This window comes from Eleutherodactylus coqui, chromosome 5 (genome assembly GCF_035609145.1).
Source record: "Eleutherodactylus coqui strain aEleCoq1 chromosome 5, aEleCoq1.hap1, whole genome shotgun sequence".
In the NCBI taxonomy this organism is placed as follows: domain Eukaryota; kingdom Metazoa; phylum Chordata; class Amphibia; order Anura; family Eleutherodactylidae; genus Eleutherodactylus; species Eleutherodactylus coqui.
The window spans coordinates 200,107,051-200,251,229 of record NC_089841.1 but is presented as its reverse complement, the minus strand read 5'-3'; the positions used below and the strand labels follow the sequence as shown (position 1 = coordinate 200,251,229).

The 144,179-nt window shown below is 43.3% G+C and overlaps 1 protein-coding gene across 1 annotated transcript; it reads right to left on the bottom strand.

Moving 5' to 3' along the window:
* Window positions 1–36,609: 36,609 nt before the first annotated feature.
* SHC3 (SHC adaptor protein 3) lies at window positions 36,610–131,440 on the bottom strand. The gene is made up of 12 exons (XM_066604059.1): window positions 130,600–131,440; window positions 113,940–114,010; window positions 65,179–65,242; window positions 60,186–60,305; window positions 57,186–57,239; window positions 53,882–53,933; window positions 52,775–52,901; window positions 50,662–50,818; window positions 47,677–47,773; window positions 42,977–43,171; window positions 40,929–41,215; window positions 36,610–36,870 (listed from the first exon to the last, which is right to left on the bottom strand). Exons 1-12 carry the CDS (start codon window positions 131,137–131,139, stop codon window positions 36,742–36,744), a joined length of 1,893 nt encoding a protein of 630 aa, XP_066460156.1. The 5' UTR covers window positions 131,140–131,440; the 3' UTR covers window positions 36,610–36,741.
* Window positions 131,441–144,179: the final 12,739 nt, after the last annotated feature.

Below are 144,179 nucleotides of genomic sequence, written 5' to 3'. Positions count from 1 at the left end.
TGCTCACATGAGGTGATTAGGATCCTTTTGAACTTTTCCAATTTGTCCTCTGTACCGTTATTTTTGAGGATGTTGTCCCAATTAATGTTACCGATAGTAGTTCTAAGCTGATCAAATTTTGCTTTACTAAAGTTTAGTTTCTTTGTCGCTCCCTGATAAGGCTTCCTGTTGAATGACAGCTGGAAATTGATTATATTGTGGTCACTGTTCCCCAAGTGCCCCTCAACCTGTACCCCCTTTATGCGTTCCGGTTTCTTAGTTAGTACTAGGTCCAGAATGGCCCTCCCTCTTGTTCGTTCCTGCACAAGTTGGTTCAGGTAATTATCTTTAATTACTCTCAAGAACTTATCACCCCTGTGAGATTTGCAGGTTTCGTTCTCCCATGTTATACCTGGGTAATTAAAGTCCCCCATGATAATTACTTCGTTGCGGTTTGACACCTCTTCTATCTGCCTTAGTAGTAAGTTTTCAGTTTCTTCTGTTGCTTTTGGTTGTCTATAGAAGACCCCTATCAGGATTTTGTTATTTTTTCCTCCCTGTATTTCTACCCACAGAGATTCCACCTGTTCTTCTCCTACCCCTATATCCTCCCGTAGCCTCGGCTTCAAGTTCGATTTGACATACAGACATACCCCTCCCCCGTTCTGGTTCCTTCGGTCCCTTCTGAAGAGATTGTACCCCTGCAAATTCATCGCCCAATCGCACTTATCATCCAGCCATGTTTCCGTAATTCCGACTATATCATAATTTTCATCAGTCATTCTCGCTTCAAGCTCACCCACTTTACCAATCAGACTTCTTGCATTCGTGGTCATACAATTTATATAGTTTTTTTTGTTTTTTAAATTTGTTTTGTTGCTATTCATACTTATGGCTGATCTATCAGTTCTAACTGTACTAACCTCACCCCCTGCTCGACCCCCATTCCCTTTACTTGGACCCGAGTCGCTAGTTACATTGGCTACCCCACTATTTCTCATTTTACCCTCCCCCACAGTCCCCAGTTCAGGACCAGCCTCCCTGGATCTATTCCCTCTATGCCTCCTTCTATCTGTCACCCAGCTTCTTGCCTGCTCCCCCTGCTCTTCCGGACCACCATCCGCCACAACCTCTACCCCAGCGAGTGTCTGCTCAGTGAGCAGCAAACTCCTTTCCATGTTGTCAATGGCTCTCAGTGTTGCCAGTTGCTCATTTAGATCCAGAATTTGGGCTTCTAAATGTGCGACGTGCACGCATCTTGCGCAACAGTATGCACCCTTGGCTGATCGAGGACCGTATACATTGCACAAGTAGCACACTGGATGGCATTGCCAGGCATGAAGCTTATTCTAATGGGGATCTACAATTTACTTGTGGAAGTAGTGAAGATAGACTTGTTCACACTCCGCTCACACGCTGCCGCCTCTGCGCAACCGCTCACACGCTGCTGTCTCCGCTCACACGCTGCTGCCTCCACTCAACCGCTCACACGCTGCTGCAACCGCTCACAGGCTGCTGCCTCCGCTCACACACTCACACGCTGCTGCCTCCGCTCAACCGCTCACACGCTGCTGCTCCGCTCAACCGCTCACACGGTGCAGCCTCCGCTCACACGCTGCCGCCTCTGCGCAACCGCTCACACGCTGCTGCCTCTGCTCACACGCTGCTGCCTCCGCTCAACCGCTCACATGCTGCTGCAACCGCTCACAGGCTTCTGCCTCCGCTCACACGCTCACACGCTGTGGCCTCCGCTCAACCGCTCACACGCTGCTGCTCCGTTCAACCGCTCACACGCTGCTGCCTCCGCTCACACGCTGCTGCCTCCGCTCACACGCTGCTGCCTCTGCTGACACGCTCACACGCTGCTGCCTCCGCTCACACGGTGCAGCCTCCGCTCACATGCTGCTGCCTCCGCACAACCACTCACACGCAACCGCTCACCCGCTGACACTTACGCGCAACCGTTCACACAAAAATTTTATTTTTTTTTTCCTCACAAACACTTAGACCCACAGACACAGACACACACACACAGAATACACAACTAGGGCACACTAGATACACAGAAGACACACACTTAGCTCACAAACACACACAGAAGATACTTATCGGCTTCTGCGGCTCCTCCACTCCTCCTGGTGACGTCACCTGCGCTCTCGGCGGCCGCTCACTCTGCCCTCCTGTCTCAGCTGCTCTGCCGCTCTGCTCTGGTCCCCTTCGCTGCTGCTGGCGCTGGACTCCTGGTGGCCTCTTGGCGCCGGGTGCCGGCTACTGCTCTGCTCCACTCCGCTCCGGTCTCACCTTACTGCCCCCGCACCTGCTTCGGCGCCGGTATCGGCACCTGCGCTGCTGCGCTGCTCCGATGTCCCCTTCAGCCCCCCGCTCGTGCCTCTGTCTCGGCGCACTGCTCCTGGCGTCTTCCAAATTAAACTCACCTGCTCTGGGCAATGCAGCTGTCGCCGACTCTGTAGTACTGAGCTATCAGCAGCTGGGGATTTAAAATCCCCGCATGCTGGTAGCTCTGATTGTGATTGGCTGAGCAGTTCAGCCAATCACAATCAGAGCTACCAGCAGGCGTGGATTTTAAATCCCCGGCTGCTGATAGCTCAGCAGCGCTACCGAGCCGGGGACAGTGGCAGAAGTCGCCACTGAGCCCTGGCAGCTGTCAATGGCTTTTCAGGGAAGGGCTTCATAAGCCCTTCCCTGAAAAGTCTTTCAAAATAGTGTGAAAAACAAAAAAATATAATACTCACCTGCCGGGGATCAGCCGTGGCTACTGCAGCTGTCCCCGGCTCTGTAGCTCTCAGCTATCAGCAGCTGGGGATTTAAAAAAAACCTCCATTTTATCTGTGATTTGCACATTTTTATGAAATAAAGCAGGAAGATTTACACACAAGCAATACTCCTGTCTATGAAATCCTCTCTGCTGTCGGAGCCTATCCAATGTGTCACCTCATGCAGTACTGGCTTTAGCCAGCAGATAACGCCGTTGTATAAAGGCAGAAAAAGAGTAAGCCCCCCCTAGGAAAACTACAAATTGGATTGAAAAGGGTTAAACTGTATATGTTCCTTCAGAAATCTTTGGAACAATTCAATTAGATGGGAATTTTCAATGTGTTTTTCTATCTACAAGGAAGGGGAAACACTGGTGTATCCGCTATGGAAACTAGCGTACACAAGTATTCTCCATCCACGTAAAGGAGAAAGGGTTAAATTACAGTTGTATAAGGAAGGAGAGGAGAGAAAGCTGATGGGGTGATCAAGGTTCCGTGGGAACTGAAACGCGTTCTCCTAGGTTTTTATCCTGTATATGAGCAGATTTTAAAATAAAGCAGAGTTTTTTCACGAAACCTTTTGTCCTTATTTATATGGATTTCTTTGAAGGAGTGCCGTAGTGACTGGGCGGTGTGGAAGGCGAGGAAAACTATCTGCGCTCATAGAGTGGAAGCAGAAAACCACAAGCAAGGTGGGACTGCTATTTCTTTATACTGTGTAAGTTGCTATCACTATTTGCTTGAATTGAATGTCTGGCAGTAAATAAAGACCTAAGTCATACTTTAACAGTATGATCCATATTCTTAATTAGCAAAGTAATATGTTCTAACTGTAATATATCATTATTTTGAAGGTGTCAGGTCTAAAACCATAGATAGGTTATTTATTGCTGTACATCTAGATGTTGTCCCTTTTCTTGTATTAGTGCCGTAGTTTCTGCTGCATCTCTCACAGACATAATCCTGGAATATGATTTCATTTTACTGGTCCTTAATGGGGTTCAGGAAATTTTTCATCAGATATGAACTAAGTACCTTTCTGCTGGCAGGCTCACTAAATACTCTCCTAACCCCATCTAATCTCACCAATAGCTAGATTCGGCAGGCTACAGGAGCAGAATTTCAAAATTTTATCCCGCTGGTATTGGACGCCGTCGAGGTTGCATCAACTCAACAATCAGATCCCCCTGATATGCTGGAGGTGCCAAAACGGCCCCGGAACAATGTTACACATATGGTGGGAATGCCCTCCAGTCAGAGACCTGTGGTGCAATGTAGAAACAATTTACAACGAGATGGCGAGGTCAGCGGTGTCCATAACAGCGGAGATGGCCCTTCTCCTGATGCTTCCTGGGTCCATTGCCAGAATAAAGGCGGACCTTCTGAGGTTGGTCATATGGGCGGTGAGGATGTCTGTCCCTGGTTTGTGGAGGTCCACGACCCCTCCCTCGAGATTGATTTGTACTGAGAAGTTAAACCTACTCATGAGATACGAAGAAGAAGGATCCGAGAGCGAGGAAAAGCGAGTGGGCACCCACGACCTATGGAGCCCCTGGTTTGCGATGAGAGCCTCTGACCACTTCAAATCCTGGCTGGAGACAGGCCGCCTGGCTTAGCAAACAATACTTGACACGGGTAAGCGAGGTCGCCTCTATTTCCTACCCCCCGCTCCCCCCACCCCCTGTTTTCCTATTTTCTCCATTTCTCCCCCTCCCTGATACGTTTTGTTTAGTTAAGATATTTCCTACCATGTGTAATTTTCAACCTTTTTTTGTTAGAAGATACAGAAGTATTATGTGATATTTGTTATACGATACCTTGTACCAAGTTGTGACGGTTGTTTTACCGATAAGGTCATGGGAAAGTATCTCTGATGGTGGTACTGTTTCTAAAGTGTATTCCTGTAAATTTAATAAAATTTTATTGAACCTAATCTCACCAATAGGAGATGTTCTGTGTTGAACCCAGCTGTATGGTTCCAAAGGAGAAAGGGAAGACGAGAGTAAGCAGAGAAATGGTAAAGACCACACCTGCCTTTAACTCATAAAATCAGAAAATTAAAAAAAGCCACAACTTTTCCCACCTAGAATGTGAGCCTAGACGGTGCAGATGATGGCACTCATTGAGTCAAGTAAGGTGGCTGGAGGTAAGACTGTAAGCTGCACAGAAGGTCGAGATACACTTTGAGCATTGCCCACAGTTAAAAGCTTTGTGGGGTCCTCGGGCAAGCCAATCAGAAATGCAGAAACATTAGAATTGTTGTTGGCATTACCTCTACCCAAACAGGTGGCGATCGTCAAAGTTCAGGCTCACCCCATAGACCACTCCAGGGGTGAGAGGAAACAAGAGGGTGGATGAAGCTGCTACGGCTGTTGCTTTGTTGCCCCTGACCAAGGTAATGGTGGCTGCTCCCGCACCCCATGATAAGGGGATGAACCTTTCCTTGCTATCTGTATTTTGAAGTACAAGCACCATAGAAGGAGGTAGAAGAGTTGAAAGCAAAAGGAGCAGGGGGAGAGGATGGTATCTGGTGCAGAGATAAACTGACCTGCCTTGCACATGTGTTATACGCCACGATCATGCATCTAACCTATGGACTGACACATCAGACAAAGGAGGCAATGTATAACATAATACCTTCTGCTTGGATTGCCTCATGGTTCGTCAGTGGCATTATCTGTGTCTGTCATAGCCCAGGTAAAAGGTACCTGCCCAACACACTGTATGACCAATGACCATCTTACCCATTTAAGAGACTGCAAGTAGGCATCATCAAACTGCCAAAGTTGGACCAATACGAGTGTATCCTTGTCTGTTTTGATCTCTTTTTAAGCTGCGACCACAGCTACAGGAAAACAATATGGCTAGGAAGCTATTGTCTGAGGTAGTATGTCCATATGGAATCCCTTAAGGTAATAGAGGGTGATAGGGGACCACATTTTGTTGATGGAGTTCTGGAGAAGATTCATAATCTCTTCATGATTGTACAAGTGTCTCACACTTCATATTACACACAAAGTAGTGGCAAGGAGGAAAGACTCTTTGGAGCCTCAACCTTTAGGATTAGCAAAACCAAAGAGAAGAAACAGAAACCATGGATAATGTCTACTAAACCTTATACTTTATCAGGAACACATCCGATGGAACACATTATCAGGAACACATCTCACTTAATCCTTTGAGATTTAGTTTGGCCGGACGCCTGGTATAGAGTTGTGCTTCGAACAACAGACACAAACTATGCACAAAATAATGGTAAAAGACTAGCATTTGATGGTGATTTATTGTCAGACCCTATAAAATTCATTCAGGGGCATTATAAGATGATTTTTCTGGAACTATATATATTAGCTCAGACATTGATAACAGCACGAGTCTGCTTCACGTTTATTGTTACATTGTTTATCAGATGTATAATGGAAATATTTACATTGCTTTTCATAGCAGCAGACCTCTCAATAATGCGAGTCCGATACTTACAAGAACCTCTCCTCTTTGTAAGACGACTCATCTCCCAAAAAGAGACACAGCCAAATGTACATCAAGTCTTAAGACACAGCCTAATGTACTTTTTAGACACAACGAGAACCTCACGATTCTCACTTGCCTGAGCGAATGAGCTCGTTCGCGCTTATGTAGCCAGTAAGTCACAGGGGAGACTTAGAGCTGCCAGCACAGAAGATGCGGCAACCCTGGAGAGGTGAGTATAACCCCTTCATGACACACCTTTTTACTGACTTCACTAATGGGCTTTAAACCTGCACATACATCTTTGTAAGGCCTCTTTCACACGGGCGTTGTGATTTTCAGCCACCTGCATTGCGAGCGAAAATCGCATGAATGGGAGAAAGCCGTGACCAAGTCGTGGCTAAATCTCCCGTTTTCTCGCCCGTATATATGGTTGGGCTGCGACGTATATACACCGCAGCTCAGACTTCTGTGGGCTGGACAAGAGACCTTAGCACTGCTGATAGGGGCAATAGAAGCTCCCATAGAACCCTATGGGAGCTGCCGGCAAGGAGAGGGGGAGGGACTTTAGCAGTGCTTGCCATGCTAAAATCCCCCTCCCTCCCCAGCCTAGTGGAGCTGCCAGCAATGGGAGGGGGAGGGACTTTAGCTGTTAAACTATCTCCCAACTCCCTCTTACAGCAGCTCCCATAGGCATCTATAGGCTCCCATGGTAGTATGGGAATGGCCGACATATTCCAGCAAAAGATAGGACAAGTTCTATCTTTTCTGACCGTGCGTAAAAGCAGCTGGCCGGAATGCACACCGGATGCGCTATCTTTTCTGGCCGGCCGATTTTACGGACCAGAAAATCGCCCTTCTGAGCAAACGCATTGAAATCCAATGCTTCAGATGGTCGCGATTTTCGGCCGGTGTTTTATCACGGCAAAATAGCCATGATAAAAAACACTTTTCAAAAAGTGGTTAAACTCACTTCTCACAGCCAGGCTCCTACTCTAACAGCCAGGAATGGAGAAACCTCAGATTCTGAAAGCTTTAACCCCCTTGCATGTCACAATCAATTACAACTGTAACATGCAAGCAGTTGACAGGGGCAGTGTGATCACGCTACAGTGTGATTGGGAAGTACTAAAAAGAAAAATGTAATACAAATTCTAAAATACATAATATGTACCCCAGAGTGGTGCCATTAAGACTAAAAAAAGTCCTCATACAGCTATATCAGCAAGTTATAGCTCTTGAAAATCACTTGGTCTTAAGTTCTTAACCCCTTAAGGATTCGGCCCTTTTTTTATTTTCCATTTTCAGTTTTTCCTCCACATCTAAAAAACTCTTTTATATCAGTCAACATTGCTGTATGAGGGCTTATTTTTTCCAGCATGAGTTGTATTTTTCAATTGCACTACTTAATGAACCATAAAATGTACTGGAAAACTTAAAAAAAATTCCAAGTGGAGTGAAATGGAAAAAAAAATTAAATTCTGCCATCTTCGGGGAGACGATGAGTGTCTTGTTTCTATGGTGTCAGCTCGTCTGACTGCTGACTGCAGCTATTAAACTCAAGTGTAATGATTGTACGGCGCCGGTGAGCATGTGTGTCATTTAATGACACCAAAATCAGCCACCAAAATTAAAGCAAAGTGGTCAAAGTGTGGTGCACGAAAAAGCATGTGGGCTTATTTATATTAGATTTGCAGTATCACATTATTAAAGGGCCACTCGGGCGAACTCACATTTTTCTATCCCTGCCCCACCTACCTGATTGCCTGTTCTCACTTTTCTGCAGTGCAGCCTCCTGTCTGATGCTTATCAGGCACCAGCTTGAGAGATTTTTTTACTTTCACTTTTTTATCCCATAATGCATCAGAACAGCATTAGCTATACCATTCTGCTTGCTGTGGAGATGTATAATTATCATTACCTTCTATATTCACCTAAACAAAATCATAGGTATACAGTCAGAAGGATGAGCTGTGATCTCCTCTGCTATAACTCTTTAACAGGAGCTATATGATCATCATCAGTATGTCCCCCTCCAAACAGTTTCTGTGTTAGGGTCCGTCTAACAGCATCATACAGACTGAGAAACTGACTCATTTAAGACAACATAACCCCAAGGAGATCAGAGCTGGTCAGAAGAGAGAACACATGACTATCTCAGGAGAAAAAGGCTGGGAGTGTCAGATAGAAAGGAATAACTAACCAAGGCAACACTAGGTCACATATATATGTATACTGGGAGGAAAGACTACATAATTGATGAAAAAAATGAAAGTGCAAGTAATGCATGCTTTTCTGGGAAATGTATTCAAAGGGAAAGATGGAACAATACCTCTATAGCGCCACCTATCAGAAGGCAGTATTCCTGCAAGTCAATGTCAGACCTTTCAACAAGCCTTGTAACAATGACTTGGAACACGAGCCAAAGCCAGAAGGAAAAGATAACAATGCACAAACTGTTTTGGGGTATTTGTCCCTCATCAGTGTGTAGCAGCTTTTCTGGCTTAGCTAGTAAGAGACCTATAGAATACAAATCTGGGCCAAGAAGAGTATGATTTTTCCTTAGGGATAGCAAGTAGAAGCTGTAAGGCGACTGAGGCCAAGTTCATACAGGTAATAGGAGAACACTGCAATCTTCTGCTGAGACCGTGACAGCATATCCCTACATCCCCAAAGTGTTGCAAAGCTCTTTTTACATGCTCACTTATGTGAAGTTAGCCTTATAAGGCCATGCATGCTCCTCTAGGAAATGAATGCGAATGTGAAGATGGAAGAATGTCAGCAAACCTACTGCACACTGATGAGGGGCCAATACCCTTAATATCTGTTCCTTCTGGAGAAGATTCTGGCTTTGGCTTATATTCACAGTTATGGTTACAAGACTTATTGAAAGGTCTGACTTTGACTTGCAAGAATGCTGCCTTCCAATAGGTGGCGCTGCAGAGGCAATGTTAATAATAATAACCTTTATTTGTAATGTTCCATCTTCCTATATACAAAATATAACATAACTTATGATTCTTTCTCATTATGTTTCCAATCATAACTAGATAAAAGGTTGATTGTTTAGTATTAAAGGGGTTGTCCCGAGGCAGCAAGTGGGTCTATACACTTCTGTATGGCCATATTAATGCACTTTGTAATGTACATTGTGCATTAATTATGAGCCATACAGAAGTTATAAAAAGTTTTATACTTACCTGCTCCATTGCTGGCGTCCTCGTCTCCATGGTGCCAACTAATTTTCGCCCTCCGATGGCCAAATTAGCCGCGCTTGCGCAGTCCGGGTCTTCTCCTCTTCTCTATGGGGCTCCGTGTAGCTCCGTGTAGCTCCGCCCCGTCACGTGCCGATTCCAGCCAATCAGGAGGCTGGAATCGGCAATGGACCGCACAGAAGCCCTGCGGTCCATGAAGACAGAGGATCCCGGCGGCCATCTTCAGCAGGTGAGTATGAAGACGCCGGACCGCCGGGATTCAGGTAAGCGCTGTGCGGGTGGTTTTTTTAACCCCTGCATCGGGGTTGTCTCGCGCCGAACGGGGGGGGGGTTTAAAAAAAAAAAAAACCCGTTTCGGCGCGGGACAACCCCTTTAACAGCAGCATTTAGATGTTAATTTAAAATATAATAATATGATAAATCTATTTATTGCGCAGTAATGGCTGTTAGAGATTAAGAACAGTACAACAGCGCTATCTAGTGTCCAGTTTTATTATTGCGTAGGAATAAAAATTGTTGCTAATCATGTTAGTTACTAGGTAACTACTTGTAAATCGTGAGGCTCCTTAATATTACAAACATTGATCAATGACAGAAAAATGCTACATGGTCCATCTAGACTGCTCTTAAATGATTTCTCTCTTAGGACAGATCTATGCTTATCCCAGGCAGCTTGCGTTCATTTACTGTTGATTTTCAACCACATTTGCTGGAAGTTTGCTCTAAGAATTTACTACTCTTTCAGTAAAAAATATTTCTGATGTTGCTTCTGATCTTCCCCCAACCCCTTGTTCTAGTGCTTATCTCCCTAATGAATACATTTCCTTCCCTAACCTTTTCTATACCTTTAACAAGGGGCATCACTAACACTGGTGATCTGGGGCATATGCCCTGAACCTGCAGCCCAGTGCCCTGAATCCTCTGGTAAGTGCCACACTCAGCTGTACTGGTGTCTACAGGATGCCAATAAAGTAGATAACAATAGTAGGCAATGACTGTAGGGCAGGGAGTCATAGGTCCCCTGTCCTATAGTCACCGGAGCCACTTTGTACTCCCCTAACCAGCACAACCTACCATTTTCTGCAGGGTAATGGCTAGAATATATTAATACCTGGGAGATGGTCACTGTCCCAGCGCAAGTGACAGGATGATGTCACTATACTGCGCCGCCTACGCCGGGTCGGCAACAACGTCTGTAGTAAAGGAGATACTGCCCTGCCCCAGGATTAGGTAAGAATAATGTTTGTTTTTTCTCTTGGGCAGACAACAGAAGCATTATTATTATATGAGAGGGGAAGTATCCAAGGGGGTATTATATAAGGAAAGTATTGGTTTTACATAAGGGTGTCTTCATGGGGGTATTATACAAGGAAGACATTAATATTATATCAGAGTGTCTCCAGAGGGTATTATACAAGGAAGGTATTACATTATATAAGGAGGTCTCCAGGGGGGCATTCTGTAATGAGGATATTAATATTACATATGAGGGTCTCCAGGAGGTCACTTTTATATAGGGAAGACATTAATAAAGGGTCTCTCTATGGGGACATTCTGTAAGAAAAACATTAATATTATATAAGGCAGTGTCCAGGGAGAAATTCTATTAAGAAGAACATTAATATTATATAAGGAGTGTCTCCAGTGTGCATTCTATATGGAAGACATTAATATTATATAAAGAGTGTCTCTAGGGAGCATTCTATATGGAAGACATTAATAGTACATTTTGGGGTCTCAAGAGATGCATTGTTATTAGAGATGAGCGAACGTGTTCGGCTCCGCCCCTTTTCGCCCGAGCACCGAACTTTGCGAGCAATTCCGTGCTCGGGCGAAAAAAGTTCGGGGGTCGCCGTGGCAGCGCGGGGGGGTGCGGCGGGGAGTGGGGGGGAGAGGGAGAGAGAGAGGGCTCCCCCCTGTTCCCCGCTGCTGCCGCCCGCGCCGCCGCGCCTCTCCCCGCCCCCCGGCGCCGGCCGAATCTTTACGCGCGGACACTGAGGTCCTCGGTAAAGCCGGTGTCTGGGTGCGTAAGTGTTCGTTTAGAACACGTTCGCTCATCTCTAATTGTTATATAATATATACATTAATATTATGTAAGAAGGGTCTCTACAGAGGCGTTCTATAAGGAGGATATTAATATTATGTAAGAAGGGTCTCTACAGAGGCATTATTATATAAGAAGGACATTAATATTATAGAAGGGGGGTTTCCAGGGTGGCATTCTATATGGAGGGCATTATAGGGAGAGGGTCTTTAGAGGGGCATTATAATATAAGGAGGACATTATTATTAGATATTGGGGGATCTTCTGGGGTGCATTATTGTAGTAGAAGGATATTATTATATAAGGACGATCTCAAGGGGGGCATTATTATTATATAAAGGGGCTCTCATGGAGGCAATATTATTAGTGTATAAGGGGACTCTTAAGGGGTCATTATTACTTTATAAGGGGTACTCAAAGCTGGAGTTATGAACTTCAAAAAGGTACACAGGGGGCATTATTAATATTTAGGGGCAAAAGAGGGCATTAATTTTACAAGGCACACAGGGGGTATTATTTCTTTCAAGAGAGCACTACATTATTACTATGGGGAGACCAAAAAGGGACATTATTAACATGTGGAAGCACAAAGGAGACACTATTTTTGCATGGTGCACTAAAAATGTTCGCTACTTATGTGGCGCTATTTTCTGGAGGTGATTTTAGTTAGGTCACTATTACTTCTGAAATACAGTATTTGTGGGCACCATGCCACACAGCAAGTAGCAATACAGTAATAAGGGCAGATAGGGCAGTCATAGGCACAGAATTGGGGGAAGCAGGATGAAAAGTTTGTGTATGTTAGAAAAGTTTTTGGGGTTCTGGAAAAGCGAGGAGTTAAAGATGTCTGTGTTAAAAGCTTGCAGAAACAAATTGTGGGTGGAAGTAGTTATGATGGTGCTCTGAGGCGGATAGAAAAGAAGAGAAAAGTAGACTACTCCAGTCAGAATGGACATTACCTCTGATCACTGCATATAACGGCACTGTAGTCACTTATACAAAATGCAGAGCCCCTGTGTAGAACTGATATCTACCACTATATGGTCACTGTAGGGTGGTAATACTGGTCATTGTACAGTGGTTTATAATATTCAGCCACTGTAGTGTCGTAGTGTGGTGGTATTATTTGGGTCTTATATAGTGGTAACATTGGTGTTTGTAGAGTACATTTTGCTCAATAACATTATACAGATAATATGACTGTACGGTGGTAACATTTGCCTCTGGTGTAGTGTCCGATTAATGGTATGTTAATGTATTAACGGAAAATAGACAAATTCAATGATTCTTGCATTTACATTTTTATTATATAACTTTTACTGCGAGGCCTTTTGATAACAATGTTCCTGGTTTTTCCATCAGGGAGGTAAACAAAAATATTTTTTCCATTTCCAACCCTTAAAAAAAAGCCACGTCCAACTGACCGTGGGACAAGCAGGACTCCTCCAGGTTAATTCCCGCCACCTTCAAGCTTTGGCCCTGGGCTTTGTTGACGAACCGAGAACTAAAGGCGCTTGAAATCGAATGGCATAGCTGGCGGAATCATTGGCATTCTGGGAATTAATATATCCTCCCCTTTTGCACATCCGGTCAAAATGGTGGCTTCTATAATATGAGGCAGCATGCTTTTAACACACAACTTTGTTCTGGTCCGATTTGAGTAAAATTTGGCATTTTGTGTAGCCAATAGCAACCAATCACAGTTCAGCTTTCATTTGTTATTTTGCTGAGATAACATGAAAGCTGCGCTGTGATTGGTTGCTATATACTATACTGCTGAGGTAAAATGAAAGCTGTGCTGTGGTTGGTTGCTATGGGCAACAGCAATTTTTTTTCACTTTTATTTTTTATTTGAAGTTTATGATGGGCAACAGTATTTAATCCTCAGTGCTGAGATAAAGTGAAAGCTGCCGGTTTTGCAGCCCATCTCTGCACTCGTTCTAATTTATCAATGTCTTATTTAGCAATATTTATTTTTTGCAAATTGAGCTTACTATCTTTTTATTATAATGATTTTCTAAATAGCATTTATAACTTCATTATACGGGCATATTATGGTAATGCAGAAGTTCATTTTAGGTTTTCAGGATTCTTCTTTGTTAATAAAATGATCTAAGGCCAAATTAAATAATAGTAATCAGAATGCTGCATAATATTTTGTGTCTCCTAACATAACTGTGCTAACCTTGTGGGAAGAAGTGACTTGCTTGTTGATGGGATTATGCAGGTGTAACGCCCCATTTACACGCAAAGCTGATCGCTCAAAATTCGTTCAAAAGATAGCTTGATTAACAGCGATCACCTTGCATAAACTACTAATGGGCACTAACGCCCATTAGTAGATTATTATTTTCATTTGCGAGGAAATGAGCCTCCGTTGTTCTCCCACAGGATAGCAGCTGAAGACAATGTTATCAAATAGGAAAAGAGAGTAACAGTAGCACTCCAAGTTGAAAAACACCACTGGTGCAAGGCGTCTCTATGCAAAGCCTGGATCCGGGACCTGACTCCAAAGGTCCACCATAAAGTACAGATGAGGAAATAGAAGTCATCCAGGCAGCATCCATTAAAAGATTGCTTCTTTATTCAGTGCATAACATCACAGGTGAGGCAAGCAGCAGCTATGTATCGACCCTATACATAGTCAGCTTGAGAAAGACCCATGCATAGGGTCGATATGTAGCTGCTGCTTGCCTCACCTGTGATGTTATGCACTGAATAAAGAAGCAATCTTTTAAACGGATGCTGCCTGGATGACTTCTATTTCCTCATCTGTATTTTATGGAAGACAATGTTATCAGCACTCCCGTGGAGAATCACAGCGTGCGGTCCCTGCTATCAGCTGCCCGGCCGAACTATAGTTTTTATGCTGAACTAATCCTCATTTGACAGAAAAGCAAACAATGGTAGCATTTACATGCAACGATTATTGCTCAAAAGACATTGTTTTAACGCATTTTGAGCGGTAATAGTTGTGTGTAAATGGGCCTTAAAGGGTCTGCAGGGCAGATTAATCCCCAAGAGTTTTTAAACTCTAATAATCGCCTGAAAATACAGGTATTGTGGAGAGTATATATCAAATGTATCAAAGTTATTTAAAGTTGTGCTTTACACTGTCACTTTAATAAAAATGACTTTAAAAAAGTATAATGGTGCGCAGACAGAGTACTTCATGGCAATTGTTTGTGTTGGAGGCATGGCTGTGGATGTCAATGGTGCCTTAAGTAGTGGGTTTCCATGCAGAATCTGGAAATAAAGTTACATTTTAGCACAAATGCGCAGTGTGTGGCAGAGCTGAGCTGGTGTTAAATCCTTGCTAAAAGTATTAATGGGTGCTGTCCACCATCTAGCGGCTGGATTGTGAAATTACTTGCTGTTCTTTTGAAACTTTATTAAGTATTGAGCCGGCTTTTGAACAGGAGAAGGTCAGGTGACAGCACAGTGTGACCACGGCAGAAGAAAAGTGAGTGTCTCCCTAAAAGAAAGTGAGGTGGTGCTAAAGAAGGAGAAGTGAATAAAGCTGAGCCAGGAACTCTTTGTGAGGAGTCTGTTCATTGCATTGAAATGCCCTACAGGCCAAATTAGCAACGCCAATGCTTATTGCAAGTCGTTTGGTCCGAGACACTAATTGAGTCTGCTGGGTTTGGAACCAGATCTTGTCCGTCTGGTACCCAGAAAGCCTATGTGAATTTCAGACATTGGCTCCAAAACTAAAAGTTACAGTTTGAACATCAACAGGTATATCTCTTCATTCGATTCCTGCACCTACAGCTGAGAACACCGCCCCGATTGATAGCCCCCCAAACAATCAAACTACAGTTAGGGCCAGAAATATTTGGACAGTAACACAATTTTCGCGAGTTGGGCTCTGCATGCCACCGCATTGGATTTGAAATGAAGCCTCTACAACAGAATTCAAGTGCAGATTGTAACGTTTAATTTAAAGGGTTGAACAAAAATATCTGATAGAAAATGTAGGAATTGTACACATTTCTTTACAAACACTCCACATTTTAGGAGCTCAAAAGTAATTGGACAAATAAACATAACCCAAACAAAATATTTTTTTTTCAATATTTTGTTGTGAATCCTTTGGAGGCAATCACTGCCTTAAGTCTGGAACCCATGGACATCACCAAACGCTGGGTTTCCTCCTTCTTAATGCTTTGCCAGGCCTTTACAGCCGCAGCCTTCAGGTCTTGCTTGTTTGTGGGTCTTTCCGTCTGAAGTCTGGATTTGAGCAAGTGAAATGCATGCTCAATTGGGTTAAGATCTGGTGATTGACTTGGCCATTGCAGAATGTTCCACTTTTTTGCACTCATGAACTCCTGGGTAGCTTTGGCTGTATGCTTGGGGTCATTGTCCATCTGTACTGTGAAGCGCCGTCCAATCAACTTTGCAGCATTTGGCTGAATCTGGGCTGAAAGTATATCCCGGTACACTTCAGAATTCATCCGGCTACTCTTGTCTGCTGTTATGTCATCAATAAACACAAGTGACCCAGTGCCATTGAAAGCCATGCATGCCCATGCCATCACGTTGCCTCCACCATGTTTTACAGAGGATGTGGTGTGCCTTGGATCATGTGCCGTTCCCTTTCTTCTCCAAACTTTTTTCTTCCCATCATTCTGGTACAGGTTGATCTTTGTCTCATCTGTCCATAGAATACTTTTCCAGAACTGGACTGGCTTCTTGAGGTGTTTTTCGGCAAATTTAACTCTGGCCTGTCTATTTTTGGAATTGGTGAATGGTTTGCATCTAGATGTGAACCCTTTGTATTTACTTTCATGGAGTCTTCTCTTTACTGTTGACTTAGAGACAGATACACCTACTTCCCTGAGAGTGTTTTGGACTTCAGTTGATGTTGTGAACGGGTTCTTCTTCACCAAAGAAAGTATGCGGCGATCATCCACCACCGTTGTCTTCCGTGGACGCCCAGGCCTTTTTGAGTTCCCAAGCTCACCAGTGAATTCCTTTTTTCTCAGAATGTACCCGACTGTTGATTTTGCTACTCCAAGCATGTCTGCTATCTCTCTGATGGATTTTTTCTTTTTTTTTCAGCCTCAGGATGTTCTGCTTCCCCTCAATTGAGAGTTCCTTTGACCGCATGTTGTCTGGTCACAGCAACAGCTTCCAAATCCAAAACCACAGACCTGGAATCAACCCCAGACCTTTTAACTACTTAATTGATTACAGGTTAACGAGGGAGACGCCTTCTGAGTTAATTGCAGCCCTTAGAGTCCATTGTCCAATTACTTTTGGTCCCTTGAAAAAGAGGAGGCTATGCATTACAGAGCTATGATTCCTAAACCCTTTCTCCGATTTGGATGTGGAAACTCTCATATTGCAGCTGGGAGTGTGCACTTTCAGCCCATATTATATATATAATTGTATTTCTGAACATGTTTTTGTAAACAGATAAAATAACAAAACTTGTGTCACTGTCCAAATATTTCTGGCCCTAACTGTATATAATACAAGAGATGTGGTGAGGAGGACTTTACCGAAAGGGTCTGAGTGGGCATAGTTGGCATACCCCTACCAAGTGCTGAACCATTGCCAGAGTGAGACTGAGTACTGCCAGATGAGTAATACCTGGAGAACACGATTGTTAAAGACTGAGTAGTCCCGAGCCATATCAAGTACCAATTGCCATACACTGTTTCAGTCTGCTTCCACCAGAATGAAACTACATGTTACCGCTGTTGCTTGAAGATTCCACTAAGTGTTGAAATCGTTCTGCAGGATTATTGGATCCTGAGTGTGCCAAGAAAATATTGCCCACACCATTACTCTACCAGCCTGAAGTGTTGACACCTGACAAGAAGGGTTCGTGGTGTTTGCATCAAATTCTGATCCTCCCACCAGCCAACTAGATTGGTGTTTCAGTGTATATGGACCATTATTTTTAGATGCAACATTTTACCCAATATTAGGCAATATACATTATATTGCAGCATCTGTGCAGATAAGGAAAAATGTCCACAATCCTCAGAAACTATTTTTTCAAGTCCATAATCCAGGTGTAATCTTCAACTTGTTCGGTTATAAAAAGACTGGTTTGAAAAATGACAAGCTGATGCCAGTTAGTAAAAAACAATAAATGTACTTATATTCAGAATCATTTTGACAAAAGAGAAGTGGAACAGCTTCACTAAGCTTCCCATCAATGTGGAACTAGCCCTGGGCTAATAGTGCCAAGAACCAGACTTTCTCCTCAGTTCCTGAGTTCCTGCTAACTAGGTGGAAGGACCTGCAGAAATTCAGAGTGTACATTAGGGTTATGACTTTTTAACCTTTTTCAAAATATTAATTTTCCTGATGTTCCATTTCATAAACTTTTGCCTATATGTTAGTTTTAAGGTGTCCTTTTCTTTTGGTCATATAAAAACCTCCTGCACCCAATATCATTTAATTTTGGCCATGCACGGCAAATAACAAATAATAGGAGTTTACAAGTTGTAAAACATAATAAAGACAAGAAGCTTATCCACTAAGAAAGGGTTAATGCAAGCTTGAATACAAGAATTTCTGTCAGCAAGGTTGCTAGGTCATGTGCAAAGTTTAAATAATCATAGAGGATGGATAAGGCTGGATAGCGAAACTTGGTTTAAATATTGTTAGCATCGTCAATTCAAAATTCTCATGTCTAATGGTATGCATTTTATTTTCAGATTTCATGCTTCAGGCTAAAACAACATCTCGTTAGGTGCAGAGGTTTTTCTTACAATTTAACAAAATAACCTTTTTTTTGAGAGTTATATGCTAAAAGTCATTGTTTACCACCTCAGGCTTTCAAATTTGAAAAAAGTCATAACGGTATTGTACACGTGTATACATGTGGTATGTCTATAGATATGTGCATGTGTATGTATATATGCAAAATCTTACTTTTAATGTTTCGTGCTCTGTATAAAATTCACCATTTTCAGTCACAGAGATGGCCCCACCATTGCTGCAAGTCAGCGTATCATCACATGAATCCAGCCTCTCCTTCTGCTCATCACCTCCCCATCTTTTGACGTCCAGCTGGTAGCACTGAGATTTCGCATACACACCATGCAGCCCTCCGGCTATGTCTTTTCCAAACATGGCAGTGTAGTGAGACGTACACACCTTAACTTTACCGTTGCACTATTTATGCAGCGGGAAATGTGGCACACATTATCTTTATACTTGGATACCACAACTAAGCTGGCTTCGATCTGGCTGGGTCTTCCGGCACATGGGGAGTGTGTCAGTGAGTCAAGGTGTATACAACGCGCTTCATTGCGAATGTGCTTGGAAGACATACCCGGAGGGCCACTAAGTGGATGTGAAGGATTTTAGCACTACCAGCGCTGACATAAAGATACCGGGGAAGGCGGCAAGCAGGAGGAAAGGTTGGGTTTATGTGATGACCTGCTGACTTGAAGACGGTGAATTAGCATACAGAGCGTGCAGCACTAAAAGTATGATTTTGGCGTGAAGCTAAAAGGCTCTTTTTGTCCAAAAACGTGACTGCATATGTCATGCCCCATCATTTTGTTTGACCCTCAAGGACATTTAAATTGGTATGGAATATTTCTTTTTTGTTGTCCAAACCTGGAGTATGTCCTGGGGTTCCTTCACACGCGCATATTTGATGTCTATATTACTTCCATATTTTTTATGGACAAAATACGCACAGTATACAACATCATTGATTTGCATTGGTGTTTTCAGAGGAGCATTTTTTTTTCTTTTTGCAGGCTGATTTTTGCGGCATATCCTATTTTCATCTGTATTTATGGACTGAAATTAGGCATTTAAGTCTGTGGGATTGCAAAAAAATGTAACAAACACACAGTTGTATGCTGTGTATATTCGCTGCGTTTTTTAATGCATTTTGCCAGAAGACAGTGGAGAAATAAAGTGAGATAATGGGGCCTTTTTGCTTTTTTATGTATATGAAAAACGCTGTCGTTATGGATGGAATATGGAGATAAAAAACATGCAAAAAACACATGCAACATACACAGTGAAAAAGGTGCACTTCTCACAGACCAATATTGCATATGCCTGTGTGAGTGAGCACTTATAGTCAGGGCTCAGAGGCATAACTTGAAGCTTCTGGGCCCCAATGCAAAATCTGTAATGGGGCCCCGAAATATAATGCTTTATTCACAGTACTAGGCTCCCTATATGGAGAAGAGAGGTCTTATGGGTCCCCTAAGGCTCCTGGGCCTGGGTGCAACCACCTTCCCTGCATTCCTTATAGTTACGCTAGTGAGTCAGGTGCATCTTATCGTCTAAAAAATACAGTAGAAAAACTTTTCTTTATAAATAAAAATATTTTTTCCTAACTGTATGATATTGCATGGGATATAGAATCAGTGCAGCAGCGTATCCACTGTATATGGTACAGGTAATGTATGAAAAGCAGGCAATGTATAGAATGCCTAGACAATCTATAGACTGCATGAGGTTTTTAGGCAAAGTACTAAATGTGTGTTTTATTAAAATATACTATATACTTTCCTTAGACACTGTATAGAATACTTAAGCATTATACAGAACGACAGGTTCTATTTAAGCAAGTATGAAAAGGGAGTCATGAAAAGGTCTTTATTGGAAAAAAGATGTATATGAAAAATGCAACAAGAAATACAAAACTAAAGTATAGGACTTTTTTAATGGAAAAGAAAGAGAAAAACACAAGTATTGACCTAGCGGCACACAGTGCCTGCGGCTCCGAGTCCTTCATGGCCCCACTGTGGTGAGCGAGCCCTCCTCTGTCTTTCTCTCTTTTTCAAGGTCACCTGGAGCTGGATGGGTCCTTGACTCCTGTCCTAATGAGCCCCAGTAGCAGACATGACACCACTGGAAATACAGTTGGGCAGCAGTACATAGGGCCGTGAGTGAAGGGAGCCAAAATTGACCTGCACCCCAACACCATGTGACATTATCATGGTAATAGACGGAGAGCCAGACCTCTCCAGCCTTGCATGCAGCCAGTCTGCAGTATGTGAGCATGAGTGCAGTGTAGGAGCAAGACAGAGGGGAGGTGGGGAGCTCAGGCTGGCTTTGTCAATGGTGACCAACTATAGGACTGTAGTAGTGCACATTGGAAAAAAAATGAAGGTTGCATTGTGGGACCTTGTAAGACAATGGGAGTTGCTTGTGAGACATTTGAAAAGGATAATGGGAGTTGGATTGTGGAAATTGGAAGAAGATAATGGAGGTTGGATTGTAGAATATTGGGAGAAGATAATGGAGGTTGGATTGTGGAACACTGGAAAAAAATAATGAGGGTTCAATTGAGGGACATTGGAAGAAGATATTGGAGGTTAGATTTTGGGACATTAGAAAAGTAATGGGGAGGCTGATGGTGAGAAGGATGGAATTATTTATTTTGGTGTAGAGGAAAATGGGGAGCCCAGGAGAGAGGATGCCCAGTCCACTGCTGACGGGAACATTCTGTACTTTGACAGTTCACCTTTTGACATTGCATAGAATGCCCAGGAAATGTGTGAAATATTCATCATTTCAGACTTTGACATCCCATTTTTGTCATTGTACAGATTACCAAGGCATTCAATACGATGACATATTTCACACATTGCCTGCAACATATACATTGCTGCACTGGTTCCATATACAATATAGTAAATGAGGCAAGGGGTGATGGTGAAGAGGGGGATTTTTGTGCAATTCTTATTATAAAGAATTAGATAATATAATAATATATATAATAATATTATATAAGAATTGTTGTTTTTTTTAAAGATGAAGTACTGAAACAACAGAAATAGTAAAACATCCCTGTTTACAGATATTTTACAAATTTACAAAGCTCAATAAAATATGTGATATAGTGATATATGAATGAAATGATATTAAACAGCAAAAGAGAGCGTCACCAATGTGAAGACTTTTTTTCCCCAAATGGGAATTCTGCAATTAGCATATTTCATTAAAGATAATTATTTAACTGTGCCCTTAGCGGTCATTTTCAACCAATTCAAATGCAAGAAATACATTGGTACAGAAAGCATACTGGAAACCAAACAAATTGATCTGACCAAGTTTTATTCTAATATTTGCTTGACTAAATAATTTGTTGGACTGATTTAAAGCTGTAACAGTAACACATTGTTTCAATAGACTATAAACCAAAAGGTCTCCAATAACAATACAGAATAGAAAGGTTTTTTTTTCTGGATATTAAGATCCTTTTCATGTTACTCGTGCTCATCCTACAATTAGGTTTGTATGGACATGAAGAGAGTATCCGTATTGTCAATTGAACAAACTGTACAAGATACAAATTTCTTTCAGTACACATATGCAAATAATGCCAAAGCCAGCATAGCAAGCATTTCAAATTGCTGTTATCTGTGTTCTGCGTTAAGGCATTTGCTTAGAAAATCTACAAAGAAGACCATGATAAGATGGCCCTTTCAGTATTATTACATTCATATGTATTTATAGATGTATAGTTAAAAAGTGTCTTAAGTTGGACTATAAAAAAGTCAAATTTGGTAACATCGTGGCTGTAAAACTAGCCATGACTGTTACTTCCATAAAATTTGTACAAATTGCTGTATTTTACCTATTTGAATACATACTTGCATCTCTGGTAGGTTTTAAAGCAACAGGAAGTCAAAGGGGGTTTCTAGAACTCAACTATTGATAAGTCATCAATAGTCAATTGGCAGTGTCTACTACTTGGGATCCCTACTGCTCACCAGGCCTGCTGTCACTGAATTTAATGAGAGCTATGCCAGCGATACCAACCCAGGCCACTGCAATGTGGACAGAGCTGTCTGCTTCTGTTCTATCCACAATGACAGCAGGCCTGGTGAACATCTGATCAGTGAGGATCCAAAGTAGTGGACTCCTGCAGGTCATCAATAGTTAAGTCTCAGAAAATCGCTTTCAAATGTCAGGAACTAGAAGTATTGTGGACATCTAAAGAAATAACCATTTTACACCAGTAAAATAAAACATTGACAATTGAAAATAAAGGAATACAGATGGTTGCAGTGAGATTAAAGAGAAACCAACATTTTGCTTCACAAGACTCATTCAACATCATTTTGACACAACCCTCACATTTGCATGATGAATTCAAAAAATACATTATATACAGCTATAGCTTTAACATAGTAAAGACTAAGAATAAATAGTAATAAATAGACATTATATATATATATATATATATATATATATACATATATTTAGACATATATATAGAGATATATATATAGACATATATATACACATATATATATATATATATATATATATATATATTAAACAGGATTATGAGCCTAGAAGCCTTGCATTTATAGAAATACACCTTAGGCGTTAAATTGATGTTCATTTTTATGCTGTTCACAAAGGTGTACAATGGGGGATTTGTAGATTGATATACTTTACAGAGATAAGCGCCATGGTTGAAATGGGTGGAGTGAACCACTCGAAATAAATAAGTTTAGAAACCTGCTACACCTAAAATTGTCCTTATTCATAAAAGTACCCAGTACATCGAAAAAGGCAGGTTAATAAAATACAATTTTCGTTGTCTTGACAAATGTAATGTGCCTTATGTTCAAAAAGCATTTTATCCTAAAAATCATTGAATTCAGAATATTAAAGCAAGTACCATGCCTTTAACGGAATAAAGATTCAGGTATCATCATGCCATTACCATCAGTAATGGTAACTAAAAAGTCACTAGCTTAGAATTGCATAGGGACAGCGGAGTCCAGAGTATAAATGTTCACAAAGGAAAAGAATTACAGCAAAGGCATATGTAGTGGAAAACCAACTGTAAAGCAATAGCATACCGAATAGCATAGGGCAAATGAATGCAGAGTACAGACACTGGGTCTGCTTCCTGTTGCTCAACACATGGACTTTCCTGAAGTCAGCTCCATCCGCTTTTAATATACCCATAGAGTGTTTCAAGGGAACGCAGGTTCCAAGTCGGTCAGTTCTTCATCTTCCAAGACTTCATAACTATCCCATATACATTAGGTGAGCATAAAGATGTTCACCAATAGGATTTCTAAACTGGGCTTAATTGTATTATTGCATCTTTCCAATGCTACAACTGAATAAGCAGCTCTGACCAAAATGTGGAACTATGGATCCGCCACTCAAGTAAACTGGTGGAAGCCGATTGGTCATTTTTATGTGCATTCAATGCATGATTTCTTAGCTCAAGAGTCCATGCAGTTTTAAATCTCTTGAATTCTAAGTTTTAAGCAAAAGTCTTTATATACACCTCAATATGTTCTGTTAGATTAATAGAGAATTATGTATCCAACCATTTATTTAACCGGAGGTATTGTGGATCCACCGGCCATATTTACAATTGTCAGCGCCGTTATAAAACAGATTCTCGTATTATTCCAGATTACAATAGTGTAGAACTTGTGCAAAGACGATAATGTAATATAGTTCTATGTACTCAAACGGCCCACACTGCATTTCCCATGAGTGCGATGAATGGAAGGGAAATTCAGACATACATGTAAAAACAAGGTACTTAAACATGATAAAATGTTAACAATTAACCGTCTTCAAGTACAATATGCTGCTTTTAATGCAATTATATCACGACTGAAGCGGTTATTTCAATTGGGTATTTTTAGCTTAGATCTAGATTTAAAAAAACAGAACAAAAAGGCAGTGCAAATATTTTTAAAAATTTTCTGACTTTTTTGACTATTTCTGAAGAGACAAAGCTGACGTGAAGCGTAAGGGTGGGTTCACAGGTGGTGTGATTTTATGCCACAGACGAATCTACCACTAAATTAATGTCTTGCATGCATTTTTGATGTATATTTGCCAGGGAATTTCTGCAGATTTGAAAAGGACAAAACCTGTAGTAGTTCCATGGTAAATTCCCATATTCCAAAAGTTCAGAGAAAAGCTACCAGGATGATGAGCTGTCTGCAAATCATGCCCTATGAGGAACGGTTAAAGGATCTGGGAATGTTTAGCATGCAAAAGAGAAGGCTGAGAGGAGACTTAATAGCTGTCTACAAATATCTGAAGGGCTGTCACAGTGCAGAGGGATCAGCCCTATTCTATTTTATACAAGCAAAGACTAGAAGCAATGGGATGAAACTGAAAGGGGAGGAGACACAGATTAGATATTAGAAAAAACTTTCTGACAGTGAGGGTGATCAGTGAGTGGAACAGGTTACCACAGGAGGTGGTGGGTTCTCCTTCAATGGAAGTCTTCGAACAAAGGCTGGACAGACGTTTGTCTGGGATGATTTAGTGCATCCTGCACTGAGCAGGGGGTTGGACCCGATGACCCTGGAGGTTCCCTCCAACTCTACCAGTCTATGATATAAAACATGCAGATTCTGTGTTGGATGTGTCAACGGTAAAAAATTACGCCACGTGTGAATCTACCCTTATAAACAATGCTCTGTTGAGAAAAAGTATGCAAATAGAGTATTGCCTGTAAGACTCTGTACCAGTTGGGTCTCTTCAATAAGAACCAGTTCCCCTCAAGAGCAACACCAAAGGCTTTTCACCTAGCACCCTGCTCTGTACTGACAAGGGTCAAGAACCTTGAATCAGCTATCTACAGATGGAAATCTCCTTCAGTAGGAGGCTCTGACTTGGCCGAAAACCTCTGTCATGTTTCAAGGCTCTTTTGACATACAAGTTAACTACCTCCAATAGGTGGCAGTCCAGAGACAGTATTTCTCCTTCTGGAGTAAACCTAATTTGCATTCTGAAATATTAAGCATACTATCATTTATGTGCACTACATTATTTTTTACTACATTTGAGTGATTGTCAGAATGTGCAATCCTTAAAAATCTCCAAATAATAGTTCTTCACCAATAAACAGCAGAGCAATTACACTGGCAACTATCAGTCTATGGCTGCCAAACAATTAACTGTTGTAGCTAATAGTGGGAACCCATTTTTATAGCCAAATATAGACGATCATACTTGTTAACAGTATGTATGTAATAAAAACAAAAAACCTACAAAACCGACCTCGGCTGAGCAGGACTTTGCTACATTTCCATATAATACTGTACATTTGGTTGAGAAATAAGTTGAGTCATTTTGCTACAATACAACTTAGACATGCAAGAGACACGTTTGCCTATACAGTGTGAATTATAGTGTTAACCCTTTGCAATCCAATTTTGGATTCAGGGTTTCCTAGGGGGTTTTCTCTTTCTGCCATTATACAATAGTGCCATCTGCTGGCTAGAGCCAGTACTACAGTATGGGACATACTGGAGAGGCCCCCGACAACAAAACGGGCAGTAATCTACAGTAAGAATACCCTGCCGGACGTCTTCTGACATCGGAGCTGTACAGCCTTCAATCAGAATGTCTTTAGAGGTCAGACGGTGGATTGGAAAGGGTTAAAGGAGTGGGCACATGAACATCGTACAGTAGGGTCTTCTGCTCAGGACCCCCCCTCTATGTACTAGAATGGAGAGTCACTCAATAAGGGTAGCTCCAATCCTGGCGGATGTTCTGCTATCCTGTCATTACAGCATGGCCATTCATGTGAACAGCTGTCATGTAATGCTGCATTTGCCCTGCAAGAAAGTTCAGGCTGGCCATGGCTTCTCCTGCGGAAATCAGCTGATCACCCAAAGCCCCACATTCTGGAAGTGGTTGCGCATCTTGGCACAATCCCTTTAATACCAATACAAATGAGTCTACAAAAACTGTCAGCCTCACTGCTAGATGCCCAGATTCTATCTATCAGCCGGCATTTATAATATTATGAAATTTACAATCTAATATGAAAGAATTTTCGCAAGTGGTTGTTATTAAAAAATGTTAACCATTTATTTACTATGCTTGCAGAGTGCTTTCAGTGTAATGCTACTGAGAGAGGGAAGGGAGCAGGGGTCCGTACACGGACTGATAGAAGAGATGAATGTAAGGGAATCTTCTGCTGCTGAATGTTCAGGGGAACAGGGGGGACATCAGTGTTTTGGGGGGGCACAGGGAGACATCAGTGTTTTGGGGGGGCACAGGGAGACATCAGTGCTTTGGGGGGCACAGGGAGAAATCAGTGCTTTGGGGGGGGGGCACAGGGAGACATCAGTGCTTGGGGGGGCACAGGGAGACATCAGTGCTTGGGGGGGCACAGGGAGACATCAGTGCTTGGGGGGGCACAGGGAGACATCAGTGCTTTGGGGGGGCACAGGGAGACATCAGTGCTTTGGGGGGGGGGCACAGGGAGACATCAGTGCTTTGGGGGGGGGCACAGGGAGACATCAGTGCTCTGAAGGGGCACATGGGGGACACCAGTTCTATGGGGACATTAGTAGTATTGGGGGAGTGACTGATTAGTTCATTAGAGGTAGTAGCAGGAAGGTAAGGACCATTTTACATGGGCCGATCATCGTTCAGATTCTTTCTGGATCATGAGAATCTGAAGAATAAGAATCCGTATAAATATCATCAGTGACTGAATGACAAATGAGAATTTTTGGGTCGTTCAGTTTCTCAAGGTATAAAAGTCAACTGAAGATCAGTCTGTGTAAACAGGCCATCGTTCTTCTATGAACAACGGCCTGTTTACTTTGAATGGGGGAGGGAGGCCAGAGCGATTGCTAACCAGCTCCGCCTCTATTCGCTGAATGATCATCGCGAAATGTGAAAGAACAGGAGCAATTATCGCTGGGACGACTGCCACTGTGTAGACTGGTAACTAAGCAATGCAGTCACCATATAATAGAGTAATACTTGAGCTGAATCGCTATATCTAAGCCCACCATATTATACTGCAGAAATTCTGCCTCTAAAATAAATAAAAATATATATATATATATATATTTATTTTTTTTTATGCGGAGCAATACACTCGCTCATTATTGAGCTCTAGGACTCAGCTTTATTCTAAGAGATTCATTTGTTTTCACTCCTTTTTTCACTCCTGCCCATACAGTCAGGCTTCTCTTTACCTCTCAGCCTGTATCCATCAGAGTAGCAATGAGAGGGGCAGTGAAAGGAAATGAACTCTCTCTCAGAACAAAGACAGTTCACCTGGAGCGTTGTAAGGGCCCTTTTACATGGAACAATCAGGTAATTGCTGGATCACGGGAAACTGAACAAAAATCATTCAGTTCATATATGGCCAAAAGAGATGAGCGAACGTGCTCGTTTAGAGCAATTACTCGATCGAGCATCGCTTTTTTCGAGTAACTGCCTAATTGGGCGAAAAGGTTCAGGGGCGCTGGGGGTGAGCGGGGGGTTGCGGTGGGAAGTGGGGGGGGGGAGAGAAAGCTCCCCCTGTTTCCCCCTGCTACCACCCGCTCCACCCCACCGCCCCCTGCCCCCCGGCGCCCCCCGAATCTTTTTGCCCAAGTAGGCAGTTACTCGGAAAAAGTGATCCTCGATCGAGTAATTGTCCTAAACGAGCACGTTCGCTCATCTCTAATGGCCAACGATCGAGCAACAAATGATAATCGGTTCACTTACTGTTTGTCATTCATTTTATACAGGCATAAAAATCAGACAACAAGACTGTTACAAAAAAATGTTTTTTATTTTTTCTGGACAAATTTTTTGTGTTTTTGTGGTTTGGGTGCCGATTTCAAATTTGTGCTTGGATTTTGGCTGTCAAGAACAGATATACAGACAATAACCTTAACAGCAGAATAAAGAAGTGTAGATATAATTGCAATGAAATATGTTTTATAAATGTCCTTATAAACAGTAAATCCTGAATAGCGTAACTTACATTTATGAGCAGGACATGAGATCACCAGGTGGCAAAGGTATAATACTAAAGAACTTCCATAAGTGGCATGACAATATGGGAACTTAGAAGCAATGTTTGCATACGTCACCCATGTCTTTCATATCCGCCAGTGTTCTCCATCGGAATATTCCAGCGGTAATCAGCCGGCATCACAGGCATCCACTTTCCTTCATACCGTTTTTCAGTTGCACGCATGTCCTGGTGAAATCTGTCACCATGCTCATCTGATAAGTCTCTGCATCTCTCTGGGAAGTAGTCAAGGTGTGAGTGCATAAGATGTACTCTGAGGGACATGTTGCATCCCAAGTCTTTGTACGATTTCAACTTGGTGGTCACAATCTCTTCGAATACATTTGATCTTGTTTTCTCCAAAAATGTGCCTGTCATATTCTTGAATGCCATCCAGACAGACTTTTCTTTGCTTGTTAAGCAGTCATTGAATCTGTTGTGACATTTCAGTTCTCTGATCTGTGGACCCACCAAAATATCCTCTTTTATCTTTGCTTCTGAAAGATGGGTAAATTTAGTCTTGAGATAGGCAAATCCTCTGACATTTTTATTTATTGCCTTGATGAACTGTTTTATAAGGCCAGTTTCATATGTAATGGAGGAAGCAGGATGCCTTCAGAGGGCACAAGACGTTCCCGTTGAACATTTTTGTCCCCAACTCTCCAAATTCTGTCTGGCCAATCCTTTCTTATATAGTGAAATTGCTTGTCACAGCTATCCTACTCAGACAGAAAACAGGAATACTTTGTGAACCCGGTCTGCATTATCAATATACAGTAATGACCTTCGAGTCTCCACAGATCTTCCACTTATGTTCAGAGTACCAAGTGAAGCATATGCTGCAGCATTTTATCGGACTTCTTTGCAAGACTGGCATACCTGACTTGATCAGAACGCAGCACATTGCTGTTGTGGAGCAAAACTGCTATCAAACTGGTTTCTGAGGCGTCTACGAAAAGAGTCCACTCTTGGAGATAAGAGCGACCCAGAGCTAACAGCAAACCACTTATGTAGTTACAAAAAGTTAGGGTCCCATCATAAGTGAATAAATGCGCAAGATTTTGTTCTCCGTGTCTTTAAAGGAGATGTCCCGAGGCAGCAAGTGGGTCTATACACTTCTGCATGGCCATAATAATGCACTTTGTAATGTACATTGTGCATTAATTATGAGCCATACAGAAGTTATAAAAAGTTTTATACTTACCTGCTCCGTTGCTGGCGTCCTCGTCTCCATGGTGCCGACTAATTTTCGCCCTCCGATGGCCAAATTAGCCGCGCTTGCGCAGTCCGGGTCTTCTCCTCTTCTCTATGGGGCTCCGTGTAGCTCCGTGTAGCTCCGCCCCGTCACGTGCCGATTCCAGCCAATCAGGAGGCTGGAATCGGCAATGGACCGCACAGAAGCCCTGCGGTCCATGAAGACAGAGGATCCCAGCGGCCATCTTCAGCAGGTGAGTATGAAGACGCCGGACCGCCGGGATTCAGGTAAGCGCTGTGCTGTTTGTTTTTTTAACCCCTGCATCGGGGTTGTCTCGCGCCGAACGGGGGGGGGGGTTTAAAAAAAAAAAACCCGTTTCGGCGCGGGACATCTCCTTTAAATTGTTACACTTGTTTCATGTTGGAGAAGATTCCACTCTTGCAACATGGAGCCCAGAAGTTCCGTCACTGACTATGGCCGCCTGCACATGGGTGGATTTGCATTGCGGAATCAACGGTCTGCATCTGCACCACGGTTCTGCTGCAAATACCATTCATAGCATGCTATGGAAAAATGCTTTTTCCTGCACACTTGCGGAAACCAATTGCGATTTCCGTAAGTGGGGGAAAAATTGCACCATGCTGCATTTTCGTGTGGTGTCCGCACGGACTGCTTTCATTGAAGTCAATGGAAGCCATCCAAACCCGCGGCCCGTCCGCAATTAACATTACAGACAGGTCGCGAAATCTGTGTCATCGCCTAGTGACAGCGCGGGAAAAATAAACATTTGAAAAAAAAATCTTGATGCTGACATTTCTCCCTGCTTTTTTCTTTCATTATTCTGTGCTATGAATCCCTTGATGCATCAGCAAAACATTACATGAGCAGATAGAGCTTGTACCATCTCTGCCTGCTGGGAAGACAGTGTAATTTTCCTTACCTTCTTTATTCACCTAAATAAGTTACAGACCATAAGTATACAGTCAGGAGGATGAGCTACAAATGGGTTTTTCTTTAGCTTGACTCTTAATGCAACGTGATAGCCCCGTGTTTTGTGCTATCAGGGTGGTTTATTTACACTTTGAATTGCTTTACAATGGGTTTTGATGTGTGAAGATAACAGAATAGCTTCTTAATGGATTAAGATATAATGACTTTCTGTGCCCTGCTATCACAATCAATGTAAAATATTTCCCATACATATCATCTCCTTCATTATTACTGTGTGACAGGAGCCTCTAATCAACAGCAGTAACTGCAATGGGAGTTTCTGTGTCCCCCCCCCCCCTAAAGAGCTTGTGTGGTAGCTGCTTGACAGCAGGATAAATCCAAGTAAATCTCAAGTGGTCAGAATTAATTCACATGACGCACCAGAGGAGAAGGACTGCAGGATCTTCAGATAGAAAGACATAACATGATCTGGATGGGGAAAGGTTGGCGTAGCTGCCCCATAATTCAGAGCTATGTTCCAAAAACATTTTACAAAAGAATATAAGGGCAGCATTTCATGCCTTTAAGCTGGAGAGATGTTAAGTGATACAACTGTGACCGAAAGCACAGAAGTAAATCAATTTAACAGTAGTTGAAAAAGAACATTTGCTTTTTAGAATGGCCAAGTCAGAATCCTGACCCTAATCCTATCAAAATGTTATGGCATGAACTGAAGAGGGCTGTGTACAGAAGGGATCCCAGAAATAATCATGAACTGAAACACATTTGCAGGGAGAAATGGTCAAAAATTCCTCTTCAACATTGTACAAATCTTATTTGCAGCTACAGGAAATATTTGGTGGTAGTGATTGCAACTATAGGCCCATTTACACGCAACGATTATCACTCAAAATTTGTTAAAACAATTACAAATGAGCAATAATTGTTGCGTGTAAACGCGGCTATTGTTCATTTTTCTTCTGAACGATGATTTTAAGGTGAGCTTATAATCCATTGCTTGGTTGAAGAGAGGTAACACAGACCATATGCTGTTTTCTCAGCGGGTGCTGAGAGATTACATTGTACTCTGCCGACAGCCCGTGTGAGACAAATGCAGCTGTGTGCAGAGCCCAGTCCACATGCTTGGCTTTGCAAACAGCTACTGGAGGCCCTTTTGCATGCAAATGAAGGTGATAAAGTGTTAATGAACATTAGTGTCCATTAACACTTTATGCAAAATGATTGCTAAAACTGTCAATTTTTCAATTGTTTGAAAGATTGTTGTTGCGTGTAAACAGGCATTAAAGGTGGATCAACAAGTTTTTAAATTCAAGGGTTCACTTATTTGTCCTCCCTACATTGTGGGTGTTTACTCAATCTGCTCAATAAAAGGCATGAACAATACAATTGTTTTTGTTATCGGTTTAGTTAGATTGTGTTTATCTCTAATTGTGATTTATAATCAGACCACATTTTATTAGTAATCAGTGCAAAAATCCAGTTAATTCTAAGGGTTTCACCTACTTTTTTCTTGCATCTGTAATTACACATACTAACAATAGTCTCTGAGAAGATATTATAGTAGGTTCTATTCTATCAAGAGGTGGAAACTACTGGTGCTATAAAATGAAACCCCAATATTCTACTAAATTGAACTCTCCATTACGCACTACTTTCTAAACCATACCTATTCTTACAAAAAAAAATTACAATCTCTCTCTTGTGCAGCTTTAGGGCTTAGTCACACGGCGCATCGGCACCCATACACAGGCACTGCAGGAAGAAGACGGCCGTACTTCAAGACGGACGACTCCCCGAAGCGCTGAAGAAAGAACACATGACCGGAAATGAAGCCGGTCACATGTTCTTTCTGCCGGCACTGCAGAGAGACGTCCGTCCTGAAGTGCGGCCGTCTTCTTCCTGCAGTAATACGGGCGCCGATGCGCCCATGTGACTAAGCCCTTAGATTTGCATTAGATGAAGTCCAGCCGTAAAGCTGTGCAGAAACTGCATTTTCCTTTCCATTCTCTCTGCTGGTTTCCGTAAATACACATTTTCTCTCTATATACTTGCTGAGTAGCAAAACTCTATGTGAGAAAGAATGGGCAAGTCCTATCTTATCTCGCGCCTAGTATTAACACGCAAGAATCCTGCTAGTGAAAACGAAGCCATTGAAATCTATGGATTTGTTTTATCCCGTTTTGCGAACGTGATTGTCATGGCCACAAAACGGGACAAAAACACGCCCATGTGTTTAAGCCACCCACTCAACCCTGCTGCCCCCCGGCACCCCTCGAATCTTTTCGCCCGAGTAGGCAGTTACTCGAAAAAAGCGATGCTCGATCAAGTAATTGCCCTAAACGAGCACGTTCGCTCATCTCTATTTCTGATCATTTTATTTGCAAGGTAGTTACCTACTGAAGTTCTCTAAATCAGCACAATTTGTAAAGTTTGACAAAAATATTTAGGTTCTATTCACACGTGCACTACAGGGAGTGTTCTTCCAATTTTTGCAGCATTATGGACGGTAAGAATAACACAATTTTGCAGTACTGTTCTTGCATTTAACCTAACTAAACCCCGAAGCAGATCCTATCTAGGTAATTTAGATTAATCAGGATGAGTTTAGATCCATCAGAAAATGGATCTATCCCAGCAGTCACAGATCGGTTATAGATGGCCGATAGTGTGCAAAGAGCTCAGCCATTTTATTTAGCCTATAAAGTGATCATACAGAACTGTGTAAATGTTTAGGCAGGTGTGGAAAAAATGCTTTAAAGTAAGAATGTTTTTTTTTTTAAAAGTGTTTTTAGTTTTTTTTTGGTTAATTAATAGAGATGAGCGAGTGTACTCGGAAAAGCACTACTCGCTCGAGTAATTTGCTTTATCCGAGTATCGCTGTGCTCGTCCCTGAAGATTCGGGTGCCGGCACGGAGCGGGGAGCTGCAGGGGAGAGCGGGGAGGAACAGAGGTAAGATCTTTCTCTCCCGCCCGCTCTCCCCTGCTCCCCGCTGTGACTCACCTGTCAGCCGCAGCGGCACCCGAATCTTCAGGGACGAGCACAGCGATACTCGGATAAAGCAAATTACTCGAGCGAGTAGTGCTTTTCCGAGTACGCTCGCTCATCTCTATTAATTAACAAAATTCAAAGTGAATGAACGAAAGAGAAATCTATATTTGCTGTGCTCACCCTTTGCCTTCAAAATAGCATCAATTCTTCTAGTTACGCTTGCACACAGTTTCTATAAGAACTCAGCAGGGAGGTTTTTTTTCAAACATCTTTGTGAACCAATCACAGATCTTCTGTGGGTGTAGGCTTTCACAAATCATTCTGTCTATTCATGTAATCTCAGGCAAACTTGATGATGATGAGATCAGGAGTCTGTCAAAGCCATATCATCACTTCCAGGACTCCCTGTTCTTCCTTACATTGAAGATAGTTTTTAATGACACTGGCTGTATGTTTTTGGTCGTTGTCCTGCTGCAGAGTAAATTTTAAAGCCAATCAGATGCTTTTTACTTTTTCCACACCTGCCTAAAACTTTTACACAGTACTGTATTTAATGGAACTAAAAAGCAGGGTTGGAGGTGATATAGTCATTAGAATACTCAATGTATCTTTGCTATTATGATTATTATTATTCTTCACCTACAAGTTTTCCAGTATTACACGTAAAATTATTCATCAAAACTATTCGAATAAAAATGTTAATCGTTGGTTATTTTGGAATTACAGAGTACTTCATGCAATGGCTTTACACAATAGTGTAAGGTTATTGTAATCTTTGCAGTTTATATGCCATTCGTATATGCACCATTTTGATAAACATATTAAAAAGGTGAAGAAATACAAACACCAATTTGGCTGTTACTTGATCCAGAATCGTTTGCACCAGTTTGCCATAATTGCTTAAGGGAAATCTGTTACCACCTCAGAGAGGGCAATACAAGGTAGTGACAGGAATGCTGGTTGCAACAAGTCTTCCTTATGTATCTGTGACAGGGGGGTAACTATAGAGAATGCAGGGGATGCGGTTGCACCCGGGCCCAGGAGCCTTAGGGGGCCCATAAGGCCTCTTTTCTCCATATAGGGAACCCAGTACTATGAATAAAGCATTATAGTTGGGGCCCTGTTACAAGTTTTGCATCAGGGCCCAAGAGCTTCAAGTTACGCCTGTGATCTGTGAAGCAGTTTATTAGAAACCTCCATTTTATCAGCAGCAGCAGCCACACATAGATGACTACAGGAAGTAGTCCACAATATTCAATTCATAAGCTGCTGGCTAGCCCTGCCCAACCCACCCTCCATCCACTTATTGACTGCTGTCTGCCTATTATTCTACATAGAGAGATAGCTGTCAATCAGTGGCTGGAAGACAGGACGGGCAGGGCTAGCCTGCAGCTCATGAGTAGCAGGACTACTTCTTGTAGTCCTTCATGCGAATGCAGCTACTGCTTCTGATAACTACTTCCTAGATACATAAGACAAACATATTGCTGCAATCAGCCTGCTCGTCACTACTCTGTGCTGCCCAAAGAGAGCAGCATAATGATGGTGACAGATGCCCTTTAAAAAAGGATACTCTGTAAAAAATGAACAACACAGAAAACATGTCAGCCTTTCTAAATATAAAGCACACATACATACAATGCAGCTTCTCACCATTTCTCTAAATGAAATTCGAAATTCCCGAATATACTTAAATCATTACTTGCAGATTTGCGGAATTCCCACTGCTGCCAGTCCCACTGGTCATATGTCCCCTATGTTTATGGCTGTCTCAATTTTTTGGATGCATGGCCACCCTGTCCACAGGAACTTTGAAATCAGGTAGCTGTCAGCTCACTGCATTAAAACAGTTCAGATCCTGAAACATAGCCTATTCTTCCTATGTATATAAATGTAACACCCCAATAATAAGTGAAAAGTGGACCCCCAAAGTCAAGCTACGCTTTAAAGTAGAAAAAGTAGCTAAAAGTTTCTCATGATCAATGAATTATTATACCTCCCCTCAATTCAAACTCCCTATGACCTATGACCATACTAGCGCCAACGTATGCATATGGTTTATACATCCCACCAATATTTGGTTACCATAAACCCTTGACTTCAGTTCTGATAAGCTCCGGCGAGTATAAATCTTCCAAGCGTATCACCGTCTACCATGCCAAGACCATTCTTAAGTTTAAAGCGCTTTTTTTTTTTTTTAGAGCATGCACCAACATTAGAACATGGTGTATACTATACGGGAAGAAATTGGATGAGAGTCTACAGTACATAATACTGCCATTCCGAGGCAGCTAATGCTACATACTAATAATGCATTATAAAGATGAAAAAATATCTATGCTTTTCACATATATGATAGTAGGAATATACATATAAAACTATTTAGAAATGTGTACAAGAAATTGTAGATAAAAATAACAATTTCATAGGCTGGAACACAAATAGGCCTTCAAATAGAATATCATATAGAATATAGAGTTTGTTACATACAGCAATACACCTGAAATACAAGAAACCAAACATGTGCATCCTATCAAGGGGATGCCTTAAAAGATACCAATTTATACATTTCTTTCTTTTGCGATAAAATGCTTTTTGAATAAATAGGTACCACTATGCTAGCTTCATCAGTGCAAAGTTAGTTTGAAAATTTGTAGTACAATGGGATACTAGTACCCCTAAATGCTATATCCAGCTTAGACTACCTGTGGCTCCTAGCAGCTAGAGAGCTGCATGTTCTGTAATCGTGCTGTATATAAACTGCTAACGTTCTATTGAAAAGCCTACAAAAAAAAAATCCAAAGGGGTTGGATTTTTTTTACTGCTATGTAACAGTACATATACTGGATGGTGTGTTCAAGCAATCACATCCACCGACAGAAAAAAATTCTTTTCAATTCTGCAGGTATCTCCAAAAAAAAAAAAAAAAAATTCTCAACACCCTGCAGCACCAGATAGTATTTCTCGAACTATTGTCCAAGTCTTCTTGTTTTGTGCTTATTAGGTAAAACCATGATCAGATCATGCAGCATTATATTTATTAAATCAGAATGCTGCATTCAGTATCAAGCTAAAGTACCCCTAATTATTGTTCTGTTATCATTAAAACATACCAGTCTTATTATTCTTTTCCCGCAGTCTCCAAAAATATAAATATATTTGTATCTATATATACAGATTTCAGTGTATATATACACACACCTTATATTCACATTAAGGGATCAAACAATTTTATAAAAATTATGCTTCGAGAAGTGCGACGTAATTGTATGGGCCAAGTATAGTGCGTTGACTCATACGATCTGTGTTCCTATTGCACTGACTTCTGTTGTAGCCTCCATGAAGATACATTGACATACGGTAGGAAAGGTAACCATTGGGATCAAGGCTTCCCTTCCACTGGTTGTTTCAAGCATAATTCGCTTCCGGAGGACACAATGGGCAAATAGTTTTCCAGGTGGTGATTGATAAGATGACCGATGCTGTCAAAGATACGATCTTTAGTTCTGACCTGTAGGAAGACAAATATTGAATATAGAAAATATTTAATAAGCTTAAGTTAAAGGTATTTTCATCTGGGAGCTTTATGGCTTATCATGGGAAAGTCCAATAGATGAAGGTCCCCACCTATCTTGAGTCTTGCCCCCACTAACCTCGGGCCATTTGAATGTGAAGGCTAAGGGGTGATCGAAACCTATGGAAACAGCCGAGCAGGCAAGTGTTACACTGTTTCCGTAACTCCCATGGAAGCCAATGGGAGTTATGGAAACAGCTTAGCACAGCAAGCTATGTTGGTTTCACCCAAGTTACAGTGTAGCTTGTTGTGTTACGCTTTTTCTGTAACTTCTATTGGCTTTTTAAGGGAGCGATGGAAACAGCCGGCTTGACTGCTTCCATTAAACCCAGCAACAATGGACGCCATGTTCGGCCGGCCAAGGGTGGCGGGGCCTGAACTTAAGATGGGCACGGGTCCTGTGGATATGCCATGAAGGTTTCAGATGAGAATACCTCTTTTCAGCAAACAGATCGGACTACAGTGAAAATAATGTTCCAAGACTGCAGTTGAAAACTATTTTCGAAAATGTAATGAGTGTTTGAGAGTTAGCACCTTAGAAAGCCAAGACATTTGAAATGTAATAAGAAAAGAGATGTTAAAAAAGTATATTTTTTAGTAGTTAAAAATAAATAAGTTGATACATTTAAGCATAAAAATCTGCAAAATCCATACTTTTCCTATTGTTACTTTAGTTTCTTCTTACTATAGCATTGTGCAGTTCAACCAGTGCATGTTGTTACAACTGACAAAGAAAAGGATGTTGTCATGGCAATGTTTGAGGCCCTGATCTTTACAGAATATATCCACTACTGTGCAAGACTTGTATTATACCTATACAATAGTATATGACACAATGAGGTAAAAGAAATGGAAAATATCAATATTTGATGTCATCATCTTTTACCAACAGACCTGTGGGAGTTCAACTGGAAAAACTTTTCTGTAGTGTTTTAATAGAATCAGCTTGTAGATTCTTTCATTGCATAAAAGGTAAGTATCAACTAGTGGAATGCAGAATGGATTTCTGAATGCATAACATATGAAGCCTTGGAGCTGATGGACTACAACAACAACAGACCACATCAGGCTGCATTCTAAGTAGCTAAGAACAGGAAACCAGTCTAACAAACACTTATTTATGCTTTAGGGTTAATGCCCACAGACGGATTATCGCTGCGGAATTCACGGCCAGACACCCACCGCGAATTCCACAGCAATAACCGTCCATAGACATGCAGTGGTAATCAATTCTCCCCTGCCCACGAGTGGAAATCAACAGTGATTTTCCACTCGCGGAGGAGAATCGCAGCATGTTCTATTCTGTGCGGAAAAACGCATGGATGGCTTTCATTGCAGTCAATGGAAGCCATCCATTCCGTGATACTTCCGCTGTGAGCACAGAGGAAGTATCACGGGAAATCATGTCACCGCCAAGCCCTGGTACGTCATCAGCTGCACTGCACATGCGCGCCGGCTCACCGGCCGGGACTCTCGCCATGGATCTCTGGGAGATGCCGGGTCTGATTCCGCTGTGATATTTCGCAGGCGCAATCTGACCAGGCCGTGGGCATGAGCCCGTAGGGTATGCTCATATGTGGCGGATTTGCCGCAAACCCGTAGCAGCAAATCCACAGCAAGTGGTGAGGATTTTCTTTCCTCAACTGCAACTGCAACTTGAAGTCTACAGTGAATCTACACCAAAATCCACACCAATGTGCTGCTGCAGATTTGCTGTGGATTTTCCACTGTGTAAAATCTGCAGCAAATCCGCCATGTATAAACATACATTTAACCCCTAATCAATATGCAGTGCCCATGTATGGCAGGCTTCACCATACATGGCGGGTGTCAGCCATCTTCGACAGCCAACACCTACCCACAACAGCCCCAATCAACTCCTGTCGCAGTTGATAGCGGCAATTTAAGGTACCGATCAAGCTTGTGGCCCCAACATGATGAGACTGTGGGATGCCATCCAGGATTTATGAATGACTGCCTATTAAGATGTGCCTAAGGGCTTAGTCCCACTAAGTGTGACTGAGCCCTTACTGCAGAAAGAAGACGGCCGCACTTCAGGACGGACGACTCCCCGCAGCGCCGAAGAAAGAACACATGACCGGCAATGAAGTGAATGCAAGAATTACATTTTTCTTGTCTAGCTGTCTCCAAAAAAAACTTGAATTAAAAGCTATCAAAAGTCGCATGTACCTCAAAATGCTATCGATAAAATTTACAGTTCATCCCACAAAAAGTAAACCCTCGTACACCTAATCAACGGTAGAATAAAAAATGTATACAAAGATATCCACAGAAAGCAATTAAAAAAAGATATTTCATTTCTTTTAAGTAGTTCTACATAAAAACCTATATTAATTTGGCATAGACTTAGGCTGCCTGCACACGGCCCTGGCAGCAGCGGCGTCCGCGATACCTGCTTTCTTTTTCTCAAATCTATAATGTGCATGGTTTACACGGCTCACCATGAGAACTGTTTTTTTTTTATTTGCTGCGGGACCCAGAGGCGGACGCCCACTCCAAATTCTGCAATGCAAATCCGCCCGTGTGCAGGCGGCCTTAAAGGGGTTGTCTCGCGAAAGCAAGTGGGGTTAAGTACTTCTGTATGGCCATATTAATGCACTTTGTAATATACATCGTGCATTAAATATGAGCCATACAGAAGTTATTCACTTACCTTCCCTGCGCTGGCGTCCCCGTCTCCATGGCTCCGTCTAATTTCAGCGTCTAATCTCCCGATTAGAAGCGCTTGCGCAGAAGGGTCTTCTCCCATCTGTTCAGTCCGTCACGAGCGGCATTTTGGCTCCACCCCCTTCTACGCATCATCGCGTAGCTCCGCCCCCATCACATGTGCCGATTCCAGCCAATCAGGAGGCGTTTTTTTGCGCGATTTGCGGATCACATGACGGATGCGCATCCGCAAATCGCGTGACCGGTGCCCGAAAATCTGCTCCTAGCCGTGTTTCATTAGAAACGGGCCGGAGCTGTCCAGCGCATTGCATTCAATGGAGCCGGCAATACAGCCGGCTCCATTGAAAGCAATGCGCTGCGGGCGAGTGTGGGATGAATTGTCGGGAAGGGCTTCATGGTGTGAATTCATGAATGGGTGTGAGTCAGACCTGCCTCTGATTGGCTCAGCGCTGAGCCAATCAGGGGGCAGGTCTGACTCACACCCCCTTCACACCCACTGCAGGCCGGCCGCGCGGAACTCTGGCTGCCGGGAGCAGGTGAGTATATATATATTTTTTATTTTAACACTTTTCTGGATGAATTGCAGGGAAGGGCTTATATATTTAAGCCCTTCCCGACAATTCATCCCGCGCACGCCGGCAGCCCATTGCTTTCAATGGAGCAGGCTGTATTGCCGGCTCCATTGAATTCAATGGGCAAACATCGTTCTTCTCTGCCACAGCTGTTACAGCTGTGGCAGAGAAGAATGATTTGTCTTCTATATGTTCTCAATGGGGTCGGCGCTGCTGCCGCCGGCCCCATTGAGCGCACATAGAGAAGAGAACAGGAATTGCAGATCGCAGATAGGTGCGATCTGCGATTTCTGTTCTATAATTTATCGGACGAGCGCATAAAAAGCGCTCATGTGTCCGATACCATTGCAAAGCAATGGTTTTATAAAATCGCCGGACGCATGCGCATGCGCAAATCGCGCGAAAAAACGCCCGTCTGACTAAGGCCTAAATGTTAAAATTGTTGCGAGGGCATCTGTTTAGTATATAACTACTTTTGATCTTGATAGCAACAGCTACAATACTGCCACTGGTATCCATAGCAGTTCACTATGGAAAAGCCCATAGGTAGTTGTGGGCTGCAGAGAATGTACACTACTGGGGAAACAATTTATAGGAACACTGTAGTAAGAAGAAGTAGCACAAAACCTTGATTGATGCTCATAAAAACTAATTTAAATATAATGAATAGAACTCCAGATAGTTGGCTAGACAACACAGTCAGTATCCCATGTAACATGGAAAGTGCATACTTACTGTGCCTTCAGGATCTACCAGAAGAAGATGCTTGGCTTGTCCATTGTGCATGCCAGTTAGCACATAAGAACCAGGATTATTGATGCTTTTTCTAACAAGGAAATCACCGTCCTTCTTAAGTAACTTCTCTGCTTCTTTTCTGCACATTTCCCCAACATACCAGGTTTCTGATTTCAGTTCGTCATTAATAGTTAAGATGGCCGCTCTGGATAACAGTGGACTGGAGCAGTCTACCGAAGCATCTTTATGTAGCATGGGCTGGGTCTTCAGAGCATCTTCAAATGGTTCTAAAGGAAGGTTAGAAATTTCAGTTTATTTGTATAGAAAAATGTCAGAGTTGAAAAGATACTTCTGGACATGAAGGTCAGAAATATTGTTTTAACCCTTTCCAATCCAATTTGTATCCTTGTTTTCCTAAAGGGCTTACTCTTTTTCTACCGTTATACAACTGCGCTATATGCTGGCTAAAGCCAGTACTGCATGAGGTGACACGTTGGATAGACTCCAACAGCAGAGAGGCTGGCAATATACAGTAAGAGAACCCCGACGGATGTCTTCCAACATCGGAGCTGTACAGCCTTAAATCATAATGTCTTCAAAGGTTAGACAGTGGATTGGAAAGGGTTAAAGCTAGAGCAGCTGAAAAGATAGTGCTTTGTCTCCTTAGTGACTTGGCCTACTTTGGCCCGAAGGACGCAACGAAGTTTGGGGAATTTTCATCTCCACTTTTCAAAAGCCATAACTTTTTTATTTTTCCATTGACATGGCATATGAGGGCTTCTTTTTTGTTTGGCAAACTGTAGCTTTTAATGGTTCCATTTTTGGGTTCATACAATGTGTTATAAAACTTTTATTAATTTTAATTAGAGGGCATGGAGAAAAAAACACATCAATTCTGCATGTTTTTTTTTACAGTGTTAATTATGCAGCATAAATAACATGATACGTTTTCCCTGAAGGCTAGTACGATTACGGCTATACTAAACTTATGATTATTTTTTTAGGCTTTTCCACTTTTGCATAAGGGCTCAGGCAGACAAGATTTTTTTTTTGTTGCCCCCTCCCCCTGCTCCACGCATGTTAAAAATGTAAGTATGCAAGGAGCAATGGACTGTGGGACTGATGGAGGTGCTGTAGGTGAACCGCCTAAGAGGACACCATGGTCCAGAAAGATGACCCATCTTTCCTCGAGAGCGCAGAACTGTGCGACAGAATAAAGGATCAGGACACTGTGGAGTTTGAGAGCATCAGATTGTAAGTAAGCCGGCCTCAGACAAAACTGATCGGTGTACAGCGTGTATGAGACTTGTTAATTATTTAGCAGGCCTGCTGTTGGTGTAAGGAGGATGCAAATAAAGATTCGAGCATAGACTGTGTTAAGTAGGGTTATGCATCTGGGTTTCTGAGTTGTGAGTTAATGCAAAAGTTTGACTCGCTTTATTGCTAAAATGCTACATGTAAGGACACAATGAGTCTCTGGGGACGGCAAGCATACTTAGTAAGTGTTTCAAAACCGGGAAGAGAGCTCTTTGATAATTTGGTAAATTGTGGTGTTGATGCCATCTGACATCTCAGGTGTGGAAACGTGGCCTCTACATGGTGTAATAAGGTTTACGCAATAAGTAACAGTATCAGTAATGGCCAGTGGTCAGTAGGCGTTAGCCAGGTGACCTGTTGTGGCCCAGTCCAACACAACTGTTATATTATAACATTCAAGTATTTTTTACCCTACTATGGAGTGCACGTTTGTTTTATAAAAAATGTATGCTGCCTCCGCCTCCATCCTGTCCCCACTGTGCCATAGTATCATCCCCTTGTTGCAACTTACGCATCTGTGTTCTCAGTGGGGAGAGAGAGAAAGGTTGCAACCAGATACATGGTGGCGGCTTCTGTCTGGTAAGAAGAAAGGATCGGGCATGTTGAAATCCAACTCCCACAGTCAGATAACCCCCATACACATAGGATAGTTAGCCAGTTCCATCTGAATTAGTGGGTTTGCGTAACTTTGCTCTGATGCGTGTGACATCTTAAGAAGAGGTGGTACTTACTCATATCAAACAGATCCTTTCTAGGGCTTATATCCTTGCAGCTATCCACCGATCCACAGAACATTCCATCCAAACTCCTCTGAAAGGCTCCAAGCATTTTCTTGTTTATGTGTTGGGTGTTGACATATGTGGGTGCGTTGCTTGCATGATTGCCTGTTGATTTTCCTTCTGGAACACTGTATATATCCAAAGAAGCTGTAAAAGTTATTATATTATTATTCTAAAAATGCCACAAAAGGAAGAATATTCTGGTCTGACTTGGGGTATAAATGTTTTTCACTATATCACTCTCTTAGGGTGCATTCACTCTTTCACTAAAATTGGCCAGTTTTGAGAGTTGCGAGACGCACAAAACTCGCAAGAAAATAGAACCCATTATTTTGGATCTATTTACATGGGCAATTTTTCACTCTCAGTGATACTGCAAGACAGAAAAATCGAGAATAGAACATGCAGATGTGCGGTCTCCAGTGCGATGCGAGTTGTGCCTGAGAATGTCGGGGGCCTGTGTGAGTGCACCCTTAGGCTGATTTCACATGGTTGAGAAGACGCACAAATCTTGCGCGAATATGAACCCCTTTCTTGTGAATGGGGTCATATACACAAGTGAGGCAGTGTGGGAAAAATCTCTTCTGTTCCTCGGGGTGCATTGCCAATTGATTTCAATGGAACCTTCAATGCATCGCATGGCTCTCACATATTCAATAGGAAACACCCCCGATCCTCTATTGCACGTGAAATTCGCGCGAGAGAATCGGAATTTCATAAATGCAATGTGTTTTTGCTTGAAAATTGCAAAATTGCATCCGCGGGTAAGTCGCACACTCATGAGCACAATATCGTGCCTATTTCTCAACTCGATATCGCGCTCACCCGTGTAGGTTGCCTTAAGCTGCTTCTACACTGGCATATTTTAAGATATAGCAAAGCAATGTAGGAACCACCTGATGATGACAGAGTTCAACTTGTCGTACATCAGATAAACAGTGTAGCACAAAAAGAGAAAAAAGATAAAGGTACTAAGAGACAAGATGGCTCCAACCAATATTACAATATTAACATTGAATAGAGATAATCTTTCAGACAATATTTGACAAGCAAAAAAAAGAAAAATGTAAAACATATCAAGAGTACCCAATAATACATCAAAGAACAACAGGATATAGATATAAAATATAACCATCCCCATTGATAAATCCAAGAACAGCCATTAAAATGGAAACATATGATCATCTAATGACCTGACAGCACCCAGGACCAATAAAGAAGCCCACATGAGGTCTGTTACCAGAGGACATACAAGGCTTGGAGACTCTTTCACCCACTCTAATTGTACTGTACATCTTCTATGCACTGAGGTCTACTTCATTTTCATGTTGCCTTGTCTTATAAGATAACCTTGTACTACCAGAGCAGTATTTGTCTACTAACTGTTTACCACTTTATTGGGATGTATATCTTCCGTACTTGTGTCATATTAGTCCTGGGCATTGTCAAGTTATTAGATATATGTTTATGCAGGGTGTAGTCAAAAAGATGGATCCAGCGCTATATCTCAACACTGGTTTCCTATACTGAAACAATAGTGTACTTGAATAGGAAGGCATAGTCATACTACATGATGGAATGCCGCACTGGCCCCCGGGTCTGCTGAATATAGATTTTAATTTTGTATTGTGCCCCTGTAAGAGATAGAAAGTAAACCCCAATTGCAAAGTGTAAGAGTAGCATGCGAGAAGCAGAAATCCGCTTTCTACATCTCTCTAAGTCCCGTGAGACCACTACTATGACTGAAGTAAGGAAAGTGTACTCGAAGTAGCCTCCTTCTGTTACAATAGGGGCATATCATCTAGGAAGTCATCCATTGCCTGCAAGAGATACCGGTACAGATCCACATTGAGGGCTCAGTCACACGGGCGTTTATTGCCGCGATTTGCGCATGCGCATGCGTCCGGCGATTTTTTAAAACCATTGCTTTGCAATGGTATCGGACACATGAGCACTTTTTATGCGCTCGTCCGATAAATTAGAGAACAGAAATCGCAGATCGCACCTATCTGCAATCTGCGATTCCTGTTCTCTTCTCTATATGCGCTCAATGGGGCCGGCGGCAGCAGCGCCGACCCCAATGAGAACATATAGAAGACAAATCATTCTTCTCTGCCACAGCTGGAACAGCTGTGGCAGAGAAGAACGATGTTTGCCCATTGAATTCAATGGAGCGGCAATACAGCCGCTCCATTGAAAGCAATGGGCTGCCGGCGTGCGCGGGGTTAATTGTCGGGAAGGGGTTAAATATATAACCCCTTTCCTGCAATGCATCCTGAAAAGTGAAAAAATAAAAAAAAAGGATGTACTCACCTGCTCCCGGCAGCCTGAGATCCCCGCAGCGGTCCTGCAGTGGGTGTGAAGGGGGTGTGACTCAGGCTTGCCCCTGATTGGCTCAGCCTGAGCCAATCAGAGGCTGATCTCAGTCACACCCATTCATGAATTCATGAATGGGTGTGACTGAGACTTGCTTCTGATTGGCTCAGCGCTGAGCCAATCAGGGGCAAGCCTGAGTCACACCCCCTTCACACCCACTGCAGGCCGGCCGCCGGGATCTCTAGCTGCCGGGAGCAGGTAAGTACATACATTTTTTTTTTTTTTTCACTTTTCAGGATGCATTGCAGGAAAGGGGTTATATATTTAACCCCTTCCCGACAATTCATCCCACACTCGCCCGCAGCGCTTGCATTCAATGGAGCCGCTGTATTGCAGTCTCCATTGAATGCAATGCGCTGGACAGCTCCGGCCCGTTTCTAATGAAACGCGGCTAGGAGCAGATTTTCGGGCGATTTTTGGGCCGATTTTTCGGCGCCGGTCACGCGATTTGCGCATGCGCATCCGTCATGCGATGCGCAAATCGCGTGAAAAAACGCCCGTGTGACTAAGGCCTGAGAGTCCCTGGAACAAGGGCGTAACTATAGGGGATGCAGTTGCAACCCTGGTCCAGGAGCCTTAGGGGGCCCATAAGGCCTCTCTTCTCCATATAGGGAGCCCAGTACTATGAATAAAGCATTATAGTTGGGGGTCTTGTTACAGGTTTTGCATAGGGGCCCAGAAGCTTGAAGTTACGCCTCTGCCCTGGAACACCGATCCAACAACGGCTCCATGCATGGATCATAGCAGAAGAAGGCCACTTCGAGTACACTGTCCTTACTTTAGTAATAGCAGCAGTTCCACAGGACTTGGAGAGATGCAGAAAGTAGATGTATGGTTCTTACATGCTACTCTCTATATCTTACAGGGGCCTTAACACAAAATTGAAATCCATGTTCCGGGGCCCCCAGGAGCCTATGCATCATACTATTGTGTAGTGTATCCATGCCTTCCTATTCAAGTACACTATTGTTATTTTAATATAGGACACCAGTACTTAGATATAGCGCTGGATCCGTTTTTTTGACTACACCCTTTATTTTAGAGGTTGCTCTTGCATTTATCATTGGGTATGTTACAAAAGGGATATTTCAGCATATTTTATATCTGTACCCCAGATTTCCCTGTGATGGATTGATTTTGGTACTTTTTAAATGTTTTTCATTTTTCTTTTTTGCGTTTGCCAAATACTGTATGTGAATAAAAGCACGGCTATGTCTGTTCAGCACTAGCATATTTTTAATCAGCATTCCATCTGTTTTTTCCATCCAACATGAAGTTAGTAGAGATGAGCGAGCATACTCACTAAGGCAAACTACTCGAGCGAGTAGTGCCTTATTCGAGTACCTGCCCGCTCGTCTCTAAAGATTCCGCTGCTGGCGGGGGGCGGGGAGCCGCGGGGGAGAGCGGGGGGGAATGGAGGGGAGATCTCTCTCTCTCCCTCTCTCCCCCCCGCTCCCCTTTGCTCACCGCCACAACTCACCTGTCACCTGCGCCGGCACCCGAATCTTTAGAGACGAGCGGTCAGGTCCTCGCATAAGGCACTACTCGCTCGAGTAGTTTGCCTTAGAGAGTATGCTCGCTCATCTCTAGAAGTTAGTTATAATCTATTACTCTATTTACATGAGCATAAAAAATATGTGCATGCTTTAGGCCTTTTTCACCCGGGCTACAAAATCATCGCAACAAAACGCATGTATGTGAAGCTCAGGTTTTTCAATGAGTTCTCCTCGCTACAAAACATCCCTCATGTGAAATAACCCATTGGAAACCCTGAGCTTCACATACATGCGTTTTTTGTAGCAAGATTTTGTAGGCCGTGTGAAACACAGCATGCACTAATTCTATCCATTTTGTGAGTAAAATATTCCCATAGAAGTCTATGGAGTCTAATTAAAATATGGATACATCTGTATGCGATCCCTATAGGATCAGGATTTGCATCCATATTTGCTTTCATTAGTATCATTTGTTTTGGGGGGGAAATGGATCAATTATTGCCCAATAATAAACAAAGAATGCAAATACCAATGCAGTATTGATAGTATAATGATGCATCCCGTTTCATTATATGTCTGTACTATGGATGTTTTTCAATATGTTCATGTGGTAGAGGCCAAAAGTAACATTTAAAAACACAACAGAAAAGTAGGATAAAAATCAAGAACAAAGAAGCCCAGACAAAAACTAGATTCTGGCCACCGGAGAGGAAAAGCTGAAAATATAATGCTACAGTATATGCGGTTGTCACGGCAGCTTGTTTGTAAAGAAAATCTTACCTTGCCTTTTTATAGCTTGTTGAAAGTTTTCATTGGACTTGTCAACCAGATGACGACCTTGGTAATATGTTTGTTCTATTCCAGAGGAGGTTATAAACTAAATGAGCAAGAAAATAGTTCCTGTGAGTCCTTTGAACTTTTTCATTAACCTAGGTCAATATGGTCAAAGATAATGGATGACTGGTGAATTCTTTAGTTAAGCCTTTTAAAATGTACACTTGTCTTTCATGCAGGACCAGAATTGGGGGCAAACTGGGCAATTACCCAGGGCGCCTATACATAACGGTAACCCATGGAATGTCCTCCTTTAAACTGCTCAGCACCTTAGGTGCACATCTTACAAACTCCTTCCCTTAATTATTGGGCTGAGCACTAATGAAGATATCTGTCTGATCGTAGGAAGAACTGTGCAGCTATACAGTAGCTGTGTGGCCCCCTTCTCTCTCCTCCCTGCACTCATCTCTCTGATCATTGAGGGAGGAACAGGAAGCTGAATTCAGCAGTGTTCAGCTTCCTGCTACAGTTCATGGAAAGAACAGGGACATAGGGAGCTTTCTATGTGGAGGAAGGTAGCAGTCTAAGAGAGAAGGCATAAGAAGTAGTAGGGGAGAGCATAGAAAGCAGTATACAGGGAGGAGAAAACATTCTGTCAGAGGGGCCATAATAAGCAGTTTGTGAGAGAGGGATGAAGGGAAGTTTGTGTGCAGGGGAACAGTTTGTGTGAAAAAGAGTGGGTATAGGGAGAAGTCTGTGTGAGGAGGGGACACAAGAAGCAGGCCATGTGAGAGAGGAGTACATGGATAGCAGTGTGTGAGAGGTTGCATGGGGAGCAATCTGCGTAAGAGGTAGCATGAAGGGCAGTCTGTCTGAGAGGGGAATAGAGAGCAGTCTGTGTGAAGGGGAAGTAGTTTGATTAAGAGAGGGAGGAATGTGGAGCAGTCTATGTGGGGAAGAGCAGGGGGAGCAGTCTGCTGTATGGGAGGGAAACAAGCAAAGAAAAGGGCATGGAGAGCAGTGTGAGAGGAAGAAGAGGTCATTGGTGTTAGGTTGAGCTCCTGGGACCTGTAGTTCTATGGGTTTCCAGGAGCACACTTCCACAGGCATGGGATAATTGAGTTGCCTGGGTTTGGAATTCTCCAGCCAGCCAATCACCATTTGTCTGCTGCACATAAATACCAGCCCCTCTGGCTGGAGGGTGCTGGTTTCTTCATTTCCCTCCCAGTACCCTTGTGCTTGCATTCCTGCATGTTGTTCTGTAGGTGTGAAGAGCAACATCTTCCATATGTCTGTGCAGGTGACTGGACATAAGGGGAACAGTTCTGTTCAGGGTGTATTGGTGTGAGCAGTGACGTGTCTGTGCGGGTGGCCGGATATGTGGTGTGAGCAGTTCTGTTTCGTGGGGTATGCATTCCCTTGTGTGTTGGTGTCAACAGTGTCCTGTTCTGCTGGTATGGCATTTACCATCTTTGCAAGCCAGGCCCCTAGGTGTCAGCATGGGGCCATTCCTATTTGGATGATCACCCCACTTGCAGGCAGGATTAATGGGGTACGTTTCTTGTGAGAGTAGGGACCCACGAGACAGGGGCTTAAGTATATTGGCCAAAAATACGAACCAATACCTCGTACCGTAGCAATTCTATCTGTTTATACATGCAGGTATGTTAGGTCAGTGTCACGGGTGTTTATCAGTCGTTGTGTCATGTTCGCTCGCGAATGCTGTTAGTAGTTCACTAGTTCACGTATGAAGGAGACGTGACAATTGAGATCAGTCTGTTAGGGAGGGGGGCATAGAAAACAGTCTGCATAGAGGGAAGCAATCTGTTTGAAAGAGGAGGGCGTGGGTATTAGTCTGTGAAGAAGAAGGGGGCATGAGGAGCATTCTATGAGAGAGATGAGGCAATGGAGAGCAGAGTAAGTAACAGAGGGTGGCATGGGGAGCAGTAGTATGGGTGAGAGGGAGGGGCATCTTTGAAGAAACATTAATTGTAACACTATTGCTGTGTGTGGAGCACAAACAGGATTATGCTTACTGCTCGGGATATGAAAAAGGTCACATTTTTTATATGGTGCACCTTTACCAACTGGTGCATGTCCAAAGTTTTCAGCTAAGTATGAGGGGGGGCATCTGTTTGGCACTATTATTTTTTTGGAACACTATCTATACATAGAGCATACTGTACGCCTAGGCACTCGTACCAATGTCTGTTAAGACTATAACAACACCCCTGGAAGAGCTAGAAATCAGTGCTGAAGATCTATTCACACTGCTTTCTGAAATGAGTGAATGAATGCTTTATTGCTAAAATATTCTAACACTTGGAAATATAAAAAATTTTAAAAAACCTTTTCGCATTTTTAAGATAAAAAAATGTGGTATTGATGCGTCCATTAAAGTCTGATCTATTAAAATAGTACAGTACTAGTGGAGACACAGTAATAATTTCCCCATAATAACCACCACAGGAAATATTGCCTCCTTCCTGCCTCACAGTAATAGTGCCCTTTTATAATGTCAACTCTGTGTTCTCACAAAGAAATAGCACCGACTTTGTACCCCTACAAATTAATACTGTCTTTCTCTACCCCCACAAAGTAAATTCCATAGTCCTCACTACTGCTTAAAACTTCGGCCAACAGAGGAGAAACTTCATTAATCATACTGGCTTGCTCAAACAAGAATTGTTTAGAATCGTTCAGTTTTTCATATTCACTATCGCTATATAAGTGAATGCGAGGGGCTGAACGATTGCCGTTTAAACCGAATGATAAGTGAACGGAGTTGTCTTGGTCTATCACATGCCGTATTATGGAGGTATTTTCCAGCATTGCTTCTAGAGAAGTAAACTCCAATATACGTCACTACCGTAAGATATGACCCATAAAAAACAGACCAATTTGCTGAAACCTATTTGGAAACTTCATACTCAGAAAAAAAATACAACCCCCTAATCCCATCAGACGACTTCATGGGGTTATGGAATATACCTGTGAATTATCTCCTTGATTTGGATGCTGAGTTCTTAATCTCTCATCAATAATCCCTCCTGGAGGGGGCATTTTATTGGGAATACTGTTGTAATATTGTGGTTCTGTTGTGGTCCCATCTTCTTCTGGCCATAATGGGTCATCTAAGCTTTGCATTCTGACAAATAAAATACATTTTTGTGATTAATATAAATGTAGACAAGTATGCTGCTTTGCTTATAGAAATTAAAGTTAATAGTCCAGTGTATACATATACTAGTAATTATTAGGAAATTATAGTACCAGTGTTTCTGGTGGCACAATGCACCACTTACTAATACAATATAGTGAGAGGGATAAGAGTTGGTCACAATTGCTAAACCAGCAGAGCCGGACAGCAACCGTGTGCTTACAGTACCTGTGATGATGTCACCGTCATGTGATCAGTCTCCCAGGCTCTGAGCTCCGCCCCTGAACACATGATGGTGACGTCATCATGGGTGCTAAACCAGCAGAACCGGACAGCAGCCGTGAGGAGCCCCAATGACTGATAACATGAAATCCCTCATTTAGTGCACAGGGATGAAGGACTTGCGATGACGTCAGTCATGTGATCAGGGGCGGAGCTCAGATGCCCGTTGACTGATCACATGATCGTGATATCATCACATGTAACTCACTCACAGACAGGTGGTGGTTAGTATTTTGATTACATACAGCCACACACATTCCCAAAGAGGTCCAGTAACAAAGTAGGGCCGATTTTGAGAAAAGTATTATCCGCTACACTAAATATAAATCATAGTGCACTGTTATTAATGTAATTGTCTGATTAAACCTTGTACACAATCTATATATATAAAATTGAATGTATGTCTGTCTGCGTGCGTGCGTGCGTGCGTGTCTGCGTGCGTGCGTGTCTGTTTGTCCTTTATGCGCTACTACACCATTCATCCGATCGCCATGAAACTTTGGGAAGTTGTTAAGTACACTCCTGGGAAGATTATAGGCATAGTACAAATATCCTACGATAAATGGCGCGCGAGCGTCGTCGAAAGTTACGCCCCCCCCACGTAGATCGAATAAGTAAGCCACCTGCTATTGTGATGTCATCACTGATGTCATCAACATCGGACGCCCTTGAACATGCCCCAACATGTTCTATAAAGCTGCATTGTGATGTCATTAAGGCTGTATTATGACACGTACAGCTTGGAACCACTAGAGCACGCCTGCCAATTACCATTGGAGTTGGAAGTGGGTAAACAAGTACTAGGATATCTTCCTAAGAAGCCACAGCAGCCGGATAAATTGTATGTTCCACCCAACGGCTATTTTATTCAGCCCGCAAGGGGGAAGCAGCGGCCTACAAAATCTCATTCAGGTAGGTAGGTTCAGTTCTTGGAGGTTGGGGAATGCTTATGGGCAAGGCCTTATGTCTCATCCCAACTTAATTCTCTCACTTCCCAATGTCATAGAAACTTAAAATTTGGCACGAGCATTGATTATGTCATAAATAGGAAAAGTTAATGGGTCCCAACTCGATTATTCAATTCAAAGCGCCAAAGAATTAGCGTTCAAATTTTACGTACGGAATCTAATTCTCTCATTTCCTGATGTCATAGATAGATAGATAGATAGATAGATAGACTGTATGCAATAACCCTGATAGATAGATAGATAGATAGATAGATAGATAGATAGATAGATAGACTGTATGCAATGACACGTACAGCTTGAAACCATAAATACTAGAGCACGCCAGCCATTTACAGTCAGTCTCCATTGGAGTTGGAAGTGGGCAAACATGTACTAGGCTATCTTCCCAAGAAGCCACAGCAGCCGGATAAATTGGATGTTCCACACAACGGCTATTTTATTCAGCCTGTAAGGGGGAAGCAGCGGCCTACAAAACCTCAGTGGTCGCTGCTGCCGTCATCTAGATATATAAAAACGAATGTATGTATGTATGTCTGTCTTCGCAGCAACGCGCGACGGGTACGCTAGTTTTGAATAACTGTAACATCACATTGATGAATGCTGTAAAGTGTGTTTAGTTCTATTACGAGTGTCACTACTAGCTTTAATCAAGAAAAGTACAATAGTAAGGATATGTGCTGTGACTTAAAATCACCTGTCAGGAAATGCCGGCATCTTAGAAGGACACTGCAAATACTGTTTAAATCGGAGTTCAAATGCTTGGCCGATAGTACTGATGACATCTTGAGCCAGTCCATCACTGCATTCCAGAATATGACAAGCTGAAAGGAACATAAAAAGATGGATTAATAGTGTGCCTGTATTATCTCTCTCGGGCTTCATTCACACGAGTGTATATAAGCTGCCGTTTTCACGGCCGGCCGATATACACCCCCATCTGATGCATTGGATTCCACTGCATCAGATCACACAGGCGTATTCCCGCGGCGTGAAAGTCCCCGGACGGCCAATATAGCGCCAGGTGCTTTTACGCCGGGCAGCAAAGATAGTCCTGGAACTATCATTCTGCTCAGAATATGTCGACTGCTGCATAGACTCCTATGGGAGCCCATGACAGCGCCGGGAGAAGGGAGGTGGGAGGGAGTTTGGCAGCATGACTGCTAAACTTTCTTCCTCTTCTTTCCTCCTCTCTCCTCCCCTCCGGCTGTTAGCAATGGGAGGGGGAACGATGGGGGCCCCCTCCTATTGCTGCCTGCAGACAAGGGGAAGGTGCTTAGCTTCGCCACCGTCCCACCCACTCCCATTGAAAAAGGTCGGAGGGAAGGAGAGAGGAGGTAAGCCAGCAAGGGGGGGGAGGCAACGGCAGTGCGTCCTCGGCGTATATGCGCCGGGGCCCATGCCGTCTGAACGGGTGCACGTAAAAATGCCTACACTCACGGGAAAGAGCCCTCAGAGCAGCTTCACATGAGCATATGTGCGATTGCATATGCTGCAGCACAATGTACATGTGCTATGAACAAGGTAGATTTGTGCACGTATCAGCACTTTTAACTGCACTTTTCTGTGCACGCATGGCATGTTAACATGGGTGCGGGCCCCCCCTGCCATGACTTAAAAGGATATTAAGCCTAGTGAGGACCAGATGTGTTCTTTTCCCTGCGGTTTTACACTGTATTTTGCGCATCCCATTATGGGTTCTATTCTCTGTCTAATGCACACTCAAATTTTGCGCTCACAAATATGTCTGTGTGAAGCCGTCCTTACATTCATAATAATGCTAATTAATCCTATTAGATCTTACCTCGACGATTAACAGGATCTTTTGCCACATAAGCAACATAATCTGTAGCATCCTAGTAGACAAAGAAAAGAAAGTTGCAGATTTATTTTTTTGTAGTTTATTTGAATAGCTTTGACTTTTTTTGCATTTGATTGGGTTATGGTTTAACCCCCAGGTCTAATTTGTCTGGACCGCAGGAATTTCTACATTTTTCATCGCTGTCTTCTGACAGGCAAAATTTTTTTTTTTATGTAGCCATATGAGGGCTTCATTTTGCAGAATGAGTTGTACTTTTAAATGATACTATTTTGGGTTACAATTGGCTAAATGAATTTTATTAAAGCTCACCTAACTTTTCCAACAACTTGTGAAAATAAGCCTCCATTAGGAATAACCCTATTTCTGGACTTATGCGGCTTTTATCTTTTTTTTTTACCCATTTTCCCCCTCTGCGGTAGGTGCCTTTGAACTCAGGACTAGTGGGAGGAGCCTGGCTGCTGTGCTGCTATAGACTGTACACAGAAAACTGCAAATCCTGCTCTCTGTCTGTAACACACCCACAGACCTAACATCAACATGTAGTACAGTGTAAAGCAAAAATGAACAGAGGTGTGACTTCTGTAAGCAGTGACTTACTATTAGTTTAAATAACCTAATAGGTTATAATTAGAGATGAGCGAACGTACTCGGATAAGCACTACTCGTCCGAGTAATGTGCTTTATCCGAGTACCTCCCCGCTCGTCCTGAAAGATTCGGGACGCGCTGGGGAGCTGCAGGGGAGAGCGGGGAGGAACGGAGGGGAGATCTTTCTCTCCTTCTCTCCCGCCCGCTCTGCCCCGCTCCCCGCTGCGACTCACCTGTCAGCAGCGGAGCGCCCCGAATCTTTCAGCACGAGTACAGCGGTACTCGGATAAGGCACATTACTCGGACGAGTAGTGCTTATCCGAGTACGTTCGCTCATCTCTAGTTATAATGGATCCATGTGATGTCTGGGAAATACTCAGACAGCAAACAGATGGAAAATATAGCTGTCTGAATGAGGCCTAAGAAGATTTTCCTAGGATACCTTACATGCCAACAGAATACTATAGTGATGTGAATTGAGCCTAATTCATACCATTAAATAATCTTCTCAACCCCCTGGGCATAAAGATACCAAATATACATGAGATTGCACTAGAAGAGCTATACGCTTCCATGACGGAAAAGACTAAAGAGTGAATAATAATAAGTGAATGTAAAGCAGAAAAGAAAATGTAAGTAGCAACTAAATAAGGGAGCGTTCTATGGACATTTTCATAGATCTCTGTCCTTCTCTGATATGTACTGGAGCTTACTCGTGTCTGTGCCATATATACTGTAGCATATGGCAAAGTCTGCAGCCTTTCATGTGCTTTATACTTGCATCTCTGATTTTGAAGCCTCCTACTCAGCATTTTGGATGATCTATATAATATTACCTATTGGTAGATGTGTCTCACCGAAGGGAACCAATGATTACTAAAATATAACTTTTATTCAAATAAAATTAAAAAACGTGCGGGATCAAACTCGTGAATTGTGTGCCTCTTTTTTATTTTCTAGGGTAACACTGATATATTGTTATTTCTTTGTTATGTTTATGTCCTGATGTTTTACGCTCACTGTGAATTTGGAAATAGAAGATACCCCACACTCAACTTAGTTGCGTTGGAACAAGAAAAATTCCTTTATTACTTTTATTCTTCTATTTCGTAAATAAAGGCTCTGTTCACCATCTTGGGTTTATCTAGTGAACAGCAGATTATCAGTCACCGATTATTCTGTATGTTCACTCCACCAGTGATTTGGTCAAAGACTGTAGCGTAGTATAGACCAGACACCTGTGTCCTTTAACACACTGATATCAACGTTATTACAGTCAGCTTCTGATATCTAATACCGTGTTCCCCCGATAGTAAGACACCCCCGATTGTAAGACGTATCGGGGGTGTCAGGGGGGTCGGCCAATGTAAGCCGTACCCCGAAAGTAAGACATACCGTAGAAAAAAAAAATCATTACTCACCTCCCCCGGCGTTCTGTCGCGCTCCGGCAGGATGTCGCTCGGTCCTCGTCCCCGGCGCAGCATTGCTTTCTGAATGCGGGGGCTTGAAATCCCCGCTTCCAGAAAGCTAATACACACGCCGTCAGCCAGTTACAGAATGGCTGTGATTGGCTGAAGGCGCACGTGGCTTCAGCCAATCACACTATTCAATGACATCATTGAATGGCTGTGATTGGCTGAAGGCGCACGTGGCTTCAGCCAATCACACCCATTCAATGATGTCATTGAATAGTGTGATTGGCTGAAGCCACGTGCGCCTTCAGCCAATCACAGCCATTCAATGCTGTCATTGAATGGCTGTAACTGGCTGACAGCGTGTGTATTAGCTTTCTGGAGGCGGGGATTTCAACCCCCGCATTCAGAAAGCAATGCTGCGCCGGGGACGAGGAACGAGCGACATCCTGCCGGAGCGCGACAGAACGCCGGGGGAGGTGAGTACTGATTTTTTTTTATTATAAGACATACCCCGAAAGTAAGACATAGTCTGGCTTTTGGGGATAAAAAGAAAGTAAGACACTGTCTTACTTTCGGGGAAACACGGTAGGACATATCCCAAGCCATCTATATCAGTGTTCAGCGCTGTGATTACAACTAATGGCGCTGTATTAAACTACTGCATAGTATGTCATTGCATTCATTCATTACTCAGCCATACTGTTTCCTTGCGAATAGCTGGTATAGGGTTATGACAGACCCACACACACTTTATTATGTGGAGGCTATCAGCCCTTTATTTACATATTCATGTTCAACATCTCAAATTGAGGGGACTGAGTATTGGTCTGATGGACTTAGATTTTTTACCCATCAAGACTCTCTAACCCCTTTTTTATAGTCATATTCAACATCCAAAATTTAGGGGATTGAGTATTGGTCTGATGGAATCAGATCCTATCATTCATCAGGACTCTCAATAACCCCTTGTTTATCCCTATAATGCATTTTTATGGATTGTTTTGTTTCGTTTAGTTTGTGAAAAGAGGCTTGCTACCTTTTCCTTTTTATCAGTATTAAACCTCTTTTTGGTATAATTGAGGTTTTTCTTTTATGTGATTTTGAACGGGTTTTCAAGCAAGTAGCGCAGGGGCACATTTTTTTGTTACATTACTTATTGAGGGGAATAGGGGATCACTGCTATCACACAAGCTAGGTAAGGGGTGCTAGGAATCAATCCAAACGTCTGCTGGCATTTCTCTTTTGGGCGAGTTATTACATAAAACAAAAAAATTTTAGTACTTACTGGGTCCCCACCCGATGCAAAGGAAATGGACTGCATATGATGATTTGCTATGATCTGCAAATGAACAAACAGAAAATTATAAAGACTGATCCATATGTATTTTCAAATGCATAAAACAATTCATTTTTGCATATTAAGAACACAATAAGAATAATGTCTATTGGCTAGTGTACCTAAGGGGGTTTTCCAGGACCAAAAGGGAGTTTTCAAAAAGTTTTTCAAGACTAAAATAAGAAAAATATGATCCGGGAATGCTATCATATAAATGAATAAGTATTATCACCTATTAAATGCTCTCCTCCCTGATACAGCACAGCCGCCATGGTCACGACCACTCTGGTGCCAGTCAATGTTCATGTGACTGCTCCAGCTAGTCATTGACTTTAGAGAGGATACTGCCATGAACAACAGTAAAGCCAGTGATTGCTGCAAAAGTTTCCAGGACCAGGGCTGCCATGACTGGGGTCACTGTGCTAGAGCAGATGGCCATTTAACAGGTGAGTAGTGTTTATTTTTTATTCTATGCCATTCCATGCCCATAAATTTTTTTCCTAGTCTTAGAAAAACTCCTTTATGCTGCGGTCCATTCACAGATTTAAGATTCCTGGCACCTACTAGTGTCTTGGTGCATTGTGTTGTGGGTATGACACTCAATACACTGAGACAGGGGCATGTGCGATGTAAAGAGGAGAAGCCGTCTGCTGCACAGGACAGCTTCTCATAGTATGTTAGGTTGAATGAAGACAATGTCCATCTAGTTCAGCCTGTTTCAACCTCCTTGTTGATCCAGAGGAAGGCAAAAAGCCCCAAGAGGCAGGTTCTCCTCACATAGTGCCCGGGGACAGAGGATGCATGAGCATTTTACAACTAAACTTTGGGGGAAATCCGTATTTAAATTATTAAAATAAAAGGCAATCATTTACTGTATTAATATACTTTTCTATGTAATCTGCTGTGCTTGTACTGCAGATGACTGCAGGCACAGGGAAGAAGGGAGCTCTATAGTCAGCTATGCAGCTGGCTGAGGATGGATTTCCCTAGCAGCAGCTTATCATAGCTGAATAGGTGGTTTTCTGGTAAAAATGCATAGAAAAGGCTGGGGAAACATATTGCAAAAATTCTTGTAATTGTCTATTCTATACATTAAAATGACGATTATGCTTTATAATGATATGCGCCATTCAGTCATTGTTTCACGTCTCCATCCTTCTTTGTTAATACGTTAGTCAATGCATGTCTTCACTGTGTATGTTTATCGCAGACACCGATACTTGGGCTTTCTGCCATGTATTCTTTTCCATGACAAATGTATTTCAAACTGTTGCTTTGGCAACTGCTGCCAGCCTCAGCCAACACTTACATTCTGCAGAGGCATTCCATGTTCATTCATTGATTTGATTTGCTTTAGGAATACAATGCCTGCAAGCTTTCTGCAAGGCATAGGGGCCACTAACTAACCAGCTAAATATCATACATTGCTGGAAAAAGTTGCTTCTCTTTGAAGACTTCCCCAAAGTCAAGGAATCTAAAACTGGACTTTAACAGTAATTCTGCATTTACATGAACAGTCATTCAAACATTCTGAAATAATACAACATGTTGGGTTACACAACGTATATGACTCTAAATGGGAGCCTTTCAGACATAATATGACAATTGTCAATGTTGATGGATGGAGGCCACAGGGAACTCCATGCATCAACTACTTAGAAAGGTATTGTTCAAATCTGAAACATCCATTTGTAGTTATGGGACACTTAACTGGTATCTGTGTTAACATAGTAACATAGTATGTAAAGCCGAATGAAGACAATGTCCATCTAGTCCAGCCTGTTATCCTCCTGTGTTGTTGATCCAGAGGAAGGCAAAAAACCTCAAGAGGCAGGAGCCAATTAGCCCTTTTGGGGTAAAAATTCCTTCCCGACTCCCTAATGGCAATCAGACTAATCCCTGGATCAACCCCTAATAGTTCCTACCTGTTGTAAAATATCTAACAGGAATAACTACTTTCTTATTTAGTAGGGCTTCATAGTCTTCTTCACCTGGTTGATGAGAACCACATTTTTCCTTATATGCCTTCAATTTTTAACAAAGCAAAATAACCTGCCTGCCTGTCTTATAATACTTCTTGGTCAACCAAACTATGGTATGTAGAAAACGCAAGAGATCCAGAAAAACAAGTAAGCAGCTCGAAATCTAATACGCTTAACCCAATTTTGGTTCTTCTAAATCGATTACATCTCAGTCTTCCACATCAGGTTTGATAAGATTCCAAATTCTAAGCATAACCAAGCTGCCAGATGTTAGGTTAAAGGGGTTTTCCAGGCATTTACCATGATGACCTAGCCTCAGGATAAGTCAACAATAGTTGATTGGTGCCGTTCCGCCATTCGGAATCCCCACTGATCATCCTCCGGCCTACAGTCACTGCAGTCAAGCCAGGTGTCTGTTTTGGGGTCAGAGCCGGACGTGTAACAGAAGGCCTCACGCCCATTGATTTCAATGGGCGCAATGCCTTCTACTACACTTGTACTCCTTCTGTAATGAGAAGACGGAAAAGTAATATAAGGCATCCATTACACTTAATGGAAGACTTAGCAAAGTCTTCCATTACACTTCTGGCTCCAACTCCAATGTGGATGCTCCGCTCGGCTGCACTGACAGGAGGCTGGAGGATCAAATGATTGTCAAAAATCCCAGGAGGAGGACCTGCGCCGATCAACTATTAATTACGTTTCCTGAGAATAGGTCATCAATAGTAAATGTCTGTAAATCCCTTTTATATCTATTTTATTAGGATTTAACTATACTATAGTATATTGCGCATCATTAATCTATATTCTAGTAGTCTAATATTTAGTTTATATTTATATTTGTTTGATAGATGACACGACTCGATCACGAAGTTAAATGGATGTGGTTACAATAAGTAGCAAAGACTTACATTATCTGCCGTAACCTAAAAGGGATTCTTTCCAGAATATGGTGATATGATCATACCTGTTTTGAGTCTGGAGTCATCATATTTAAGCTGGTTGTAGATATATTCAGCGTTATACACATTCCTGCGAACTGGAGGTTGCTCTTTCCAAGGATGCTAGAAAGGATTTTATTTGCTGGCTAAACAAAGACAAACAGACTTGCTTAAGAAAAGTAGAAAGCAATGGTTGTTGCACATTGGTCCTATTCATGTTTTTCTCCAACTGTCCTTAATACTAGATATTTTCATTAAGGCAAAACGATTTTTTAGCGAACTACAATTTCATGAATCATTAGCGCACATACTGTACTGCACATGTCAAAAGCCTGCTGGTATTAAATCGATTCTCCAGTTTTGTGACAAAATTCTCTCCCAGGACCAGAGAGGGCAAGTGGTATATTACCTGCTGCTGTTCTTCCCAGCCATACATCCGATTTGCTGGTTTAAGACCCCATTTTGGCTGTCCAAGATAGTCGACACAATCTTCACACTATCTAATCCCTATAGTGCATTGGGGTAGTGCTAGACTACTAATCCACTATACCTGCTCTCTGATTGGGCAGTGCTGGTCAAATCATCACAGTGTGCAGTTAGCCAATTAGAAAATTGCAGCGGTCCTCTGGGACAGCCAAAAATACTGGATGAGAAGTGGTGGATTGGATGGACAGCAGACAAAGAGTGCAGGAAATATAATCCCAACCCCTCCACTCTCAATAATAAAAAGTTCAGGAGCTGCTTGCCCACCACTGACAGGGACTCCTAGTAACTATCCAGGGGGGTAGTAATGAGGTATTAGTCCCCACTGCTATGAAGCTTGCGAGGAAGATTCACTTGAGCTACACATCAAATGGGATACAGCTGCTAGACGAGTAAGAGACCGGTCTCTGACTAGCTAGTGTGTGCATACTAATAGGAACAATTGCTTCACGGACTGTACGGCTCACAAGGGGCCGGTTACTGTGGACAGGGCCAAGTTAGTGGAGTATCTTCTCCAAAAGACTATCGCTAACATACCTTTTGGGCAGTATCGTTAATGGACTCTACATTGCAGACAATGGTTGGCAGTATTAACATGACGTTATTGCTGATTTTGGAGTTAGACAGAAATACCAGTATTTTTGTTCCCATGTCTCCTTATTCCGCATCATAGAAAAACCCAGTCAACTTATATGCAATTTGTTACAATGATAACGAGATGACAACTAAAAATTGGGCTTTCCAAAAGTATAGTTGACCGGGTGAGTTTTTAAATATAATGTAGAAAATGACATGGGAAGAAAAACTATTTTTAAAAAATATGTTTAACATAAAAACCTGACCAAAACCATAGGTCATTTAAGTAAGATGTCTGTATTCTGTAGGAGTGCAGCAGATCATGTGACATTTCACTGCAGCCCACCGGCTTTATTATTATGCCAGCGTATACACCCCTCTGGTATTTAATTTAATTACTCAGATAATCATTACCAATATTGTATAGTTGTATGGTACTGTGCAAAAGTTTAGACAGGTGTGGAAAAAAATGCTGCAAAGTAAGAATGCTTTAAAAAACAGAAGTGTTAAAAGTTACTCCTGGTACTCCGTTTTCCTCTGACACTGGTGTGACCGCCCTTTGCCGACTTCAAGAGAGCACCAATTCTTCTAGATACACTTGTACACAGTATTTGAAGGAACTCGGCAGGAAGGTTGTTCCAAACATCTTGGAGAACTAACCACAGATCTTCTATAGATGTCAGCTTGCTCAAATCCTTCTGTCTCTTATGTAATCCTAGACAGACTGGATGATGTTCAGATCAGGGCTCATCACTTCCAGGACTCCTTGTTCTTCTTTACACTGAAGATAGTTGTTAATGACATTTGTTGTATGTTTGGGGGGTTGTTCTGTTGCAGAATACATTTGGAGCCAATAAGATGCCTCCCTGATAGTATTGCATGATGGATAAGTATATGCCTGTGTTACTCAGTATTGAGGACACCATTCAAGGGAGTCTGCAAGTTTAATCATGCTGTCCAGACTTCAGGCATCATGTTATAGAGCAGGAGGAGCTGAGCAGATTGTATGTATAGTTTTATGGGGACAGATTCAGTATAACTTGTATTTTATTCATTTATATCTCTGCACATTCTGAGCTGAACAGTCCAATGGGCGGAGCTATCAGTGATTGACAGCTATGTGTGAATGACTGTACATACAGGTATAACTTGAAAAGAGGAACGGACAGCTCCTTGAATAGACGACAAAGAAATTACTAGGGGGTAACTCCTTGATGTGTTCTTCTTAACCTCTCATGAAATCCACAATGGTGGAGAGCAGCACATGCATAACAAAGAGAAACCCCCCAACAAATCCCATCCTCAACTAACCCCCAGATTGTGCTTGAGAAAGGAGCTTGTTTTGCTTCGAAACGCATTGCATGTTTTCGTATTATTTGCATGCTGTGACCTTTTACCACTATGCGTGGATTAAAGTTTCTAGTGAAATCATTCATCCCTGGAGGACGTGGATTTCTTCCTTAGCAGCCACTTTGGGACCTCAGGGAGGAGAGTTACCCTATCCTTCTATAAGGGGGATCTCCTCCTTCTCAAGCAAGTTCAGATACATTTTTTGGTCTTGACCCCATTGGAACGTGCACGCTTTGTTCTAATAGAGGTGTAGCTGTCAATCACTAATAGCTCCGCCCATTGGACTGTTCAGCTTAGAGTGTGCAGAGATATAAATGAATAGAATACAAGTTATACTAAATCTTTTCCCATAAAACTATATACCTTGCTAATACAGTATAGCTGCCTTGTGTCCTGCTGCTGTGCTTAGTCTTGCCATGGTGTATGACGTGACATAAAACGGTCTTCCACAACCTCACCTTTGCTGCAGTGTTTGGCTGTGCCTCACTCACTATTAAGCCTGTCACACAGCTGTTTCAGTATTTTAACCTACATATGAAAATGACGATCATTACCACCTGTTTGGTATAATTGGTTTATCATACACCTGACTATATTCCTACAACCCCCCTGACTGTGTGCAAGTGAACCTAGAAGAATTGATGCTGTTTTGAAGGCAAAGGATGACCACACCAAATATCGATTTGATTTACATTTCTGTTTTGTTAATTCACTTTTCATTGTGTTATTTGACAAAAAACAAACTATTAACACTTCTACTTTTGGAAGCATTCTTACTTCGCAGCATTTTCCCCCACCTGCCTAAAATCTTTGCACAGTACTGTATATTATAATGTATGGCAAGTACTGGATCTACGGAGTATTTTCTGGTCTTGCGGTTGTATATATATTAAATATGGTCTTAGTAAATAACAAAGGCTACTCAAAGATTAAATTTAAAATCTGCATATATAAAAAATGAAGCTTATCAAAGACATCTGAACAGTGCGGTAATTTACTATTTATACCTGCATCTTCACACAAGATTAAGAAAGTGATATAATCTCACTGCCAACAAATTTATTCTCTGTGCCTTGGATTTGCATAGTATGAGTCACGAATCTCACTTTAAATCATGCCAGGATTCATCAGCTTTGTGAGTAATACAAGTGTTACCAGATGGCCCTCATTCCATGTATTTATTCAGATTCGGCTTTATAGCATAATATACTATTACAGCATTACCTATAGGCAATGGGATATTATATTTTTCATAGAGTTTGTGTTACAATGTATGCTAATAGAGTCTTCTCACAAAACAATATGAAATTATTTCTGTTCATGGCCCATACGCATGGACAGTCTACTATTGTCCCCGTGCCCGGTTAGCCCTACATGTCATAGTGGAAGAGTAACAGCTGACAAATAATGGGGAGTTGTAAATAAAAGGGCTGTCTCTGTCTATATGGCCTATTCGCCTTCTATGGAAAGCTCTTTTTAAGAGCGCTTTGCCTGTAGCAGACTCCAGCCATCCAAGTATTATCACATCGATGGCCATTCATATTATGAGTGGATGCCATATGATACTGAATTTCCCCTAAAGCAATCGGTGCAATGGAATATCTAACTGTCCAAGGCTTCTCCCAGCAATATCAGCTGAGTGAGACTAGTGGAGGTTTCCCATACCTTTAATATTGATGGGCCTCATTTCGGAAAACTAATTAATAGAAAAACTAGCCTTGTTGCCATAGTAACCAGAACGGTTATTTTTTTAAAGATTTTTTGCCACATTTTTCTACAAACATTATAAAAATACATATGGTTTCAAGAATGCACTTTTTGGTTTGGTTCTTACCACAACCAAACCCCCCACTGTGAATGGAGCCTAAGAATAAGAAAATCTGTCTGCTTTGGGTCTCCAGTGTATGGATTGTAGCAATGAATTCACAGTGAATGATCAGTGCAGGAGGAGGAAGAGAAGTGTCTGATAAGGGGGGAAAGGAGCATTTCCTGTAACAAGTTATTTTACTAAGGGTCAACAATCATTCGAATGATAATCACTAGAGATCGCCCTGGCAGCCCACCTCCATTCACAGTGAACAGGCAGTCATTCATAGATGAATGACTGCCTGTTTACACGAGCCAATCGTCATTCTACTTTTATGCCTGCAGAAACTGAATGATGGACAAATTATCAATTACCGTTCAGTGCAAAAGGGTCCCCTCCCCGCCCCTTGTCCGCAGCCAGCAATGTGAGGAGGTGGGACGGGGCAGCGCTTACCTCCTCCCCATCCCACCCCCTAACATTGTAATAGTCAGCCAGAGGTCCAACCAGAGGGGAGGAGAGAGGAGGGGAGCCAGCGAGGGGGAGGGAAGGTGCATGGCGGCCTCAGCTAATAAGTGCTGGGGCTCATGCCGTCTGAATGGGTGGACAAACATTAGATTTGTGCACCCGTTCACAAGTTTTTACACTTCACATCACAGCGTATATTGTCCGGCTCTGAAAAAGGCAGCCAATATACACTCATGTGAAAGAGCCCTGAGATCGAGCCGGACCGGTGGGCATATACTAAATACAAAACCAGGGGTAAAATGTAACATTTTCTGAAGAAGGTAAAGATAAATAACTACCTTTCTTTTCTTGAATACTCCTTTGGTGCCTGGGACAGCTTCACATACTCTGCTGAAAGCTTCTCTACAATGGAAAACATTAACAAATAGTCATTATTTTATATATTCTTAAATATTATTAAAACAGCCCAAATACGTATTTATATATGTTGAAAAAAATCCTAGTTTTCTTTTTTTTTTTGTTCAACACATAGACATTTCCTTGTCACCTTAGATCAAGGGCACATAAACACAGATTCCACTTTTATAACTGATTAAAGAGGTATTCCGGAGACTGGGCAAAATGTTCTAAATTTCCATATCATTTCCACTTATTGCCATTATTCCAAACTTCCATCAAACTAAAACCAACCTGCGCCACCTCTGCGTTCTAGCCAGCTTCACATTTCCACATTGTTATTTAAAATGACAGCTGGGGAGTGCAAAAACGACACACAATGCCCCATTGCTAGTTACTGAAAAGTGCACAACACAACTGTACAAACTGTGCCGTCACACTGAGCATGCCTGACCAGTAAACCGGCAGAGCACACAGGTCATAACCATTGGGTACCAATGGAGAACTAAGCAGGAGACCGCAGGTAAAGCAACATCTCTGCAGCTTCTAAAACAGGCAAAATGACATGTTATTGCCTTATGAAGCAAGTAACTTTCATTCTGAATTGTCGGGATACCCTTTAATGGGTTGTCCGGTTACTGGACAATATTTCTGCAATAGCTTCAACTGTCTTAGAATAACAAATAGAGCAGCACCTACCTATCCTCTGCCACGGGGATCCAATGATGCTGCCCAACATCCTCCTGATGGTTGTTGTGATAGATGATGTCAGCGGAAGTCACCTGATTACTGTAGCCAATCAGAGGCTGCAGTGTCTCTGTTCTAAACTCTTGGCATCATGGTGCCTAGAATGTTAGCTCTGATGCCAGAAGAACAGGTGGTGACACTGCAGCCTCTAATAGGCTGCAGCAGTCATGTGATTTCCGCTGACGTCATCTTCCACAAGAATCACCGGGAGGACGGCAAGAAAACATCGTTAGATCCCCGTGGCAGAGGATGGGTAGGTAATGCTCTGTTTGTTATTTTAAGACAAGTGGAGCTATTGCAGAAATGTTGTCCAGTAGCTGGACGATCCCTTTAAAATATATTGTTTTTCTTTTTAAAAAATTTATCAGTAGGTTCTTTTCAGGTGTGAATTGCTTGTATATAGGACATTAGCTGGATCAGTAGCCCATACTTAAAGTTGGCCATATAAGTGCACAGTAGCTCAAAATTGGCCAAATCAACCAATTGGGACGGGGTTGATTGACATATCTGTCTTTTCATATAACAACATGATGTCATCCTAAACATATTGTTCACACAGGGAAGTTTTCAATGTCTCTTTTCAGGAATTGGTCAGTAAAGGAGTTATGTGTGAACAAGAGGTAAAGATATTTATCTTCTCAAACAAAGCCCTCACACTACATCCCAGTAGACTTATAAAGAACAATGTATTACTTACATTTCTGTATGATTCCGTATTCACTGCTTCGCCAATAATTCAAACTCCGCGCCAAAGCGCAGGAGTTTGAAAAAAAGAAGCAAGAAGTCAGCAGCTGCCTCTAAGTCATATTATGGGGGCTTCCTCAATAATATTCCACAGAAAAAACAAAAAAAAGTCAGAAAATGAAAATAAATTTCCCAAAAATTAGTTTCAGTTAGTAAAAGCAAACGTAGACGTGATACATTCTCTCTAAGGGCGCCTACCCACTTGCGTTTTCTGCGCGTTTTCCATGCATTTTTTGCGCGTTTTTCGCAGGGGTTTTTGCGCGTTTTTTGCACCCCTCCATTGACAATCATGGGTGCATTAAGAGAAAAATAAGGAGACATATGCAACTGACAGTTCCTATGTGAAAAAACCCCACGAAATGGAAAAAAAAACCCAGATGGACAAGAACACATTCTATACTAATTGCTCTTGAGAAAAAACGCAAAACATCACAGGAAAAAAAATCACAAGTGGGTAGGCACCCTAATACTACCAAATCACCTAAAGGGTATATTCCATCAGGTAATTGGATTAACCCTTTCCAATCCACTGTCTGACATCTAAAGACATTCTGATTGAAAGCTGTACAGCTCCGATGTCAAAAGACGTCTGGCAGGGTTTTCTTACTGTAGATTACTAGCCGCTCTGTTGTCGGAGGCTTCTCCAGCATGTCACATACAGCAGAACTGGCTCTAGCCAGCAGATGGCAGTATAATAGCAGAAATAGAAAGCCCCCTAGGAAACCCTAAATCCAAAATTGGATTGCAAAGGGTTAAATCGAAGTAAGTTATAAAAAGTCCTCATAGTTATAGAGCAGCATAGAGTATTTTCACATTATAGCACAAGTTCTGCTAAGTTAATAATGTAAGGAATGGAAGAGTTTCACATTACGGATTTGACTTCTAGGTTTTGGAGCCGAGTTACTAGTGGAGGATATCACCGGTGATCACAGAGAGAGGTTTCAGGAGTAGTACATCATTTCCGGTATCACATGAAGGGGCATGGGAGGAGGCGGCATGTTTGAAAAGGTTAATGGATGAATAAAATAGAAGTGACCTGTCCAGAGATAAGCTGAGTTCCTATGGTTTAATATTTTATGTACTAAGTTTTAATAAATTAGCACTTTATTGATCTGATGGTAAAGTTGGATCTTTTATAGCTGAAAAAAATATTAGTTGATAGGTTTTGATGTGTCAAGTAGGGCATACGATCCTGCTGGCCTCATCTATATAACGGCATATAAACCATTGTACCAGGATCCTTGCTGAATTCCTGTGAACTTGCTCCCTAATTTTTCTTAATGTTTTATCTTTATTGCCTATATGGGGTCCATGCATATGGAATTTGAGAGAGGAGTGTAGCAGGTGTGAAGGGAAGGAGGAAGAAGCGCTTCAGATGGTAGAACGCTGCCACTCACATTATAAGTGAACTGTTCCATCATCGACCGTAATTATATTTTTTATACTTTTCCTGGCTGAGAATTATTGCTCAGTTCTAAAAGTTTTTTTTTAATTTTTTTTTTAAGTCCAGGACTATTTCATCTCAGATAATTCCCCTTCCTAACTATAGTAAACAGCGTTTTGTTACAGTCATGCACTTTACTTTCGCATTACCATTGGAGCCTTACTGTGCCCCAATGGTACTGAAAGATGCAATTTACAAAAAACAGTCACGTTGTTCTCATGCAGATGTATTAATGGATGACCCTTTGGCTGGTGGTAGTAATAGGGGGCATTGTGGCTGGTGCCGATAAGTGAGGGAACTGTGGCTAGCACTAATGGAGAGTAGTAATTGCCACTAAAGGGGGCTTCTGTCAGCGATAATGAGGAGGGACTGTGGCTGTCACTGCTGTGGGAGGCAAATTTGTTGTCACAGCTATGAAGACATTGGCTGTCACTAATATGCGGTGCACTAAAAATGTCAATGTTTGGGGATACTTGGTTCTCTCCACTATAGCAGGACTAGGGCTGTCACTACTATGGGAGGACTAGGGCTGTCACTGCTATTGGAGGACTAGGGCTGTCACTACTATAGAAGGACTAGGGCTGTCACTACTATGGGAGGACTAGGGCTGTCACTATTATGGGAGGACTAGGGCTGTCACTATTATGGGAGGACTAGGGCTGTCACTACTATGGGAGGACTAGGGCTGTCACTACTATAGAAGGACTAGGGCTGTCACTATTATGGGAGGACTAGGGCTGTCACTATTATGGGAGGACTAGGGCTGTCACTATTATGGGAGGACTAGGGCTGTCACTACTATGGGAGGACTAGGGCTGTCACTACTATGGGAGGACTAGGGCTGTCACTACTATGGGAGGACTAGGGCTGTCACTACTATGGGAGGACTAGGGCTGTCACTACTATGGGAGGACTAGGACTTTTACTGCTATGGGAGGACTAGGGCCGTTCAACCATCACAGCCTCGTGTATGGCCAGCATCATCTTACAGCAAACAGGTTTTCTTTAATATAATAGACTTTAGCCCTGGTTAGCAGTTCGATTACACTTCTCATTGTGCCTCCTACAAGACAGAAGGTGATATGTAATTTACTAGTATTAATATAAACACTATTATTATGAGGTTAATATGAGCACCGCTGAACACAGGTATTTGACCCAGTAGATTTATTGTATAGATGAATATACAGCAGATACAATCGTTTAAACACAAGTAGTATATATAAGAAGAATGCCCAAAAGTACTCATTGTCAAAAAAAATAATCAAGCACCTACAAGGAGTTGTCGGAATCAAGTGTAACTTTCTACGTAATGTTGATATACATCAGAGCAAAAGGATCATTTTTTTGTGGAAAACTTACCCCTTGGAGGGAGGCTCTAGTACCCTGTTGGGCCACCTCTTGCACGGATACAAGATGTGTTATGGGTGGGCATGGAGGCTCTAGTACCCTGTTGTACTTCCTATAGCTTGGATACTAGATGCAATACAGACGGGTATAGAGGCTCTAGTACACTATTGTATCGTGTCTAGCTTGGATACAAGATGTGATACGGCTGGGCATGGAGGCTCTAGTACCCTGTTGCACCAACTCAAGCTTGGATACAAGATGCGATATGGGTGGGCATGGAGGCTCTAGTACCCTGTTGTACCAAGTCCAGCTTGGATACAAGATGTGATACAGGCAGGAATGGAGGCATACAGGTTTCATATGGTACCCTGCAGCATATTGGTTCACATTTGCTTTAACTGAGCTTCTAGATTGTGCAAACTCATAGGCTGTCAAAGTTGGCATCCCAGATGGTCTCATGCATGTTGTATTTGTAATAAATTTGGTGACCGGGCAGCCACAGAAGTGTGACAATGTTGTGGGGACATTCCTGTGACCCCCTTGTGTGTGCGGCCAAGCATTATCCTGCTGGGAAATGCCCCCTGGAAGCCGCCATAAGAGGAACACTTGTGGCTACAGGATGTCCTGAACATATCGCTGAGCTGTCATTGTCCCTCGTACCACTACTAGGGGTGACTGACTGTTGTATAAGTTGGGCCCCTAGACCATCACACCAGCAGGGGGGCAGTGTGCCGCTACACAGCAAAGGCAGAATTGAGCCCGCCCTAGATCTACAAACACAAATATGGACATCGTCAGTGCCCAAGCAAAACCTAGATTTGTCGCTAAAGACAACCTGGTTCCATTTCGTAGCAGTCCAGTTTCATCGTTCACGACACCACTGCAAATGAAGGTGACGGTTGGTGGATTTCAAAGGCAGAACACATAATGGACACTGTCAGAACAAACGTCCTTCAGCCGAGTGCCTGGAAATGGTTCAGACAGATACGGGCCTGTTATGATGGTGCCACCTGTTTCTGTATGGTAGGCAACAAAACAGTTGGAGCTGCTAGACCATTAGACCATCCTCTCTACTGCTGGTCTGTTGAGGACTTCCTGAGCCTTGCCGCCTTGGGAGCAAGCCCTCATGCATCCACTGGTCCCAACATATCCTAACAGTCTAGACAAAACAGCCCAGGTGGCGGACAATTCATCAACACGACCATCCAGCTTCTCGCATTCCAATAATGCGCCCCTCTCAGACTCTGCTAAAGGGGCATAATCTCTTTGATTGCACTGTAGAAGCGTCTAGTGGTCAACAAGCTCTACACAAGGGGAAGAAGAGGTCCACTACACACAAGGAGCCTCCGAGAGCCTTTATATAGGCCAAGGGGGGGGGACTACTTTTAGGGTCTCAGGTGACAAGACCGTTCATCTAATCACAATGCAAATCTAATCATTTGTATATCTGCCTGAGATGTAACTGCATGCAGAGTTTTGCAGCAAAAAGACAACTTCTTCTAGGTGCTGGATTTTTTTTGTACTGTAGGTTTTTCTTTGCTGGAGTGTAGTTAGTGAGCAGGGCAATAAATGTAAAAATATTACTAATGCCACTTTCACGCAGTGCAAATTTCTTTTATGCAACCTCTTTTATTGGAAATGAATAGAATACCTTTCACAGCATACTGTCAGGGTGGGAGATGCAGGACTATGTACAGAATATGTAGTTACATGCTATATATATGGGTCCTGCATGTCTTTTTGCATACATACTTTTAAGCAAAACCAAAAGGGCTCAAAAATTAGAGTAAGCAAATTTTTCCACGATACTTTTTATTTTTAAGTTCCAGTCTTGCTTTTGTCTTAAAATGCAGATATAAAATACTGACCATCTGCACCGCGTGAAAGTGCTCAACCAAGGCAGATGAAAAATTAAAGGGACTGTCCAGTTTTGAACTACTTATACAATAGTTGATAGGCAGGGGTCCACCACTAGGCACCCTCACTGATCAGCTGTTTGCTGGGCCCTTGCCACTGCATACAAAGCCAAAATAGGCGGCTGCATTGACTTTTCAGCGCCCCAGGCTGCTATTGCCAATTTAATGGGAACAGCACCTGCAATACCAAAACTGCTTCCAGCTGCCTACACAGTGCCCCAGCAAACAGTCAAACAGTGAGGGTCCCTAGCAGCGGACCCCCTCCAATCAACTATTGATGACCTATGCTGATAGGTCATCAATAATTTAAAACTGGACAACCCCTTTAATGTTTATTAGTGTGAAACCCTGGGAATATTAGTGGCAATGGAAATATAAGGCCGGATTGACGCATCCGTATTTGCGCACATATCTGTGTGCACAAAAATGTGTGCGCAATTCGCAGTGAATAGAACCCATTGATTTCAAAGGATTTGTTCACAAGGGGCGTATTTTGCATGCACAATTCTGTCATGCAAAAAAGTACACAGCTTGTTCTATTTTCCTCTGTATTTGTGCAGAAAATAGGAAAAGACACTACAAGATGGACATAACAAAAATTACATTTTTACATGTTTTCACAGGAAAACTAAAAAGTACAAAAACAGTCCACTACGTTTGTTTGGATGTATTTATTATACAATACAGATCACAGCCTCAGTAAGGCCGCATTCACACCTGCGTTGGGGTCAGTTCAGGCTTCCCGCCTCTCTGCTCCGTTTTTGGAAGAGAGAAACTAAAATAAAACGGAAAAAAACATATCAGCATTTTTCTACATTTTCCCAATGGGGATTCAAAAAACAGAAAGCAAGCAGAGAGGCTTATGTTTGCTTCCCTTCCGTCAGATTAGTTTTGTTTTTTTTAATGGTAAAATAACGCTGCAGACTGCACTGTTTTCCCATCCAAAAAAGACCCAAAAGCATAAACAGAACGGAAGCAAACAGAAGCCTTTTCATTTAGTTTCCGGTTTTTTGAAGTCCGATTGAAATCAATGAAGAGAAAAACTGATGTTTTTCTCTGTTTTGTTTCAGCTTCTCTCCTGCGAAAATGAAGCAGAAAGACAGAAACCCCCGAACTGAGCCCCAATGTGGTGTGGAAGCAGCCTAACTCTGTCTTGAGGATTTCCAAAACTTGTCGGTTATTTTCTTTCAATGATCTCCTCAAGATCTGCAAACATTCTCCTAGAAAGAAAGAGCAGAATTAGAATTATAAGAAAGATTGTTTTCTGATGATTCTTTAATAGCCTGTGAGAATCAATAAATTTAGTTTACTATCGTTATTTACTGGGTGGCATGGAAAAAGTGGGTGACGATTTCAAACCTCCTTATTAACCTTTTCCAATCCACTGTCTGACGTCTAAAGACATTATGATTTAAGGCTGTACAGCTCCGATGTTGGAAGACATCCGTCAGGGTTCTCTTACTGTATATTGCCAGCCTCTCTGCTGTCGGAGCCTATCCAACGTGTCACCTCATGCAGTACTGGCTTTAGCCAGCAGATAGCGCCATTGTATAACAGCAGAAAAAGAGTAAGCCCTCTAGGAAAACCAGGATACAAATTGGATTGGAAAGGGTTAAAAGGAGTTGACCCATTTGATCAATCCTGTTTTATTACAAGGATCACCCAAAAATAAGGTGATGGCTGGTACTTCCAGCGAACATCTGTAATTTAAAAGATAAAAAAACAAGCAACAGATATTGAATTCTCCTACAATGTTACCGTAGGACTAAATCATTAGTACTATAACTAACTAGTACTATCTTTTCTCCTTAGGGAGAGCATCTAGACAGTGATACACTGACGAAGGGCAAAAACCCTGAAACAGCTGTCTGTGCATGGGTTCTGGTTTTGCTTTCAATTCCCGGTCATTGTTACAAGGCTTGAATAAAGAGTCTGACTTTGACTTGAAGGAATGCTGCCTTCCAATAGCTGGCACTGTGGAGGTATTATTCCATCTCCATTATTTGCATATTACCCAGAGGAGCGTGCATGGCCATTTGAGTCTCCTCACTCACCGTCTAGGTGCTCTCCCTAAGGAGAAAAGATAGCGTACAGGTATTATTCCATCTCCCTTATTTGTATTTTTAACTAGTACTATGAACACTACTATTATGAGGTTAGCGTGAACACAGCTAAATACAGATATCTGGCTGAATAGATTTACTGTATCAACGTAGATGGAGCAGATACAATCACTAAGGCTAGTTGCACCAAAGTTCTGATCTCAGATCAACCAGAGTGATCTAAGATAAAGTAGAAAACACTGCACCAACATGGTTTAGACCGTGATCTTCATTCAAGTCTAGGTTCAATTTGATCCCCCAATTTTGGCAGATCAAACTAGTTGAACTTCGTCGAGCAGCCCAAATTAAAGATGGCGGACTCAACTGCTAGGCTTTGCCTATGTGGTTAAATTACATCCACATTTGCGCTGGTAGTGGCCATATATTTACTATCGCTTTGAATACTGGGAAGATCACCAATCACTGTGTGCGACATTTCTTCTAGGTTCAGCCTTTGTCAGCAGATCAAGTAAACTTGGTTTTGCAAATCTTACATCAAAGAATGTTGGTGTAGCACTTTTTCCTTGGACCACGTTCAGCAGCCAATCGCAGTTTAACTAATCCTGGATCACGATCATGGTTGGTGCACACAGCCCTTAGACACAAGTATAATAATACCAACGGAAATCAATGGGCTGTCCATGTAATGCACAGTTGTGCCAAGCCCTCTGTTGGCATTCTTTCGCTCTGATGAGGGACCCTCCTCTATTAATTCAGAATTCGCTAATAGGGTACTTAAGAATGGGTTTACTTAACCAGAGAGCCTCTTTATTGTTACACCCCGTGGATATGTATTCTTATGAAATACATTGGAAGGTAGTTGTCTGTATGTTTTGTGTAAGTAACTGGTGTAAAGTGTATTTACATGTATATTTGTGGTTTCCCAGTACTGTATGGTTACTCCATCAAACAAATCCACCTTGTGTAGGTGTTTTACAATGACCTCAGCCTTTATGCTCAATGTGCCTCATGGGCAAATGTCATTCTCTTCTTTGATGTGACAAGTGATTCAGGTCATCATTAGGCAAACCGTTGGCCAAGTCTCCAAGCTGAAGACAATAACAGACTGATTCTTCCCTTTCCACTAATAGTGCATGTTGGACTGAATGTTGGACCACAAGCTCTGGATTACACTGAGGTTAGGGGCAACAAAGACTGTTTTTCTTTTAGACTATTTTTATATCTATTGATTTCCGAAGGGACTAACCCATATGCAGACCTGTTGGTCAATGCATGGCAGAAATCTGAGTTTCAGACTTGGATTTCTACTGCAGACCCATTGAAAAATCTGCACTAAATTTGCTTATGCCAAAATTGATCTGTGAGAACATACTATATATAGCTGCTTGGGGTGTTTATTAGAACTCATATGGAGGTATATAGATGTTTTTGATAGATTCTGCACCAAAGCTGATGCCAAAGCTTCTCCTGATGCCCACAACTGTTATAAGCAGCCTGGGCATAGGAACAGGACCACATATAGTGTGGGACTCTTCTTCTGAAGTGTTATAGTAAAAGATATCTTCATATGGATAGGGGGTTGTCTTCATGAAAAAGTCCCTTTAAATGATATGTTCTCCTGCCACCCATACATTTACAGTCTAACCAATCTCTGTATAGAAAAGACCAACGATGTAACAAGCATCTTATCCTTCAAAAGTGCTATGGAGTAGAGCTAGGGCTCCATAATGAGTAATGAACAATGGATAACCCCTCAAAATATAGGCAAGTATAAATGCCTGTAACACTACCGACCTGTTGTTCACTCCTCTCGCTTACGCTTGCTTCCATTGAGCTGAGACATTCCTGAAGAAAATGAAGAAAAATAATCAGATGATGAATTCTAAAGACACTGCAATCCAATATAACATTGCACATGCATTATGAAACCACAGAAGGCATCCCATGCTGTTAACTAGGGCTGGGCGATTCGGCCTAAAAGTAGAATCTTAATTTTCTTTCCAAAGTTTTCTCAATTTAAGGCCTCCTACTCACAGGTGGATATTTGCTGCGGAATCTGCTGCAGGCATTCACACCGTGGATCCCGCGCAAATACAACCCATAGCGTGCTATGGGAAATCGATTCTTCCTGCACACTTGCGGAAAACAATTTCCACAAGCGGAGAAGAAAATCGCAGCATGCTCTACTTTTGCACAGAATCTACTCGGACGGCTTCCAAGTCAATGGAAGCCATCCTATCCGCGGCCCTTCTGCAATGACATTGTGGAAAGGTCACAGATTCTGTGTCATCCCTAGGCGTTAATGTGGGGAAAGCAATAGTTTCTAAAGAAAAAATCTGAACTGCACACATCCGACAGCTTGCCGTGCGGACCATCCGCAGTACAGATCAAAGCGGAAGTGACAAGGTACGGACGTACCCCTCTGTTCCTAGGGCCGGACTCCACTGCGGGATTCCGCATGCCAAATCCGGCTCTGCCATGTGCAGGAGCCCTTAGGCCTCCTTCCCACGAGCGTGACGGGCTCCGCCGCGTAATATTCCGCAGTGAAGCCCGTCACGGCGCCCCCCAGAGACCCCATACTTACCAGCGGAAGATAGCGTGAAGACGCTTCCCCGCCCACCGCCGTTGCGTCATGTGACACGCCCACCGCGTCACATGACGCGGCCGGCCGTGTCACGTGATGCACCGGCCGCGTCATATGACGCGCGGCGGTAGGCGGGGAAGCGTTTTTTCACGCTATCTTCCGCTGGTTGCAGTGGGAGATAGCGTGAACGGACGGCTTCCATTGACTGCAATGGAAGCCGTCAGCGCGTACACCCGCAGCAAATAGAACATGCTGCGGGTGAGAACGGGATATTTCACGGTGCGTAATTCCGCGGTGGAATTACGCATCGTGTGCATTGTGCTATTAGGTTCAATAGAACCTAATAGCAGGGGGCAACGCAGCGGATTTTTGCCGCGGATTTACGCGGCGTAAATCCGTTCGTGGGAAGGAGGCCTTAATCTCGACTTTCTTGTTTATTTAATAAACAAACTAAAAATTCCAAAACGCACATTTTTACATAAGGGAATTGCATGCACAGTAATTCCTTAATATATACTGATTATCTGAATAGTTTGGGACAAGTTCTGATAATCAATACTGGTCAGCACCTACGGGGCCACTAAATCACCAGCCTGCTGTTACTATTGCAGAGTTTAGCTTTCTAAAGATTATCTAGAAAAGGGAGTTATAACTTACCAGAGATAAGTCCAGGCTTTACCTATTCTGGCGGCTCCCCGTCCGGCGCTGCCATCGGGATGCCCGCCGCATGGAACCCAGAAGAAACGGTGGGTGGTTACGTGCTGTGCATGTGACCGCTCAGCCAGTCACAGGCTTCAGAGGCGATTTTCTCACAGCCACTGAAACCTGTGACTGGCTGAGTGGTGGTCAGATACGCTATCTTTTCTCCTTAGGGAGAGCACCTAGACGGTGAGTGAGGAGACTCAAATAGCCATGCACACTCCTCTGGGTAATATGCAAATAAGGGAGATGGACTGTGGAGGTTTTATTCCATCTCCCTTATTTGGCTGAGCAGTCACACGCACAATGAACGGCACATGACCACCTGCCCACTGCTTCTCCTGGGTTCCATGCAGTTGGCACTGGGGCTGCAGCGCTGGAGAGGGAGTCACTGGAAAAGTGAGTAATCATTTTTTCTTCATTTTATACAATTTTAAGCCCCTATAATTTTTTTTTCTATGTCACGGACAACCCATTTAACATGGAGATAAACACACATAGACTGACTGCATCCAGCAGTATTTTGGCTACTTTAAGTAAAAGTTAATTGCTGCAGGAATCGCTCCGACACACCTACTAATCAGCGACTTGTAAGCACGTGTCAGGTCCGCCTGCCACTGCAATTGTCTTTCTTCTTTTACTGTAAGTGGCTAACTCACAGTGTGTGCCCATTTCCCCCAATGCTTGGGGCGTTCCTACAATATTTCATTGGAATCATCGATGGAAAATTAAAGAGACTCTGTCACCATCTTTTGCACCCCTCTCTGATGGCAGCATAAGGTAGTGACAGTCACACTGATCACAGTGATATGTCTGCTGTGTGGATCTGTGCAGTAGTTTTTGAGAAACCTGCTAGCAGCAAATGCATAGAGGACTACTTCAAGTAGTCCTATATATTCATGAGCTGCAGGGTAGTTCCACCCATCGCACCCTCCAGCCACTGACTGCTATCTGCCTTTTACTTTATATGGATAGATTGGCTGGAGGGTGGAGTGGGTGTGACTTGCTGCAGCTCATGAATATCCAGGACTAATTCTGTGTCTGGCTGCCACTAATAAAATGCAAGTTTCTCCAAAACAACTGCACAGATACATACAGTAGACAATCAATGGCAATCAGTGTGACAGGCACTATCTTATGGTGCTCTCAGTGACAGGACCTCAGTAAGGGAACTCCAAATCGCCCAGCCCTACTGTTAACATTAAATCAAACACTGAGTATGATAAACTAGTTCAGGAACAACATATGTCATGCCATGAAAAGGACACAAACTCCATGCACATGATCACAGCATTTTTTTTACCTTTAATCATCTTCTGCATGTTTCCCAGTTGTTCCTATTGACACTTAAGAACCGTAAATTTGTGTTTTTGGATGATTTTCACTGGTATTCTGTAACTCTATTGATATTGATGCTGGAACATGTATAATGCCAACACTTTACTCCGTTTTGCATATTGTCCATTTATAATCCGCACAGGAAATTATGTTAGCCTTCTGCCAGTAACTATTTCACTACTTTAGGTTAAACTGTCTTTCATTTTCAAATAATATAAAGCATACCTACAGCCAACCATGAAAGCTTGACTGTAACTCCTGAGTCCCAATGTGCAGCAATTGTGCGCAGTCTTGATTTTGTACTTATTACTTTTCCTGCTTTCAGTTGCTGAGACAGGAAATAACTGTTTGACAGCAACTAATGTCAGCAACCTTCTGTCAACCAGCCATTGACGGAATCCTCTTCATTCCGTCAGGTATACCTACTGGCGAAGTTGCAGTGCGGAGCTGTGCCGCAGAGCGGAGTGGTCAAGATGACAGTGGCAAAGGGGGGCTGTAGGCCCCCCTCGCTTGGGGCCTGGTCACAACTTCGGCCCGACAACCTCTATAGCAATTGCACTGGGTCTACTTGACAGTCCTAAGAGTAAGACTCCTATTCTCTTACAATGTGGATACAGCATAAATTAGAGTTGAGACTAGACTGGTGGCCTAGACGGTTAACAGAGAAACGGCTCAGTAGGCAGTAGTTTGTTTCTGCATGTTCATACTTTATATGTAAATTATTTATGTTATGCTGTGTACATTATGTTTTCGTATCGCAGGTCAGCTACATAGAAAGTCACTACCTGGCTGTAGGAATGGCAGTCTACTTCACTCTCCTCTACAGGCCAATGTATCGATGTCAACATAGACCCAGAAAGAGCCTGATGCTGACCGAGAGGTGTGTGTGGTCATGCGTATACACTGCACCACCATGCGTCTGGGGGTAGCAGTAAGTAGCAAACAAAAGGTAGAGGTTTCGCACCACTAGAGAGAGTAAAGATGGTCCGCATTCAGAGTCTAGTGGAGTTGCAATTTGTGTATGAGGCAGTTAGGCCTAAGAACTGTCCATCAGAGAAGTATCGGTGAGATATAAGGTGGAAGCTGTCATCAGGAGCAGTCATGTGGACTGATTGCTGGAAAAACGTGCCCACTGAAGAGATGGCAGTGGGTTGGAGGCCTAGAGGCGTGATGCGAGGCCTGAGGAGAAGATATGCCAAGGTTCACCTGATGATCTGACTAGGTCTATGAAGAGTAGCAGTTCGGCTGTTATGGCTTCTCACATCATGTTTTAGCCACCCGTGAAGCATATATGTTTTAATGCAAAAAAATGTATTGAAATGTATTCCTTGACATACACATAGACTATAATTGGTCAAAAATAGTTGAAAAGTGAATACTCTTGACAACATTTTACCTCCCTCACATTTGTGAAAATTTTTTTGTAGGATAGAAAATTGTGGCATACCTCACTTTTTCTATCCCATAAAAAAGTATACTTGACGGTTACTTTTTTTTTGCATTATAGTTAATAGGAAACATAAAGCTGCGCATTTCCACAGGTTTACTGCATACATGTTTTTGGTCTCAAATACAAAATTTTATTAAAAAAAAGACTCTACAGTGAAAACCATATCTTTTAATGCAAAAACAGGCACAAAACATATAGAAACTAATCAGTTTTTTTTATCCTACTAAGGGCTGGTTGCACCAACAAGATTTGATCTAAGATCAAGTAGAAAAATGATGCATCAATAGCCCATGATCTTAATCGAAATCTAGGTCCAATTTGATCCCCTGATTTTGGCAGCTCAAACTAGTTTAACTTAATTTAGCAGCCAAAATCATAACTTTCAGCTGATAGGCTTTTCCTGGGAGGTAAGATTACACCCACAGTGAAAGTGGCTGTTTTTACTATTCATTTGAATGCTGGGAAGATCACCTGACTACAGTCACCAATCACCATCCATGTGCAAAATATTTCTTCTAGGTTCAATTTTTGATTGCAGATCAAGTGAACTTAGTTTTGCAAATCTTAGATCAAAAAGTGTTTGTGCACACCTTTCTTCTTAACCCCTTAGTGACGGCCCCATGGTGTTTTTACGTCCTGCTGTTGCAGGACGTGTATGGAGAGAGATAGCGCCGCTATCTCCCTCCGTACAGCGCAGGCGCCAGCTGTTTATTACAGCTGACACCTGCGGGCAATAGCTGCGATTGGCCGTGCGGCCGATCACAGCTATTAACCCTTTAAATGCCGCTGCCAATTCTGACAGCGGCATTTAAATCCCACAAACGATGTTCAGGGGTCCCGTACGGCCCCCCCGCGGTGAGATCGAGGGAGCTGTGCAGGTGTCATGTCAACCGGGGGCCTTCTGAAAGGCCCCAGGGCTGCCTTAGCAGACTGCCTATCAAGCCATCCCCGTGGGGTGGCTTGATAGACTGCCTGTCAAAATGCAGTATGATGTAATGCTATAGCATTATGTCATACTGCAGGAGCGATCAAAGCATCGCTGGTTGTGGTCCTCTAGGAGGACTAAAAGAAAGTGTAAAAATAAGAACAAAAAAGTTTTACTAATTATTTTTAAAAAAGTTATAAAAGTTTTTTTAAAAACCCTTTTGCCATATTTGCAAGAAATAAATCAAAATATTAAACCAAAAATATGTGTTTCATATCGCTGCATCCATAAAAGTCCGATCTATCAAAGGAATGCATTATTTACCAGGCACAGTGAACGTGATCTGAAAAAAAAAATAACGCCAGGAATGCACTTTTTTTGGTCACCCTATCTCCGAGAAAAAATGTAATAACAAGCGATCAAAAAGTCAATGGTACCAATGAAAACGACAGGACGTACCGCACGAAATGAGCCCTCACTCAACTATGTCGACAGAAAAATAAAAAAGTTATTGTGCGCAGAAAATGGACACAGAAAATAATTTTTAAAAATTAAATATCTTAAAAAAAAAATACAAGTAGTACAGCAAAAAAACTATTTAAGTTTGGTATCGTAGTAATCGTACTGACGACTGCTCATTTTTGTTGCAGTTTGTGCGCCGTAGAAATAGGACACACCAAAAGATGGCGGAATGTAATTTTTTTCCCATTTCTCTCCACTTAGAATTTTTTAAAAGTTTTTCAGTACATTATATGGTACAATCAATAGCACCATTGAAAACTACAACTCGTCCCGCAAATAATAAGCCCTCGTATAGCTACGTTGATGGATAAATAAAGGAGCTACGATTTTTTAAAAGGGAGGAGGAAAAAATTCAAAATGGAAAAAAGCAAAAAAGCTCCATCACTAAGGGGTTAAACCAAGTTCAACAGCTGATTGACATTTAACTAAACCTGGTTCAACAGCCCGGTTGGTGCAACCAGCTCTCGCGGTTTGATTGTTATCTGTATTTCTTTTTATTTATTGATATGAGTTTAGTATAATAATGATGTTCAACTTTAAAAATCCCATTGTGTTCACATTTCCTGCATTGTGTGCGATATAGTGGCATGAAAATGTTATTATTAGCAGCAGGCAAATAATTCCTCCGTAGATATTAGTTCCACTATTATGAGCATTGTATGTATTTATGTTATGTTTATTATCTCGGATCTTTTTATTCAACAACCTTGGAACTAATACTCCAACCTCAAAGTACATAGTATACATTAAACATAAAGTCTATATTATGTTTGCTCTGTAGTAAATAGCAGATCACTATGCAGAGTTCTGGCTGTGGGGAGAGTGTGTCCTCCAGCACTCAGCTCAGTAGGTGGATGTGCACACTGATATACACTTTGGACACCAGGTGGTGCCGTTCTACATAAGTCCAAAGCTATGTATGTCATAACTCAAACACTTAGGCTAGTTCCACACGGGCGATTGTGATTTTGCTGCGAGAAAATCACGGCAAAATCGTGTCTTTGTAAAAACTATTACAAATTACAAAAACTCTTTTCCTATTTTTGACAGAAAACAATCTTTAAAAAAACATAATTGGGGGGCGTGGCCAGCGACCGGCATGAGCAGTCGCACGTGAGGAGAGCTCCCTACGGGAAAGCCTAAAATCCTGCTATAATCCTGGCCAGAGTCACATCCTGAGACCCCAGACATTATCCAGGACCTCCTAAATCCTGAGGGGACGTTGAAACCGCGTCTGGAGGAGATTGGAGTCTCCTGTGCCCTTAACGGAGCCGCGGGCCGAGGAAGAAGAGGAGCGGCGCCATTGCCTGTTTTCCCGCGCTCCCTCCGACGCTGACCTCCCGGGCCTCCTGCCCACAGAGCTGGGTAGGGACCTGTGGGCTCGCTTCTGCTGGCTGAGACCTGCCCGGTGAGCCTTCCCCGAGACCCGGTCACCCCACTCGGGCCGACCCTCCCCCCCCGATCACCGCCGGCTGGATCCCGGGACGGAGTGGCTCACCCCCACCCCCCCCGGGAGGAGGAAGGAGCTGCTGCGCTGAGACGAGGGGGAGAGCTACGGCTCGCAAGCCGCTCCGGCCGCCCCGCTGCCCCGAGACCTCCGCTGCCACCTACTTGTGCCGGCGCGCGGACCGCGCGGGAACCATCCCTCCGGGCTGGGGAGCCCGCCCCGCTGGCCCGAGACCTCCGCTGCCACTTACCTGTGCCGGCGCGCGGACCGCGCGGGAACCATCCCTCCGGGCTGGGGAGCCCGCCCCGCTGCCCCGGGACCTCCGCTGCCGCCTGCCTGTGCCGACGCGCGGACCGCGCGGGAGCCATCCCTCCGGGCTGGGGAGCCCGCCCCGCGATCCTAGGAGAAGCGGTACCTGTTGCCGGGACCCCGGCCGGGTCCGCGGCTCGCTCCAGCGTTCGACTCCGAGCGGCTGGGGACTCTGCAGCCGACGAGAGATTAACCCCCTCCTGGACGGGGGGGGCTGCCTGGCTCGCAGCCTCCGGTTTTCTTCTCCCCGTGCAGGGGCTGTGCGGGTAAACACAGCCTGGTAGACCATCCTGCAGCGTTCCACCACGGTCCCCCAGTGGGGCTAGACGCCGCACAAAAGCCCTGATTTAAACCTCAGCGGCCGCCTCACCTGCAAATCGGCGAGCTGGGAGTTCTTCTGGCCGGTACGGCTACCGGATAGACGGCCACGGACCCAACCGGAACCGAGGCCGGCCTGACCATCACACCGCTGACCAGCTACCTGCGGCCCAGCTCGCGACACCTGGCGGCCCCCGAAACCTTACACCGCAATATTCTCCTTCTCGAACCCGGTCCTGCGGAGCCGGCAACTGAACTGTAAGTAACCAGCAGAGAGACAACGCACTCATCAAGAGACATTGATCCCTCTATATACACCAGGCATATAATCTACAACAATAGACCCCTGCTGCCCCGCCTGGGGGGAACAAAACATCCTCAGCTATTGTCATTACTACATAACAACACCTGAGGGAGGGCGCGAGGAACGGACTACTTACGCTCAAAACCCCCGTCCGCCCGACCCTCTGCTCGTGGCGAATAGTGTCGTGGCAAGGAGCCAGCGCCACTTTCTAATTTTCTTTTACAACTGGGCATAGACTCAACTAAATCCTATACAATTGCGACCCCGGACGCGGGACCTTCACCCTCTAACAACTACGGCAACCACATAACTAAGGACTGGATAGCTAATCACATCTAAATCCTGCAAAGCCGCACCAAAACTGTCGACTTTACCATAAGACGCCCGCCATAAGTCACTTCTCTCATACCCGTTATACACTGAACGGGAAAAGGCAGAAACTTCCGCTTCTTAACAACCAATATAAGTGCAAATTACAAGGACTGTGCAACCGTTAACATTTAAGTGTTACAAAACCACGCCAAAACCACCGGAACTGCCCTCTAGACTTTATTATAATCAATATCTCTCGATACTTTATATACCACACTACGCTAAGCGGGAAAAGATTCCTACCCTCTAAACAACCACTTACTGCATAACTACAAAGACCCTTGCTGATAACATCTGTAAGAGACGCATTAACCCACTGTAACCTAAATCTCGGGGCGGAGAAGAGGAAAGGCCACTTACTTCCATAAACCACTATACCAATCCACGTCTCTCACCATGAGCACACGAGCCAAAAGTGGCTCGGCAGCAGAAAAGCTAAAAGAGTTTGCCCACTCTAAGACTCCAGATCATACACTGCGGCCAGTACGACCCACTCAGATGAGGGAGCCCGAAGACGAGAGCGGGCAGCCGCTGGAACCGACTATGCGACAGCTCCTCGAAGCAATCAATACCTGCAAGTCCTCTCTCACTAATAAAATAGCAGAGATAAAGTCTAACGTCTCGCTCCTGAGACAAGACTTGCAGAACATGAGAGGTAGAATGCGGGAAATGGAAGATCGCATCTCCAACGCAGAGGACTCCTTACGCCCGCTCTCTGCGGCAGTTAAAAAAGCCACGCGAGTAGCAGAATATTGCCAATCCAAGACGGATGACCTAGAAAACAGGTCACGCCGTAATAATCTACGAATAATTGGCCTGCCCGAGAAGTCCGAAGGCTCCCACCCAGAAACATTCGCCGAAACATGGCTGAAGTCTTTGCTAAGTGACGAGACCTTCTCCACGCACTTTGTAGTGGAAAGAGCCCACCGGGTCCCAACAAAACCACCGCAACCGGGAGCCCCCCCGCGCCCTTTCCTAGTGAGGATTCTGAACTGCAGAGATCGGGATGCGGCACTTCGTCAAGCTAGACTAAAGGGCCCATTAAAGTATAATAACGCAATAATCTCGATATTCCCTGACTTTTCAGCCGAGCTACAAAAGCAAAGGGCTACTTTTATAGACGCCAAAAGAAAGTTCAAAGAAAGAAACATCCCTTATTCAATGGCGTACCCAGCCCGCTTACGTATCGTAGCCCAAGGAAAAGTGGTTTTTCTTCAATCCCCCACCGAGGCCTCGGAGTGGCTGGATATGCACCCGCAAATACTGGAAGACGATTGAACCCACAACATCTATGGCGGGACTCTGAACTCATAATCTTGTGCGACTGATACCCCCCTGACCTATAGACGCTGAAGCATGGGGCGACAATATCTTTAAATTGCCAACAGATCTGGCAAGCGCCCATGATCCTCTGTAGGCCACCGGGATATTTCCCCCCCCCCCCCCATATTAGAGGAACATCTGCTACTTCTGTATAGATTGTAGCTAAATTGTTTTATTCTTGTTTGATGTTTTTGACATTTATGCCGAAATTAAGCAAAATGTCAGAGGTTAAAGGTTTAAAATGTTATAATCTGCTCTCCAATAATATTCTTAGCAGGTCTGCATCGACACAACTCCCCTCCCTACACCCACAGGTTTTCCCCCTCTCTCCCTACTCTAGGGGCACAGAGGCAACACTTCAAACACATATCCACACAGTCAGCAATGACCCTAAAATGTATTAGTTGGAACGTCCGAGGTCTCGGCACCGCCCTTAAGCGAAGAGCGGTCTTCGCGTATATTCGGCAAACTAACGCACACATTATAAGTTTGCAGGAGACCCATCTTATTGGGGAAAAGGCCGACACCCTGGCAAAGCCTTGGGTGCAATGGGCGGCTCACTCCTTCCACACCTCCTCCTCTAGGGGCGTCTCCGTGCTCATCCATAGGTCATTACGTTGGAACCCCATCAACACTCGCAGGGACCCCGAAGGAAGGTTTATATTCATATTCGGAGAAATAGACTCCAAACCTTACATTATCCTATCTATCTATAACCCACCTCACAATAACCTCCATCTTTTACAATCCGCTATAACATACGCTCATCAATACCCCTCGGCGGGGGTGATTTGCCTAGGGGATTTTAATATGGTAATGGACTCAGCCGTAGACAGATTCCACATATCCCCTAATACGACCCCCACCCAAAGCTCTTCCCTTAAACAATTAATCGACAGTGTCGGCTGGATTGATCTCTGGCGACTCAAACACCCTGACGTGCAGGAGTTCACCTGCCATTCCCCGGGACATAGCGCACTGGCAAGAATTGACTATATATTTAGCTCAGCGGAACTGGCAATATTCCTTTCTAAAATCACGCACTGCCCACGCGGCGTATCCGATCATAGCCCCATACTGCTAACGTTGAAATTCCCCCAACAAAATATAGTACCCACTTGGAGGCTACATCCCTTTTGGTTGAAGCTAATCGGACCAGATGATCAAGTACCTTTCCACATATCCCTGTTCTTAGAGGCTCACAGTGAGAATACCCACCCCGCTCTGAAATGGGACACCCTAAAGGCCTACGTAAGGGGATTCCTCAAGTCCGCCATATCATACATTAAAAAATCGACAGCCCAGGCCGACAGAGAATTAGAATCCCAGACAATAGAGGCGGAAAAGATATACACATCCAACCCTACAGATGCCAATAAAATAGCCTGGCTTAGCCTACTTCGACTCCACAAACACCAAATATATGCTAAAGCTAAGCGCAAATTATTCTTTACCAAACAACATTATTTTGAACTAGGAAATCAATCCAGTCACCTACTGGCCAGCCTCATTAGACAGGGAAATAAAACTAATACGGTCCTTAAGATCAAAAACCAGGGCGGGGTGGAGCTGACTGACGGCCCATCTATCACAAACTGTTTTAAAGATTTTTATAGCAATCTGTACAACTCTTCCTCTCAAAGTACAGTGGCAGACGTCCTAAGCTACTTGGAGGATTTAGACTTCCCAACCTTATCCGCAGATCAGGTCGAACTTCTGGAAGCCCCTATCACGCTAGAGGAGATCCAGCAGGTAATCAGAGATATGGCTTCTAATAAATCACCCGGCCCAGATGGTCTTCCGATAGAAACATACCGGAAATATAGTGAACAACTAGCCCCATTACTACTTGAGACACTAAATCAAGCCCAAATAGATAATACCCTCCCACCCTCATTCTACAAAGCCTCCATAGTGGTGATACAGAAACCCGGAAAGGATCCGACAGATTGTAGCTCCTATCGCCCAATCTCACTGGTAAATGCCGATTACAAAATCCTAACCAAAATCCTAGCAACTAGACTAAATCAAGTGATTCTGTCCATTGTCCATCCGGACCAGACGGGCTTCATGCCTGGGAAATCTATGACAATAAATATCCGTAGAGTCCAGACGGCCATGCAACTGGGAAAACAATATAATATGCCCTGGGCCTTGGTCTCGTTGGACATGGCAAAGGCCTTTGACTCACTGGAGTGGGCTTTTCTCGAGGCCTGTCTGACCCGCTTTGGATTTGGACCCATGTTCCAACAATGGATCAAAATCATATATAAGTCCCCGAGCGCGAATGTAGTGGTAAATGGCATTCCATCACCAGAATTCCAACTGGCAAGAGGTACCCGTCAGGGATGCCCTCTATCCCCGGCTCTATTTGCCATAGCCATTGAGGCGTTGGCAATACGTTTGAGAGACGCCCCCAGTGTAGAGGGTATTAGATGGACGGACCTCGAGAGTAAGGTGGGACTATACGCGGACGATACAATTCTTTTTCTATCAGACCCAATGAACTCATTTTCCCAAGCCATGACCCACATAGATAGGTTCTCCAGTTTCTCGGGTCTGTACGTCAACTGGTCTAAATCGACAATCCTATATACAAACTCCAACCCCGGAAATGACCCCTGTGTAACTAAGTATGGGCTAAAACCAGTCCAGACATTCAAATATCTGGGGATACTAATGCCGTATGATCACAATAACGCCATAGCAGAAAACATGGACCCGCTGCTGGACAACATAAAACACACATTAAAAGGATGGACCAAACTACCGCTCTCTGTGGCAGGGCGCATAAATCTTATTAAAATGGCCATACAGCCTAAATGTTTGTATATACTGCAGCACATGCCAGTAGCAGTCCCCAAACGCTTCTTCCAGACATTAAACTCCCTAATCACCTCCTTTGTATGGAACTCCACTCGCTCCAAGCTAAGTCTGTCGATATTACAAAGGCCCAAGGAGCAGGCCGGAATGGCCCTTCCGGACCTCCGACTCTACTATTTGGCAGGACAACTGAGAAATATACGGACCTGGGTCCTGAATAGGGAGCTGCCCATAGCAGACAAACAATTGGCAAAGCAAGTAAAAGGCAATAATCTTCTAAATTACCTAGAATTCCCGCAATACACTAACCCCTCCGACGTGGTCCCGCTTCATAGACTGGCCCTTGGGGTGTGGAGGGAGGTGAAGGCGTTGCAACAATACCGAGATACACTACCCGAGCTCTGTCTCTGGAATAACCCTGGCCTCACTGCCCTACAATCAATCCCAGATCCACAATATTGGATGGCTCAAGGGGCACACACACTAAACGACATATATACAGACGGAATACTCCCTACATTCACAGAACTACGCGACAAGCTGCAGTCCCCACATCTCCAACTATTCAGATTCTTCCAGTTGAGACACGCTCTGAACTCCCAATTCCCACCCACATCAACACATATATCTAAATTCCCTACAATTGGTATCCTCAAGTCTCAGGGACCCAGGGGGCTAATCTCGGCCCTATATACGCATCTCCTTTCGGCCAAAATAGCTCCTAACCCACCTACAGCATACGACAAATGGAGACGAACTATTCCATCTCTCACACCTGAGGAATGGCAGGACATCTCTGAGTCCCACCTGGTAGTTTCCCCCGCTGTAAACAACAAATTAATCCAATTATACATAACATATCAGGCCTATCTTACCCCTAGCCGCTTATATAGAATGGGCACCGCATCCTCAAATGCTTGCCACAGATGTCGTCAACCAGGCGCGAACTTTTGGCATCTGATATGGGAGTGCCCCTTAGTTAATGAGTACTGGTCGGAAATCACTAACCTTATAAACGCACTACTACCTCCCCCACTGACTATAGATCTAGACCCCAAGGTGGCGTTATTTGGCCTACTGGAGGAGGAGGTATGGCCACATCACATCCGCATATTTCTGGAAAAGATCCTGTTCCTGGCCCGCAAGACAATAGCCATGAAGTGGATGGCGGTGGAGACTCCCTCTACCCCACACTGGATACAAATGGTGAATACCGTAATCTCTTACGAAAAGATCATTTACCAAAACAGAGGATGCCCGGCCAAATTTGGGAAGGTGTGGGGGATATGGATCGACTCCCACTCTACCTTACAAACGGAATAACCTCGAACCCCGACCAGTACCCCCCCCCCCCCTAGATAAGTGTCCGCAGACCTGCAATACAGCTCTTCTATCAAAATTGAAATAAGTTAGAGCAGAACCGTTTTTGGGAAAAGTTAAAAGTTTATTGTTGTCAAGTTATCCGAGGAATACAGCAATGAGATATATCGATCCTAATGTAATGGAAATGTATGTATGAACAATGCCATGCCTAACAAAACTCTTCTTATTCTGTATTCTACAATGCCTTTGTTTGGTTAAAATAAAACGAATTTAAAAAAAAAACAAAAACATAATTGCCATTGCCAAAAAATCCTTAACTAAGGGTGCATTCAGACAACCGTATATCGGCTGGGTTTTCACGCCCAGCCGATATACGACATCCTTCTCTGCAGGGGGAGGAGGCTGGAAGAGCCGGAAGCAGTGCTCTGAGCTCCCACCCCCTCTCTGCCTCCTCTCCACCCCCTCTCCGCCCCTCTGCACTATTTGCAACGAGAGGAGGTGGAATGGGGCGGGGCTAAGTTCCTGGAATTGGCTCCACCCCTGCCCCGCCTCTCCTCATTAAAAATAGTGCAGGGGGGTGAAGAGGCAGAGAGGGGGCGGGAGCTCAGAGGACTGCTCCCGCCTCTTCCAGCCTCCTCCCCCTGCAGAGAGACGCTGTTTATCGGCTGGGCGTGAAAACCCAGCCAATATACGGTCGTCGGAATGCACCCTAAGTATCATATTATTTATACCACATGGTAAACGCTGTAAAAAAAAAAAAAACAATGCCAGAGTTGTGGTTTTTGGTCACCTTATCTCCGAATAAAAACTGAATAAAGAGTGATCAAAAAGTCACAATAGTGGTAGCAATAAAAACTACAGCTCGCCCCACAAAAAAATATTTCTCACACACTCACATCAACAGAAAAAGAGACAAAAAGTAATGTTTTAAATAAAAGGGTTTGTCTTTCTTTTTTAGAAAAGCAGTAACACATGAAAAAAATCTATAAAGATACAATCTTCAGAATGGTATTGACCCATAAAATAAAGCTAACAATTTTACTGCATGATGAATGTTGCAAAATCAATCCCCTCCCACCTTCCAAAAAAAAAAAAATTGCACAGTTGAGTATATTTCTCCCCCACTTAAAAATGTGAAATATTTTCCAATACATTTTATGGCACATTAAATGGTATTTTTTAAAAACACAAAACATCTCCTAAAACATAAGTGTATCTTGACGCCACCGTAAACTAGGGGCTTGACAGGGAGAACGCCCCTGTCACACCCCCAGCTCACGATTGGGTCAAGTCTACAAGGTCCTAGCAGCACACTGCATAGCTGTTTGCCGGCCGTGCTGCCTTAGGGTGAGGATTGCTTTACTCCTTAGGCTTACATTGTGAGCAGTGAAGAAAATAAGGCTAAGTAGAAAAATAAGCCTCACGGTAAGGCAGCACGGCCGGCAAAAAAGCTACGCACACGCAGCAGCATGGACTCTGACCACTGGGTCGCATGGCACTTCAGAGGGATTCGTCCCTGGTGAAACCCGATGGATGAGGCCTCAGTCCTGGGGCGAGGCTGCCTGCTTATTCTATGCCGCCACCTGTCACAGCGGATGCATTCAAGGCGGCCGCCGCATGAGCCCTCCGTCCCATCCACAAGCTTTAAATTTCGTCCGGCATGGCTGTGCAGTGGACGCCGGCGCGACTCACACCACTTTTCCCCACTGCTCTGTCCCATTCCTGCTCTGCTGCTCCACACAGCGCCGGACGCCTGTCAGACAGTCTTTCTCTCCTGGCACTGTGGACTCTGTGCTGCCGGCCAATATCTCGCACTGACATTGGGGCAGAAGGAGGCCAACCTTATCTGCCAGCGCTGGGGATGAGCCTTGCACCAGGGGCTCCCTGGCTGCAACCCCAGGCCGATGTATGCTTCTCACAGTAAGCCCTTGGATTTTCCTTTTGTGCTTACTGGGCTTCCAGGACCTGCAGCCCACGCCGCTGTGCAGCCAATCAGCATCAAGGGGCATCACCCCCCTGTCAATCTGGACTCCACCAGGACTTCCAGGTGGTGTCAAGATACACTAATACCCAGCTGACAAACCATCCTGTCTCTGATTGATTGCAGAGCCAGGAGGCTTAAAGCGCCGCTGTACTTTTACTATTGGTGGGGCTTTAAGCCCAGGACCAGGTGCCATATATTTATGGTGACTGGTCCTTAATGGGTTAAGTGCCATCTCTGCATTGAGTTGCTCCACAGCTGTGATAGACAACTGTATTTGTCTCCTGACTGAGTATTATAGGAATCACACTTTGGGGAGATATGCAAATAAGGGAGATGGATCAATACCTCTGAAGCGCCACCTACTGGAAGGTAGCATTCCTGCAAGTCAATGTTAGATTCCTTATACAAGCCTTTTAACAATGACTTTGAATTGCAATCCAAGCCAGAACACCATACACAAGCAGCTGTTTTGGGGTGTTTGCCCCTCATCAGTGTGCAGTAGGTTTATGGCTTGGCTAGCGAGAGGCCTGTTATGTGAGTCAGGAACACTTCAGGGAGACGGACTGCCCTGCAGGGACTTGCTGGAGATGCACATACCAGGATCAAGTTTATTTTTTACACTGTTATCTCTAAAAAGATACTCAAAGGTATATTTAACCCCAGACTACTACCTTGGGTGGAAATTCAAATTGCTTCCACCAGAGAGCTATTAATTTCATTTTATTTAATACTGCAACAAAACTATATTGAGCTCTTATATGCATGATGATATACTTGGCAATTGTTTTACGACTACTTTTAAAAAGTTAACCCTTTCCAATCCACTGTCTGACCTCTGAAGACATTATGATTTAAGGTTGTACAGCTCCGATGTTGGAAGACATCCGTTGGGGTTCTCTTACTGTATATTGCCAGCCTCTCTGCTGTCGGAGCCTATCCAATGAATCACCTCATGCAGTACTGGCTTTAGCCAACAGATAGCGCCGTTGTATAATGGCAGAAAAAGAGTAAGCCCCCTAGGAAACCCAGGATGCAAATTGGATTGGAAAGGGTTAAGTGTGATATTAACGTCTATCCAGAAGGGTGTAATTTTGCAGGATTAAAAGACTGTTCCCTGCCCCAGCCTAGTTTTGTCAGAGGTTTTTCCATCATCGAAAGTGCTGAGAGACGCCTTAAAACTGGTTGTCTAACTGCTTTGCAATATTTTAAACAGAAATCAAATCTGTGAAAACAATAAAAGCAGCAATACTCACCTGTCCTCGCCCCGGCGCTCCAACACCGCAGGTCCGCGGTCATCCTGGTCTTTGTTTTGGAACGGAAACCACATTCTCCTGGCAGCCGATGCCAGGAGCCACACATCGGCTGGCGGCTTATCTACCTTCAGAATAAAGGATCGGGCATGTTGAAATTTGGCAGATATGACCCTTCTTTTACTGGCATCTAATGTCAGGGGGCCACCTCTAGATCTGCTATAATTACTTGACTTAATGTCATGGGGTAAGGATATATCATTAAGTTGTTTTGCTTCATACTTCAGCCTATATTTAAATTGATTTATTTCCAAAATGTTATTTTTCGATTTTTTTCGTAGCAAGAAAAACAGTTTGTCCAAATAAACAGCATAATACATCAAAATGAAGTTTCATCAACATAAGAAAAGGAAACATTCATGAGACAATGGTGGCTCATTATTCCTGTACGAGCTGCATCGTGCATTTGGTAAATCACTTCAGCTGTTTAGTAAGCCTGTGATTCTCCATGGTAACAGGCATTCCTTTACTGATAGCAATGCCCTGGAAAATGCTTCACGATTGCTAGCTTGAGCATACAGAAATAACGCTCCAGGTTTGTCAGCACCGCTGAAAACAGCTTTCAGCAAGACCAAACAATCAACGCAGTCAACATGTGGACATACAGTAGGAGAACTCAATCATGGGAGATCTTCCATCTCATACATCACTCTTTCATCAGCAGTGAAAATGTTCCCCAATTATATTAGCTAAACTAAGCATATACAGGGGGTGGACAAAAATATGGCAACACCGTATAAAATCAATGCCTTAATTTACATGAGTTCTAAATCATAAGTGGAAGTAATATGACACAGATGTTGCCAGGCAGAAGTGAACATCTACCCGAGCAACAAGTTTCCATTGGTCAGGGGTTTGAGCCAATCAGCTCCTGTTACCAGCTAACTCCCAAAACCACCCAGAGCAGGGCAAGAGGTGAAGTAAACATAAATTTGGTGGGAAAGCTCTCAGCTAAATAGGGGTCAAAAGGGCAGCTCAGTGCTAATTATTAAAATCCCATGCGTTTCGTAAGGTGTTTCCATATCCCCCCCCCCCCATACTTCTTTTATTACACACAGATATAACATTCTGCAACCATAAAATTCCATAAACCATGAAGCAAATTTATCCTAACTGCTGTGTCACAATTAAGGTGATGGTGAAAATGGAGCGAAATATGCAAACTTTTTCAGTAGGGGTATGTGCCATAATGAATTTCATTAGGCATGTTAGTAACATATCACTAAGATATGACATCAATTCATAATCAACTGACCTCTGAAACCCCTGTCGAAACTTGTAGTTGCATATGCCATTGCCCTAATGTATATGCCTTAATTAGCGATACAGCCTCTTTATTCAGAGGATCGGTAGGGTCCCAGGAGTCAAATGCAACTATGCCATCACTTCGAATAATAGGGAAATTCCCGCCGTACAGTATGCGATGTTGGTGAAATGAGCATGTATACCTAAAAATTTTTGGTATATATCTAGCAATGTGTGCATGCGCACCATAGAACTAGTATCTACAATGGTGTTTTTTTTCAGGGGTTCAGTGGAGTTTTTATTTCTCACGTTGTGTTTTGTTTTTTATCCTTTTATTCCCGAGTTCCAACATTTTTGGCACTCGGGAGATCAGAAGCTCTGTATGTATTTAATAACGGCATTATCTTATTTACCCTTTATACATGAAATGGTCCAGTGCGGCAGCAGTGATTGAATGAAGACGCCTTCACAGCTTCAGCTCACTGACCATAAAAGTTTGAAGTTCTAGACGTCTCTTGTTGTATTACATAACCCGGTGTATTCATGAAGAAACATTAATACAGCTTGCATATCTCATATCGCTCCATCTGATACTTTTCTGAGCAGATGGCAAGTGAGATGACTAACACAGTAAAGTCATATCTCTGCTACTGTATAGATTTAAATCTTTATTGTATCATTTGAAGACATTAAGCCAGTCTCTGCCATTTTTGCCTAACTTTCAATACTAAAAATTGATTTTAACATTATTTTTTGCTTAAAAAAAAAATCATATGATTTCTAATCTAGGTCTCTGTTTTGCACAGTAATATGGTATAACCCATGGATCAGTCCTCTTTAACCCTTTGCAATCCAATTTTGGATTCAGGGTTTCCTAGGGGGCTTTCTCTTTCTGCCATTATACAATGGCGCCATCTGCTGGCTAGAGCCAGTACTGCTGTATGGGACATGCTGGAGAGGCCCCCTGACAACAGAGCAGCGAGTAATCTACAGTAAGAATACCCTGCCGGACGTCTTCTGACATCAGAGCTGTACAGCCTTCAATTATAATTTATAATGTCTTCAGACATCAGACAGTGGATTGGAACGCGTTAATGCTTCAATTAGCTAACTGAATAGGAATAAACATGGCATCAAATGGAGTAAGTGACCACTGGCATCCAATTACCGATAAGATTACATGACACATGTGTTCGGCCTACAAACGGCATAACCATATAACAATAGAAAAATTATGATTATTATTATAGTTATTGGGGCATCTACTATGTATTTGTATCACACGGCTGCCTATCTGTTAGTGATGTATATTGTGGCTGACTGCCCTGCTGATACAAATGCTCTATAAAATCTGCTCTTCAATAAACTGCTGTTCACCTGTTACATACACTACCGTTCAAAAGTTTGGGGTCACATTGAAATGTCCTTATTTTTGAAGGAAAAGCACTGTACTTTTCAATGAAGATAACTTTAAACTAGTCCTAACTGTAAACAAATGCACTCTATACATTGCTAATGTGGTAAATGACTATTCTAGCTGCAAATGTCTGTTTTTTTGTGCAATATCTACAAAGGTGAATAGAGGCCCAATTCCAGCAACTATCACTCCAGTGTTCTAATGGTACAATGTGTTTGCTCATTGGCTCAGAAGGCTAATTGATGATTAGAAAGCCCTTGTGCAATCATGTTCACACATCTGAAAACAGTCTAGCTCGTTACAGAAGCTACAAAACGGACCTTCCTGTGAGCAGATTGAGTTTCTGGAGCATCACATTTGTGGGGTCAATTAAACGCTCAAAATGGCCAGAAAAAAGAGAACTTTCATCTGAAACTCGACAGTCTATTCTTGTTCTTAGAAATGAAGGCTATTCCATGCGAGAAATTGCTAAGAAATTGAAGATTTCCTACAACGGTGTGTACTACTCCCTTCAGAGGACAGCACAAACAGGCTCTAACCAGAGTAGAAAAAGAAGTGGGAGGCCGCGTTGCACAACTAAGCAAGAAGATAAGCACATTAGAGTCTCTAGTTTGAGAAACAGACGCCTCACAGGTACCCAACTGGCATCTTCATTAAATAGTACCCGCAAAACACCAGTGTCAACATCTACAGTGAAGAGGCGGCTGCGGGATTTTGGGCTTCAGGGCAGAGTGGCAAAGAAAAAGCCATATCTGAGACTGGCCAATAAAAGAAAAAGATTAAGATGGGCAAAAGAACACAGACATTGGACAGAGGAAGACTGGAAAAAAGTGTTGTGGACGGATGAATCCAAGTTTGAGGTGTTTGGATCACAAAGAAGAACGTTTGTGAGACGCAGAACAAATGAAAAGATGCTGGAAGAATGCCTGACGCCATCTGTTAAGCATGGTGGAGGTAATGTGATGGTCTGGGGTTGCTTTGGTGCTGGTAAGGTGGGAGATTTGTACAGGGTAAAAGGGATTCTGAATAAGGAAGGCTATCACTCCATTTTGCAACGCCATGCCATACCCAGTGGACAGCGCTTGATTGGAACCAATTTCATCCTACAACAGGACAATGACTCTAAACACACCTCCAAATTGTGCAAGAACTATTTACAGCAGAAGCAGGCAGCTGGTATTCTATCGGTAATGGAGTGGCCAGCGCAGTCACCAGATCTGAACCCCATTGAGCTGTTGTGGGAGCAGCTTGACCGTATGGTACGCCAGAAGTGCCCATCCAACCAATCCAACTTGTGGGAGATGCTTCTAGAAGCGTGGGGTGCAATTTCACAAGCTTACCTCAACAAATTAACAGCTAGAATGTCAAAGGTGTGCAATGCTGTAATTGCTGCAAAAGGAGGATTCTTTGACGAAAGCAAAGTTTGATGTAAAAACAATGTTATTTCAAATACAAATCATTATTTCTAACCTTGTCAATGTCTTGACTCTATTTTCTATTCATTTCACAACGCATGGTGGTGAATAAGTGTGACTTTTCATGGAAAACACAAAATTGTTTGGGTGACCCCAAACTTTTGAACGGTAGTGTACATGGACAGCTTCGGGGGTCAAGTGATCTATAATAGAGGGGGTCACATGACTGGCGCCTTGCCTACTCTTATTCACTTACCCCATGGATGCATTCAAGGGGTATTCAGATATTTTTTATAAGCTGCTTGTACAAAGAAATAATAAAAGAGCCTAAAGTCACCCGCCCCTGCAACTTCTTCGCCGGCATGCCACAGGCTGCTGTAGCTAAGCACAGATCTCAGGGGTCGACCACTGAGACCTGATTGACTGCAGCAGCCTGTGACGTTCTGTTTGCAGCCTGGCGCTGCAGCTTGTAAGCAGATTTAGTTCACAGCAAGTCTGGACACTATGTTTGGCAGATGTATGCCCATGTAGCTGCATATGCCACTGACTCCGAGTTGGACGCTGGATGTTACATTTCATTTGCTGAGGGACTTTTCATACAGGATGGAATATTTCGCAGCAGCGTTGTGGAATATGTCGTCCTTGAATTTTGCGCAAAAATCCACATGGCTAACAGCAGATTTTGATGTGGAACTGCTGGTAGAACACTGCTATTTTCAATTCATCACAATGTTAGCTGTACAGATTTTAGGGCTGAATATTCCGCAGATTTGGGGGCTGAATATGTTGCGGAACATTCCATCCTGTGTGAAAGTGCCCTAAAGGTGCTTTCACTCAGGCAGGAATTAGCCTGTAGGACGCACCACTACTCGTAGTAAATTCTGCACCAACATCTGCAGGCTACCTGTGGATTTTGATACAGAATTGAAAATGGCTTAGATCTTAAAGGGGTTGTCTCGCGAAAGCAAGTGGGGTTATACACTTCTGTATGGCCATATTAATGCACTTTGTAATATACATCGTGCATTAAATATGAGCCATACAGAAGTTATTCACTTACCTTCCCTGCGCTGGCGTCCCCGTCTCCATGGCTCCGTCTAACTTCAGCGTCTAATCGCCCGATTAGACGCACTTGCGCAGAAGGGTCTTCTGCCTTCGGCTCGGTTCGGCAGCAGCGGCGTTCTGGCTCCGCCCCCTTCTACGCGTCATCGCGTAGCTCCGCCCCATCACGTGTGCCGATTCCAGCCTCCTGATTGGCTGGAATCGGCACACGTGACGGGGCGGAGCTACGCGATGACACTTAGAGGGGGCAGAGCCAGAACGCCGCTGCTGCCGAGCCGAAGGCAGAAGACCCTTCTGCGCAAGCGCGTCTAATCGGGCGATTAGACGCTGAAGTTAGACGGAGCCATGGAGACGGGGACGCCAGCGCAGGGAAGGTAAGTGAATAACTTCTGTATGGCTCATATTTAATGCACGATGTATATTACAAAGTGCATTAATATGGCCATACAGAAGTGTATAACCCCACTTGCTTTCGCGATACAACCCCTTTAAGGTCGTAGTTAGAGATGTGGATTTTGGTGTTACATGTGGAAAATAGCCGCTATTGAAGTAGTGTCATTTTATTCCATTTGTATGTTTTTGCTGGTTTATAAGAGAAAAAATTATTTACTCAAAATCATAACATGTGCACATCAGATCAAAACCTCCTTACCAGTGATGAGCGATTAGTGGAATAATCGGTTCGTGTGGGGATTGGGACGATTTTAACAAAATTATACTAAATCATGGCGGCAGATTCTGACTCCAATTAAAGTCAATGGGAGTAAAAATTTGGTTCACTAATTTTCCCTCCAGAAGTTTACCAATGCAGCCAAAGCCTCCAAAGTTGCATGGGATTACAGCTACACATCTGGGAAACACTGTGCTCCTCCCAAATATTGGTTAAAATAGTGTACCGTGGTGTGAGGGTCACTCAAAGCACAGGGGTATCACTGAAAACGAAAGAAGGCCCACATAGGTCTCCTAGATCAAAAATCACACAAAGGCACACGACAGCTGTGTTACTTGCTTTAAAAGCAATGTCATAAATTTTGCCAGGTGAACAGAACACTCAAGCATGGACCTACTCCAAGGAATAATTGTAGAGCCACAAAAATTACATTAAGCTTGAAAGCAGGAGCGCTGCTTGTTATAAAAGCAATGTCCTAAATTTTGCAAAGGACAAATTCTACCAGATGAACAGGGCCCTTCTCCAAGGAAAAGTTGTAGACGTTAAACCGTTTCTTGGGTTTTAGAAAATTTTCATTTTGGGGAATTAAGGGAGGAGGAAACATGGTGGAAGCAGGGGAAGAGCAGCAGCACCTTGAGGGTAGAGTGAGCTCTTTGTGGAAACTAGAGAACTATAGTTCTGTATTTCCATATTGACATATTTTTCATTTGGTGGGAAAAGTAGGAGGAGGAAACATGGCTGAAGCCAGTGAAGGAGAGCAGCAGCAACAGCACCTTGAGGGCATAGTATAGTCTTTGACATAAATCTATGCTCAGTCATATGTTGCCAGTGTGCTAACTAATCAATGAAATCTGCCATGGCGGTGCAGAAATCAGGTGAAATCCGTGCTTGGTTTATTTTTATAAATGCCAGATCCACATTGTCTGCGGGCAGATTGGGTGGTCTGTCACTTATCACCCCCAGCTGTGCTGAACACTAGAGATGAGCGAGCACCAAAATGCTGGGGTGCTCGTTACTCGAGACGAAATTTTCGCGATGCTCGAGGGTTCGTTTCGCGTAACGAACCCCATTGAAGTCAATGGGCGACCCGAGCATTTTTGTATATCGCCGATGCTCGCTAAGGTTTTCATTTGTGAAAATCTGGGCAATTCAAGAAAGTGATGGGAACGACACAGCAAGGGATAGGGCAGGCGAGGGGCTACATGTTGGGCTGCATCTCAAGTTCCCAGGTCCCACTATTAAGCCACAATAGCGGCAAGAGTGGCCCCCCCTCCCAACAATTTTTACTTCTGAAAAACCCTCATTAGCAAAGCATACCTTAGCTAAGCACCACACTACCTCCAATCACTGCCTGCATGAAACTCCGCTGCCACTTCTCCTGGGTTACATGCTGCCCAACCCCCCCCCCCTCGCACGACCCAGTGTCCACAGCGCACACCAAAGTGTCCCTGCGCAGCCTTCAGCTGCCCTCATGCCACACGCTGGCCTCATAGCCACACCACTCTCATGTCTATTTATAAGTGCGTCTGCCATGAGGAGGAACCGCAGGCACACACTGCAGAGAGTTGGCACGACCAGGCAGCGACCCTCTTTAAAAGGGGCGGGGCGAAAGCCCATAATGCTGTACAGAAGCAATGAGAAATCCAATCCTGTGCCACCTCCATCAGGAGCTGCAAACGTGGGCATAGCAATGGGGAACCCATGTTCCACACACTATTCATTCTGTCAAGGTGTCTGCATGCCCCAGTCTGACCGGGGTTTTTTATAAATAGTCACAGGCAGGTACAACTCCGCAATGCGAATTCCGTGTGCACCCACAGCATGGGTGGCTCCCTGGAACCCACCGGCTGTACATAAATGTATCCCATTGCAGTTCCCAGCCCAGGTGAGGTAACGTCAGGTTTAATGCAGGTGGGTTTCGGCCCACACTGCATGCCCCAGTCAGACTGGAGTTCTTTAGAAGTGGACACATGGAGTTACAACTCCATGTGAACAGACAGCATGGGCGGGTCCCAGGAAGCCACCGGCGGTACATGAATATATCCCATTGCATTGTCCATCACAGCTGAGGTAACGTCCGATTAAATGCAGGTGCTCTTCGGCCCACACTGCATGCCTCAGTCTGACCGGGGTTTTTAATACATAGACACTGGCAGGTACAAATCCCTAATGTGAAGTCCCTGTGGACACACAGCATGGGTGGCTCCCTGGAACCCACCGGCGGTACATAAATATATCCCATTGCAGTGCCCATCACAGCTGAGGTAACGTCAGGTTTAATGCAGGTGGGCTTCGGCCCACACTGCATGCCCCAGTCAGACTGAGGTTCTTTAGAAGTGGACACATGCAGTTACAACTCCGTGTGGACCGACAGCATGGGTGGCTCCCTGGAACCCACCGACGGTACATAAATATATCCCATTGCAGTGCCCAGCACAGCTGAGGTAACTTCAGATTTAATGCAGGTGGGCTAAAAATTACTAGGATTACAATGTAGGCGAGGACCCAAAAAAATTGGTGTACCAACAGCACAAATGTACTTCAGAAAAATTGCCCATGCCCAACCAAGAGGGCAGGTGTAACCCATTAATCGCTTTGGTTAATGTGGCTTAATTTGTAACTAGGCCTGGAGGCAGCCCAGTTAAAATAAAAATTGGTTCAGGTGCAAGTTTCAACGCTTTATTGAATTGAGAATTGAAACGTATAAACATTGTTTACAAAAGTTATATGACTGAGCCTTGTGGGCCTAAGAAAAATTGCCCGTTCGGCGTGATTACGTGAGGTTTCAGGAGGAGGAGCAGGAGGAGGAGGATGAATATTATACACAGATTGATGAAGCTAAAAGGTCCCCGTTTTTTATGGTGATAGAGAACGATGCTTCCATCCGCGGGTGCAGCCTACGTATTGTTTAGGTATCGCTGCTGTCCGCTGGTGGAGAAGAGAACTCTGGGGAAATCCAGGCTTTGTTCATCTTGATGAGTGTAAGCCTGTCGGCACTGTCGGTTGACAGGTGGGTACGCTTATCCGTGATGATTCCCCCAGCTGCACTAAACACCCTCTCTGACAAAACGCTAGCCGCAGGACAAGCAAGCACCTCCAGGGCATACAGCGCGAGTTCAGGCCACGTGTTCAGGTTCGACACCCAGTAGTTGTAGGGGGCAGAGGCGTCACGGAGGATGATCATGCGATCGGCTACGTACTCCCTCACCATCCTTTTACAGTGCTCCCGCCGACTCAGCCTTGACTGGGGAGCGGTGACACAGTCTTGGTGGGGAGCCATAAAGCTGGCAAAGGCCTTGGATAATGTTCCCCTGCCTGCGCTGTACATGCTGCCTGATCTCCACGCCTCCCCTGCTACCTGGCCCTCGGAACTGCGCCTTCTGCCACTAGCGCTGTCGGATGGGAATTTTACCATCAGTTTGTCCGCCAGGGTCCTGTGGTATAGCATCACTCTCGAACCCCTTTCCTCTTCGGGTATGAGAGTGGAAAGGTTCTCCTTATACCGTGGGTCGAGCAGTGTGTACACCCAGTAATCCGTAGTGGCCAGAATGCGTGTAACACGAGAGTCACGAGAAAGGCATCCTAACATGAAGTCAGCCATGTGTGCCAGGGTACCTGTACGCAACACATGGCTGTCCTCACTCGGAAGATCACTTTCAGGATCCTCCTCCTCCTCCTCCGGCCATACACGCTGAAAGGATGACAGGCAAGCAGCATGGGTACCCTCAGCAGTGGGCCAAGCTGTCTCTTCCCCCTCCTCCTCATCTTCCTCCTCCTCCTCCTCCTCACCGCGCTGAGATATAGACAGGAGGGTGCTCTGATTATCCAGCGACATACTGTCTTCCCCCGCCTCCGTTTCCGAGCGCAAAGTGTCTGCCTTTATGCTTTGCAGGGAACTTCTCAAGAGGCATAGCAGAGGAATGGTGACGCTAATGATTGCAGCATCGCTGCTCACCATCTGGGTAGACTCCTCAAAGTTTCCAAGGACCTGGCAGATGTCTGCCAACCAGGCCCACTCTTCTGAAAAGAATTGAGGAGGCTGACTCCCACTACGCCGCCCATGTTGGAGTTGGTATTCCACTATAGCTCTATGCTGCTCATAGAGCCTGGCCAACATGTGAAGCGTAGAGTTCCACCGTGTGGGCACGTCGCACAGCAGTCGGTGCACTGGCAGATTAAACCGATGTTGCAGGGTGCACAGGGTGGCAGCATCCGTCTTGGACTTGCGGAAATGTGCGCTGACCCGGCGCACCTTTCCGAGCAGGTCTGACAAGCGTGGGTAGCTTTTCAGAAAGCGCTGAACCACCAAATTAAAGACGTGGGCCAGGCATGGCACGTGCGTGAGGCTGCCGAGCTGCAGAGCCGCCACCAGGTTACGGCCGTTGTCACACACGACCATGCCCGGTTGGAGGCTCAGCGGCGAAAGCCAGCGGTCGGTCTGCTCTGTCAGACCCTGCAGCAGTTCGTGGGCCGTGTGCCTCTTCTCTCCTAAGCTGAGTAGTTTCAGCACGGCCTGCTGACGCTTGGCCACCGCTGTGCTGCCACGCCGCGCAACACCGACTGCTGGCGACGTGCTGCTGCTGACACATCTTCATTGCGAGACAGACGTTGCGTTGGAGGAGGAGGAGGGTGGTTTAGTGGAGGAAGCATACACCGCCGCAGATACCAGCACTGAGCTGGGGCCCGCAATTCTGGGGGTGGGTACGACATGAGCGGCCCCAGGCTCTGACTCGGTCCCAGCCTCCACTAAATTCACCCAATGTGCCGTCAGGGAGATATAGTGGCCGTGCCCGCCTGTGCTTGTCCACGTGTCCGTTGTTAAGTGGACCTTGGCAGTAACCGCGTTGGTGAGGGCGCGCACAATGTTGCGGGAGACGTGGTCGTGCAGGGCTGGGACGGCACATCGGGAAAAGTAGTGGCGACTGGGAACCGAGTAGCGCGGGGCCGCCGCCGCCATCATGTTTTTGAAAGCCTCCGTTTCCACAAGCCTATACGGCAGCATCTCCAGGCTGATCAATTTGGCTATGTGCACGTTTAACGCTTGAGCGTGCGGGTGCGGGTGCAGGTGCGCTCAAACACTTGCGCTAGCAACGGCTGGATGGTGCGCTGAGAGACATTGCTGGATGGGGCCGAGGACAGCGGAGGTGAGGGTGTGGGTGCAAGCCGGGAGACAGTAGTGCCTGTGTCCTTAGAGGGGGGTTGGATCTCAGTGGCAGGTTGGGGCACAGTGGGAGAGGCAGTGGTGCAAACCGGAGGCGGTGAACGGCCTTCGTCCCACCTTGTGGGGTGCTTGGCCATCATATGTCTGCGCATGCTGGTGGTGGTGAGGCTGGTGGTGGTGGCTCCACGGCTGATCTTGGCGCGACAAACCTTGCACACCACAGTTCGTCGGTCGTCTGCACTCTCAGTGAAAAACTGCCACACCTTTGAGCACCTCGGCCTCTGCAGGGTGGCATGGCGCGAGAGGGCGCTTTGGGAAACACTTGGTTGATTATTTGGTCTGGCCCTGCCTCTACCCCTGGCCACCGCACTGCCTCTTCCAACCTGCCCTGCTGCTGCACTTGCCTCCCCCTCTGAAGACCTGTCCTCAGTAGGCTTAGCAAACCAGGTGGGGTCAGTCACCTCATCGTCCTGCTGCTCTTCCTCCGAATCCTCTGTGTGCTCCTCCCTCGGACTTACTGCAATTACTACTACCTGAGTGATAGACAACTGTGTCTCATCGTCGTCGTCCTCCTCACCCACTGAAAGCTCTTGAGACAGTTGCCGGAAGTCCCCAGCCTCATCCCCCGGACCCCGGGAACTTTCCACAGGTTGGGCATCGATCACGACAAACTCCTCCGGTGGGAGAGGAACCATTGCTGCCCATTCTGGGCAGGGGCCCGAGAACAGTTCCTGGGAGTCTGCCTGCTCCTCAGAATGTGTCATTGTAATGGAGTGAGGAGGCTGGGAGGAAGGAGGAGCAGCAGCCAGAAAATTCAGAGTTGCAGCAGTGGACGGCGTAGAACTCTGGGTGGTCGATAGATTGATGGATGCACTTTCTGCCATCCACGACAGGACCTGCTCATTTTCTAATAAAGGTCTACCGCGTAGACCCATTAATTGTGAGATTAATCTGGGGATGCCAGAAACGTGCCTCTCTCCTAATCCCGCAGCCGTCGGCTGCGATACACCTGGATCAGGAGCTCAGCCTGTGCCCACACCCTGACTTGGGCCTCCGCGTCCTCGCCCGCGTCCACGTCCTCTAAGCCTACCCCTACACCTCAGCATGGTGTATTACCAGTAGTGCAGAAACAGAACGCTGTAATTAAATGTGCCGCTTATTGGCCTGTGGTTGGAGGCTGACTTCGCTTACGCACAGCAGAGCCAGGAAAGAATTTTTCGCAAGCCTGTAGTGAAATGTAGGTGCGTATGACTGAGCTAGTGGAATTCACAGCGCAGAAGCAGTCAAGTGTCCAAAGGCCACTAGTAGGCCTTAAGTATTTTGCTTAGCTGAGACAGCAGAGCTGAGCTGAGACAGCAGACAGATACTGTAGTCAGCGTATATATGTATACTGTTTCCCTCTGGACGGGATGACGGCGGTGATGTAACAGGCAACGCAGAGCCAGGAAACAATTTTGCGCAAGCCTGCTGTAACACTTAGCTGTGTAATAATTAGGACTACTACCCCCAGCAGAGACGCAGTACACTCAGGACGGTCACAGGCAGCCCAAAGATAGTATTTTTCTCAAATTTGTTTGAAAAAGCCCACTGCCTATATAGACATATATCTCTTTCACCTTTCCCACTGTCCCTGCCTCACCAGTACTGGCCCTATAGTCTGTACAATGACTGCAGACTGAGGACGCAATGCTCTGCACGCCCGATATACAAAAAAAAAAATTGTGCAACACTGCTCACAGCAGCCTCAACAGTACTGCACACGGTCAGATGTGGCCCTAAGAAGGACCGTTGGGGTTCTTCAAGCCTAAAATAACTCCTAACGCTCTCCCTATAGCAGCAGCAGCACTTTCCCTGATCTCTGTCACCATGCATCTGTGGCGAGCCGCCGGCGGGGCAGATTTTAATACTCGGGTGTCACCTGATCTCCCCAGCCACTCACTGCAGGGGGGTGGGATAGGGCTGGAACACCACAGGAGGAAGTTGTAATGCCTTCCCTGTCTTTCTATTGGCCAGAAAAGCGCGCTAATGTCTCAGAGATGAAAGTGAAAGTAACTCGAACATCGCGTGGTACTCGTCTCGAGTAACGAGCATCTCGAACACCCTAATACTCGAACGAGCATCAAGCTCGGACGAGCACGTTCGCTCATCTCTACTGAACATCCTTTCTGGTAGCACAATGGCAGCTAGACCAGCACACACTTCTAAAGCATGTTATGCAAGTTCTGGTCACTAGTCCAGCTTAGACACCCGTGGTAATTTCGGTATAACGCTCCCATTGATTTCAATGGGGTCTCGCAGATATGAGTTGAAATGTGGCATTATCTAACGCCGTGATTTTCGAGCATGGTCTGCTCTATTTTCCTGTGTTTGTGTGCTTTTTTAACGCACCTCATCAGCCATTACAATGATGGGGTGAGTTAACCCCTTAAGGACATGGACTATTTTCGGCTTAAGGAAGCAACGATTTTTGGCGGATTTTCATCTCCATTTTTCAAAAGCCATAACTCTTTTATTTTTCTGTATGAGGGCTTGTTTTTGCGTTGCAAACTGTAGTTTTTATCGGTGCCATTTTTGGGTACATAGACCATATTGGAAAATATTTATTATTTTTTTTATGATAGCATGGAGAGAAAATGTATCAATTCTGCCATGGATTTTTGGGGTTTATTTTTGCAGCGTTAATCATTTTTTGAGCGATGACTCAATTCATTTTTTCTGCGAGTTGGTACGATTACAGCGATACCAAAAGGCTTATATTTTTTTAGGTTTTTCCACTTTTCTGCAATAAAACCCCTCTTTTGGAATTTTTTTTTTTTTTTTTAAATCGCTGCATTCAAAGTCCTCTAAATTTTTATTTTTCCATAGACAGAGCTCTGTGAGGGTTTATTTTTTGTAGGAAGAGCTGTAGCTTTTATACCATTTTGGGGTATATACGGCTTTTTGAATCACTTTAATTGCGTTTTTTGACAGACAAAATGAAAAAAAATAAGCATTTGGCTCCAGTTTTTTAGGTTCTTTTTTTTGCTTTTTGCCATGCAGTGTTTTTACATTTTTTTTAGATTTTTCTTTTTTTTTACACTATTTGTGTCCCTCTGGTGGATTTGCACAATAACACCTATGATCGCTATGATAAGGCATTGCAGGACTTCTGTCCTGCAATGCCTTATCGCTTGTTGCAACGATTATAGGCAAAGGCAATGCAGGACGCCTGTATCTGGCATCCTGTTGCCATGGCAAACCGTTGGGCTCTCTGCGATTATATCGCGAGAGTCCAATGATGTCACAAAGGGAGCACGCTCCCTCTGTGAACCCTTTGCATGCCGCGATCTATATAGATCATGGCAGGGAAGGAGTTAACAGTGGGGGGTCGCTGTCCCAATGCACCCCCACTGTTGCAGGGGAAGCCCGGCTATTGGTGACCTCTCCTGCTCTCTTCTGATCTTGCGCTATTCTCAGGGCATAACTGTACGCCCTGTTGCACGAAGTACTTCCCTGCCAGTTACGTGTGGCGGGAAGGGGTTACAAACAGCTGTCGGATCAAAATTGCATTATTTTGCCGACACTGTGTGAGTAGCATAACTCTGTAGTTTGCAGAAAACCATAGCTAGCTGCTTAAAGCGTGCACATAATTCATAGTGGCCAGACTTGCGACTTTGAACATCTCAGGCCACTAACACGCACTATGTTTTTTGCTGTTTCCCTGTCTTTTTGCTTTAGATTCACAAAAACTGCTGCCAACTAAACAGGGTGCAGTGCTCGGACGGCACAATATACAGCACCATATATGAGAACCAAAGTCGATAAGAGTATAGCTTTTATATTGTGAACTGTCCCTGTTTTGCTCAGTGTAATATAATTTCCCGCGCCCCACAGGAAGCTGCAATATTCCTCTTACCAAAGTGTAGTTTGTATGTCTGCTTTGCTGATACATACGGTAACAGCAACAGAAATATATGCTCTGCAGATTCTCTCTCCCAATGTGCAGACCATGTTTTGTATAGGCATATAAATGTGATGCAGCTTGTTTCTCTGCTCCCTCCAATATAACCCATTTAACTTCTCTGCCGGTATACAAGTTTTCACACCAGCAACAATACATCATCAGAATATCTCTCCCTAAGTAGAGACCACATTTTGTATAGGCATATAAATGTGATGCAGCTTCTCTGTCCTGTGCTCAACTGTAAAATAGCCACTGGTTACACAGCGTCTATGTTATATTTGGCCAGGTCATGTGATGCAGGCATGCAATTAAACTATTTCCCATATGAAAGATGGAGGACACATTTTGTGACATCGTCAAGGTGCTCTAGCTGCTGTTTGTTTGCACTCTGACCTCTGTAGCAGCATTTTGGGAAATTTGATTGTCCTGCAATTTGCATTACAAATCTGATTTAGCGAAAATCGGTGTAGACTATGGGTCTACCAATTAGCGGATACAGTAGCTTTATAAAAATAAACAATTAGATGTGGAAAATAAATGCATGTATACTATACAGCAATTATTTCACATATTCTGCCCTTTTTATCAAATGTAATTAATTATTAATTGTAATCTTGTTTAAAAATCTGTCAGATAAGACAGTGACCTATAAATTAAGCATTGCTTCTTTCGATACTATTATTTCAAGAGCATTTCAAGATTTTTCATGGATATACCAAGAACTGATATCAACTATTTGATAATGCAGGCGCTATATGTATGATTTATGTATATTTAGAATAAAACAAATAAAAGGTTTGGTGCCGTGCTAGCCAGGGTCCATAGAAGATCTGAAAGCTCGCTGTAACATCATGTATTTTTGTTAGCCAATACATTTATATGGACTGGAAAAAAACGTTTTCTCTCTGTTTTTCTGTTCCCATGTTGGACACAGCTAAACAGAAAGCAAAACACAAGTATGAAAAGGCCCTAATTCACCTAATGAAATGATGGATGCATTCACACTGTATACGGTTTTATAAATGAAGCTCTGAGACAGCAGTGCACGGCTCTGTGCCCAATACAATACGGCCAACTTTGTACTCTGACTACAAGTATGAAACTGTGCATTGGAAACAAAGCCAACAACAATGAAAACAAAAGAGAGACAACAAGCGAGTAATGCAGAACTGTAAAATAAATATGCCTGTATGGAGACCAGAGCTTAACCCTTCCAAGGCCAGATATTTATCAATGTTTCATTTTTTACGTCTTGGTCTTCCAAGAACCTTAACTGTATTTTACCATCGACGTACCTGATGAGGGTTTATTTTTTGGCAGGATGATTTGTATTTTTAATAGTAACATTTAATGTACCCTATAATGTACTGAAAAACATTATAAAAAATTGTGATGGCTGTGGGGTGAAATGTGAAAAACATACAATTGTGACATTTTTGCCATTAACGGGATATCAAATTTATATAGTTTTATATTGTTATACAGTATTTAAATAAAATAAAAAGTTTGTTAAAAAAATGCATTTGTAGCCATATTCTGAGACCCATAATTTTTTTATTTCTATGGGCTGTGTGAAGGCTGTGGGGAGAACTGTAATATCTATTACCGTGTTTTCCCAAAAAGAAGACCCTGTCTTATATTAATTTTTGCCCCAAAAGAGGCACTAGGTCACAGCCATCACGTTGTTTTATTCAGCGCTGTATTGATTGGCTGGCAGCACTTGAGAGCCAATCAGACCCATCATTTCCTGGTGGTGGGACTTATAAATCCCGGAACCAGGAAGCGATCTGCTGTCATGCGGCTGAGGACTGCAAGCAAGCACGCCGGAGGTCCGGAGACTAGTGGGAGTACACGGACTGTGGCTGCTGGGTAATGTTTTTTGTTTGTTTGTTTGTTTTTAATGTAATTCAACTAGGTCTTATTTTTGGGTTAGGGCTTATGTTTCAAGCCGAAAATCCTGAAATATCAGGGTGGGCCTTATTTTTGGGAAAACACTGTAGTCGCATTTTGGTGAACATATACGTTTTTATTGCTTTTCCATTGTTTTTCTTGGAGATGGGGGTAAGCAAAATAGCGCAATTCTGGCACTGTGTATTTTTCCTGATGGCATTCACTTTGTGGGTAAATAATGCAATATTTTAATCTCTTCCCATACATGTACAGCAAATATCTATTGTTACTGCATGTAGCGGGCTTGGATGCTGAATTTGTCACATACACAGTAGTTGTTGCCCATCTTTGACAGCAAACACAAGCCCACAACAGCCATGGGATAACTTAGATTGCAGCTGTTAACCCTTTAAATGCCACTGCTAATTCTGAGAGCTGCATTTAAATATCCTAATCTGGTAAAATTACGTTTTTTTTAATTATTAGAAAAAAATGAAAAATATTAGTTTAGAAAACCTTTTCCCAATTGTTGCATTAAGAAATAAAAGACATAAAAATAATTCAAAAATCGCATATCACTGCATTTGTAAAAGTCCAGTTTATTGAAATATTACATTATTAATCCCACGTGGTGAAAGCCATAACAAAAAAAAACCAATGCCACAACTGCACTCTTTTGTAAAAGTTAAATGAAAAGTGAACAAAAAGTCGTATGTACAGCAAAATGGTATCAATAAAACTTTATTATTTCACAAAATATACAAAGCCCCACATTACCCCATCAATGGAAAGATAAAAAAGCTATGGGGGTCAAAAGATGGCGAAAGAAAGCACATTTTTTGAAAGGCATTTTATTTTTTTAAGTAGCAATATTATATAAATTTCATAACGCCGTGATCATACTGACCCAGGGAATGAAGATAAGATGTCATTCTACTGCACCATGACCCCCCCCCCCACCCTCCCCCCCAACCTCTCTCAAAAATGTCACAATTGCGTTTCTTTTTCCATTTTACCTTAGGGTGGCTTCACACAAGCGTGTTTTTGTGCTGCATACGCGTGCGGCTGATGTGTTCTTCATCCCCACAGGGATTTAGAATTCCTTTGCTGCATCTGTCACAGATGTGGCAGGTGCAGCAGGGAATTCTTTTTCCACACGGTGATAAAGGAAACATTTGCCGCATGCGACAGATGTGTTCTTCATCTCCACGGGGGACACGGCAGCGGTGGACAGCTACGGTTTTTTTTTTTACACTAAAATTCTTGTTTTTCAGGGAAGTGCTAATATGTAAAGCACTTCCATGAAAAACAATGCAGGGGTGCCGGCAGGCCACTTTCTTAAATGGAGCCGCCGACAGCAGCCGCGGCTCCATTGAAAAGACTGCACGCAGCTACATACACACGTGTTTTTGCTCGTACAGAGGTGGGCACATATGTACACCCCCTATGTTCGCACAAAAACACGCTCGTGTGAAGCCACCCTTAGTTAGAAATTTTAAATAGCTTTCTAATACATTATAATATATATTCAATGGGATCATTGAAAAATACATCTTGTCCCGCAAAAAACAAGCCCTCGTGTAGCTTTGTCGCCGGAAAAATAAGAAAAAGTATTAGAAAAAGTGGGAAGCAAAAAATGAAGATGGAAAAAAAATACAAAAAAGGGCTACAGTGGGAAGGGGTTAATAGAGCGGACCTTTAAAGACGCAGTGAGAGAAATTTTATTTTTTTGTGTTGATATTTTTATGGGTATACTGGGAAAAGAGTAGTTTTCTGAACTTTTAATATTTTTTATCTGTAAATGCTTAAATAAACTTATTTTTAATTTTCTTTTTTTGTGGTCAAACTAGGGTCTTCAACTTACAATTGTTTGATCACTTGTATGATATACTGCAATACTTCTTTATTGCATTAGATTTAATTTTTAATATCAGCCTAATAAGTAGACAGGGATTAATTAACTGGTATCTATGGCAGGCCTAGCAGCCTTCACAGGTCTTAGGCTGCCATGGCCAACTACATGTTAAACCACGATCTCATCAAAGGGGGTTTCATTGGTTAGAGAGAGAGCCCCCTCCCTCTGCCCATCCATTTAAATTCCATAGTCAGCATGACCATGACCTTCTAAATGGTTAAGCAGCCAGGTATCAGCTGTATTTTCAGCTGGCACGTTCTGCATATGGAGCAGGATTGGCTAAACTCTATGCCAACCCTACGCATTTATGACATTAATTCATTTCTGATTGCGTGGAAGTTACAACCACTAACGTCCCTAGTGTCGACCATAAATTAGCTTTGTTAAGAACAAAAGACAGTAGAGAAAAAATATGGCAGCTGGAATGTGGCTGTTTTCTGCAAGTACTCCTACAATTTCTACTTCTTTTTTTATCACCTGACCTGCACAGAGCTTCAAGTTCATGAGCAGTATATTCTTGTATGAGCTGTATATTCCTAGGAAAATAGTGTTTTCGTATAATATACTACTTATTTAGTAAATTAATAGATTACAAAATACTGTGCTTCTCCCAAAATAAGCCCTAATCCAAAAATAAGCCCTATCCTGATTTTTTGGGATTTTCAGGGAGGCTTGAAATATAAGCCATACCCTGAAAATAACCCCCTGGCTGCATTATATTTTTTTAAAGCTATTTATTACCTAGCAGGCTCGGTCTGGGTCCCTCCCGCTGCTCTCCGGAGCTCCAGCGCACTTGCTGCAGTCCTTGGCTGCCCACAGAAGATCACTTCCTGGTTACGGGATTCATAAATTCCGCCTCCAGGAAACGATGGCTCTGATTGGTTTTCGTGCACTGTTCAGCAAATCAATGCCACGGCAAAGCCAATTCATAAATCCTGCCTCCACAATGCAATGACTGTGATTGGTTCTCAAGCGCTGCCAATCAATTCAGCGCTCCATGAACCAATTACAGCCATCGCCATCAGCAGGAGCGACTCGGACCAAGCCTGCTGGGTAAGTATAATAAGACATCCCCCAAAAATAAGACCTAGTGCCTCTTTTGGGGCAAAATTTAATATAAGACAGTCTTATTTTCAGGGAAATCACATTTAAAGACACTTCTTTTTTTCTTAAATCAATGTTTTTTTTGTAGACTTTTTATAATTGGTTTTCATAAACTTTTCTGATTGTTTGGTTTCTATGTATGTAATGTTCTATGTAATGTAATTTCTATTCTATGCTTGTAATGTTTTCCAAAGCCCTAATGTTTGGAGGACTGATGTCTTAGTAAATTCCATCAGTCACAGTAAACGGAGGGGTTGTTTCTCAGCAGCTCCCTTAACCTGCTCCACTGTTGTGAATAAGCATGCTGTGTCTGTGTGTAGGGAAAGGGGGGGGGGGCACATTACATAATGAGGAATTTCAGAAAGGCAACCACTCAGGGGCTTTCTGCAGTGACAGCAAGGCAGCACATTGTCATTTGTAAGTTCATGTGAGTCTTCTACGCAGGGAAGTGCAGTCTGTGGAAAGCAGCGTGTGATTGTTTTATTACATTCACTTCAAGTCACAAGTAGTAATAAAGGATAAAGGAAACCCTTTCATACTTCTGGAGTGAGAAAACTACTATTACAGAGGGCTGTAGACAGTGTCAGGAGATTAGGGGAGATGCTGATCCTTTCACCGAACCCCAAGCCTTGTTATGCTCTGCTTTCCATCCAGATCGTTTCTCCCCCCCGCCCCCCACCCACACACACATAGTACAATTAGGGCTCTTTTACAAGGAAACATTATTGCTCAGATTTTCCCTGGATTGTGCAAATCTGAACAATAATTGTTCAGTATAAACAGTGCCAGCAAATGAATGATAAACGATAATTCATTCACTTATCATTTGTTGTTCAGCTTCTTCAAGCATAAAGATCAAATGATGTGTGAACAGGCAGTCGATCAACTATGATAGAATGCCTGTTTACTGTGAAAAGAGACGAGTGGATATAAGCAATCTTCACCCCACTCCACTACCATTCACTGAGCAATCATTGGTCCTGCATGAAAGTACAGGAGAGATAATCATTGGGACGATTGCCAACAAATGTCCTGTGTAAAAGGATCTCTAGGCTCAGTTTGCAGATCTCCCATCAGCTTGTCAATTGGTCTAGCGATAGAATTGAATTGTAATCAACTACACTGTGCCTATCTGTTCCACCACCAGCAGCAATCTATCCCCACCAGTAAATAGTAAATGAGATAGACAGAGAGATAGCATAGTGTAGAATTGAGAGAGAGTGACTGCACAACCTCTGAAAGACAAGAGATGAGAAAGAGTTGAACTTGTGCTCCTTCATGGAAGAGACCAGCTGATTCCCATCACTGCTGGGAATGGCCCTCAGCCACAAACTTGAATATAACAGACCTTGCATATTAAGTATGAGACTTCCTACATGCATGAGAAGGAAAACTCAATGCAAGAAAAACACAGATATGTGAATCTTTTTTTTCCAGGCACCTAGTAAGATATGTGCATATTGATTCTCACACACAAATGTTTCCATAGTCTTTAAAACTAGATTTCTGATTAGTTTATTAATTTTTGACCTGTTTTCAGAAAAACTACATGTTCATGTCATAAAAAAGCATAAAATTTGTCTTACCTTGTTATCTGTGTTCTTGTGTTGAAATCTAAGGATCTCATGGAGCGTAAAACTTCTATGCATCCCAAATACTGCAAGAAGATGACAGAACTTGGTAAGAAAAAAACCATTAAAATATTGTACATGCACATTAAAGAGACTGTCACCTTCTTTTTGCACCCCTCTGAGGGCAATATAGGGTAATCACAGTCACACTAATTGCAGTGATATGTCTGCTGTGTGGATCTATGCAGCACTCGTGGAGAAACGTGTATTTTACAAGTAGCACCACATGCTTAGAGGCTTACATAAAGTAGTCCTGGATATTCATGACTTGCATGCTAGTGACACCTACACCGCCCTCCAGCCACTGATTGACAGCTGTCTGCCTATTACTATGCATAAAGAGAGATGAAGGACCAGTGATGCCGTCATCGCCCTGCTCTTCCCCTGATCACATGACAGTGACGCTTATCCTGACGCTTATCCTGATCACATAATGATGATGACGCTTATCCTGATCACATGACGATGATAACATCCTCATGCTTCACCCCTGATCACATGACGATGATGCCATCAAAGGTCCTGCATCCTAGTGCAGATTATGGGCTGACTACAAAACCCCACAGCCTCAGTTGCTATGGAATACTAACGAACATGTAGCCGGACAGCAGCCAGGTGCATACAGGACCTGTGTCCATCATGTGATCAGGGGCAGCGCATGTAACTCCCTCACTGGGGATGAAGGACCCTTGATTATGTCACCGTCATGTGATCAACGGGTGGACCATGTAAGTCACTCACAAACCCTCTCACTCATGCACGGATGGACAGATCATCGTTAATAGGTTGATAACAAAATAATTCATCCTTCATAATAGGTGATGGTCACAGCTCACCTCCTCCCCTTTCCTCCACATGATTATGCATGTCTAGAACAGTCTCCCATAGAAATTCTGTACAATATGTGAATGGCCCTTTAGGCTGCTTTAAAGCATATCTCTACAGCAAAGGCAAGATGGTCGCCTCTATAGTCATGAATATAATAAAAAATGTACCATCAGAAAATACACACATTAGAAAAATGTTTGACTATCTGGTTTTAATTAGTAGAAAAATATAAGCAACACATTCATTTTAAAGAGGTTGTACAGTTACCGGAAAATTCTGCTTCAATGGGGCCCCCTTATTAAAATAATAAACTGAACTACACTTGCCCTACCGTCAACACTGGGTCCAGCGCTGCAGCCCCACTGTGGTCCCGGCGTTTGTTGTGACAGATGATGTCATAGGAAATCAGGTGGCCGTTATAGCCAATGAGTGGCTGCAGCATCACTACTCATTCTTCTGACATGGGCGCTCACCTCTTGAGCGCCATGATGCCAGGAGATCAGAAAAGTGACGCTGCAGCAGTCCCCTGATTTCCTATGACGTTATCTGTCACAACAAATACCGGGACATGAGCAGGGCTGCAGCACTGGGTCCTGGCGTTAGAGGAGGGGTAAGCATAATTCAGTTTATTATTTTAAGCCATTATGGACCAAGCGCTGTAAATATACAGTGCTTAGTCCTGAACTTTAATCCCGGGTGACAGTAAATATATGGCGTAGGATGAAAGTTCCTGCAGTCTAGGTGGAGCAGGTTTGGTTCTCACCCATCAGACACAGCCGAGAACCTGGATGAGAAAACAGAAGTAGTTTTTAATCACTTCTACCTTCTCTTTAAGGCCTTAGTCACACGGGCGTTTTTTCGCGCGATTTGCTGATCGCATGACGGATGGGCATCCGCAAATCGCGTGACCGGGGCCAAAAAAATAAATAAATAAATAAAATAAATAAATAAATAAAATCGCCCGAAAAATCTGCTCCTAGCCGCGTTTCATTAGAAACGGGCCGGAGCTGTCCAGCGCATTGAATTCAATGGAGCCGGCAATACATCCGGCTCCATTGAAAGCAATGCGCTGCGGGCGAGCGCGGGATGAATTGTCGGGAAGGGCTTAAATATATAAGCCCTTCCCTGCAATTCATCCAGAAATGTGTAAAAATTAAAAAAAATGTATACTCACCTTTCCGCTGCAGCCGGAGTTCAGCGGCGGCCGCCGGCAGTTCTCCTGAACTGCTTCTCTATAGTATTCAGCAGCCGGGGCTTTAAAATCCCCGCCTGCTGAATGAGCCGCCTCTGATTGGTCACAGCCTGACCAATCAGAGGCAGCTCTCACTCACACACCCATTCATGAATTTATGAATGCGTGAGTGACTGCTGCCTCTCATTGGCTCAGCAGGACCAATAGCAATGCTATGGAAAGCTTCAGCCTGCGTGATTCGCCAGCGAATTCTCGGTCGTGGACAGGGGGCCTAAGGGTGAATGCACACAGATTCCGCAGCAAATGCCGCCCATAGAATGCTGTGCAAAAGTGATTCTTCATGCACACGAGCGGAAACCAACTGCGGTTTTCGCTCACGGATGAAAAATCACAACATGCTCCATTTTCCTGCAGAGTGTGCACAGACAGCTTTCATTGAAGTCAATAAAAGCCGTCCGACCTGTGGCCCATCCAAAATTATCTGTTCTGTGCATGTCGGACAGTGAGCCATGTGGACCATGAAAGAAAAAGAAAGCAGGTATGCCCGGGGTGCTGCTGCTGACAGGGCCAGATTCCGCTGCAGGATTTCACATGCGGAATCTGACCTGCCAGTATGCAGGCGGCCTTAATATAAGAACAGATCACCAGCATTTATGACTAAATCCTTAATCCAATAAACAAGGTGGTATGGACCTTGTGGTTAGATGCATTAACATGAAGACGTGGAACTATGAATCTTTCATTTAACCCTTTGAGGACCAGGCTGTTTTATACCTTAAGGACCAGACAATTTTTAGGGACTTTACCCAAGTGGTGGTTTTAATGCCCTATTTTTTTCCATCAGCTACCAAAATTATTTTTGCTAAATTGTTTTTTTCCGTGATCTATAGGGCTATTTTTTTAATATCTTTTTCACTGACTTTTCCCCCCATTTTTTAGTTTTATTGGGGGTAAAAAGCTAAAATGTGTTTTTTTAAACATTTTTAAATATATATTTTTTAATTTGTATATTTACGCTAAAATAAAGTATATAACGGGTTCCTCATTTTGTTTCGGACATTTTTAAATATAATATGTATGATTTTGTTTTACAGGGTGCATATGGCGGCGGTTTTGGTTGGCGTTAGCTTTGGGATATTTTCTTTTTTATGTATAGATTTTTATTTTATTCTGTAATTTTGTTTTACTTATGTATGTAATTTTTTTTAATATCTATGTACCCCATGACGTCATGCAAGACCTAAGGGGGTCATTTTTACTATCAGATGGCTTTAAAGCCCAGGGCCAAGTGCCGTAAATTTACTATGCTTGGTCCTTAATGGGTTAAAAAAGAACCTGAAGTCAGCTTGAAGTTGGTGAAATTCCCGTCACCACCCCATTGAAAACCTGTGGAAGCCCCTGGATGCGGCAGCCATGCATCCCTGCAGGAAACCTTCACCGCAACTGTCACAGCCGCAGCAGGGGATCACAATATTCTCCCACTGGTTTCAATGGAGCCGGTGGCAGCATTAAAAATAATGGGCGATATCGCAAAAAAAAACCCCCAAAAAATATGCTGCAATTTTCCCTTTCAGGCCTTAGTCAGACGGGCGTTTTTAGCCGCGATTTGCGCATGCGCATGCGTCCGGCGATTTTATAAAACCATTGCTTTGCAATGGTATCGGACACATGAGCGCTTTTTATGCGCTTGTCCGATAAATTATAGAACAAAAAAATCACAGATCGCACCTATCTGCGATCTGCGATTCCTGTTCTCTTCTGTATATGCGCTCAATGGGGCCGGCGGCAGCAGCGCCGACCCCATTGAGAACATACAGAAGACAAATCATTCTTCTCTGCCACAGCTGTAACAGCTGTGGCAGAGAAGAACGATGTTTGCCCATTGAATTCAATGGAGCGGCAATACAGCCGCTCCATTGAAAGCAATGGGCTGCCGGCGTGCGCGGGGTGAATTGTCGGGAAGGGGTTAAATATATAAGCCCTTCCCTGCAATTCATCCTAAAATGTGTTAAAATAAAAAAAAATTGTATACTCACCTTTCCGCTGCAGCCGGAGTCCAGCCGCGGCCGCTGTCAGTTCTCCTGAACTGCTTCTCGGCACTATTCAGCCGGCGGGGCTTTAAAATTCCCGCCTGCTGAATGATCTGCCTCTGATTGGTCACAGCCTGACCAATCAGAGGCCGGTTTCACTCACACACCCATTCATGAATTCATGAATGGGTGAGTGACTGCTGCCTCTCAGCGCTGAGCCAATCAGGGGCAGGTCTGACTCACATCCATTCATGAATTCATGAATGGGTGTGAGTGAGGCATGCCTCTGATTGGCTCAGCGCTGAGCCAATCAGGGGGCAGGTCTGACTCACACCCCCTTCACACCCACTGCAGGACGGCCGCGCGGAGCTCCGGCTGCCGGGAGAAGGTGAGTATACAATTTTTTTTTATTTTAACACATTTTAGGATGAATTGCAGGGAAGGGCTTATATATTTAAGCCCTTACCGACAATTCATCCCGGGCTCGCCCGCAGCGCATTGCTTTAAATGGAGGCAGCTCTATTGCTGTCTCCATTGAATGCAATGCGCTGGACAGCTCCGGCCCGTTTCTAATGAAACGCGGCTAGGAGCAGATTTTCGGGCGATTTGCGGGCGACTTGCGCGCACCGGTCACGCTATTTGCGGATGCGCATCCATCATGCGATCCGCAAATCGCGCGAAAAAACGCCCGTCTGACTAAGGCCTCACGCTGCATCGCAGGAGTGAAAACATCACAAATGAGAATGAAAGCATTATAAAATCATCGGTTACATAATCATGCATTTTCACTCACTCTCACATCGCGAGAAAAATCGCACGATTTTCTCGCCAATGTGAAGGAGCCGTTAATCAGTCCGTGCTCTATTTAAGTTACCGTAACCCTGGAATGTCTGGTGATTGAGCCCGGGCTGCCTCTACTGCCTGTACTGTGCTTTAATCCTCAGTCATTCTCTCGTTGAGTGACACAGAGTGGCGTATGACGTGGATGACCTCTTCTACATCATCTACAGTTCCATCCAAATCTGTACTACAAACCAGCGGGTGTGCAAAAAGACCAGGCGATTCTACCCACAACAGAACTATAGGATCTGCGCATGTGCCGGTCAGCGGTGCGGTGGAGATTTGTACAGGACTGTGGATGACGTAAAAAACGTTACCCATTTCACACGTCACTTACAGAGTATGACTGGGGATTGGGGCACTTTGCAAGCAGCAAAGACAGCCTGGGCCTACCTAATGCACTGTCAGGGTATATTTTACATATCGCATGGGACGGAATAAAACTACATTTGAGAAAGTAGGAGGACATTAAGAAGCCAACTTCTCTAATGCAGATGGCCTTAAACCTCTCATTCGTTTGAAACTATACGGCCTGAAAATAGAATTTTTTCAAGAGAATCTGTCAGATTCTAAGAGCCCCATAGACTAAGGTAATGGACTTACAGGAGCTGACAAATTCCTCTAAGTCAATGAGTAATACGCCTATCATAGGCAGATTGGACAACTAATGGGAGAATGCTTCTGGTGGGATTCAGTTGGACTCCACTAGCAGAACACATATCCTGGTGCTCTCTATTCCTCTGCAATACCTGCCATGGCACCACCGTTGCCTCTTTAAGGTTTCCTCACCTATGCTGCCCTTTCCTTCCCCCTGCACCGACAGTCTAGGTGGTCATGCCGAAACCGACTCCCCTGCACCTCTTAAGTCCTGTGCACTCAGCAAATCAGGTCACCATGCAGCAGAATAACGGGCAGACACACTCAGCGTCCAGTTTCCGTGGAAACCGTTGCTGTACAAGCACTGGTCTTGCTGCAGGCTCATAGTCTGTATGGCTCAAAGCAATTAAAACTGCCCTGCTTCTACTCTCCCATGGACCCAGTGGAGGAAGAACAACATTGCAGCACACAGGAAGGAGGCCAAATGTCCAGTGCTTGGATTCCCAGGGACCCCTTTGGTAACTATTTACCCCCTTCCCAATACTGGGCACAGTTAGGGCAAGCTTGTATCTGTTGACATTTCTTGAATACCCTGCCACAGTTTTTTTGCATCAATGTATATTATGTATTAAACACTTTGTCCAAAAAAAATCAAGCACCTAGGAGTTGTTGTTTTGTTGCAAAACTCGGCATGCAATTACATCTCAGGCATGATTAGATGAACGGTCTTGTAAGTGGTTCTACCCTTGGCCTATAAAAGGGCTCTCAGAGGCTCCTTGTGTGTAGTGGACCTCTTTGTTCACTTCTGTAGAGCTTGTTGACCACTAGAAGCCTCTACAGTGCAATTGAAGAGATTTTGCCCAGTTAACAGAGAGTTTGAGGGGCGGCGCATTATTAGAATGCGAGAAGCTGGAAGGTCCTATTGATAAACTGTCCACACCTGGCCCAATCTGACCAGATTGGAGGACTAGGAGGTGTTGGGACCACTGCATGTGTGAGGGTACTCACACAAGGCCACCAGGCTCAGGATACCCTTGACAGACCACCAGTAGAGAGAATCATCTGACAAGCATGAGCAGCTCCAACTCTTTCGTTGTCCACCATCCAGACACAGATGACACCATTGGTGCACACCTCTGTGTCTGTCGAAACAATTTCCAGGTGGTTGGCTGAAAAACATTTGGTCTCACAGCGCCAATTATGTGTACTGTATTTGACACAGACCCACTATCACCTAGATTTGCAGTGGTGTCCTGAATGATTAAACTGCACTGCTACAGAGTGGTACCGGGCTGTCTTCAGTGACAAATTCAGGTGTAATTAAGGCACCAACGACATCCGTGTTCGTACCTGGAGACCTGGGGGTAAGCACCTCAAACTTGCCTTTGCTGTGGAGCAGCACACTGCCCCATTGCTGGCGTCATGGTCTAGTGACAATGATAGCTCAGCATTATGTTCAGGACATTATGCAGACAAATGTGCTGCCTCTCATGGCAGCGCTTCAAAAGGGCATTTTCTAGCAGGATAATTCACGGCCGCACGTAGCAAGGGTATCACAACCTTTCCACACTTCCTTGGCCTGCCTGGTCGCCAGAGTTATCATGAACAGAAAATGTTTGGGACCATCTAGGATGCCAATGAGTTTGCACGATCTATAGTCTCAGTTACAACAAATGTGGACCGATATGCAGCAGAACATCATACGCCATGTCCACCCACATCACATCTTGCATCTAATCTAGAGGCAGCCCAACAGAGTACTAGAGCTTTCATGCCCTCCCGTATCACATCTTGCATTTAATCTAGAGGCATTACAACAGGGTACTGGAGCCTCCATGCCCGCCCATATCACATCTTGCATCTAATCTAGAGGTGGTACGACAGGGTACTAGAGCCTCCATGCCTGCCCATATTACATCTTGCATCTAACCTAGATGCGGTACAACAGGGTACTAGAGCCTCCATGCCCACCAATATCACATCTTGCATCTAATCTAGAGGTGGTACGACAGGGTACTAAAGCCTCCATGCCCGCCCATATTACATCTTGCATCTAATCTAGAGGTGGTAAAACAGGATACTAGAGCCTCCATGCCTCCCTGTATCACATCTTGTATCCAAGCTAGAGGCAATACAACAGGGTACTAGAGCCTCCATGCCCACCCATATCCCATCTTGCATCTAATCTAGAGGTGGTACGACAGGGTACTAGAGCCTCCATGCCCACCAATATCACATCTTGCATCTAATCTAGAGGTGGTACGACAGGGTACTAAAGCCTCCATGCCCGCCCATATTACATCTTGCATCTAATCTAGAGGTGGTAAAACAGGATACTAGAGCCTCCATGCCTCCCTGTATCACATCTTGTATCCAAGCTAGAGGCAATACAACAGGGTACTAGAGCCTCCATGCCCGTCCGTATCACATCTTGTATCCAAGCTAGAGGCAATACAACAGGGTACTAGAGCCTCCATGCCCACCCATATCCCATCTTGCATCTAATCTAGAGGTGGTACGACAGGGTACTAGAGCCTCCATGCCCACCCATATCACATCTTGCATCTAATCTAGAGGTGGTACGACAGGGTACTAGAGCCTCCATGCCCGCCCATATTACATCTTGCATCTAATCTAGAGGCGGTAAAACAGGATACTAGAGCCTCCATGCCTCCCTGTATCACATCTTGTATCCAAGCTAGAGGCAATACAACAGGGTACTAGAGCCTCCATGCCCACCAGTATTGCATCTTGTACCCAAGCTAGAGGTGGTACAACAGGGTACTAGAACCTCCATGCCTGTCTGTATCACATCCTGTATCCAAGCTAGAGGAGGTACAACAGGCTACTAGAGCCTCTCTTCAATAGGTCATTTTTTTGCAATAAATGATCCTTTTGCTCTGACATTGTAATCACTTACTTATATTAATGTTACAATCACACAAAGTTTCATTTGATTCTGACAAATCTTAGCTGCTTCATTTTTTGACAATGATTTATTTTTGGGGTGAATTTTAATAGCTATTAAATAAAATTAGGTTTTACATTTTTTTTAGTAGTTAAATAAAGTAGTGTTAGTAGTTTTATCCTGTAAACACGGTCTTATCTCTGCCACTATTTTACTTTGGAAAATAGTATGAAGGACCCTGTACAAATGTATGTATTGGTGAGTCCTCAGGCCCAACGCAACACTAATCAGGACAAGAAAGAATAAGTAGAAAACATTCACTTTTAATGTAATATAAAAAGGACCAAACGGATAATACTATATAATTAAATTCAACAAAGCTCAATTTAAAATGATCATCTGGTTCACAGAAAAAATTAACACTAAATATTTAAGTATACATGTAGAACACATAGTTACCTTACTTGGTGCCCTCATTTTCAATGTTGCTGCCATGTTTCATCCCATTCCCTTCTTTATGTGTGTAAAATGTCTGTCAGATTCCCAGACTGTCTAACACATAGTGTGCTTTAGTAGTCTCAGACATTCGCCCCTGCTCTCGGAGCAAGGGATAAAGAATGAACGTCATCAGTGCTGGTTCCTCCAAGAGCAGAGGGAGTGTCTCAGACTACTGAAGCACACTGTGTATAAGGTAGTCTGGGAATCTGATGGGACTGAGAATGAGACTAAACAACATTGCAGAAGCAACACTGAGGAGAGTACATCAGGTATGGTAACTATACAAAACATTTTGCTTGTATACCTAAATATGTATTGTAAACCACTACAGTTTAAATAAAATAAGTCTGGTTATTTGTGTAACGCCAACTTATTCCGGTAATTTTGTTTATTACCCACCATGCGGGGATTGAACTCGCAACCTTCAGGTCGTGAGCGAGAGCTTAGGACTGCATTTCCACTGCGTTAACACTTTACTGTAACACCTTAATGACCACCACTGGCACTTCAGAAGAAGATAGCAGTGCTGTTTGCGCTCCAGTCCCCATGTCTAAGGCTGTTACAAACATTGGGTAATGATCAGACACCTATATTGTTGTCTGAGTTTAAGTCCCTTAGATGCCATAGTCAGTGCTGACCACGGCATCTAAGCAGCCTTGAGCCGCCTCTCTCAATCTAGCCCCGCTCAAAGTTGCGATGGCAGCCAGAGGCCAAATAATGGCCTCTGGGTCTGTCATGTAGGGGGCCTACCGTAGTCTGGGTCTTAGAGGCCTATCTATCATTGAAGAAAATTACAGCCACAGTGTACTATTTAAGTGGTCAAACCATTGCCTGTTCAAGTTCTCTTGTGTGAGGAATAAAATGTCATAAAAAATGTTTTCACTTGCACAAAAAATTCATAAAAAATAATTAGAAAAGAAAACAGCTACCCTATTTCCACTGAAACGTAATTCATAACAAAACCACAAAGAAACTACAAAATTGCCATATTTGTAACAATCTGTACCATAAAGTTGTTATTTATCCTGCATGGTGCACACTGTAAGGCAAAGAGAAAAACGATATGAGAATTGCAGATTTTGATCATTCCGCCCTTGAAAATAAACAGAAAAAAAAGTGATCAAAAAGTCCTAAAATGCAAACAATTAAAAATGTCAATATATATTCATATATAGAAAAATAAAAATAGTTACCGTATGTCTCTCTAAATATGGGGTTACAAAAAATAATCTTCATTCTATGAAAACTGCTTTTATTGTGCAAGAGCGGCAAAGTATAAAACAAAAAAATTCTATATATATATATATAGTATTGCTACAATCCAACTCTATAAGCAGAATAAAGTTGACGTGATTTATTCTACATAGTACCGTAAATAGGATATGAATGAAACACAAAGCTGCAGGTTGTTTTGTATATCTGAGATCTCAAAACAGAAAATAAAAAGCGATACAGACTTGTATCTACCCCAAAGTGGTAACAATAAAAACGTAAGCTCATTCCCCCCAAAACAAGGCTCCACAGAGCTCCATAGACAGAACATTAAAGAAGTTATACTCTTCTGAATTTGGCCATGAAAATGATGCTATTGTGCAAATGCGATAAGAAAAAAAAACTATAGAAATTTGAATACTGACCCACAGAATACAATTAAAAGTGATTTACGGCACGTGGTGAATAATATAAAAAGGAAACCCATACAGAGATGACTAAAAAAATGGATGTTTTTTCCATCTTCCACCCCAGCAGAGCTTACATATAACCTTATATTATAAACTGGCAGAACAGTAAAACACCAAAAAAAAAATTATCCCGCTAAAATTGAGCTCCTCCCTTTCTGCTCCCTGCTGTGTGCCCAAACAGCACTTTACATCCACATGTGGGGTGTTCCTGTACTTGGGACTAAATACGTTGCAAAATGTGAGGTGCTTTTTAGCCTACCGCCCCTCATGAAAATGAGGAATTTAGGGCTAAACCAATGTACTATTGAGAAGAAATGTTATTTTTCATTTTCATGGCCCATTTTTAACACGGTGGACAAATATTTGTGAGTAAAAGGGGCAGTACACCCCTTTCTGAAATCCTTGAGGGGTGCAGTTTCCAAAATGGAGTCACTTTTGGAGGTTCCCGCTGTAGGAATATCTCAGGGAGTTGTGCAAATGCGATATATAGCCTAAAAATTATTCCAGCAAAATCTGTGCTCCTGCCATTCTCCGCAATATCAGGTGTCAAACAGCACTTTATGTTCACACTAGCTTGTTACCCGCTACCTGGTCCGTGTGGAATTTGTAGTTTTTTAATCTAATCTGTGTTTTGCTGCATATTAAAATGTAACATAAAAGCAGCACTGTGATTGGTTGGTATTTGTTATACTGCTGAGCAAAAATAAAAGCTGCGCTGTGATTGGTTGCTAGAGGCAACACAGATTTTCTTTAAAATCTCAGTCCATGTTAATGTGTCTTTCCTTCAAGTTTTAATCCCAAATTTATGATGTGCACCCCCTTCCACTCCATCTCGACGTGCGGTGCGGCGCTGGAGTAGAGGTGCACCTGCGTATCACCAAATAAATCTGTCTTGTCGTGCTCCCTAGAGAACTCAATAATTTTTCGGGGTAAAACATAGCCTATCTCCTTCCTGCAAGTTATCTCCCTGCCAAGTTTCATCAAAATCGCTTCAGCAGTTTAGCCGTGAAAAGGTAACAAACAGACAGAAAGAGTTACCTTCACATCTATAACATTAGTATGGATATGGGGCACATAAGTCCTCGTGAGAAATTGGGTAGAAATTTCTGGGGTGCTTTTTCTTCTATTGCCCTCATGAAAATGAAACATCTAAGACCAAACCTACTTATTAAAATCCTAATAAAAACGGAATCCTCAAAATTGATAAGGTGGTAAGATTTCTTGTATTTGATTCATGGTGCACACTGGGGCTACAATGTGATATTTTTGAAAACATTATAATTAGGGTAAATTAATATTGAGTGTTGTTTACCTGTTAACTCCAACTATGTTATTGAAAAAATTGTTTCATTTTTCTGTAAGGCAGAGACTACTTCTTATACCTTTAGCAGTGAAGGCAGTTTTGCCCTACCTGACCAAGCCACATTTTTCAAATCTGACATGTGTCACATTCTCTGGGAATACCTTTGAAAAAAAATGTTTTAAAATCTGAAATTTGAAAAATTTATTTAAAAATGTCACCTCCTGGTTACTTTAATTCCTGTGAAAGACCTAAGGGGTTAACAAACTTTCTAAATGTCCTTTTAAAAACTTTGAGGGGTGTTGCATTGTGGTATAACTATCTGTTTAACAGGAGGAAAATTCAAATAATGACAAATGTTTTTTTTTTTTTTAAATAAACATAAAACATATTGACCAAACTTTACCACTAACATAAAGTGCACAGTGTCACATAAAAAGGGAAGCAATTGTCCTCCTTGGCCCAAACTGGAAGCAAACATGAATATTCTACAATTCAATAACAAGGAGCGGTCATTCCATCCAGATTGAACAATTCTGTTGAGGCATTTCATGTTGCCTTTTTACATGTAGATGCTCAAACCTTTTAGAAGGTATCAATAATTAACTCTTTAAAGAGGTTATATTGTTTAAGAAACTTTTTATTAAAGTAGGAAAAGACAATGAACATGTCTAGGGGTAAAGGTTCCTCACATAGTGCATGGTCTCTGAGCCATGGACTACTACTGTACACAGGTGGGATGCACAGATAGACGGCGCTTATTTGCATGCAGGTTGTCTACCTATGTGGTTGATAGATTTGAAAAGCAATGCACATATCTTGGCCGTACAGAATCACAAGCCTGCAGGGTGCACATGTGAGATCAGCAATGACGCATCTGAAAATGTACTTTTTTTTTTAATGAAGATTTACTTATTTTCTATGAAAAAAGACAAATATAATGACACAGTCTCATGAATACTATTACACACGTGGTAAATAGTAATATTAGTTACCAGATTTATTCCATACCGGCTATAGTCTGTTAACGAGGGTTCCTTATGGGCAAATAGTCATAAATTCAAGATCACAAAATGCAGTTATCATAACACCCCATAGGATCCTCATGCTTATGCTTGCTACATAAGAACACCCTGTACTATGTTACAAAATAATGCCCAAAATATTGGCTGTATACTACTGTAAAATCAAAACCCCAATGTAGCTGTGCTATATAAAATCAATGATCAGCCATAAACATATACCAGGTGCAAAGAGGAATATAAAATGATGTATTAATTGTAATGCATTATTTCTTTCTAGAAGGAGGAAATTCCAAAAATATGAAAATATTACTAGCAGTTAGTGCAAAATTTGCCAGTATGATTTCAACAAAAATAGCTAGTCTAAGGCCAAAACTATACAGATAAAGGCTGTTTTGATTGAATAAGTCAACTTTACACTAGAATGTACATAAAAAAACCACAGTCGATATTTTCCATCAGTCTGAAGGTCCTGACCAAGTGTACAAGTGTTCGAGGTATTATCCTAATGCATACAGATTTTTAGGAGTGCAGAGAATGGGATTAAGTGTATCTAGTGTCAAATAAAAAGGCAATCCTAAATATTTAGCTACATGACTTCATTGATGCTTATGATTGTATGTCAAACATAAAAGGACTATTAAATGTATTTACATGTTGGCAGAAAGAGTGACGGATTTATACATACATTTTAGAAAACCACCATATATATGGCATATTTTGTTTCTATGACACCCATAAAGCAGTTAACCTATTAACATGTGCCACTTTTTTCAACTAGTGGTGATCTCGGGTAGGGACTGTGTTACAGAGGACATCCCTGGTGGTCAGCAGCACTGAGATCAGTGATTGAATGCAACAGTCACATGTTGTTGACTTGACATCAATGCTGCAGCCCTTTAAACAAAGACTGTTGGGTAGCATTGTGGAGAGGCTTTGCTGGATTGGCTGGGGATTCGACCAATAACCTTACTTTGTAATTTTGCAACACCCCCACCTCCTACTCAATGCTGTCTGATCCTGGGCAACCCCATTAACGGTAATTTTGCAGGGTAGAGTGTTCACTTACACAGACTGCATACGCAGCTATCAGCCAATCACAGAGCAGCTCATCCAGTCTTACAGATTATGTAAAAAGCTGATTGGTGAGAGCTACAGACCTATGAAGCGTGTGTATCTATAAGAGTCATAGACCTATGGAGAATGTGAGCACGGGGAAAGATACTTTTTTTTTTTAATGCTTCCGAACCCTTGTGAAGATGAAAAGGCTTCAAAGGCTCTGCACAAATGTAGCAACGCTAAACCGAATGTTCATCACGCCATTTGTTCAATGTGAAAAACATTTGTAGTCAATATGTATAACACACCCACTACAATACAACCAAATAGGCGGTCAGGCTAAGCAACCAGCATAAGCACGACGCAAAGGATCGTTGAAACACCATGAACATTTGCGTTAGAATTGTTACATCTGTATCTGTCTTGCCTTGAATGATCCCATTCACCACAGATGTAGTTAGATTATCTTGGAAAATGGCATGATACTGTACTTCCTTCTATTAATAGGGCTGTGATAGTTATTCTTACTTGCCAATGGTTCAGATAGCATGATCATTCATTGGTATTGTTAATAGTATGTGTGATGTATAGGCAGCAGTATAGCGCTAATGTTCAATAATAATTAGAGATGAGCAAATATACTCGTTTCGAGTAATTTCTCGATCGAGCACCGCAATTTTCGAGTACTTCCGTACTCGGTTGAAAAGATGCGGGGGGCGCTGGGGGGCGGGGAGAGGCGTGGCAGAGCGAGGGGTAGCAGCGGGGAACAGGGGGGAGCCCTCTCTCTCTCTCCCCCCCGCTCCCCGCTGCAACCCCCCACTCACCCACGGCGCCCCCCGAATCTTTTCACCCGAGTACGGAAGTACTCGAAAATCGCGGTGCTCGGGCGAAAAAGGGGCGTGGCCGAGTAGGTTCGCTCATCTCTAATAATAATTAGAGATGAGCGAACGTGCTCGGCCACGCCCCTTTTTCGCCCGAATACCGCGATTTCCGAGTACTTCCGTACTCGGGCGAAAAAATTCGGGGGGCGCCGTGGCGGCACGGGGGGTAGCAGTGGGGAGTGGGGGGGAGAGGGAGAGAGAGAGGGCTCCCCCCTGTTCCCCGCTGCTACCCCCCGCACCGCCATGCCTCTCCCCGCCCCCCGAATCTTTTCACCCGAGTACTGAAGTACTCGAAAATGGCGGTACTCGGGCGCGTAAGTACTCGAAACGAGTACGTTCGCTCATCTCTAATAATAATACATTCATGGGAAAATATATCCAACATAGTTCAACAGCCATCCCAGAAAGAGAATATGTATGGTATATTTCCGAATTGGATTTTCGACTTGGTTAGTGTCGTTAAATGAACACTATATACTAATGTGGTCCCTATGCTAGGATCTCAGAGACCAGCCCGACACATTGGCATTGTGTAGTGTTTACACACACAGGTCTTTGTGATTTGAAACTGGTCATTGAAGTACAGTATATGTATGTAGTGTGTTTAAACAATACACAGCATTTCTGACATTTACGACATGCTCATCTCCATTAAATATTTATAATACATCTCACCAATTACAGCTATAGTATTTGTTACTACGATGAAACACATATGCCTGTTGCCAGCAAAAGCCTAGGATGAACATTATTTTACTGAAAGCACAGGAGATGGATGCAACAATGATATTAAAACGCAAGAACAATGTTGGAAAGAATTTGAATAAACAAAGAGTCTTCATTGAGAATAAATCCCTAGTGCTGGGAGGGATATACAATAATGCACAGGTTATTTACTTTAGACTTCAGTAAAGACACAAAAGAACAAGAATTGGATAATAAGGTGAAAACACCAAATTAAAATAAGTTGAAAAATTCACTATGACCCTCGAGTGTTGACCTTGGGCATTTGGACAGTAATATATATCATATATGATATATATATATATATATATATATATATATATATATATATATATATATATATATATATATATATATATATATCCTGCCAGTGTATATGGGAGGAATGGAGAGTGAGAACTGCCATATTGTGCGATTTCTGTTCTATTCACAAGATTCTGAAAACTGGAAGCGTTCTATCAATGTAATTCATGCAACAGTTTCTTGTTATTTTATATGCCTGAAGTGGATTTTTTTTTTTTGCATTATATATGATGATATCAGATGAAACATTATATCTAGGCAAACACTATATAAACACATGGATGATTTGCATAAGAAACTGTCATTCAAGAAGATATCTCAACAATGCACTCTGTCTTTAATTATTCTTCCGCAGGTATGCAAGATTTAAGATAATGAAAAAATACATAGCCAAAACAATGACTAAAAAGTGTAATTGCTTACTGACCTGGATATCCCAAAGAACAGCAAATTAATTAGCATAAGACCTCCAAATGCATTCATTAATTGACCTGCTTTACTCTATGGCACACAAATAAAAATCTACTGTAAAATCTGAAGACGTAACAATTCTATATGGTCATAAGGATGGTAACAATGTATTGTATTTGACGGTATGTTACATAAAATAACTTTGTACAGGCGGAAGAGATCATAAGACCCTTATTAATTAAATGGCATTACTACAGCTAAAGCAAACTGTTCCTTTCTTAACACGAAAAAAGCAGACAAGGAGAAAGCAGCAGACCAACCTTCACAATGTACGTCACTCCAGGTCCCTGAATCTTCTCATTCGAGTGCAGCCATCCTCGAGAAGGCTTATTGACGAGGCTGCTACTATGATTCCAATCTTCGCCTCCCAGATGCATTTCTTCCGATCGTGATTTTTTCCCGGTGCTCATCTTGCTCATGTCCTGCTGAGAACACGGAGGGGTAGAGACAAGGTTACATGTGTTGTCTGAAGACCCCGCTGCTGTACTAAGAGCAGGAGGGCTACCCTGTAACTTGGAACCAGCAAGCTCCTTTACTGCAGAGGAAAGGTTTTTGATACCCAACAGGCTGCCCGTGCTGGAGAGTTTCATGTGAGACACTTTGTGAATAAATGTACAAAGAGAGGTGGGTCCATCTTCCTGGTCCTTTTGTAAGTCTGTGGTCGGAACCAGGCAGGGAATTGTAGATGGGTTACCGGCGACTGTAGAGGCTTTACTGTTCGTGGACAGGTTGTGCAAAAGATCATCGACCGGTGTCACAGATTCATTCTTAAAGCGGTTATACTTGGTACGTTGAAGCATGCCCTTTTATCTAGTTTCTTTCATATGTTGTGGCAAATCTGATGCCAGTCTAAGATACACCTTTGTTAACATTGCCAGAGGTTCATAGTGGCACCTGTAAAAAAAAACAAAAAACCAAATGCAATAAACAAAATCAAATTAAAATAGTAGAAATGACTAAAAAGAGCATTAATTGTTGATATTTTTCATCCAGAAGAAAGGAATAAAAAAGGCTTCTGCGTCCGTGCAGCTATAGGTTGAGAATAAAAAGCAGGAGCAGACAGTTCTATATGACATTCCACTTCTGGTTAGAGCTGCCAACTCGCTCACAGCAAAAGCATGACTCACACAAATGAGGAGACCCTTTTCAACAAAAGCCTCAGTGTGCACTGCAAATCACTTCCTGTAGCACAAAAAACATCCACCCACTTACAGCACACTAGAACCAATCAATTCTCAAATTTCCTTTTCCCAACTTCGCAAAAGGATATTTCTTCAAGTTCTATCCATTTTAGCTACCTTCCTAAAAAAAAAAAAGGTGATGTGCACCTGTAATACCTAGAACAGGTCACCTCTGATGTAGGCCATCACAAAATACAAATCAACAGAGCAATCAATACCTGCGTAAAGACTTTCTGTATAGGAGTCATTACACTGTTTGTGTGAATGGTTACAAATACACCCTATTTGTAAACACTTTCTTTACAGGTGAAAATAGCAACATTACATCCTTAACAGCAGTTTGTGTAAAGACTATACAAATCCCCATATGACAGCCAGGCCCCCCACAATCAAGCATGCTGCTTGCTACATTGTATCATTTCCCATGTCTCCACCGGCCACAAAGGATATTATATAGACGTAACCAGTTGTTTCTTAAATGATCTGTCAATTCTGCCTCTGCAGCATTATTACAAACACACACTACTAATAGCTGCAGCAGTGAAAATGTAAAACAAGCGCTAAATAAACTTTCAAATGGAGCTATTTAATTAAGTTTCATTTCCGCCGTGTCAAATAAGTCAGCACCTCTGCTCCCAGGAGTGATGAATAATGGAAAGCTCCTATTTAATGTTACAGCGAGCTTCCAGTGAAGTGCAGAATAGCCTTTCATTAAGCGCACGACACAACCCGCTGCAGTATTCTCTCCCAGTCTTCATCTTACCCCTTCCCAGAACAGGAACAGCGAATACTCACATCATAGACTGTTTCAGTTGTTATCTAACACAGAGAAGGAGCTACAATTCCCCAAACGCTTCTCTTCATTACATACAGTGCAAATAAAGACTGCAAAATGTGAATGAAACTCTTATTTATGTGAATGAAAGGGCTGGCTCGCATATCAATAATTCTGTGAATGAAGCAGGGCCATGCAGCCTCTGCCTGGCAATCCCTTCGGTGCTAACCGTTCCATCCAATGAGAGACAGCCTGGATGACTCATTCAACAAAGGCTTGCTAAATAGTGGAAGAGTCCATTTTGATCACAGGCAGCATTTCTTAAGACGACAAAAATCTAACCTAATTAAGCAGCTTTTTGAAAAACAATTACATCAACTGCGCTTGACAAAGAAGCAGATGTTAGGGACAAATAAAATCTGCACGCTGCTGAATGCATGCTGTAAATCCATCTCTTGGAGGAGTATTTAACCATACCTGCTTCATTCATGAATGTGCTCATTGTGCCCAATATTCCTATTGCAGCACATTAAATTGACATATTGAGCCGTAGAGTCTTATATGTTGTTCTCCTGGGAAAGGCATTGTACAATGCATATACTGGGGATTTAACCCTTTGCTTTACATACCTGCACAGATTTCTCTGGGGTTGGGGGGGGGGGGACGACACAATTTATTCTGAAACATCTGCACTGATGACGTCTTTTAGACTTAATGCATTGCAACAAAGCATAGTAATCCCTTTGGACTATCACTAACATGTGACGCTATAGAATTCTTTCAAGTGCAGCAGCCAGAACTATGTACAATTTATTCTTCTTTTGAGACAAATAGTTAACAGCAAATGAGTAATTATAACTAGCTGGTTTATGTTAAACTACCCCTGTTTGGTGGCTTCTATTGACAGCGAGCTAATCCTACGGGTAGGGAGTAACGTTGGATTCACACAAAGGAAGTGTTACTTGCAGCGGTTTTGCCTACTTTTACTGACAGTAAGGTTGGCATCACACTGGCAGCAAATGCTGCGGAATATCCGCCAACAGAATCGTTGCAGAATTTACAGCACAAGCTATACGGGAGATTTCAGAAATCTGCTTCACATGGTGCAGAAATTTTCTGCGACCAAACGGCAGCGATTCTAAATCCGCAGCATGTCTATTTATGTTGCAGAATGATGCTGCAGAATCCAACGCTTGACAGGGTTGAATTCTGCAGCAGTTCCGCAATTAAAAAACACAAGTAAATCCACATCATTTAGGTGCCGATTTGGCCATTGGGTTTCCTGAGGAATTGCTGTGGGTATTCCATTGTGGAATGCTTGCAGTGATTCGTCCCTGTGAGAAGGCGGCCTAAAAGCTCTCTCAACATATTTAGCTGCGCAGGGGAGCACATAATATGCACCAAAATAGTGCATGCTGCTATCTTTTTTGCACGTGCATTTCAAGCATTGTGTGTGAGAGGCAAAACTGAAAGTCATATTATACAGTTGTGTGAGAGTCCTAGCACAATGGTGAAATGTTACTTTAACCCGTTAGAGACCACAATATGCCTTTTTACAGACCTCTTTAATGGGCTTTAGGCTACTATCACACTGGCAACAAAATCACGCGCTTTTTTCTTGATGCAGCAGTGCTACAAGTTGCATGTATGTGAAGCCCATGCTTTCCTATGGGTTCCTTCACATTAACAATGGTCTGGGTACTCCTGCTGCTGTCCGGAGCTCCGCCGGGCGTCCTGCAGTGCATGTTCGCCCACAGAAGATCACTTCCTGGTTTTGGGATTCAAACATCTCACCTCCAGGAAGTGATGGCTCTGATTGGCTGAGTAGTGCTGGATGAACCAATCAATGCAGCACTCATTGTGGAGGCAGGATTTATGAATTGGCCAATTCATAAATCCCGCCTTCACAACATGATTGGTTCTTCAAACTCTGCTCAACCAATTAATGCACAGCTGGATGAACCAATCACAGCCCTCGCATTGGTTTATCGAGGGCTGCATTGGTTGGTTCATTCGGCACTACTCAGCCAATGAGAGCCATCACTTGCTGGAGGTGAGATTTTTGAATCGGACAATCAGAAAGTGATCTTCTGTGGGTTGAAAAAAGACTGCAGGATGCCTAGAGGAGTTCCGCACAGCAACAGGAGGACCTACCACAGTGTTTCAGAATAAGACATACAGGATGTAATGAATATAGCTGTCCAGGGTTCATGTTGCCTATGATTCAGGCAGCATAAACCTGGCAACCAAATCTCTTTGAGGCCCAATGCACATGCGCGTATTTGCATTGCGGAATCTGGAGCGGGCTTCCACCTCTGGATTCCGCAGCAAATACTGCCCATAACATGCTATAGAAAATGGATTTTCCATGTCCACGAGCGTAAATCAATTGCAATTTCCGCCTGCGGAGGGAAAGCTGCAGCATATTCTATTTCAGCGCGATTTCCGTGCGGACAGCTTCCATTGAAGTCAATAGAAGCCGTCCGATCCGCGGCCCATCCGCAGTTGTCACTAAATGCAGGCCGTGAAATCCACATCATTGCCTACCGACGGCACAGCATTACCTGTACTGTGCATGGGCGCCGGCTCAACCGCAGCACAGAGAAGAAGACAGCGGATAGGTACGCAGGAGTCACTGGCCGGGCACTGGTTCGGATATCGCTGCAGGATCCAGCATGCAGAATCCAACCCAGCCGTGTGCATTCAGCCTAATGGAAAACACCTTTTAATCGATTCAGACTGCATAGAGCAAGTGCCATAAACACTCAAGACGTGGCAATATACATATGTTAAGCAGGATTTCTATCCAAAAGAGTGATTGCCAAAATTGGTAATTAATATGCTTGTTGGATGCTGACTGGATACATATATAAAACACATATGACATGGAAAACATCTCCAAATCAAAAATAAAGCAGACATCTCGCAGAAATACATAGAATAACACTTTTGTGGAAAAAAATTAAGTATTCTCTCTTATCACTCAAAGGATAGATTTTGAGAAAGGGTGAAGTGTACAAGCAGTATAAAGAAAAAAAATCCTTCCTGGCCTTTGTGTGAGGTGGCCCTGTTGTGGTTGAGTTCAATATACGACATAATGTATTCCTAGGCTTGTAGAGCTTGTACAGTGAATCATTGTGTTTTCATCATAATGCTTAGGAGCGATGAAAAGAGAACGTTGTTTTAAACCTGTATAATGCACTTCCTCTGCAGCTATGTCATTAGTGACATATTGTAATTCTATTTCTCCTTAGTGCTTCCAGCACAGGAGGGGTTTATAAAGCAACAATGTTAGCACAAACGGCAACATTTCAGACTACCTGACTTTCCAAGGGAACAATTCATACAGCTGCAAACAGGATGATATACTGTGAGAACCCTCCCCTAGCAACAGGGGTTGCCATGGAAACAGGAATATGTTGGAATTTGTCAATGAAATCATTAGGATCTGATAAGAATAAAGAAAAACAAATAATGGTCAATTATTTATTGAAACATCGTGGGTGTATTACAAGTTTGAGGTCGATATAGAAAAACGTCTTTTGCCAAATGTGTATCCAGGCAATTTAAAAAGGGAATTCATTTTCCTGTGGATTAGGAATGCATGTTATCATGTAAGCAGTTACTCTAGAGAAGTGCCTATGGATCCGCAGAATGAAATTAACCTAAAAGAACTATTTACAAACATATTCAGGATCTCTAAACTGTAAAATATAACAGGTGCTCAGCTATACGATAATAAATTAGACAATGACCACAGCTTGTCTCTGACCACATCTAGTGATATTCATCGTGTACAAGCAATGCAAAGCAGTAGCCTTTTCTATAGCAAATGTAATCTGAACTATTATGCATAGAGAGTGTAATATATATGATATATAGTTGGACACTCAGGAAGGCAGATAGAAACAAAATTGATCCTTTTGAACTATGGTGCTGGAGAAGAATGCTGCGTACACCATGGACGGCAATGGTCACCAACAAGATGGTCCTGGAGCGTATGAAGCCAATAATACCACGAGAGGACAAAATCAACAAACAATGGCTCTCATACTTTGGGCATATCATGCAAGTTAATTCTCTGTAAACAACATTGATGCTCAACATAGTTAGTGGGTCGCGAAGAAGAAGACGACAAAGAACACGCTGGCTGGAGACGAGCAAGGCGGATGCAAACATGCACATGGAAGAACTGAAGAAAGCGGCCAAGGAAAGGAAAGCATGGAGAACCTTGACCCATAAAGTGATCGAAATTCAGCATCAACTAAATGGATAATCTAGTCACCGGTGAAGAAATTAATTAAAACCTACTAACTTTATTAAAGAACCTTAAAATCAAACAATGGACAGACCAAAACATATAGGAAAGGAGATCTGGGGTTTTGATAAAGATATGAATCAAGATCTCCCCTAGCTCCAAGGAGTTTTGGTCTGGCCATTTTTTAACTTTAGGGTTCTTTAATAAAGTTAGTAGGTTTTAATTAATTTCTTCACCGGTGACTAGTTCTAATTCTAATTTGAGGAAATTTACTGTCTCTGTGACGTAAACAGATAGTCTCTCTCTCGCTCGCTATATATATATATATATATATAAACACACTATTCTGTCACAGTCAGTCAAACTGATGCAAATGAAGTGATCAAAGAGCTGATACCCTGATGCTGCCCGTGATGCCTAGTCACAGCTAGTGATGAGCAGTTGCCGTCACTGCAATGAAAGGACTACCATTGGCCAGCTTTCGAGTTGAAGAAGGTTTCTAGTGCCAAAATATTGGATACGTTTCTGCTACTTCAACATCTGAACTACATTATTGTTCTCCACAGTCAGGATTACATTGTACCTGTATAATTACTCACACCCTCCACATGTTCCTGAATAGGACTGTGGCAACTAGGTGACCACCCTCACCCTGCTATGTTTGCAATTGGATACAACAGAGATTTCTTTCAAATTTAGTTTTTTCTTCTGGCAACCTTGGATGAATTATGCCCATTCCCATTTGTCCCCTCTTGCCACATGTCATGGCATAATTTACCTCTTTTTTTCATTACTTCTCTGATCCCCAACCTTTCCCAGATCCACCACTTCCTCCTTTCCTTTTCTCCTCTCTTTTCTTTCCCCCTGTCTTCTTTCTACTTTTCGTCTTTCTCTTTTTCTAGCTGCACTTTATAATTGGTGTTTGCTATGTTTACATTGCTTAGTCTGAAGATGTTGTTTGCCAGTTCTCTTGGTCTCAGCGAGCTGTTGCCTGTTCCTTATATATGGGACCTTGTCTAGACTTCTTGATGTTGTCCCATTTTTTATTTGTTCCCTTTACTTTAGGCAACCTTTTCTCCTGTGTTTGTAACACTGTTTTCCATCTCTGAGTGCCTTACGTCTGAAATACTGAAGCATCAACATTGTATTTTGTACCTGCACTGAAAACTACTTGGATCTTTTCTTTCTTCTAATGAATATGCCTTTAGGGTGAACTCACACATGGCAGGTTTTTGGCAGAAATATCTGTGACTGTCCCATTCATCTGAACTGGGCCTTGCAGAAAACCATGCACTTGCAGCCAAAACAACCTCATTCAGTTGAATGGAACTGACTTTCTGTCACTGGACTTTCTGCGGCATGTAAATATACTCCATAATCTATATGTTTGAAGCACTACTAAATAGAGAGTATACAAATGAACATTTTGCCGTTTTTGTAAGTTAAGTATTTTTTTCTAGAAAACAAATGAGAGAATATATTTAAATAATAATATATTTAATAATATATATATAATAATAATATATTTATATATCTCTACTAGAGATGAGCGAGCATACTCGCTAAGGACAATTGCTCGATCAAGCATTGTCCTTAGCGAGTATCTTCCAGCTCGGAAGAAAAGGTTCCGCTGCCGCCGTGGGTGAGAGGTGAGTTGCGGTGGTGAGCAGGGGGGAGCGGGGGGGGGGGGGGGGGAGGGAGAGAGAGATCTTCCTCTAAATGGTTAGTGTTAGGCTTTGTTCATATCAGTGATCGGGGCTCCATTCTGAGCCTCTGTTGCTGAATTTCATTAAAATTCATTCAAAATAGCACTGCAGGCTATTTTCATCCAGACAGCCAGGTGGAAACCAAACAGACCTCATGATAGTTAATGGGTAGGTTCTTGGCCATTCAGTTCTGTGGATCCATTCAGCCAGTGGATTCCGTTTTCGTGCTCCCATAATGGGATGTGAATGAGTCCTTTTTAAAAGTAAAACAAGGATCATTCAGTTGATTAGTGTATTAAAATAGATTCCATTTTTAAAGACCCCCCCCCCCCCCCCCCTTCCCCCAATATTTGAGGTATTCTCTCTGTTTGGCTCTCCAAGGAGGAAAGTATGAGTTAGAGATGTGGCTACAGATGAATGTGTCTCTCTAGTTCATGGGAGTTTCAAAATGTTCAGCGGATTCTGTATCTCTCAAACTGCAATATAACTAGTGTAGCTCCTGTGCAGTTATTCTCCCTCTCTGATGTTGTGAACCAGGAAGCCCCATTCTCTGATAAGAGGGTCTCAGAAATGGAACCCTCACCAATCAGACATTTTTAGAACACATGGTTGATATTCCATAAATGTCTCAGATGGGAATATCTCAAGTTTTATTGTGGCCCTCACATAGAAGGGAAGAGCGAAGCTCTCTGTTATGACTGTTTTGTGTATCACCTGTTTATGTAACACAGAGTTGTTCTTTAAAGAAAGCAGTGATAGAATGAGGATGGGAGCTGGTGGCGACCCGGCCTATCGCAGCGAATGGCAACGGTATTGTGCTGCGCATGACAGCGTACCTCATGCACGCTGTCACGTGCAGTCTTCCTTTTCTTTTTTTGATTAACTTTCCTGCGCGTCTGTACGCCACCCATATGCAATGTAATTGCATATGGGCATCGTTGATTACGCGCCTATAGAGAGCAATGGGCTCTCTCGTTCTTTTTTGAGCTCATGTATTACGCGATTTCTACACGCAAGGCAATGTATTTGATTGCCTGTGAATTACCATGTATCACATGTAATCTTATACTCGTGTGAGCACGGTCTGAAATGTATATATACATTAGATAGGTCTTAGGGCTTCTTCTCATGGGCGTGTTTTAGTCTCGTTATGGGGCTGTGATAATCGCGGCCGCATAACGGGACGAAACGAAACCATTGATTTCAATGGTTTCCTTTTCATTATTAATAATATTAATATACAAATAAAGATTATTATTACTAACGCCAACTTATTACCCAGCGCTTTTAAAACACAGGAGAACATAGACGATACAACAATTAGATGTAGTATTCAATTATTGGGAACAGAAGAGGTGGGGGTGCTGTACCAACGAGCTTACACACAACAAGGAGAAGGTGATGCAGAAGGGAAAAGGGGTAGGAGATGTACACGATAGGCAGAGCGGAGAAATGTGGAGTGCTACACATAGACCATAGTCCAGGTGTGCAGGGGGAGGGACAGGGGCATGTTGTGAGGGTGGGGATTAGTTCAGAAGATTTGATATGCTTCTTTGGAGAGGTACGTTTTTAAGGCGCATTTGAAATTCCGTGCGTCGGGGATTATCCAGATGTTTTGGGGTAGTGTGTTCCAGAGGACCGGTGCTGCTCTGGGGAAGTCCTGGAGGTTCGGATTAAGGGGGTGTCTAGTCTCAATGTGTTAGCGGAACGGAGTACGCGGGCTGGGTGATGTATGGACAGGAGGGAAGTAATGTACGCTGGTGTAGTGCCATGTAGAGCTTTGTGGGTGAGGCTCATGAGTTTGAATTGAGTTCTGCAGTGGATGGGCAGCCAGTGCAGCAACTGGCATAGTGCAGAGGCATCTGAGAAGTGGCTGAATAGGAAGATGAGTATAGATGCCACATTTAGTATGGATTGGAGAGGGGAGAGTCTGGTGCGGGGAGGCCGATTAGCAGCGAGTTGCAGAAGTGGAGCAGAGAGTGGATGAGGGTGACGACAAATGTCTTTAGCGTGTCTGTGGTGAGAAACGGATGAATTTTTGCAATGTTCCTGAGGTGCAGGTGGCATGTTTGGGCCAGAAATTGGATGTGCGGGATAAAGGAGAGGTCTGAATCCAGTGTGACCCCAAGACAGCGAACGTGTTGTCTGGGGGATATGATGGTGCCAGATACTGAGATGGAGATATTGGGGGAGATCGGCTGGCAGAGGGTGAAAAGATGAGGTCGTTTTTTGAGAGGTTAAGTCTGAAAAAAAGGGAGGACATGGTATTTGAGACAGCGGACAGACAGTTGGTAACATTTTGGAGGAATGGTGCTGAGGTGTCACTGGAAGAGGTGTATAACTGAGTGTCGTCAACGTAGAGATGGTATTTCAGCCCAAATCTACGCATGGTTCGTCCAATAGGGACTGTGTAAATAGTGAATAGGAGGAAGCCGAGGACCGATGGCGAGAGGAAGCAGAGAGGAGGTAGAGCCAGCAAAGGAGACACTAAATGAGTGGTCAGAGAGGTAAGAGAAGAACCAGGAAACAGCAGTGTCCTTTAGGCCAATGGAGCAAAGAATTGCGAAGAGGAGGTTATGATTGTTTGTTACTTCTGTGGGGGCGATTTCCATCGAGTGTAGGGGGCAAAAGCCAGACTGTAGGAGAGAGTTTTCAGAGAGAAAGTGTGTGAGGTGGGAATAAACCTGGCGTTCTAGAAGTCTGGAGATGAAGGGGAGATTTAAGATGGGTCAGTAGTTGTCAATGTTAGTCGGGTCAATGGTCGATTTCATTAGCAGAGGGGATATGATGGAATGTTTGAGTGTAGAGAGGAAAATGCCTGAGGTTAGGGGGAGGTTGAAGAGAGTGGACAGGTGGATAATGACAGTCAAGGAGAGGGACCAGAGGAGGTGTGAAGGGAGAGGGTCGCTGGCGCAGGTGGTGGAGCAAGCAGAGGAAAGCAGTATGGAGGCTTCTTCTTCTGTCATTAGTTTGAGTACAGATCGTGAATCAGTGATGGATGCAGTACCGAAGAGACCGGGATCGGGGCTAGCTGTGTAGTGTGCGGTGTTTTCTTTTCATTAGTGGTATACTTGCCTATTAATAGCATTTGCTCTATATTTCCTGCATGTAGTCTTAACTACATGTGGGAAAGATAGGGCAGGACTAGAGATGAGTGAGCATACTCGCTAAGGACAATTGCTCGATTGAGCATTGTCCTTAGCGAGTATCTCCCCGCTCAGAAGAAAAGGTTCAGCTGCCGGCACGGGTGAGAGGTGAGTTGCGGCCATGAGCAGGGGGGAGCGGGGGGAGAGAGGGAGAGAGAGATCTCCCCTCCGTTCCTCTCCGCTCTCCCCCACCGATCCCCGTCCACCGTCAGCAGCCAAATCTTTGCTCCCGAGCGGGCAGGTACTTGCTAAGGGCAATGCTCGATCGAGCAATTGCCCTTAGCAAGTATGCTCGCTCATCTCTAGGCAGGACCTATCTTCCTGCTGTATTTTTCAAACTCGGGTGCTATGGCACGGAATCTGAATGGCCTGATAAAAAAAAACCTGGGTCATGCACAACTACTCTCCATAGCAGTGAATGTTTTTACCTTTCGTTCCTACATCGTTAAATTCTCAGTGCTGTATGTGTATGCATTTGAGAGTCTATAATTTAAAAAAAAAAAAAACATTTTTGGGGGTAGCAAAGGAAAAAAAATGAATGTAGTATGACTTTGGGCAGCAAATTCAAAAGATCAAAGAAATAATTTCCTTTAATAGAAACCAAGTTACAAAGAGATCTCATTTAAGGGTCCTGAGATTACACAGACCTGAGAAAGAGAGCTTGCAAGAGATTCCTCCCACTGCAGGTCAATTACCTCCTTTTATCACAGCAAGACCAAAGCCGTGTCATGTCTTATGTACAGATAATAATTACTATTGTATGAAAAGTAGTGGCAAACAGTAGAAGGAGAATTTGCGTATGTAAATAAAGTCTTAAAATCCTGGATCTTTAAATGATGGTAAAATGTAGAAATACTTTCTCAATCTTCCATCTCATAAGACAGTGGCATTAACAATAAGAAGTTGCATCACTCTGCTGTATTGTCAGTCTTGGTTGTATAAACGAATGCTCTGTTTTGTTCGGCTTCTATAATCTGCGGGGGGGGGGGGGGGGGGGGGATATGCGTGCTAGACCTGCGCATTCCTTGTATGGAAAGGAAGCTCAGACACGCGAGGGTTAAACTGCTGAGTCGTGACTGCTTGTAGCAGTCAAATTCTCTCCAAGGATAAATAATTAAAGCTTCAGAAAGAATAAGCACACAGGAAGCAGCAGAGATTGGATGTACGTAGGTGTTAAGGGCATTCATTTTTATCCAATCGCTGAATAAAGAGTGCGATATTCATGCAATCTTGTTCATTCACTGATACGTGACCTGCACTACAATGGGAGTCTGCAGCATTGAGTTCTGCATCACAGACAAGAAAGCTTTCCACACAGTACTGTAGATGTATCCATACTGGACATTCCTAAAGAAAGCGCAGTAGGATTGGAGGTTATGTGTTTATCTAAAAGAGATTGGTCAAACAGATATATACTCTAGTGATAGGAATAACATATGATAGTATATGTTCATGAACCTATAGTGTATATATCCGCAATGTACAAATGAGAAAATAAGTCACATCATGAAATTCATCTAACATTAACCCCATAACCAATCCAACATTCCACTGATGACGGTGCAAACGAAGCATCTGATGAAATTATCTATGTAGCGGTTGATAACCCATTGCACTGGAAATCTGATACTTTGGTTGACTGAAAATGTACAATTTCAAGTAATTGATTTTTAATAGAGATGAGCAAGCGTACTCGCTATGGGCAAACACACGAGTGAGTATTGCCTTTTGCGAGTACCTGCCCGCTCGTCTCAAAAGATTAAGGTGCCGACGGGGGGCGGGGAGAGGCGGGGGAGAGCGGGGAGTAATGGGGGGGGGGGAGATCTCTCTCTCCCCCCCGCTCCCCCCTGCCCACTCCCGCAACTCACCGCTCACCCCTGCCGGCACCCGAATCTTTAGAGACGAGCGGGCAGGTACTCGCAAAAGGCAATACTCGCTCGAGTATTTGCCCTTAGCGAGTATGCTCGCTCATCTCTAGTTATTACATATTTTTATAAAGATTTCATAAAATTTAAATGGCCAGTATAAGGGATTGGATTAAAGGTGATATCTGATTTTAAAAAAAATTAACTTTAGCTGCCATTGCTGTGAAACCTAAAAAGAAATCTCTTGTTTCCCCTGAAAATCCAGCAGTGAAGCTCAAGCAGTCCCCCACTGGTCTCTGTTTCTAGGCGGGCTCCCATTCCATGAGCGGTGATGCCAGTAGTATGTCACATTACCGCTAGTGTAGTGACCCGGAGAGTCCTACAGGGTAGTCAAACAGTTACCAAGTCCTAGATACTTCGCTATGAGTTCCTAGGAAAACATAGGTATAGGATGTATCCTATAGGAGAAAGACCCTGTCACTCTCTTGATATCGGTCTGAGTCTAGTCTGCTTGGCAACGGCTCTTTTCTGAGTGGCTGCTTATTAGTAAATTCTCTGATTGGTGGAGTGGGAGGATTTGAATCAAGCCCGGGAAAAGTGGGCATGGTGGAGGTGGAAGTGAGTCAGCGGGGAGAGTAAGAGCAGGAAAGCGACAGGAAGAGATGGGGAGTTGGTCATCGGAGGTGGAAGAGAGAGGAAGGAGTGTGTGGAGCTGCAGCAACAAAGAAGTCACCAGAGGTCGGGGGTTGGAGAAAATTGTCAGGAACAAGTCACAGTGAGGAGAAGGAACCCGAAAGAACACTTCTCAACAGTGAGTGTATCGTGCCCCTGTGTAACTAGGAGTCAGTGGGAGTACAGTAAACTCTGCATAAGCACTCCATTCCTCCACAAATACCTGTCTGAAAGAAC

Excerpts from the sequence above, each read along its gene's own strand:
- SHC3 (XM_066604059.1), bottom strand. The coding sequence starts at position 131,139 with ATGCTTCAACGTACCAAGTATAACCGCTTTAAGAATGAATCTGTGACA. Across the intron at positions 52,902-53,881 it reads AGATCCTGTTAATCGTCGAG|CTTGTCATATTCTGGAATGC; the intron begins GTAAGATCTAAT and ends TGTTCCTTTCAG. Across the intron at positions 50,819-52,774 it reads ATGCCGGCATTTCCTGACAG|AATGCAAAGCTTAGATGACC; the intron begins GTGATTTTAAGT and ends TTTATTTGTCAG.